Source organism: Chenopodium quinoa, unplaced genomic scaffold (assembly GCF_001683475.1).
Source record: "Chenopodium quinoa cultivar QQ74 unplaced genomic scaffold, ASM168347v1, whole genome shotgun sequence".
NCBI classification, from domain to species: Eukaryota; Viridiplantae; Streptophyta; class Magnoliopsida; order Caryophyllales; family Amaranthaceae; genus Chenopodium; species Chenopodium quinoa.
The window spans coordinates 2,038,380-2,182,558 of record NW_018745281.1 but is presented as its reverse complement, the minus strand read 5'-3'; the positions used below and the strand labels follow the sequence as shown (position 1 = coordinate 2,182,558).

The 144,179-nt window shown below is 34.9% G+C and overlaps 10 protein-coding genes, 1 long non-coding RNA gene and 1 pseudogene across 15 annotated transcripts in view; 5 read left to right on the top strand and 7 right to left on the bottom strand.

Moving 5' to 3' along the window:
- Nucleotides 1-10,426: 10,426 nt before the first annotated feature.
- On the top strand, nt 10,427-19,155 carry LOC110711507 (probable U3 small nucleolar RNA-associated protein 7). Its single transcript, XM_021889912.1, has 9 exons — nt 10,427-10,608; nt 10,700-10,791; nt 11,637-11,699; nt 11,865-11,954; nt 13,449-13,581; nt 14,438-14,556; nt 14,679-14,746; nt 16,150-16,198; nt 17,840-19,155. The coding sequence occupies exons 2-9, from the start codon at nt 10,750-10,752 to the stop codon at nt 18,869-18,871; spliced, it is 1,596 nt and encodes a 531-aa protein (XP_021745604.1). The 5' UTR covers nt 10,427-10,608; nt 10,700-10,749; the 3' UTR covers nt 18,872-19,155.
- Nucleotides 19,156-22,165: 3,010 nt separating this feature from the next.
- Nucleotides 22,166-24,779, top strand: LOC110711737 (dual specificity protein kinase pyk3-like). The gene has a single exon (XM_021890153.1). The coding sequence runs from the start codon at nt 22,484-22,486 to the stop codon at nt 24,335-24,337; it is 1,854 nt and encodes a 617-aa protein (XP_021745845.1). The 5' UTR covers nt 22,166-22,483; the 3' UTR covers nt 24,338-24,779.
- Nucleotides 24,780-63,215: 38,436 nt separating this feature from the next.
- LOC110711528 (cingulin-like protein 1) lies at nt 63,216-70,678 on the bottom strand. 3 transcript variants are annotated; one of them, XM_021889938.1, is made up of 6 exons: nt 70,251-70,678; nt 68,394-68,848; nt 66,289-67,906; nt 65,921-66,127; nt 65,256-65,521; nt 63,216-63,523 (listed from the first exon to the last, which is right to left on the bottom strand). In XM_021889938.1, the coding sequence occupies exons 2-6, from the start codon at nt 68,747-68,749 to the stop codon at nt 63,478-63,480; spliced, it is 2,493 nt and encodes an 830-aa protein (XP_021745630.1). In that variant the 5' UTR covers nt 68,750-68,848; nt 70,251-70,678; the 3' UTR covers nt 63,216-63,477. The 3 variants fall into 3 exon arrangements, with proteins under 3 accessions (XP_021745630.1, XP_021745629.1, XP_021745628.1); XM_021889937.1 differs by lacking the exon at nt 63,216-63,523 and adding an exon at nt 69,907-69,986 and having other exon boundaries at nt 64,848-65,521; XM_021889936.1 differs by lacking the exon at nt 63,216-63,523 and having other exon boundaries at nt 64,848-65,521.
- A 1,909-nt stretch (nt 70,679-72,587) lies between these two features.
- LOC110711699 (14 kDa zinc-binding protein-like) lies at nt 72,588-79,007 on the bottom strand. Its single transcript, XM_021890115.1, has 6 exons — nt 78,865-79,007; nt 78,369-78,616; nt 77,347-77,404; nt 76,184-76,273; nt 72,949-73,066; nt 72,588-72,863 (listed from the first exon to the last, which is right to left on the bottom strand). Exons 2-6 carry the CDS (start codon nt 78,608-78,610, stop codon nt 72,796-72,798), a joined length of 576 nt encoding a protein of 191 aa, XP_021745807.1. The 5' UTR covers nt 78,611-78,616; nt 78,865-79,007; the 3' UTR covers nt 72,588-72,795.
- Nucleotides 79,008-79,593: 586 nt separating this feature from the next.
- Nucleotides 79,594-82,952, bottom strand: LOC110711693 (14 kDa zinc-binding protein-like). Its single transcript, XM_021890109.1, has 5 exons — nt 82,657-82,952; nt 82,095-82,152; nt 81,445-81,534; nt 79,984-80,101; nt 79,594-79,903 (listed from the first exon to the last, which is right to left on the bottom strand). Exons 1-5 carry the CDS (start codon nt 82,839-82,841, stop codon nt 79,836-79,838), a joined length of 519 nt encoding a protein of 172 aa, XP_021745801.1. The 5' UTR covers nt 82,842-82,952; the 3' UTR covers nt 79,594-79,835.
- Nucleotides 82,953-85,391: 2,439 nt separating this feature from the next.
- LOC110711670 (UBP1-associated protein 2A-like) lies at nt 85,392-90,585 on the top strand. Its single transcript, XM_021890087.1, has 2 exons — nt 85,392-87,024; nt 88,063-90,585. The coding sequence occupies exon 1, from the start codon at nt 85,522-85,524 to the stop codon at nt 87,001-87,003; it is 1,482 nt and encodes a 493-aa protein (XP_021745779.1). The 5' UTR covers nt 85,392-85,521; the 3' UTR covers nt 87,004-87,024; nt 88,063-90,585.
- A 7,626-nt stretch (nt 90,586-98,211) lies between these two features.
- On the top strand, nt 98,212-102,892 carry LOC110711633 (ABSCISIC ACID-INSENSITIVE 5-like protein 2). Its single transcript, XM_021890053.1, has 4 exons — nt 98,212-98,913; nt 99,226-100,348; nt 100,500-100,571; nt 102,421-102,892. Exons 2-4 carry the CDS (start codon nt 99,482-99,484, stop codon nt 102,499-102,501), a joined length of 1,020 nt encoding a protein of 339 aa, XP_021745745.1. The 5' UTR covers nt 98,212-98,913; nt 99,226-99,481; the 3' UTR covers nt 102,502-102,892.
- Nucleotides 102,893-103,805: 913 nt separating this feature from the next.
- Nucleotides 103,806-109,148, bottom strand: LOC110711723 (annotated as a pseudogene).
- A 3,666-nt stretch (nt 109,149-112,814) lies between these two features.
- On the bottom strand, nt 112,815-117,881 carry LOC110711722 (protein argonaute 4-like). The gene is made up of 22 exons (XM_021890140.1): nt 117,728-117,881; nt 117,409-117,617; nt 117,097-117,309; nt 116,875-117,011; nt 116,681-116,778; nt 116,477-116,574; nt 116,227-116,398; nt 116,024-116,140; nt 115,823-115,930; nt 115,644-115,703; nt 115,453-115,566; nt 115,157-115,328; nt 114,947-115,059; nt 114,736-114,864; nt 114,511-114,638; nt 114,359-114,427; nt 114,203-114,266; nt 113,982-114,096; nt 113,813-113,886; nt 113,312-113,406; nt 113,180-113,211; nt 112,815-113,077 (listed from the first exon to the last, which is right to left on the bottom strand). The coding sequence occupies exons 1-22, from the start codon at nt 117,866-117,868 to the stop codon at nt 112,902-112,904; spliced, it is 2,634 nt and encodes an 877-aa protein (XP_021745832.1). The 5' UTR covers nt 117,869-117,881; the 3' UTR covers nt 112,815-112,901.
- A 9,348-nt stretch (nt 117,882-127,229) lies between these two features.
- On the bottom strand, nt 127,230-128,303 carry LOC110711735. Of its 2 annotated transcripts, XR_002509418.1 has the most exons (3): nt 127,826-128,303; nt 127,603-127,751; nt 127,230-127,465 (listed from the first exon to the last, which is right to left on the bottom strand). It is a non-coding gene; the product is annotated as an uncharacterized LOC110711735 (long non-coding RNA). The 2 variants fall into 2 exon arrangements; XR_002509417.1 differs by having other exon boundaries at nt 127,603-128,303.
- A 2,890-nt stretch (nt 128,304-131,193) lies between these two features.
- Nucleotides 131,194-131,817, bottom strand: LOC110711572 (BURP domain-containing protein 5-like). Its single transcript, XM_021889982.1, has 2 exons — nt 131,549-131,817; nt 131,194-131,443 (listed from the first exon to the last, which is right to left on the bottom strand). Exons 1-2 carry the CDS (start codon nt 131,815-131,817, stop codon nt 131,194-131,196), a joined length of 519 nt encoding a protein of 172 aa, XP_021745674.1.
- A 1,376-nt stretch (nt 131,818-133,193) lies between these two features.
- LOC110711665 (signal recognition particle 54 kDa protein 2-like) overlaps nt 133,194-144,179 on the top strand; it is a 17,435-nt gene continuing 6,449 nt past the window's right edge. For both annotated transcript variants that reach the window (XM_021890081.1, XM_021890083.1), the window contains exons 1-4: nt 133,194-133,584; nt 133,677-133,776; nt 133,925-134,078; nt 139,220-139,472. In XM_021890081.1, coding sequence (XP_021745773.1) covers nt 133,354-133,584; nt 133,677-133,776; nt 133,925-134,078; nt 139,220-139,472 — 738 coding nt within the window. In that variant the 5' untranslated portion in view covers nt 133,194-133,353. The remainder of the gene's footprint in view (nt 133,585-133,676; nt 133,777-133,924; nt 134,079-139,219; nt 139,473-144,179) is intronic.

Here is a 144,179-nt window from a genome sequence, read left to right as displayed (position 1 = left end):
GTGTCGACGAAGCACCTGAAGTGTGCTGCGCTGACCCAGAGCCTAGTTGGATGGAACCCATCCTAGCTTTCAAGCTTCGGGGAGAAACTCCTGAGGATAAAGCTTTGGCCTCCAAGATGAAGAGAACCAGTTCTAGGTTCATTGTCTTCAGGGGGGAACTTCTGAAAAAGTCCTTCTCAGCCCCATTGCTGAAATGCGTGGGACCAACAGATGCAGATTATATCCTACGGGAGATTCACCTCGGCATCTGTGGGAACCACATTGGGGGAAGAACCTTAGCCCACAAGGCATTGAGGGCTGGATATTACTGGCCCACCATGATCGCAGATGCTAAGGAGCTGGTTCGGAAATGCGAAAAATGTCAAAAATATGCTCCAGTTATCCATCAGCCAGCAAGGGATCTTCAGCCGATCCTTAATCCACTCCCATTTGCCCAATGGGGACTGGATATACTGGGACCATTTCCAGAGGCTGTGTACCAGAAAAAATGGCTGATAGTTGGTGTCGACTACTTCAGTAAATGGATCGAGGCCGAAGCAGCCTCGAACATTACAGAGCAAACTGTCAGAAAATTTATCTGGCAGAATATCATCACTCGCTTTGGCATCCCGAGAGTATTTGTCTTCGATCATGGGAGGCAATTTGATAACTTACCGCTGAAGCGATATACAGATCAGTTCGGCATCAAACTGGCATATTCAGCAGTATGCCACCCGCAAAGTAACGGACAAGCCGAAGCAGCAAATAAACAGATCTTAAATGCCCTCAAGAAGAGGGTGGAAGATCAAAAGTCCAAATGGCTAGAGGAGCTCCCTGGAACCCTTTGGTCCCTTCGGACAACTTAAAAAAAAGGCAACGGGCCACTCACCTTTTGAACTGGTGTATGGTGCCGAAGCCGTCCTTCCAGTGGAAATTGGCTCTGAGAGCCTTCGAGTGCACCATTTCTCGGCTGAGAATGAGCGACTGATGAGGGAATCTCTTGATTTCCTCGACGAAGTAAGAGACTCAGCCCGAGATAAAATGGCCGCCTATAAGCAGAGAGTCAGCAAATTTTATAACCGAAGGGTCCATGCAAGGCCTCTCAAAATTGGAGATCTTGTCCTTCGGAATGCTGCTGCAGTTCAGAAAGGCCGAATCCATGGGAAACTCTCAGCTACATGGGAGGGACCTTATGAAATATATGATGAGCTTCAGCCAGGGACATACCGACTTCGGCAGTTGGATGGAACTGAGTTGAAAAATCACTGGAACGCTGATGTACTGAAAAAATATCATGTGTAAACCCTTCGGGGCAGAACAATCTTTGTAAGTACATCTTGAACTAATAAAAGGCCTTGGAGCCGCCATTTATATAAATATTTACAATTTATCCTTTCAAAATTTTCTTTGTTCTATCTACTCTTTAAGGGTTTTTTATTCAGCCTCGTCTGAAACCTTCGCCTTCGGGTAACTGGGTTTCAGATTGCTGACAAAACTCGTCTTTTTAAAGAACACTGGTCTTTCAGCTGAAGTCAAACTTCAGTAAGACTTGTTCTCCAAAGACATGAGTCCATGGACAAATCTGGGATATTGCCTTAACTGAGCCTTGTATCCCAGAGAGCCATTATCCGAAACATTGCCTTAAGTTGGCCCTGTGTTTCGGGTATCCATTTTTCAAAGATAGACAGAAAATCAAGGATAACAGCAACAGTTGAAAATTTTTAAATCAGCCTCGTCTGAAACCTTCGCCTTCGGGTAACTGGGTTTCAGATGGCTTACAAAACTCGTCTTTTTAAAGAACACTGGTCTTTCAGCTGAAATCAAACTTCAGTAAGACCTGTTCTCCAAAGACATTAGTCCATGGACAATTCTGGGATATTGCCTTAACTGAGCCTTGTATCCCAGAAAGCCATTATTCGAAACATTGCCTTCGGTTGGCCCTGTGTTTCGGATATGCGTCTTCTTTAAGAACGCTGGTCTTTCAGTAAGACTTGTTCTAAAGAGGTTAGTCCCAGAAAGCTAATATCCCAAGCATTGCCTTCAGTTGGCCCTGTGTTTCGGATATCCAACTTTCAGACAGTCAATCTTCAGTAAGACTTGAATCCCAGAAGCATTGCCTTCAGTTGGCCCTGTGTTTCGGATACCCATTTTGAAGAAGTTCAGAAATTGCTTATTCAACTGAAGTCATACTTCAATTTCTGTGGGGGCAAGAAGCACTCAGTGCAACTATGTTCGGCAGAGTTGAAGAAAAGACACAGTAAAGCATTCAAAAGTAAAGCAACTGAAGAAAAGAGCATTAGATTAATATTTCACAGCTACAAGTTCAATAATTCAGTATCGGCAGCCGCCCACAAGCGGAAAATAACAGCTGCCGAAATACGTACATAAGCAAAAAAATAAAACTGCTGTACGACAAGGCAAGCTGAAGCAAAAAACAAGGCAAAAAACTCAGAAAGCGGCAAGTATAAAGTTAAGCACATGATGAACCGCAAGATTCTGAAGACGACTGCCCGAGTTCCTATGCTTCAGCCGGAGGATCAGACTGATCAGCGTTGAGCCCCATGGTGGCCTCAGCCCCAACAGCAGAAGAAGCGGGCTTTGCACTTTGCCGAGCCTCCCTTTCCCTCTGCTCAGCTTCCAACTCCAGTCTTTCAGCTTCCTCTTCGGCTTCCTCAGCCTTAAGAATTTCAGCTTCGGCTGGAGTTGCATACTTCATGTGAGGGTCTTCGGGATTCTGGACCCACTCAGCACATTTAGACCAGTCCAGTTTCGGCTCAGCATGAAGGCAGACTCTTCGGCATACTCGGAATCCGTTTCTGAAACCCATCTCATATTCCTCTTGGGTATAAACACGGACTTTGAGTAAAGCCTCAGCATCAGCCAGCTTCTTCTGGGTCTCCTCCAAGTCTTCCTTGGATTTCTTCAGCCCATACTGAAGTTGTCTCGTGTACACCCCCACATACCCCGGGGGTGGACGATGGATTCTATCGGATGCTGAGGGCATTCGGCACCAATATCCATCAGCTTCAAAAATGCCGTAATGCAACTCAATTTGCTCGGCAAATCGATATTGATCGGCGTTCTCTACCCACCATGAGTAGGGGCGGTTCTTTATCATGGCCGAAACGACTTCGGCATTCTCCCACTCTGAAAACCCAGGGAGGATATCCCAAAGGACAGCGGGAACTTCAGCATCCCGTCCAGAAGCGCTCGGCTCATCCGTTCTTTGAGGAGGAGCCGAGGAAAGGGGAGTCGCCCTAATCCCTTCAGCAGGGTCAGACTCCGGCCTTTGACCATTCCAGGTCCCAATCCTGTTCCTAGGATCGGGAATCGGCCTTGCTCTTCTTGGAGCACGGGCTCTACCTCTAACTCCTCTTGCCATGGATTATTTCGAAGAGAAAAGTCGAAAGAAAAGGGGAAGGAGTTCGAATTCGAAGAAAAATAAACTGAAATCAAAGGAATTTACCTTAATCTGAAGCGAAAGTTGCCGATTTACGAGTTCGTAGTGGCAAGTCTCAGTTTCTAAGCTCAATGCTCGGGGAATTTGCGAAGTTTTGATGCGGGTTCTTGGTTTCTCTCTCGAAGAATTCTAGGTTTGTGTTGGTGAATAAGTGAGGAGAATGACGCGCCTCTGTTTATATCTCCAGGTACGGGATACGAAGAGTCTGTGCTTTAATTTCTCTTAAATACCCACTAAGTAACCATTAAACACATGTCTTGTGATGAAACTGCCCATTATCCGTCCAACTTCCGCAAATCATTAACCGTTGTTATCTCATTAATTACGGTTTAAATTCAAATTTTTGGATCAATTAAATCATTTACTTCCCTCCTTTTCTGAATTAAATCAAACCCGACCCGTCATCCTTCCAAATCGGGTCTGGGGGGCAAGTTGTTTGGGTCCAATTTAGTCAAAATTGGGCCTAAGCACTAAATGATCCAATTAAAAGCCCAAGGTCAAGGTTCAACTCTCCAATTGCTCAAAAGTCAAAGGTCAGCCCACAAAGTAAGCCAATTGGGCTAAAGCCCAACCTCTCCATGTATGATGAGGTATAAAAGCCATCATATTGACACATTCACGTAGAGATTCATATTCCAATTCATATGCTCATTCTTGCATTCAGAAATATTCCACAAAAGCCTCAAGCTACAAACTCTCTTGCATAGTGTCTTCCTTTTACACATTGTACTGACTTTAGCATCGGAGGGGCCTTCCTCGGAAACACCCCCGAGGCTAGTTTACGTGTGTTCACTGTGCAGGAAACCTTCGGCCCAACACAACTTGGATCGAATCCAGTCTTCTCCATTTCAGCGGACCTTCGGCAAGGTCCCATTGTTTTCAACCGAAACACATACAAATGTAAATAGACATACATAAATACATAAAATCCTTGAAGATGATTCAAGGCTTATTATTATTGAAACCATAATAGCATGGAGCTTGGGATATGCCAAACTCGATGATCGCGTGCTTAATTGCCTGTTTACCAAATCGAGAGTATGTATGATACACATATTTCAAATGATCAAGCTGGCGTCGTTGATCCATCATGAGACAATTAATGAAGGCCCTAAATTTATCTACCTCGTTTGGTAGGCATTGGCCATTCCTTAATATATCAGAATAAAACTCATCAACGTAGTGATTGAATTTCACTAATTCTTTGTTTACATTAATATTGTTAATCTCGTCTAATCTCCAAGAGAGGATTTGTAGCAAAACACCATATCGTTCCACTAATAGTCGGCGTTGAGCTAATAGTTTCTCTTTGCAGCTTCTAGGCTGCGCCTCAGCAACATTACTACAAGACTGCTTAATACCACAATTATTAGCATCACCGCCACTAACATCCCAACCATCTGCTTCTTTCGTTTCTCTGCCCTCATTTTCTACTGATTTTTCTTTAACTCTTCTTTTTTTTTTTTTTTTTTTTTTTTTTGCAACTGACTAGGTTACTATTTGCTTTATCAATAATTTCAATATATATACGTCTAGATATATGTACATCAAGATCCAATGAGATCTTATATTTACTACTTTATTCACTCATTTATCTCTGATTTTGATAAAATACATACGTTGCCTTAATTAATTAATTAATTCGGTTTTTTTTTTTTTTTTTTTTTTTTTTTTGAGGAAATATTTTCTTTTTTATTTAATTCAACAGTTTTACGTGCTTTCCATTTCTTTTACTTTTTTTTTTTTTTTTTTTTTGAAACAAACGTTAGAGGGATCTTACGTGCTTTCCACTTTGTTTAGTTTTGGTGGTGAATGGTGATTGCCAAGAAATTAGCCTTTCCCTTGCCACCCAAATTCGATATTGAGCTAAAAGATACCGCCCAAAATCGTCCGAGTCAAAGTTGATTAGCTCTACTTTATATGTTATATACATATGTAGAAGTAACTTACTATATCTGAATAATCTGATGTATTAACCTTCTATGTGTCATTATATTTCAGGAAAGATCAATGGCTACTGCGCTTATCGATGATGCAGAGGAAGGCACCGAATTTCCTAAGATCCCGGTCAATCGAGTGTACGATTGGTGTATAGATAACAAGTTCTTGGAGGATCAAACTGGTTATTATTGTTGGTCAAGATTTAAAGAATTATGTGGGATATTTCCTAGTTATGTTGTAAAAGATTTTGAACAATCTATCACATTGAAAGCCAATAGCCAAAATATATGCATAAAACTACTAAAAGGTTTTATCAAGCAGCAAAAAAGGAGTTTACACTTGGGTTTGGTTCAAATAGCTATTAGGCCATTGCAGAAAAAGGGCTTCTTAAAAGCTCCTATAAAAGTATGTCTTAGAGATGCTAGATTTTCAAACTTCCAGGATTCCTTACCTTTCTTAGTTCATTGCAGAAAAATTTGGGTGAATTGGAGGAAAATTGGCTTGATTCGGGATCATATTTTGACCCAAATTTTTTTTCTTCTTTCTATTTGTTTTGGGGTTGGTATTAGCATCCATAATTATAATTTATATTTGGAAAAAATAAAAATTTAATAATAATAATAATAATAACAATAATAATAAAAATAATAATAACGATAATAATAATAATAATAATAACGATAATAATAATAATAATAATAATAATAACGATAATTTAAAAATAATAGTAACGATAATAATAATATTAATGATAATAATTAAAAATAATAATAACAATAATAATATTAATATTGGTATAAATAATAATAATAATATTGGTAATTATAGAGGGGATTTTTGAAGAGAAAAATATAGTAGAAAAAAATGAATTTTCAAAGTTGAAAAAAGTATATCAATATGGGTGTCTATTTATAGAGGGAAAAAAAATAGAGTCGTTGGTAATTTTTTTTTTTTTTTGATTTGTATTTTGTAAAATATATCCGTTGTAAAATTACAACGGATATATTTAAAACAGTACACACGTGTCAAGCAGCGGCTGGGCCAAGTGGCGCGCTCCCAGCCGCTGATTTCTATTTTTTTTTTCTGACCTTCAACAACAAAACGACGTCGTTTTGCAACATGAAACAGCAAAACGACGTCGTTTTGCATGAATATCAGTCCAAAATATTGGTGGGGCCCACAGCGAATTAATTCATGCAAGTGCTTGCTCTTGCAATCGAACCCATGACCACTCAACATGAACAATTAAAGAGTTTGTCATTAAGCCACCACCTTATTTGTTCACTCATTGTGAACTATTAAAATGTTCACCCTTAAAGATGCTCTTACATTATTAATTTATTATTCCTTCCCTTGTATTTTATGTTGTTTATTGTATACGATACGACCCTAATCATTACACCTTATTTTTACTGAATTGAATTATTTTTATAAGACTTAAATTATTTTTACTAGCTTTTCTTCATAAAAATTTTTTTTTTTACTAGCTGAATTGAAATTATTTTTACTTCCCTCTATGATATTTTTTTCTTTGAAAGTACTGATTTTTACTGAATTAAACGTATTTTTACTGAATTGAAATTATTTTTACTGATTATTATTCTTTTAAGGTGAAGTAAAAGGGGCCTAAATCGTGTCCCAAGAAAATTTGTCGTATTGTCTAATATTTTGTCCCTTACTAAATTAATTACTGTCTTTCTTATTAAAATAAATAAATAAATAACAATCAATCAATAAATCAATAAAAACTAGAGTTGGCAATCTCTAACACGACATATATAACAACACTAAACCGACACAATACAAATACGACATTATCAAGAGATAATACGAAATCTACACCACGCGTCCGTCTCGAAATCAATACAAACACGAGTCAGTTTGATAAATTGGTCAAATTATGTAATTATCCTATATTTTATATGGATTTTAATAAATTTATGACCAATATAAAATGAATACAAATATGAAACGACACCACGAACACGACTGTACTTTTGTCAAAACGGATGATGATTTTCGTCATAATTTGCCAGCTTTTATTACAAACTAAACTAAGCTCACCTTCGAGTCATCCGCCATCCCATCGTCATATTCCACGTCCTTCAACTCCTAAACGCCAGCAATTCGCAATCTTTTTAGGGGATTGAGATTTTACAAAAAAGATTACGATTTTATCCTTCCTCAATTTGTCAAATGGATGCATTAACTTGATCGGACAACGCATTTGGGAGTAAAACCTACATGAACAATTTTTGTGGCAAAAAAATCGCAAATCTATATATTATATGACATGCAAAATGAGACATTTATGCTATTTTTTTTTTTGCCAATTTTGAGCTCAATTTGGACCCATAAGTGCTAGAATGACCCCCAACACTTAACGGAATATTTTTCGACACACAAAACGAGAAAAAAATTAAGGAAAAATGGAAATTAAAAATCCAACCTTCCACTCGTCCTCCCTTAAAAATTCCAACCTTTTGATTATCCCATAAAAATCCAACATTACCCCCTATCTTCATCTAAAATTAACTTGTTTCAGGTTATATGTCAAATGAATCTTTAGATGAAGATAAGGGGTAAAGGTTTGATTTTTATGGAATAATCGAAATGTTGCATTTTTAAAGGAAGACCAGTGAAAGGTTGGATTTTTAATTTCCATTTTTCCTAAAATTAATTAGCTGACCATTAATGGAAATTGTTAAGTGGTACCAAAACCGTTAATTTTGAATAGGTACCAAAGATCAAAGTTAGGTCTTCTGGCATACACTATTAATGACAAAGCCACCCCAATGGGTTACTTGGAGTGAAAATATTTTTCATATGTAAAGTTAGGCTGACCTATAAACTTATGCTCCAACACTTCAACGATTAAGAAAATGAACCCACTTAATAATATATTTAAACCCGCTGGATTCGCCACTTCATTCCTCCATGTTTACGAAACAACTAGAGAATGTGGAACCATCAATACGTCGCCTGCTTCTACTTAATTAAACTAAGGTCTGGCTACAACCTACAAGCCAAGTGAAACTACAAAAAGACACTAAAGAAAAATTAAAGAAATTTACTACTGTAGTTTTGATCTTTGCTAATACTTTTTCCTTATCGTTTGCTTCCTACTCGTATTTATAGAGGATGCTGGAGATAATCTGCCCATGTTTAGGTAATTGTTTCAAAGTGGCTATTGTCGGTTTATTTAGATTGACCCCTTCATGACTGTTTGAGTTGTGTTGCACTAGACTTTCTTTTGGCCCAAGTTTGTTGATGTCATTAGCCCAAATTGTGTTGATATAAAGTAGTACATTTGTTTTAGTTCATTAAAAATTTTCATTTTTTTTTTTATCAATTTATATGGAGTAATGTTATTAACACTTTAACTTTTATTTATTTATTTTTTTATTTAACTTAACAAGAGTAATGTTATTTTTTTTTTTTTTTAAATTCCTTTTACTATCTTATCCTTCTTATCCCGCAAAGTTTACACCTGGCTAATAATAGTTTATTGTAAAAACGATGTTAGCAATTTCACATCCACCAACCTCCTCACTCCCCCCCCCTTCTCTGTCTCACGAGAGAAGCTTTCTCTTTACTTCACCACTTGCGACATTTGTTTTGTCGCACCACCACCATCTTTATCTAGTATATTACCCCTTATATATACTAAATACCATTTTATCTAGTACAATTATATTGGTTAATCAACTAGATCAACAAAAAGCGCGAGATATATTAATCGTATAAATCAATGATTTTTTAATTAGTACGTTATTATTAATTTACTTTTGCAAATATGATTATGGAAGTTATTGAATTTGATTAGTGGAACTTATAGAATGTGAAGATGTTATTGGGTTAAAATGGAAATTGGTAGTTTTCTTTTTAGAAAAATTAATTATAAAAAATAAAAAATGAAGTTAACAGAAATTGAGGATTGTGAGTTTAGGGTGTTGTGGTTAAAAGCTGGAAAAGTGACTTTACAATCATATATTTCTTCCGTTCTAAATTAGATGACACGTTTCTTTTATCACATTTGCTAATGAAAAAGTTCAATTGAATATAATATATCTTTAATTATACAACCCGTCTTGTGTGTGGCTGGCCACACGGTGTGACTAGCCGCCACACGATGTGACCGCTTATAAAAGAATAAGGTAACCCCTATAACACTGACCAAGTAATCCCTATAATATAGACCAAGTAACCCCTATAACACGGACTGAGTAATCCCTGTAACACTGACCAATTAATCCCTATAACACTGATTTATGAGTACTCATGTAACATTAACGAAGTAACCTCTATTATGGCTGGCCACATCCCCAGCCACATAAGAATTTGTGTTAGTCATATTGTTGTAAAAAAATACTACCTCCATTTCTGAAAGTTCAACTCACTTACTATTCATGTGGTCAAAATAAAATAACTTTGACCACATTTTATGAGCTATACAATATAAATGAATTAGCATATGAGATCTTATTAGACTCCCCTTATTATAAATAATCCAAATATCAACTTTTTATAATTTTCAGTTATACACAACCCAAGTTATTCATGGTCAAAGATGTTCATTGAAAACCGAGCATTTGCAAAGTGAGTCGAACTTCAGGAACGGAGGGAGTACTAAAAATTGAATTTTAATTAAGTACACATTGAAATGAATCTAACAAGGTCCCACATTGATCACAAAGGTTAGTTAAAGCAAAGTTAATGAAGAGTATTAAAAATTAAAACGTGTCATCTAACTTGGAACGAAGGAAGTAATAAATTGAGAAAATACAAGTTTATCTTTCTTATAAACAAAAAAGTGTTTATCTAGTAGCGAGTTTTAAATAAGTAAACCATTTTTATTAAATACGGGTCCCACTAATGTTAATTTATTTACGCACATACTATGCTAACTGAGATATTTTATTTATTTATTTATAGAAATGCCACTGAATACACGATTTTTGTTTATCACGAAGATAAACGGAGACTCCCTCTAATAAATTTACCGTTTTACCATTTGAGTTTTACAAAGTTTTTTTTTTTTTTTTTTTTTTTTTTTTTTTTTTTTCAGGTTAAGTTGAATTTTCTCTTTTATTTTTCTCTTGATTTTCTAAACCCTTCCCAAAACCCTTCAATACAACTCACAAATTTGCACCTTCCCCTCCAAATTTTCCTGCCGCCATCTTCCCGTCGACGTCTTACTCACCGACGGCCACAATCGCTATTTCACGGTCACACCTCTTTCTCTCTCCTCCGCGTTAATTTTTGGTAGTAATTCAATCTTCAATGTTCATCACAAATTTGCCCCTTTTTCATTTGCAGATTTCGAATTCGCCGCTAAAAGTGTGAGAAATCTGTTTGATTGTTAAAAAATGGTGGTTAGGGCGGAGAAGATTGTTCCTGCTACTGAGCAGGTATGTTTTATCTTGAATTTTCGAGTTAAAGTTTGATTTTTTAGGGTTTATTGCTAATATTTGTGCTTTTTTGATATATATATTGATGAGAGAAACTATTATGCTATGGGCCTATGTTGTAATGTATCCAATATCGGAATGTGGCCTATTAAAGAGTGCCGGAGAACAGATTGTGTTTGCATTTTTTTTTTTTTTTTTTTTTTTTGGTGGGGGTGGTGTGGATTTAACAATAAGAAAATAACTAACCTGGAATTAACTTTAGCTGTGTTTGATTTGATGAAAACCCGCAATTCTTAAACAGAATATATCGGTGGAGCAAATTCGCTAGGAAATTAGTTATGTGAATGGATCAATTTGTTATCAATGGCTAGTTTGTTGTTTGTGCCTTTGTGGAGCTAGTGGAGAACCTAATAGCATAACGAAGGCAAGCTATAATGTGTATGATATACTGTTGTTATTTTCATGTCGGAAATCAATATAAAGGATTGAGCGGCAAACATGAGTTTTATGGTTTAAAAGAAAAGATGAATGTAATCAATTTTGGTTGAATGGAAAGCTATAGCTTCAAGGACTTAGCGTATAAAATATATGCTGCCACCTAATTTTTCCGAAGCATTTGCATCTAATGACTCTCCTTTGCAATGTTATCACCGGGCCTATGTCCATGTGTTTGAGAGTCATGAATCCCTTAGTTAGGTCCATCTTAAATTTCAGCTCTGGGAACTCATCAATTTTATTTTTTTCAGACAAAGTTTTGGTGGCTGTGTGTGTGTGTTTTTTTCCCCTTAGTGTTTTCCGTCAATTTTTTTGTGCGATGATAATAAAATTTGAGGGTTTCTATGCAGTATGATGAGGAGTTGGATGCAAATATAAAGAAGTATCTTAGAGGAGAAAGTGCTAATTTGGAGGTATGTGTATCTATTCCTTTTGTCATCCTTTTTATTCTTTCATTGGTCTGGTGTTATTTTTCCGGATGGTGAACATTTTGGCTTGAGTCATGATATTTCTCTCTGTTTCATTCTGTGTTAATTCTATTTTATATTTTTTTAAATCTATTTTTATTATTATTGCAGGCTTTGCAAGATAAAAAATTGAAGGGGCAGCTTGCTGTTAAAGAAGAGTTGTATAAACGCTCTGCAAAAACAGCAGCGAATGTTGAAAAGGTCACCTTTTGAATCCTTTTATGCACTGAAACTCCTTTTAAGGATTTTAGCTATGTTTTATAAATGTTCTTTCTGTTTATGGTATCTAAAACAGTTATGTAGAACAAAATCCCACTTTAAATAGTACTATACCCTTGTAGGCCTTGATAAATATGATAAGAACATGCAATATAGGGGCATTTAGGTATTATTGTAAGTATACCATCCTGAGCACATCCCTGAAAGCTATCTACAATTTAAGATTACAGAGAATACAGACTACAGTGTGCAGTGGTTATTTATGGAGTCATTGATTGGATTCCTTTTAGATTGAATTACATAGCATATTCTATCTTCACTAGGGAGTGAGGGACATTCCAATCGTGAGCAGGTCATTTCTGCTTTGTCCTATTTGATTTACTTTTGCCATGCAATTCATATATGAGAATTGAGATGCATCTTCCTTCTATATCTTAATGCCGCAGTCTTATTCATAATCTAGTGCTGCACTCTTAATGTCTTTTCATAATAAGAGATTCACATAATGCAATGCTAGGAGCTCTTGCCGCTATTCTCTATAATCAATTTCTCTTGACACGTTTTTTTTTAATTTTTTTTTATTTTATACATCATTCAATCTTGCTGCTTGAAATTGGTAGAGGCCATGGATGTTTCTCTGAATTTCTACCTAGTATAATTTCTGAAGGACTTTGAGGCATATGAATGACCTTAATGCCTGTTTTGGAATTTGCACGTCTTCTGGTCAAGTTTGTTGTTTTATTCCTGTACAATTGTATAGGCCATTGCATTGGTATTCATTTATTGCTAATCAAATAAGTTAATGCTCTTCCTGCCCTTCAGCTTCTTGGTCAAGATTAAGAGGAAAAAGATAAATTTTATGAATGACATCTTCAGGATTCAGTTCTCTTAAAATTACCTTTTTTTGGAAAAACAAAATAGCTACCAATTTTTAGCTGCACACCTATTTTCATCTTCATTCTAGTAGCAGTAACTTGTGGGTTGGCAACAATGTTCTGTCCTTTCCTTCTTCTCTTGGAGGAACTGAGGGTTGTCCTCTAATAGAACATCTAACCAGGGATGGTTTTATGTGGGTGTGTGGTGGGGGTGGTGGTGGTGGGAGGAGTTTGGACTGTATGGGTTATAGTAAGGAGGTTTCTGTTCTGTTTTGTAATTGGCATGAAGGAAGAGCAGAAGAATTGGGTGGGTTGTTGGGAGGAGTTAGGGTTTGATGGGCTATAGAAAGGAGGCATTTGATCTCCTGTTTTTGTAACCTCATATATGAACGAAAGACTTGAAAAGTGGAACTTTGTCTGACTGAATTGGCTAGACTGACCATTATTTTCTATGTTCATTTTGTAATTAAGAACAAGATTGTCTTTCTTTGGTAACAACATGGCAAATTTGTCATTTTGATAAACTTGTATATTCTTTTTGGTGATATACTGTACAATAATATACAGTTCCCTTGGTAACATGCTTTGTCTAATCTTTCAGTGGCTTCTGCCTTCAGAAGGTGGTTTTTTGGAGCCTGATGGTATAGAAAAGACATGGAGGATAAAACAGGAGGCTATTGGCAAAGAAGTTGATATTCTAAGTTTAAAGAACCAATTCGATATGGTGTTACCAGGTTGTTATTCTATTTCTGATAACTGTTTGATGAAAAATTAACTAGTTTAGGAGTCAACATATAGTTTCGTGGATTTTAATGAAGAGCAGTCATATCTGTTTTTGAAGCTTGCTGTGTGAATTGCAATTAAAACTTTGAATACTCAAAAAGGAGAAGAAACAACCAATGATTTTATGTGTGTATGTGGGAGGGGGGGTTCTATTATGGCCATTATATATTTTCTCGGAAGAAGAGATGTTAAATGTGTGATAGTTTTCTTTAAAAAGCCAGATTTTGATAAGGCTTGAGGTGTCATGCTTTTCACTACAGATGTTTGGCTGACGTATCTTTGCTTGTCTAGAATGGCTCTCAGACAATTACTAGTAGTATGGGTCTTGTTGCAGTCCTGCTGGCCTTTGTTTTGAATATTTGGAAATCCTTTTGACTAGTGTAGCCTTTTAACTCATACTCCCTCCGGGTTTTTTTATTTTTATTTTTTATTTATTTATTTTTATTTTTTTTAAGTGCCCCATACCCTTGAGCACATAGTTTTAGGCAACAAAATTAAATAATATATGAGTGGGTCTGGTTAGAAATAAAAAATTTGGAAAAGTAAGAGAGAGAAATATAAAAGAGGACCACTAGGAATAATGCGAGAGGGAGAAAATATTATAAAATGATTAAAAGGAAGAAAGAGAAATAATATATAATGTGAGTGGGGTTTCCACTTTTGGTAATGGGGTACTTAAAAAAAACGGCCGTTTTTGGGAAGTTGGGCACTTAAAAAAAAAAAAAAACAGAGGGGGTATTAATTATTGTTGCTAATTTAAGATGTTGCCTTTTTCTGATGTTCTTTGTTTCCTATCCTTGATTTCAGATCTTGGTCCTTACAAGCTTGATTTTACCCCAAGTGGGCGCTATATGGCAATTGCAGGGCGCAAGGGCCATTTAGGTGTCCTTGATGTGAAAAATATGAATTTGATTAAGGAATTTCAGGTGTGTTGCAGCCTTGGGGGCAGAATTCCTAACAGAATTCTTCCCTTGTGCTAATTGTTATCGCTTGTATAATAATATGCATCCTTTAACCGTTCTTGACTAAGGATTATTGATTGTCTTAGGTACGGGAAACTGTACGAGATGTTGTGTTCTTGCACAATGAGCTGTATTTTGCTGCTGCTCAAAAGAAGTGAGATTTTCCTGCCTCTTTTCATCTTAAATTCTTAATGGTGCTTTTCTCTGAATAAATATCATTTTGTGCTTGAAATTGCTCAAACTTGTGAGCTCTTTGATTTTACTGAGAGATTTGCGAGGATCCTTTGATTCTTCTCTATCATCTCTATATTTTATTGGTTCCATGAGGTTGATGTTGGACCCCCTATGGTTGACGCATTATCCCTGCCTAACTGAGGAGATCACTGTCAGTACTGAGAAGTAGGGATCTGTACCACTGTACGCAATCTGAAATGAATCTGTATTTTCATGATTGGTTGGTTAGAGACTTTTGTACACCAGGAATGATTAATGAAAGATTATAACTGTGAAGTTGTTTGCTAGAAATTTAGAATACTTGTGACACAGCTAAGTTTTATACATCTGCACTGTTTCTGTGGGATTACTATCATCTTTCACGTATCCATACTTTCTATTGAGATGACATGGTGCACCTGTCCCTCTTGAAGGGGAGTAAAAACCCAATAGGGTATGAAGGGAAACTGAGTGTGTTGTCTTAAGTTTCTCAACCATGATCTCAACATCCAAATCTAAAGAATGAGACAGGTGACGCATACTTTAGTTGCTTTATGCCCATTAAAGCTACATAAAAGCGAATATGAAAGGTAGAGCAGGAGGTTTGTGTAACAGACTAACAGTGTAGATATGTTGAGATACTCTTATTAATTTTTAAATTAAGGATGTCTCGATATCCATTCATCTTGTTTTAGTGGTCATAAACTACTTCCTCAATTCAAGGAATGTTGTTGGATGATTGAAAGAGTCAACCACAGTTACACCATGCTGTTACAAAAACTGACGGCTTTCTAGAGACCTTTACTAATGATAAGCTGTTTGTAAGAATTATATAAGATTATTCTAGTAATAAGTGAACCATATATTCTGGAGTGGAGTTTTTACCATTCTGCCATTCGTAGATGATGGTCTACTTGTGTTATGCTGGTGGCAGCTGGTCTATGTAGAATACTGGTGATTGCATGTTCTTGTTGGCAAATTGTTATCTTTCATCCCTATACTTGTGATCATAAGCGAAAAACATGTGTATGACTATTATTAATTGCAACAGTCTAGCCTAATTCAGCAATGCAATTGCAGTTTGTCTTGTAAAGTCTAGTTACATGGCACTATTCCTGTCAATTTTAGTCATTCTAACTACATAATCCAAACTTTCATTATTTTCCATAAACAGCTTTTGATTTGGGTCAGTTTTGATTGTGGACCAGTTTTTGTTGCAGCATCCATTAAATGTATTTGTGTTTGTTAGCAAGTTCTGACTTTGCTGCTTCATATCTGCTATGACAACTACTTCACAACATACTTTCTGTATTTTCTGAGCTTTCACACTTGAAATTTTGGCAGGTATCCCTACATATATAACATAGACGGTGTTGAGCTTCACTGTTTGAAGGTCAGGATGCTTCATTCGTGCCTCAGTTTCTATAGTCTTGCATATTTCTTTCCTTATTAAGAAGTGTCCTATTCTCATTTCGTTTTCATATACAAATTGAATTGAACCAACTTTCTTTCACCTTGTGATGCTGTCCCTGATCCCTTCATTGGCTTCATTTATTGAAACTGCAGAAACTTTTTTTGTTTTATTTTTGGTTTCCTCATATGTTTTGGATAATACATGCTGTATGACTGCTTTGGAGTTACTGTTTGGTAGACCTTTGTATTACATATTTTCTAGGCAGGTTTCTACATTTATACTGTTCCTTTTGTATGGCCTAGGTCAAGAAATCTGACTTCTCTGCTGATGTATGTCTTGATAAAGACAACTATTTGAATTTAGGGTAGATTATAATTTGCATCCTTAATGTCGGGAAATTTCTTCACAAGCCCACACTGACAACCTTGACAGTTAAAATTTATCATATTTTCCTGCTACTGTGATATTTTCTTATCCTGCATGGCTGCATTTCTATGTACTATTTGTTCATTAGTGGCTAAGAAGTTGATATTGATATTAGGACTATGGAGTATATACTATCACACTTTCAACTGCTATCATTTTTTTGAGAAGGCAAGAAGGGGTAAACCATGAACATGCCTGATTGTAACTAACATACTAAAACATGTACGGTGTACTCGCACTGCTTAACCTTAAAAGGCATGAATATGTGTGCTCTTGATATAAAATGTGCTATCCTTCTCTTAACTTAGTCAAAACATATAAATTTCAATCTTTCCTGGCCTTTGGTTATCCAAGACCTCACATTCTTTTGGAGTGGCAGTTAATTTTTGGCAATTTGAGGTGAATTGTTTATCAGGTCATTGGTGTTTCATAAATGGATGGAGTGGCTGGTTTTTTTTTCTTTTCACAGTGGAGGTGATTAGGTGAAAAATGAGATTTGTTAAATACCTGGGATGTGGGGTGATGGTATTGCCAAAACTTGGAACTTTCTGTTATTTACCCTTGAATAGGTTTTAGGCTGTAGGATTTATCTCTGTTGATGCTTTGTTTCCACAACTTCTCTCCCCTTTTATTAGTGCTTTATTGCCTTTTGTCTTTTATGGTAGGGTACTCGGGCTCCCTTGCCTCCTACTTGTTAACTAGAGCCATTGAACCATCCTAAACCATACTGTTAGAGTTGTTGCTTTCAAGTTTTGGTTCGTTGTACCATGCTCTAGCTGTCCTACTCTGCAAGTGTTATTAATCATCTTTGGTATAATTCTCTATTTTTAGTATACTGGCTTTTTAAATTTCCAAAGACTATTGCCATTGGCCAGTGAAGTTGAAAGAATCATTATTGACAATATTTGGAAATTGGATAATGGTTATTGAGTATTTGGTGGATTGAAAATAACAAACTAGAACTCTCTTGTTCCACTTGGCCTGTTTTTGTTCAATAAGTGTACTTGCTGAAGATTATTGGATCCTCTTTTGTTTTTCTTTTATTTTCCTATTCTTTTAAATTACCATATCATGACTACCGGTCTTGAATCCTGATTTGCTTTCTTGTGATGATTAGGGAGTTCGCCTTATTTTTATGAATTTTTTCTCCTACACTGTAAATAATCATGTATCAATTTTGCACTTAATATTTAGGAACATGGGGCTGTATCGAAGCTTCAATTCTTAAGGAACCACTTCCTTTTGGCATCTATTAATAAATTTGGACAGCTTCGTTACCAAGACGTTACAATGGGTACAATGATTGCTAATTACCGAACTGGTCTAGGTCGTACAGATGTGATGCAGGCAAATCCTTACAACGGTATCATTGCCTTAGGTCATTCCAATGGCTCGTCTACCATGTGGAAGCCTACGAGCCCCAATCCTATCGTCAAAATGCTCTGTCATCATGGACCATTAACAGCATTGGCTTTCCATCCAAACGGACATCTTATGGCAACTGCGGGAATGGAGAGAAAAATCAAATTATGGGATTTGAGAAAATTTGAGGTTCTTCAGACGATGCCAGGTCATGCAAAATCTTTGGAATTCAGTCAGAGAGGTTTGCTTGCTGCTTCAACCGGGTCATTTGTTCAAGTTTTCAAAGAGACTGCAGGTTCTCAGAATTACAGTCGTTACATGAGCCATTCTATGGCAAAAGGTTATCAGATACAGGAGGTTTCATTTCGACCTTATGAAGATGTTCTTGGAATAGGACATTCAATGGGATGGTCATCAATTTTAATTCCTGGTTCTGGAGAACCAAACTTTGACTCGTGGGTAGCTAATCCATTTGAAACATCGAAACAGAGGCGTGAAAAAGAAGTGCGATCTCTCTTGGAGAAGCTTCCCCCAGAGTCTATCATGTTGGATCCTAAGAAAATTGGGACTGTAAAGCCACCAAAAAAGAAGGACAAGCCAACACGGAAAGAAAGAGAAGAAGAGATGGAGGCTGCAGTAGAAGCAGCCAAGGGCAAGAAGTTGAAGAACAAAACCAAAGGTAGGAACAAAGACGGTAAAAGAGCAAAGAAGAAGCAGGAGATTGTTGCGAATGCAAAGAAGCAATTCATCGGACAGAATATGAAGGAGAACGAAGAGCTGTCAAAAAAGAAAAGGAAAAGAATCGGCGAAGGAGCCGAGCTACCAAAATCACTGCAGCGATTTGCTAAGAAGAAAGCCGATTAATTTCAACCAAACACTGTAAAAAATTTTGATCCCAGGTAACTCTCCTATTTCGTTTCTTCAGTCTTCTATTTTGGATGTAACATGTCACCACTCTTTTGGCTCGTGTTTTCGAGTTCCCCTGTAAAATTTTGTTTCTGATTTTTGTTGTTTTTTTTTTCTCCATAGCTTAAATTATTGAATAGAACATGGAAAATCTATAGATTATTAGAGCATATTTGTATTGAGGCCAAAATTACAGCCTACTTTCGATGATTTATCAACGTGGTCTTGTTTCATTTAAAAAACTCGCGAAAATTGGTGACCACAAAACTTAAGCAAACATTCTCTCAATTCCGAAATAGATCGAATTATCAAAGGAAATGGACCCTCATTTTTCTCTCTTCCATATTCCCAGTTCATCTTTGCTTATCCTTTTTGTTTGAGAGCTGTCCTTTCTTTACTGCTACTGCTCACTAGTACGCGTTCAGGATTTGCTTCCCTTACTACAAACATGGGCTGTCATCCCAAATATTATTCGAATAATATACACCACATGTATAACTATGCTGCGTTATTCATATTGTATTGGAATTATTGTCACTCTTTCTGACGTTATTGTCCCACTTCTATTCATTAGTGAAACAAATATGATCCAAAGTAGGACCTCGGGAAGTAGTAAGGTTCATCTATTCTATTATTGGATAATCCCTTAAAGTTCGACACACTTTTAACATTTTTTTTTGTGTTCTTATTTTCCTATCTTACTCTCTTATAGAGTCTTACTCCCACACTGTTACACTTATATTCGCTCTTCTTTATCCACTTATTTTCTTACAATCACCTACCTTTATTTTGCAACGTCGATTGCCACTTACATTTCATTGAAATTTTTAAAAAAATAGTTTGTGATTTAGTAGTATCAAGATGAGACACGAACTGGTTAAATGGAACATAAAATAGGAGGCATAATATCAACCTTGATTTGAAGTAGGTGTCACTTATTAGGTCTAGTTGTAACTATCCCTTTGTCTTAGATAAAGGTTTGAGCATTTTATTATGCGGTCCAAACTTAACTTCAATCACTGGAGTAAAGCAACTTTGTCGTGTATGAGAGAAAACTTGAAACCTTGAATCATAAGATCCATTATATTCAAGTTGGTTAGGTTTAAAATTGAGTCATTATACATTTATACGGACTTGGTTAGTATTTAATTTTTTTTTTTTATTAATTTGACCTTTAAATTCATTATTACTAACCAATAAATAAATAAAAATTCTAAAGAAACTCTTCAAAAAAATAGGATTTTGTTTAAATCTTGAGAGAATTTCGAGGCATAAGAGTAATTATTCTTGGCCCGGAGATGCCTTCTCAAAAGTTAAATACAAGTATGAGTTTATATTTAAACCAAGTCAACTTGTATAATGATTGTATATTAGATAAAGCACAGAACAAGCTAACTGTAGAGACTAGAATCTAACCACAATATTTGACAACCTTTTAAAGAGCAATCAATTGAATTAGCAATTTAGCATTGCATACCAAAGCCAAAATTGCACTAGTCATTTCATACTTGGGATATTAGGCAACAATCACTAATTTCATGTTGAAAAACTTTGATCCAACTTTTATTGATCTAACTTTTAGTACTTGGTTTTATTTTGTAATTATGATATACTTATATTTATAAGTAGCCCCAATTTGCATGTAAGTGTCACCTTCAGCAATGTGAGGTACCATGAAGGGTTGTAATCCTTCACTAAATAGCATTATGCCTCCAATCAACTTCATTTTGCCTAAAAGTCTCTACACTGGGGTATAACCTTTTCCAATCTTTTTTTTTTTTTTGGTGGGGAAGACCTAAGTACATTATATAAATTTCCAACTGTAACCAAAATGTGATTAATTTAAGTGTCATTAATGTTAATATCAAGTGGCCCATTTAGATAGCTTAACTAAGCTTTATTAATTTTTAATTAAAAAATGTTAATATCAAGTGCTATTGCTTGATTGGAAAATATTTTCAACGGCTTACAAATTTACGCCTAATTATTGTACTACATGTGTTGTTGCATACAAAGTTATACACTCAAGTTACGTCGGCCCAAGTGTGTTATACTTCGTACATCATATGTGCAACTAATGATGATTTATGAGATTTTATGAAGTTTGATTTTGTTTTAAATGACAATATTGTTGCTCATCACCTAGCTTAGTTAGTGTCATTTGATTTGGAGCAATGTTAAGACCGTTGTCGTACGAAGTTTATGAACCATCAATATAATACACTAACTGTTAAGCAAGCAAGATTTGGCAGATTGCTCATAATAGGTGTTTTATTTCATAAGCCTTTTTTCCCCACAACCATAATGAGAGCATAAAATTTAAATTAATTAATCAAAGACTAAGCAACGTCTAGATCATCTTAAATGTATTCAACTAATTCACCTTATTGGGTAATAAACACTCGATCTTAAAGTATAGTAAATGCTACTTTATCCATAATTATGGAGTAATTAACGCCATTTGTCAACATTGTACTATATATGCTACAATTACTTAGGCTTTATATTTTTTTTGAAAGTAAAACAGAAAAGATACACATGTAACCAAGACTTCGTTTATGGGAGGAACTAGAGTGAAGTATAAAAAATTGAGAAGAAACTGAAGCCTTTAATTCCTTTCGTTATAAAAGAAAAATATTTTCCGCCATTAAATTAGAAAGTACTCTGTATTATTCATTTGATTATAAACCAATCTGAATACACCCTGAATAACAACAAAAGTTTTTTCTTTCTTCTCTTTGCATGTTCATTGCTTATTAATAGTACTCTTTTTTTTCCTTCCTTTGTATAAAAAAAAAAAAAAAAAAAAAAAAACAAACCTTTTTTCCTTCTCTCCTCATCAAATAATTTTGTAGTTAACTAATCATTAGTACCTAACAATTAGTTACTATGTTTACTACTTAAACACCTAAAACCAATGTAAAATGAGCTAATTAAGATTCATCTACGTATAATGAACTAAACTTCAAAGTCAATTTCATAAAAATTGTTTATGTTAAGCATAATTCCATAGACATATATATGGGGGACCATCAACTAATTAAAAAAACCAAAGAATGGGAAATAAAAATTCCACTTATAATCAACTATCTATAATTTAAATCTCAACATCAGGATACTATTTTAGTCAATAAAACCAACAATTTTTTTTTTCCCTTTTCTTTAAGAGAAGACTAAATTCATTTTGATGCTAACTCTTATACAACCATCTTCCATTTCTTGTCCCACATCACATCAATTCAACTAAAAAAAATTAAAAAAATCAAAACATACCCAATTTCTTTCTTGTCCAAAAAAGCATACATATCATATACACACCCAAATGATATAATCCTAATCTCTAAAAAGGAAAAAAGAAAAAAAAAAAAAACTTTTTTTTCCTCCTTTTTTACCCTTTTTTTTTGGTGTTATCATATAGTCCTAAAACATCGTTGTACTATTTTGTTGCTTAGTAGATAAATTATTGATCATCCAAAATTCATATATACACTTGATGTTGGATATAAATGCAAAGCACCCAATCAAAAATAAACACTACTCTTTCTTTATAAACATTATTAGCTAAAAAAAATGGATCAATTTCATGATCTTAAGCAACAACAAAATATTCCTAAACCAAAGTTTGATATCATAGACCCCTCCATAGTTAGAGCTCAATTCATATCTAAAAAAGATGTTTCTTTCTCTTCTTACCTTCATCAAACACAAAATCATCAAAACAAGTACATTCCTCCTCAAACAGGACAAGTTAGAGCAGAGGATTCTGATCAAATTAGCATTTTTGATGCAGCAAAGTACTTCAGTGGTCTACATGGTGATCAAAAAGAAGAAAAAAACTCCAAGGCAGGGCTTGATCACCTTGCTTCGATCCCCCCTAGGTTCTCCTCAGTATCATCATCCATCGATGATAATGGGAGCAACTATGGGGGAAGAAATAGTAATAGTAATAGTAATAATAATTATAGAGCGAGGTCATTCCATGCAACTCCAACTGCCTCCTCGGAGGCTAGTTGGAATAGCCAGACGGGTTTGTTAGCAAACCCGCCTGGCTCTACTGGAGTCTGTCTCACCAAAAATTTGTCCCCTAATAGTAGTACGACTAGTACTAGTAACGCGACACCAAGATGGCCTAGGATAAGCACGAAATGGCTTATCCCTAGACGAAAATGCCCTTGTTCGGGGAAGAAATCAGTTCAAGTCGAAGAAAGGATCGAGTCCAACACACCAAGAATGGTTGATTTAAGGCGAAGTACTTCATCAAATGGTAGTTCAACAAATTACATATCTTCCTCTTGGTACTCTCCTAGGCAAAATTGTCCCAAAAAAGGCGGTACGTATAAATCAAAACCCTTAACACCCTCAAATGCTATTATAGCCCCTGTCCAAGACCTTAAGAACAACTCGAACGGAATCAACCACTCCAACCACCACCACCACCAACAACACAATCACAATCACCACCACACGAACGGTGGCTATTCGAGCAATGCCTCCTCGAATCCCAAGGTAGTCTCCATGGGTCCCTTAAAGTCTTTTGCTAATCATTCAGAAATGATTGGTACTACTGCTACAACTGTCATGACTAATAATGTTGCTGCTACTAAGGCTGCGGCTGGTGTAGGTAGTACAACAGCTTGTAATACTAACGGATTTACATTCCCAATCCTCGAAAACCCGCCAGTGGGGGTGAAGAAGATGTTCAATGTGATTGCAGAACCACCAAGGGACTCATTAGAGGTGTATCAACCAAGGAGCCACCCGAGTCCTAAGTCACGAAGAACGAGCTACGAAGATGACAATGTACTTAGTGATGGAAGCTCAGACTTGTTTGAGATTGAGAGCTTTACTACTACATCATACCCTTGTAGGGATTCAATGGATGATGTGGTTGTCCCGGTTTCGAGCTTTAATAGTAGTACAATGAAGAGACTTGGGATTGTTTGTAGGAGTAACATGAATAATATTAATCATTTGGATGAAAATGAAGGCTTAGATGAGCCTATGACACCTTCAGTAGCACCAACTGAGTGTTATGCGCCTAGTGAGGTGAGCATTGATTGGAGTGTGACCACGGCTGAGGGGTACGACCGTGCTAGCCTTAGCAACTTCTCGGTGTCAGCGTCGGAAGTAGGGCTATACGCGGCCATGAGGCGAGAGTCGGAGAGAAATAATGGTGATGGTGGTGGTGGGGGTGATCATCAAGATAATAATAAGAGGAGTAGTAAAGGGGGTGGTGGTGGGAAAGGGAATAATAATGGTGGTGGGTTGTTGAGCTGTCGATGTGAGAAGGCGGTTAGCGTGGGACCGGGGCCAATAAAGTGCTCGGCGGAGGGGGCCCCGCCGATCACGGCGAGGCATGTGAGTGGTAGGGCAACACAACAGGCTCATGGAGTAGCAGCCCATGTCAATGGGAGGTGGAAATAGGGAGAGACTTGGGTTGTGTCATGTAGAAAGGTCATGATCTAAGTTTTCTTTTGCCTATGCCTTTTGCAACATGATGAGGATTTGTCTAGGAGTACTAGTAAGTTGTCCTTAGATTCATTTTTATTTTTATTCATCAATGATGGCTTAATAATTTTCTTAAGAAAAATGGATTTTATCTTTGTGGGATTATGTTTTGATTTTGTCGTTTGATTAGTGAGTATTGTGAGTAATTTGTTTTTGTAAGTTTGTGTGAATGAGATATAGTTGTTAGCTTGTTTTATGTTTCTAGTGCTTATGCGTTAATAGAACATTTTTTGAGAAATTGAATTATATTATTGGTCCTCGTTGAAGTTCAATCTATTTACGTTATGCTTGGTTTATACTTATATATTACATTTTGTCTTGCGTTTTAAAATTTTCTCTCCTCTCTAATTAAAAGGACATTCATTCACGAGTTCTGAAACTCCCCCACCAAAGTAGTCATAGAAAGGGACATTTTAAAATGTTGAGAAGGTGAGGGACTAAGGTTTGCAAGTTTATTAACGATTATGGTCATCATTGGTTTCAACTCCCTGTGATTTTTGAAGTAATTAATATCAAATTATCAATATATCATAGATTTTAGAGAAACATAAGTATATTAGGCCTCGAATCAATGTTTTTGAGCACATCTCAATAATCATCATTTACACATTTTATGGTTATGAATGTGGTAGTTGATCATGCAAAATGGTTAATGATGAGTTGGTAGAGAGGGAAGTTGTTGCAAGTATTTAATTTGTGGACGTTAATTTTGGGTGGTTCTATATTATGAATATAAGCCTTAGTTCTCCAACTAAAGAGTACTTCGTATTGATTTTATCGTAACTAATTCATTAAATTTGATAATTCGTATTATTTTTATACCTTTAGTTGAGGTTCATTCGATTTTAGCAGTTTCTCTCGTCTATTGAGAACAGATATCTTTATTGACAATTATCTTAATCTACTACAGAGTACATACTCTGAGTTCATTTTATTTGGTTCAAAATGTACCTTAGAAAAAAAAATTCACTTCACAAGCTCTCTAGTCGATTTCGGTGTATATTGAGTCAAGCGAGCTAATTTAGAACCGCTTTACAAGTTAAGAATTAGTAAATATAAGAAGGTTATATAATCTTTAGTTCAAAATTATTGGCGCATTCACACTGTTAAATTGAGCCAAACTTGAAGCCATGCATTTAGCCTACTTCAAACAAAGCACAAGAAAATTAAAAGCTAATCATTTAGATTAATTGAGAATTTTAGCATGGTAACCAGACAAAAGAAAAGGTGTGTTGTTAAAACAAAAAAGAAAAATTGATTAGAAGATGTTAAGAAAGAAATAAAAAATTGGAAAGCCAAATCTAAGACAAATAGGTTAATTAAAGTAGTGAAAAGGAATGTATGCGCAGAAAGATGTCATCATTTCAAGTTGGTTAGGCCAATAATCCCTACATAACATAATTAAAATGATTAATTAATAATATTATAATAATAGAAAGATATTCTTTGTCTGTTGTTTAGCACTTTGAAGTCAAAAAATTAAGTTATTCCAATTAATTAGTAGAGATATTGCATAGTTCATCTTATATTAAACTATTAACTATTTTTAAAAGCCAATTATATTTGGATTATACTTGGTACCAAATTGTACTTTTGTTCAATGAAAGTAAAGATGCATATAACATGGTTGAGCACTCTTTAAGGAGATACCCTTTCTTTATGTTTTATCTTTAAATTTGGCGGCTTTTTTTGGGAGAAATTCGAGCTTAATAATAAACCATAATATTCTTCTTTCTTATAAAAATTGCAACACTTGTAACAGGCGTAATAATAAGGTGATTGGAGAGAGTTAGCAAGCGTTGGTGACTGATCTCTAAGAACAAGTACAAAGTAAAAACGAAATACTTCTTTTATTTTAAGGAAGATAGAGAGGAGAGGGCCGGGGAGAAAAAAAAAGGACAAACTATTGAATTAAGTAAATGGATTATGCTGTAGAAGTTAATAAAAATGTAAGGAGGATTCTTATCATAAAACCAGTAATGTTATTATTTTGCCTATGTGCTCATAAGGTACAAGCACATAGGCAAAGAAATTAAAAAGTCTTAGTATGTACTTGGTACAACTGGATGTGCGTAGAAAAGTCACAACACGAAAATCCCAGATTATTTTTGAAACACCCATATAATCAATTATTGCAATTAGTGAAACATAAAAACTATTACTTGTATATACATATACCTTAGGTTAAAAAAAAATTGTATGTTAAGATAATAGAGGGATGGCATATATGGTCTGCCCATGATATTTTGCTAATATAAACATCCAACCTTCCATCATGATTGATATCTTGTCCCTTCCATTAGGTACTCTATGGGACAACTTTTTTTGTTGATTTCTTTTCATGATTAGTAATCTTGCTAGAAATTGCACATGACATAACTTAGAATAATATATGATCTAATATAAATTTTTATAATAATCTTAGTTATATAATTCGTGCAAGACATACACCAATCTTATCATAGCTAATATATTATAATATTATCACATAATTTGAAGGGGTTCAATCATGTAATTTGACAGTTTCCTATGAAGTTGCTCCATAGTTTCAAATGTTTTTTCTTATGTAGAACCAAAATGTGAGATTCTACTTGTCTCTTTGAGAGTGATAGAGAACTAATTAATGTACAAGTTTCATAACTTTCATTGTTTCTAATATTGATGGCCCTTAGCTTGATAGTTATGCATATGGCCCTCTCGATTTAGAGGTGACAAAAGAGGCTTGACATTTGGGTTCATCTTTGTGTAAAAGATAAGCAGACAGAAAAATACTTGACAATAATTTATAAGAAATTTTGTGAAAAATTACCTATTAAAGCACAGAATTTGCGAGAAACTACCTATTAAAAAAAATGTTGTAATTAATTACCTAATAAAGTATAAAATGTTGTAATTTACTACCTCCCACCGGATCCTCAAGTTTGACCAAATTTCTCCAGCATTGACTTGGTCACGTGACACTTAATGACCCTTTTCTTCCTTCTCCCCCCCCCCCACAAATTTTCCCGCCTAATCCCCTTTTAACCCAGGAAACCCCTAATTTCAGTTCTAACTCGACTGTTTGAGGCAATCTCTCCCTTTGTAGGTTGCAATTGAGGTATGTCTTCTATAATTTAGTTTTGTATAATGGATTTTGATCGAAACCCTTTAACAATTGCTGATTTTGTTCCTAAAAAATTCGTTCCCATGAAATTAGGGTTTGCTTATAATGAAAATTGGTATTTACAAGAACGCGAATGACTTCTTCCTCCAAAGCCAAGTGCAAGTGTGGAATTCCAATTGCTAGGGTGACATCGTGGACTCATGAAAAACCAGGGAGGAAGTTTGAAGCTTGTAAGTTTTATAATCCCGAAACTAATTAAAGGGGTTGCAAATTCTTTCGTTGGGTGGATGAGGGAATTATTAATTGGCAAAGAGATATTACAAAGCAATTGGTGGCTGAAAATCACCTACTTAAGGGTGAGGTTGCTGTATTGAAGAACAGATTATGTTGTTTGGAAGCTGAGAAGAAAAGGGTGCAGGATAAAGCAAACAACCTAAATTGAAGCTTAAAAAAAACGATTGCTCAGGCAAATGTTGTAGGAAATTTGGCTTTAGTTGTTGTTGTATCTATTGTAGTTAGTTTCATGATGGTGAAACTCTTAAGTTAGGGTGTTTATGGCTCTATTTTGAGGTGTGTTAGTAGTTAGTAGTGTGTAACCTGAACTGTCATTTTGGTTGTATGCAGTGGTTTACACCATAATGTATGGAGATAGTTTGCTCTCTATTTTGGAATAAAAATCTATTTTGTTGCTACATATAAGATTGCATCTTAATTCAAAATCATTGCATCATAATTCAAAATGATTGCAACTTAATTCAACAAGATAATTGTATATTACAAGTTCCAAAAGACCATGTTTCAAAAGATATTGTTCAAATTCAGAATCTTAAACCAACAGAACAAGTAATAACTAACAGCAGCATCTTAAACAATTAAACTAATAAATCAAGGTTTAGTTGTTGTGCTTGTCTGTGATGATAACACCTCAACCATGCTCTTATGTTTCTTGGCCCTTGGAATGCCTTTTGCTGCAGTAGTGGTTTTTGGTGCAAAGCTTGTTGCTGGTGCAGGTACTCTGGTGGCTTCAAATCTTGTTGCAGGGGTAACAACAGATGCTGCAGGAGTTCTCTTTCTTGGTGCAGCTGGAATTACATGAGAAGAAGTGGCCTGGACATCAATGGATAGTGAATGGCTAGTAGGCCATTGTTGTTTCCTAGGCATACAGGGTAGTGAATACCCCGCTCATCATCAGAACCTTCCAAGCTCCTAATTTCATCATCTGAGTCATTCCATCATCATCACTCCCTACTAAGATGTTCTCCCCATCCTCTACTGCTTGATCTCCGTGAGTCAGTTATGGTACTGGTACAACTATCTCACCTGAACTTCTCACTAATCCACCCCCAAACTCCTTGTCACCAACTCACTTAACCCCTCCTCAACATTCTCAGCAAATAAATCATCATCACTATCATCATCATAGTCACCATCACTTAAGACAACATCTAAATCATCCTCATCACTTTCCTCAATTGGTGCATCTCCTTCTGTGGTTTTCACAACAAACATTTCCCTCCATTTTTTGGATCTGCAGGAAGTTTTAGATCTGATTATTTTGTTGGGTATGGTTTCTGTGTTTTTTTTTGTAAGGGTAAGGACAGAATTAGAAGAAGTAGGCAGTTTGTCTGAGTTTTGTTGCTTATCTAGTTCAAATCTAGGGTTTTCTAGACTATTGGTGGACCCCCCATATGTGCTGAGTCAATGTTATGCATGAGATTCTCATGTTCAGCACTTTCCAACTCACCTTGCATACCCATGTCATCCACAACCTCATCCATATCAATTTCAAGCCCCACCTCATCCATATCAGTTTCAAGCCCCACCTCAACAACATTATCAGGTTTGTTAGTATGGGTAACATATAAATTATACCACCCATCAGGCTCAGGGGATTCCAGAAACTCAAGGATATCAACATCATTTTTAATCTCCTTCCTTCCATCGTATAGTGTACACCCTCTCCTCCTAAACCACAACTGACCTACACTAGCATACTTAAGTTTCTTTTTAATCCAATAAGCAAATTCGGATTAGGAAACTTCATCAACATTGGGATACAGAGCAAGACCATAGTAATTATCCTCCCTTTTTTCATAAGTAGTTTTCTTACTCTTTTTCTTAGTCACAAACACACCCCCATAATTCAATCTGATGCTAATTGGCCCTTCCATTAACTTATTCCAAGGAAAGAATATGTTATCTCTACTATTAAACCTGTAGCGATTAAACAAAGATTCCTAATATTAAATTGATTTCAATTAACTCTTTCAAATTATATACTAAATAATCCAACCAAACATGATATTATACAATTGTAACACAAACCCCAACATGATATTATAATATTGCAACACAAACCGGCCCCAACATGCATAACCAGTAAAAAACAAGCACCAACCCTAGACCCAATTCAATTACAGATAAAAAAATTCAAAGGCAGACATATTCGTCCCTGGGTTTTTTAATTATATACCATATGGTCCCCTCACCACCTCCACGTTTGCGTTTACCAGACCCTTTAACCATTGAATTAGAAGAAAAAATCAAATTTTGTCAGTAATTGAAAGAGATGAACAGTACAAAAACCGTACTTGAAAATAAAAGAACATTGAGAAAATTTACCAAAATCAGGTTATTTGAGCCTACAGATTCAATGCCGAGTTTAATTTGCCATTAATTTTTATTAGAGCTCTGCAATTCTGGTCAAATCAAAGTGGTTGAGGGACTCGTATTGAAGGGGGCTGAGTAATTAGGGCACAGTGATTTTCAAAAGCAAGGTGGGAAAATTTGAGGGAAAAAAAGGAAGAAAAGGGTCATTAAGTGTCACGTGACGGTCACGTGACCAAGTCAACGCCGGAGAAATTTGGTCAAACTTGAGAATCCGGTGGGAGGTAGTAAATTACAACATTTTATAATTTATTAGGTAGTTGATTACAACATTTTTTTTAATAGATAGTTTCTCGCAAATTCTGTGCTTTAATAGGTAGTTTTTCACAAAATTTCCTAATTTAAAATTTACGAATTATTTTAGTACCCTTGAGACTAAATAATCATCAATTTGATAAAAAAGAATTAATGTATAACCTATTTTAGGTTCTTTTACAAGAATTAATGCACAAATCTCAATATTAAACCACTTTATGACATTCGATATTATGTCATAATATCATATATACTACAATATTATACCATCTCCATTCGTGAAACTCAACTTTGAGTATTGAAATACAAAATAAGTTGTTTTTTTCCTTCAATGGTGATACCCAACCCACTTCTCAATTTAGCAACTCATGTGAAGTTTAATTTCCCAACGGCGAGACTCTCTAAAGTATACTAATGTCACTTTCAATTTATGGCCCACCAAATCCATATTATAAGTTTTTTTTAAAAAAAAATAAAAATAAAACTTAAATAAATTACAAAATATATTATAATATTAATAAAGGGCCCACATTTTTTGTCAAATGAAACTCAAAGTTAGGTATCTAAACTTAGCAACTTTCTTTTGGAGTTGCTAAGTTTAGATACCAACTTATTGGTATCATTTGCAAAAAATACTCTCTCTCTTCCCTAAAAAACCTCCCCAAGTCTCACCATTGGAGATGGCCTTACATATGATTCATTAATATCGAACAAGTAACATATATTGCACATATATTGCACAATAATATGTCATTCACAAACTATTGGGTGCGGACGTCAGTACCCAACAGTTTGTGCGGTCATTCTCCATTTTTCACTGTTTCACTTTTCTTCTCTCTGAAAATCAAAAAAATGAACTTTTCTCTCTCGTCTTTCTTCTTTCTTCCACCAATTTGTGATTTACTTAGAGGCGATTTGCAATTTGTGATCTGATTTGCAATTTCGCACCACCAATTGTTGCGATTTGCGATTTGTGGTTGGAGGTGGTGCTGCAATTGGGTGATTTTGGGAAGGTGCAGGAAGACTGCCATCACCTGCAAACAGATCAAAGTCGAACAGTGAGTTCTGGACATGGAAGATCGGGCCATCATGAGTTTTGGGTCAAGCCGATCGGCGATAATGGACATGGAAGATCGGGCCACCGTGACATGGAAGATTGGTTGCAGGTGGTTGTTGTGGGGATGCGGGTTTTGGTGGCCGGAAATTAAGGGGTTGATCTGCTTGTGATTGGTGGTCGATTGGTTGGTGGATTTGATGGCTTGTGGGTGCGGTGGCCTGGGTTCGCGGTGGCTTGTAGGTGCGGTGGCTTGGGTTTGCTGGTTGAAGGAGAAGGAGAGGGAGTGAGGGGCGTGATTGAGAATATCAGCCAGCAGGAAAGAGAAAGAAAGATAGGAAGAGGAGAGAGAGTGAAAAAAAATAGTTGTACTTGTATATACTTTGTACATCAGCTAATACAAGTTACATATTAGCTAATTGATTTTTGATATCAGTCAACATTAAAGACATTAATAAAAATGTATCAGCCAACGAAGAAACCTATGAGCCAACAAATGATACATATCAGCCAACAAGAGAAATTTATCAACCAACAAAAGGTACAAATAAGCCAACAGAAGGAACATATTAGCCAACAAATGAAGCATATTAGCCAACAAATGGATAAAATCAGCAAACAAAAGCAACTGGGAAGCCAACAAAATGAAACATAAAAGCCAACAATTAAAATATACATATCAGCCAGCAAAATAAATATATCAGCCAACTAAAGAAACATATAAGCCAAATGATGTCTGATATCAGACAACAAAAGGAAAAAAAATAATATATCAGCTAACAAAAGGAATATATTAGCCAACACAAAAACCATATCAGCCAACAAATAAAACATATCAGCCAACACATGAAACATATCAGCCAACAAGTAAAATATATTAGCCAAGCCTCCCGCACCAAATTTGCGTGCGGACGTCCACACCCAATACCTTCTCTATGTCATTATTCTCATTAATATCCTACGGACCTATTTAATTCATCTTATTTTAATTTTGTTTAATTTTTTTCAGACAATAAGTTCATTTTAGTTCAGATAATAAGTACATATATAAAAGTTATGATAAAGTGATTTTCATTAAATTTAGTTACACGTAATTTCAAACAAATTTATACTATTATTACATCCAATATAAATTTAATATTGTACAACCAATCAAATCTTAACACCTTTTATTTATTTATTTGAAAAAAAAAATGTATGGAGTAATTTCTTTCTAATTTTCAAAATTCCAACATTTTAGAAGTCAGTGGAAAAATTTGTAACAATATTTCTTTTATTAGTAACAATCCAAAAATAAATACCACAAATTCTCGAGTTTTAGGTAACAATTAGGGACTAAATTTTTCTATTTTTCACCTTTTAGGACCTGAACATTTTTCTTTCACCTTTTGGGACCTAGGAAAGAATTTTAGTATGATAAATTAACTATGGTTAAGCGATGGTGCCCATCAATTGTTTTATGTTCTAATTTATTTGCAAAATAGGTTCTAATTTATTTGCAAAAGAGTTTTTTTTGCTAATTTTCCCCAAAAAAAATGCGTGTTAGCTTAAAAAAATAGAAATAAATAAAATAAGGTGTTATTTCAACTCCCACTCTTCATCATCAACCTCCCTTTGTTTGTTCTCCGTTTCAAAAAAAATTGAAGCTCTAAAGGTGATTTTGGTGCAAATTATTAGCGGCTTTTCAAGGCATTATTTTAGCATAAGTATGTTGTCTATGAATTTTGTTCAAATTTTTTGCTTTAATTTTTGTATTTTCTGCTAGGGTTTAGGGGCTATTTTAAAAAAAATTATGGGTATTCATGAATTATGATGCTAAAATTGATGGTTAGTGTTGTTATTGTGTTTATTCTTTAGAATTTCGAATTTTTTTGTGTTGATTTGGGGTAAATTGTGAATTTTTTCCCAAGTATATAAACTTAAGGCAAAGTGTTGAATTAGGGTAAATTGAGAATTATTTACCCAAGTATTTTAATTTCGAATCATTTAGCAATTCTCATAGTGTCAGGCTGTCAGCTTCTTTCCGTTTGATAGAAATATATTTTTTTTTTGGATATATGGATTGCGGTTTGCTATTTTATTGGAAAATAGGATGCTATTTTTTGAAGTTTAAGTTTTTTTTTTTTACAAAAAAAAGTTTGATGTTAACAATCTTATTTTGGTTTGGAATTACTGAACTTTTTTTTTTTTTTTAAACTCTATTTAATGCTTAGGTTGATTAGTAAGCTTTTTTAGATGGGTTGAATTGCTTGATAATTAACCACATATCCCAAAAGGTGAAAGAAAAAAATTCAGGTCCCAAATAAAAAATAAAAAAAATTTAGTCCCTAATTATTATCTTTAACTCCCAAATTCTCAAATTGTTTTCTTCCATTTCTTTAGATTTGGTATATATGTCCACCATTTTAGCTTTGTCTACTTAGAGATTTCATGGTAGTGAAAAAAAGTGGCCTAAAATTGTGGGGCTACCCTAAAATTATTAGCCCAAAAACAAAGACATTAAAATTTTGAAGCTACTTTTGTTAGGATGAAGTAACTTCTACAAAGTGAGTATTAAAAAAGTGGGCTCAATGTTTTTGTTGTTTAAAATTGTGGACCTTGGCTTTTTCAGCAGCCTAAAAGCTAATCTGGCGAAAGCAAATTCAGTGGGCCCCCAAACCCGCAACTAGCCCTTGGTTTCAATTTTGCCACATTTTTCTTCCATTTCAAGTTTGCTAATAAGACATTTAAAAGCAATTTTTCACATAATAATGGTTGGTGTATGTAAAGAGGAATTTTTTTATGATAGTGAAGCAAATGCGATTTGACTCGAAATCATGATATTTTAAAAAATATAGTAGTGAGAATATATTTAATAATGGTTAGAAAATTAAAAATATCAAGCTTTAATGAAATTTTATTAGAGTTTGCAATATCTTAATTCGAATAAACACAACTCTTTTTAGATGATGACATGTGCCACCAATCATGTATTATGTATAGATTTGTAAAACAAAGCTTGCTAGATTTATACACATTCTCACGAAATTATAGTTTAATTTCATGGCAGTAAAATTATTATAAGAATACTTTGTATATGGCATTACTAAAATGGTTATATATGACCCATACCATATAACTAATCCTGGGCACCGTGCCGTGCCGGGCCGCCGCGGGCCGTGCCTGGCGGGCCGCGGGTTGGTTCGTGCCGTGCCGGTCGTGCCGGCGGGCCCAGGATTTCGTGTCGTGCCGTGCCGGCCATTTTCACAGGCCAGCCCACGGCACGGCACGACCCTCGTGCCTGGCGGGCTCGTGCCGTGCCGTGCCGGCCACGTGCCGGGCTGCGGGCTGGTGCAGTTTTCATTTTTTTTTTTTTTTTTTTAATGACAACATTATTAATTAATAAGTTTATAATGTATATAAGTTATAAAATTATAATTATAAGTTTTATAAGGTAACTTATAAGTTTATAACTTATAAGTTATAAGTTATTAAGTTATGAATTTTATAATTATAAGTTGAATATTTATGTTTTATAATTTGTATATTCAATATTTATATTTATATATTTACTTTATACTATTACTTTAAAATTTAATGTTTATGATTTATTAGTAATTGGTATAATTTTTATTTTTTTTAATATGAATTTACAAATTGTAACAAAATGGGGAAAAAAGGCAAATTGGACTTTGGATGTGAATAATGCGTACTTTATATTATTATTACTTGAGTTGAGAAAATTGTACAATGATAACAATGATAAAAATCATACAATGATGGTATTAAACAAAAATTGGAAAATGATAAAATTGATATTTTTAAAATCGTACAATATACAATAATTGTCTATTCTTCTTCTCCTTCTTCTTGCTCGTCTTCGTCTTCGTCTTCGTCTTCGTCTTCGCCTTCGCCTTCAAGGTCATCGGCTAGTTGCATAGATTGGGAACTAGCCGAACCCGAACCGGAAGCGGAGGTTCCTTCTTCGTTGTCGTTGTGGTCGTAAGAACGGTCTTGTGAGCGATTTTCCGCATCCAACCAATCTTTGAAACACACGCACATTTCTAGTGTTTCGGGTTTTAGACTTGTTCTTCTATCGTCTAAAACCCTTCCGGATGCGCTGAAAGCTCGTTCGGAGGCGACGGAGGAAACTTGGATAGCAAGAATGTCTCGTGCCATTGCCGCCAAAGTTGGATGCTTCGAGCTTTGTTGTTTCCACCATGCAAGGAGGTCGAGGCTGTTTATCTCATCGTCGTCCATGCCTTTGGTGAAGTCGTAACTCAGGTACATCTGCAACTCCGAGACGTCGCTTTGCGTTCTCCTGATTGATGAATCACCTGAAAACCTTGAAATCAAGTTAGTAGCTTGTGAAAATAAATGTTTGGCCTTCTTACTTACGTTTTTAGATGGTTGGGAAGGCCCTGAGCGAGGAACGGTGCCATATTTGGCTTCATAGACTCTATATAAAGCAAAAAACTGATCCTTCACATTAGTCTTATAGTTTTCTACATCATCGTCAAGAAACATGCATTGAAAGTAAATGTCAACTAACATAAATGTGTTTTCATACTTTTGCCTAGGATCTAATATGGAAGCAAAAATATAAATCAAAGGAATCTGACTATAATATTTACGCCACTTTTTTTCCATTGCTGGAAGATACTGATCATAATCACTTTGATCGCGATGATCAGCGAAAAGTTGGGCGAGTAAGCATGCATTAGAAAGAAAGTTTTGAGCACAAGGATTGTAAACAGTAGAAAAACAATACGTCATGTTATATAATAACTGTAAAAATTGCATATATCTTTCACAGTTATTCCAATCATCATCATACAAAGCATTTTGTGGAAATTTTTGGTTGTAAAATAATGTTAACGGGCCCTTGTACTCAATTGCCTTTGTTAACATGTCATAGGTGGAATTCCACCTAGTTGGGCAATCGGTTCTAATTTTTATTACCCTTATCTTTTGTTGTTTTAGAAAACTCTTCCATTCTTGGTATCTCATGTTAGAGCTATTAATAGACATAATAGCATCTCTGATTTTGCTGTAGTATGGGCCAATTGCCCGAACTCCATCCTGTACACATAAGTTAAGTACATGGCAAACACATCTAGTATGAAGAGCTTCACCGTCTAATAGTACATCGGTTAAGTTTTGTTTGATAAGATTAGCTGTGTATGTCATAGAGGTTGCATTATCAAAAGTCATAGACATCATTTTATCTCGAAGGTTGTATTCGTCTATTGCTTGCATTAAATGGTGAGCAATGTTAATGCCGGTGTGTGGGTATTCCATCATTTTGAAATGTATTATTCTTTTTTGTAACATCCATTGATCATCTACCCAATGGCAAGTCACACATAAATAGTGATATTTATAACCACTATCCCAAGAATCGGCTGTTAAAGATACTCTACAGTTAAGGTTACTCAATTCGGCTTGTAACCGGACTTTGTACTCTAGGAAATTTTTCATTGCTGCGGAACGAACGGTTTTCCTAGAGATTCTTTTATGTTGGGGTTGTAGTGCTTTGTTAATGTAGGTGTTGAATGCGTCACTTTCCGAGAAAAGAAAAGGTTGTTCGGCGTGTACTATCATTTTTCCTAGTTCATCCCTATCCCTCTCATAGTTGTATGTAAAGCCGTATGGATGGAATTGGGAAATTTTGGGCTGGGTTGGATCACTAGCTGGTTTTGCACAAGCTTTCATGTGTCTAGATAAGTGTCCCGTCCCGTTTTTGGTAACTGCCGTGAATACACTATTACATGTTTTACATTTTGCCCATTGTTCACCATCTTTACTTAGGACAAAATAACGCCATACCTCACTCCTTCGGTTTTTCAAAAGTAGCATCTCAGTTTCGGTTAACCATTCATGATGTGTGTATTGGTTAGTAGGGGGACTAGTGGGAGTGGCAGTAGAAGGGGTAGAACCGGAGGGAATTCGGGTACTTTCTTGGCTACCTTGGCTAGAACAATAGTTTTGTTGATTACCGATATAATTAGGTGGAAATTGGTATGGTGGTAGTGGAAATTGGTTTAGTGGTGGTGCTGGAAATCCCGACGTATTATATGGCTCATAGCCCGGGGGGAAGTAAATGGGGTCATTGGTTTGACTCGTAATTTGGGGGCTCGTTGTATTTGGTGGTTCCCTAGAACTACTACTACGGATAAGTCGGCCTTTCCCCCTAGACCTAGATGATGGGTTGTTCGATGCCATAATTAACAATTAATTTTTTAATAAAAAGTGGTTAACTATAATAATAATAATTAATAACAACAATTTTAACAATAAAAATATCAATAATAATAATTAATAACAACAACTATAACAATAACAATAACAACAAAAATAAATAATAACAACAATTGTAACAATAATAATAATTAATAACAACAATTATAACAACAACAATAACAATTAACAACAATAATAATTAAACAAGATTATTCTAATAATAACAATAAAACAATAATAAATTTAAGATTAGTTTAGATCTTACAACCGTGCTTCAACGCTCCACTAATTACGATTACGAACTTTTTAATTTTTTCCGATATTAGGAAAATAATTAGAGAATTTAAGAGAATAATTAGAGAATTTAAGAAAATAAGGATTATTAGAGATTTAGAGAATATAAGAGATAAGAAGAAGAGATTGTGATTTTGTGATTTGGGAATGAAATGGAGGTGAGTATTTATAGAATTTTTGGCAAAAAACTAGCCGTTTATAGCCGTTTAACTAGCCGTTTAACTAGCCGTTGGCCCGCGGGCCGTGCCTGTGGGCCGTGCCTGCGGGCCAGCACGGCGGGCCTTGCCCGTGCTCGTGCCGGGCCGTGTGAAAGTCTAACTGGCTAATACAAGAGGGGGGGTGAATTGTATTTGAGGTGAAATCTAAAAACTTTTTGCGGAATTTAACTAAATGAAATAGTGACGAGAGAAGATATAGGCTTTTCTAAATTTCCACTAAGTAATCAAACTCTTTACAAGTGAAGATTCAAACCCGTTAACAAGTTCCACAAATTAGGAACTTGTTCCCAACTCTCACAGAAGACTTCAGCAACGAAGCTTCCTTGACCTCACTTTACAAACTCACAATCCCAACCCCTAAGTACTTGAATACAATCTGTGATTACAAATACCTATTGCACTCAAGAATATATGAAGGAAAATAACTCTCTTTATGTTATTAGATGGCTACTGGAATTTTTATGCTCAAGAGTTATGTTTTTCTGAGATAGTTTGCATGAGTATTTATAGAGAAGGCTTAGTCATTAACCTCCACCATAATCACGTCCACATGTCAACAACCCACTAACAACTTGTGGAGTTATCTTGACAGATTGTGATCATGAAGAGGTTTCCTAGCCTTATCTAATTAAACCACTATCCTAACAACTTGATAACCATTAGCCGTATAAAAGATTTTCTCACAGAAAAACCACTTGCTAACTTTATCAAATATTTATTTAAAAGATTATCAAAAGTTTGTTTAAAAAGATTTTATTTGAAAAGATAAATTTATTATTTATTAAAACAACTAGATAATTATCTTCGATAATTATCTTTATTAAAACTTTTACAAATTATCTTTTCTTTAAGAAATTATCTTTTAAAACTAACTTTTATTCCAGTAGTCTTTAACATAAGTCATTGAGTTCCTTTCCGACTTTATATTATTGAGTGCTCACAATTAAAACTAGAACGTGAGATTTGCACGAGGCTTTTTAAAGAATGCTACTCCGCATCCAAGTTCCTACTCCGGAACGAACTTTGCTTGAACCCTTTATTCACCAAAGACTCAAAACATTCATTAGTCGAGTTTGTCAATTTGTCCATCAAAATCAAAAGGCTCAACAAATTCCCCCTTTTTGATGATGACAAACATTGACAAACTTAAGTAAATAAAATCATCCAGGCATGCAACAGAAATTTAAAGTAAGACATGAAAACAAAAAAAACAGAGTAATTAAAGAACTTAAAAAAAAGCTAAAAAGTATTTATTTTAAAAAGACTGAGCAAAAGAGAAAAAATTAACAAAGACTTTAAAATCTTAGAAAAAGTTTAAAAACTTAGATTACTAGGACTTTATTAACTTAGAAAAGTTTGTACCTTCGATGTGTGAGTTCCTTGGTAAACACTTTAGCCGCCATGAAGTTTGTCTTTTCCCCCTTTTGGCATTATCAAAAGATTGAAAAAAAACATTTTGCTATACTCCCACTAGACTACGTAGGGAATAGTGAGCTCAAATAATGCAAGGCAAAAATAAGTTAGGTACTAAATCATCAGCAACCTCACACAATCATATGAAAAATACGAGCCAAGTTCCGATTTAGGAAATAGAAGAGGAACATAGAGAATGTAGCAAAGGATAAAGGCGTACAAACCAAAGTTCAGAGAGATTAAACAAGACCAAAATAAAATTGTTCAACATATGAAATTAGAATAAGTGCAATCAAGGATTTAAAAGGCTGCATTGGTAGGATCAAGGGTTGGATTTGTGGGATCAATAGAGTCTTCCTCGACTTCCTCAAAGGCTACTTTGTTGATAGTTTCCAAGATCTCCTTGTTGCCTTCACTAAACTTGCCTTCAGCCTGTGCAAGCTTTGCCTCCACGCCTGCAAATCCGGTTGCTTGAGATTCTGCCAGAGCCTGCACCTGGCCTTTAAGAGAAAGCAATTCCGAGGCCATTTCCTCCAGTTTCTTGCTCACCAGAGTAGTCAACTTCTCCATATCTGCTTTAACCTGTTGAAAATCATAAACAAACACACGAGTTCCAGAGAAAGCAGCAAAGCCAGTAGGCTGAAATGGAGGAGGAGAAGGTGAATGAGAAGGCTGCCTAGTAGGTGAGACAGGAATAGAATAGGGTTCAGTGGAAGAGGGAACTTGGGTAGGTTTGAAGGTGGAATCAGATTTGTCTGAGGAGCTGATGGTTTCTACAGTCACAGGGTGTGTAGTAGAAAGGGCAGGCTTGACCACATTCCTCTTACTCCTTCTAAGGCCCCCTGTAAACACAGGAATGACAGGTGGTCCAGCTGTGCTCTCAGAGTCTGTGGTATGTTCCCTCTCACTTTGATCAGTTCCCTGCCCCTCATGTAAGTCAGATTGTCGAGCTTCCCCCTCAGAAACTTCCATATGTTCCCCCTCAGAATCTTCCTGTTTTTCTCCTTGCACATCTCCCTCAAGTATTTTTTCTTTGTTTTTCTCTCCGTTAGAACTTTTTTCTTCTTCCTTATCTCCCTCAGAATCACTGGAGGTGGTAGCACCCTCACTAGCCTCCTCACTACCCTGGTCACTGCTTGCATCACATTCTTCCTTAGCTTCTTTCCCTTTCCCTTTCTTTTTCTCCCCTCCTTTCCGAGGCACAAAACATACTTTGCCATTTGTAAGCCTAAGACTCAGTCTAAGTAATGATTGTTCAGAGAGGATATTATCGGGTTTGAGATATGTTGGGGATTCACATTCAACATCAATACCAAAAGATTTGAACAACACAGTAAGGAAAGAGCCATATGGAATTGTGGTCTTTTGAGCATAAAAATTCAAGTGTTCAATCATTAGAGCAGGGAAATTAATCTGTATTTTGCATGCAAGACAGAATATGAGGGAGGCATCCAAGAGTGATACGGTACTCCGTTTTTGTAAACGGGGTACTATACCCTTCCAGGTGAAGGTAAACAGTAGCTTATGAAGGGGTGTTAGGGCATGATGGTGAGTAGTTTTCACTTTCGGATTTCCTCCAATAAATTGAAGGATTTTGCATTCATCATTATGGCCAATGTTTACAGATTGTTTGTGCTTTAAATAAGAACAATAGCCTTTAACAGGAACTTGAAATAGATTTCCAAGATAATTGGCATCAAACGAAATTGGAATATCATTAACTACGGCCGAGCACACACCATTATCACATTGAAAGGTATTTTTGAACTCATAAATAAATTTAGGATAAACAGGGTAATGAGAACAATTCTGGAACAAGTGAGTCCATTTTTGATAATCAATTAAAGAAGTAAATTCAGTGAACTTACTCGCCACACACCAATCATAGTTGATGTGATATCCGAGAGTGTAATTCCATGATGGGAATTTGGTGGTTGCGCGCCGTTTCCTGTCGCCGCCCTTCACAGCCTTAGCCTTCCTCTTTGGCTGAGCAGATGGATGCACCACCGCAATTGGCACCGGTTGTGGAGACCCCGTGTTTGAGGAGGGTTTGAATGGTGGTGATCGGGTTTTTGGGGTGGTGTTTCGGTTGGTTTTCATGGTGTTGAAGGTAAAATGAAGGGAAGGAGAAGATGAATAGTGTGAATAGGAAGGAGAGAGAGTGAGGCCGGTTATGGGAGTGTATGGGGAATTTAATTGATTTGATAGGTGAAGGTGGAGTGAAAAGAAGAAAAAGAGTTTAATGGGGAGGAGTGAGAAAGAAAAGTGACGGTTTAAACTGTGAGGTAGTGGGGTAGTTTTAGAGGTAGTAGGATTTAATTTGGTGAAATAATTGCACTCATCTAATTCAATGTTGATAAAATAAAATCGTAAGTTAAGAAGTTGATATACATGCTTCTTATCTTACGTAGCAAATAAGATCTTTTTGTATTTTTGAATTCTATGAGGAATAGAAAAATTCATCATGAAAAAATAAGGAAGGAAAAAGATAAGAATAAAAAATAAGATAGAAATAAAAGATAAGAAAGAAAATAACAAGAAGAAAAATAAAAAAAACGAAAAAGATAAATGAGAGCAGATTGATTGTAAATTATGATGATAATTTACGTGATCATGATACAGAGAGTAAAGAATGATGAAAAAGGAACTTGAAACAACATGGCTCAATACTTTTAACATATTAAAAGTATGTATAAGTGACTTTTCAATACTTCACAAATCTTTCCCCTGGGTAATTTCAGCTGTGTTATTCACACAAGATTGAGCGTAGCATTGTTAGTTACATCCGATTTTACCTTAGGGGTTCCAAACAAAAATCACTTGAGCCGTAGCATCCCCAATTCCACACGCATCTTTTCAAACTTGTCTCTGCTTAAAGGCTTAGTTAAAATGTCAGCAATTTGAAATTCAGTAGAAATAAAATCTAGCTTAATTAAGCCCTTTTCAACATTATCTTTCAAAAAGTGATGCCTTATATGTATATGCTTAACTTTAGAGTGTTGTACTGGATCTTTAGAAATGCAAATGGCACTTGTGTTATCACAATGAATAGGAACGCACTCTAAAATAATGCCATAGTCACGCAACTGTTGTTTTATCCATAGCAATTGAGAGCAACATGCAGCAGCAGCCACATATTCTGCTTCGGCAGTGGATAGAGCAACAGTGTTTTGTTTCTTGGAACTCCAAGAAACCATGCAAGAGCCTAAGAATTGGACTATACCTGATGTGCTTTTACGATTGACCAAATCTCCTGCATAGTCAGCATCAGCATATCCTTTTAGGTCAAACGAGTCACTTTTTGGATAAAACAGACACAAGTCTTCCGTCCCTTTCAAGTATCGTAGAATTCTTTTGACGGCTGTTAGATGCGATTCCTTTGGATCCGATTGAAATCTAGCACAAAGACCTACACTAAACGAAATGTCAGGTCTGCTGGCAGTTAAATATAACAAGGAACCAATCATACCTCTGTATTTTGTTTGATCCACACGAGTTCCCTTGGGGTCTTGGTCCAACCTTGTGGTTGTTCCCATGGGAGTGTGGTTTATCTTTGTGCTTTCCATACCGTATTTTTTTAATAACTCCTTCACATATTTCTGCTGATGGATCATTATTCCTTCGTTAGTTTGCTTAATTTGGAGCCCAAGGAAGAAGTTGAGTTCCCCCATCATGCTCATCTCAAACTCACTGCTCATTAAATCAGCAAAGTACTTGCACAAGGATTCATTAGTTGCACCAAAAATAATATCATCAACATAAATTTGTACAATTAATAAATGAGTTCCTTTTGATTTTAAGAACAAAGTTTTGTCAACTTTTCCTCTTTTAAAATCATTTTGTAAAAGGAATTTTGAAAGTCTTTCATACCATGCTCTTGGAGCTTGTTTTAATCCATACAGTGCTTTATCAAGTTTAAAAATATGGTTAGGAAAGTTTGGATCCTCAAATCCAGGTGGTTGTTCAACATAGACGTCTTCCTTTAAAAAACCATTTAAAAAAGCACATTTGACGTCCATTTGATAAAGTTTAAAACCCATAAATGCAGCAAATGCAATTAAAATACGAATTGCTTCTAATCTAGCTACAGGAGCAAAAGTCTCCTCAAAATCGATACCTTCCTGCTGATTGTAGCCTTTAACAACTAATCTTGCCTTGTTCCTTACAATTGTGCCATGTTCATCTAGCTTATTCCTGTATACCCATTTGAGACCAATAACCTTTTGATTTGTTGGTTTGGGTTCAAGGTGCCACACTTTGTTTCTTTCGAATTCATTTAATTCCTCTTGCATGGCAACAATCCAATCAGCATCTTCCAAGGCTTCTTTGTGATTTCGAGGTTCCAGTGTTGATAAGAAGGCGTTGAATGCACAGAAGTTTCTCAGTTGGGATCTCGTCTGAGTTCCCTTGCTTAGGTCACTTATAATTTTATCCAGGGGGTGTGACCTTTGATGTTTCCATGGCTTTGGTTGGAATGATTGAGCTGGTATAAAAGTGTTATTTTGAGTTGCTCTTTCTTCCATTTCTTCATGGTGTTCTGCTTCTGCATTTGCTTCGCCTTCTGTATTTTCTGTTTCTTCTGTATTTTGATCAGAGGCTTCAGTATTATTTGGAACTTCAGTAGGTTCCTTATTAGTATTTTCAGTAATTCGAACATGCTGCTTTCTGGGAATTAATTCTTCATCTTGGTCTGTTGAACGAGTGAGACCAATTTCAAAATCTCCATCTTCATATTCCTGTATACAACCATAATTATTAGTTTCATCAAAAATCACATGTATACTTTCTTCTACACACATAGTCCTCTTATTGTAAACTCTATAAGCTTTACTATTAGATGCATATCCTAAAAAGACTGCTTCATCACTCCTTTCATCAAATTTTCCAAGATTTCTTTTATCATTATTGTGAACAAAACATTTGCATCCAAAAGCTCTTAAATGAGCAATATTAGGTTTTCTCCCTTTTAACAGTTCATAAGGTGTCTTGTCCAACATTGGTCTGAGCATGGCTCGGTTGACGATATAGCATGCTGTGTTGACGGCTTCTGCCCAAAAATTTCTTGGAAGCCCACTTGCTATTAGCATTGTTCTTTCCATGTCTTCCAATGTTCGGTTCTTCCTCTCAACCACACCATTTTGTTGTGGTGTTCTTGGCGCTGAGAAATTGTGACTTATTCCCTGTTCTCTGCAAAATTCATCAAACTTGGAATTTTCGAATTCCGTACCATGGTCAGTTCTCATATGAATAAGTTGATTACCTATTGATTTTTGTGTCTTTTTCAAGAAAGTCATAAACATATCAAAAGTTTCATCTTTACTATGTAAGAATATGACCCAAGTAAATCTAGAATAATCATCCACAAGAACTAAGACATATCTTTTTCCACTTCTACTTTGAATTCTAACGGGGCCACACAAATCCATATGAATGAGTTCCAATGGTTTTGTGGTGCTTACCATTTTCTTTGATTTAAATGATGATCGAACATGCTTTCCTTTGATGCAGGCTTCACAAATTTTGTCATTTAGGAATTTGATAGAAGGTAATCCGATTACCAAGTCCTTTGACCTTAATTTGTCAAGCAATGAAAGACTAGCATGTCCAAAACGTTTATGCCATAGAAGTGGATCATCCTCAATAACACTTAAACAAGATAGATTGTATTTTGGAACTTTGTTAAGGTCCACGGTATATGTGTTCCCTTTACGAGTTCCTTCCAAAACGATTTTACCAGTGTTATTGTTGATGATTTTGCATTTTTCAGAAGAAAAGCTTACAAAGTTTCCTTTATCACAAAACTGAGAAATACTGAGTAGATTATGCTTCAAACCCTCGACTAAAAATACATTGTCAATTGCATGGGAACTTGACCTTCCTACTTTGCCAACAGCAACAATGTTGCCTTTCTTATTGTCTCCAAAGGTCACTGTTCCCCCTGTATAGGCCGTCAGTGAGAGAAATCTGGATTCATCTCCTGTCATGTGCTTAGAACAACCGCTATCGAGGTACCACTGGTTGTTCCCCCTCACTTCGACCTGCAAAAGAAATTAAGAGTTAGTAGTAGGAACCCTTTCATTCATGGGTTCCTGTGTTGACACATTTAAATCAGATTTCTTCTGCCAAACATAATTCACATTCTTATTGTACAGATTTGCTTTCTTAGTACATTCTTCACTGCGATGTTTCTTTTTACCACAGAAAGAACAAACGGTCTCACTAGGTAAGTTCACATATTTCTTTTTCTTTCCAGTGGACTTCTTCTTATGAACATAGCCTAGACCTTCTGTTCTTTTTGTCTGAGCTTCCTTTACCCACTTGGGAACACCCGTGCTTGCTGTATTTTTACTTTTTCTTGCAATTTCTAGGTCCTTTTCTAGTTTCTCATTTTTATCATTGGTTTCCTTTATCTCTTTCTTAACATGCTCTAGTTCATTATTAAACATGATTAAAGGAACTTCAGTAGACCTGCAAGAATCAATGTTAGTACACAACATTTTATATTGAGTCAATTCAATATTCAGCATGATATTCTCACTCTTGACTCTTTCAAGGGATTCTTTTAGCATAATATTTTTATCTAACAATTCAAAGAATCTGCCTTGAACATCATTTCTTAAGCTATTCAGATACTTAACATGATCTCTACAAATTCCAGTTACCTTTTCGGCTTGCCTTAGTTTTGCACATAATTCTTTATATTCATCTAAGGTTTCTAACAATAAAGAGATTAATTTATCCTTTGAGAGAGATTTCAAATAATTAGGTTGAATGACTACCTCATCATCATGCTTTGCCATTAGACAGAGATTGGCTACTTCATCGTCTGTGTGTTCCTGTTCCTCTTCTTCGGAACTTGATTCTCCCCACGTGGAAATCATTGCTTTCCTGAAATTTGTTTTAGAAAAGTTAGGCTTGGAATTTCTGCTTTGATCAGCTTCTTTTCCCTTGCCTTTCTCAGATTCCCATAATGGACACTCTTTGATGAAGTGGTTGGTGCTTCCACATTTGTGACAAGAAGACTTGGCTTTGGGTTCCTGATTTCTTTTACTGTATCCTTTCTTCTTGTCTAAAAACTTGTTGTTACGGTAGAATTTTTTCAGCCTTCTCACCAACATTGCAGCTTCTTCTTCATCGATGTCAGACTTCTCTTCGGATTCTTCATTAGCTTTTAATGCTAGCCCTTGACTTTTGACAGTCTCCTGAGTCCGATTGTTCGACTGGATCTCGTGAGTAATGAGGGAACCCGCAAGATGTTCCAGATTGAACTTGGTGAAGTCTTTTGATTCCTGCACCGCTGCAACCTTTGCTCTCCATCTGTCATTGTCTGGAAGACTTCTTAAGACTTTTCTGACCTGCTCATCTATAGGAATTATCTGATAATTCTCTGCTTGGATAAAGATTTCCATCTTATCCTTCCAATAAGGATAAAATTTGCCGTTGAAGTATGGAGGCCTTTGAATGGATGTACTCCCGAATTCCTTTTCCTCTGTGTAAGCCATTTTCCAGGAACTTACTCAACAGGGTTGCCTGCGTGTTCTGAGTTCCTGCTCTGATACCAACTGAAAGTCTAACTGGCTAATACAAGAGGGGGGGTGAATTGTATTTGAGGTGAAATCTAAAAACTTTTTGCGGAATTTAACTAAATGAAATAGTGACGAGAGAAGATATAGGCTTTTCTAAATTTCCACTAAGTAATCAAACTCTTTACAAGTGAAGATTCAAACCCGTTAACAAGTTCCACAAATTAGGAACTTGTTCCCAACTCTCACAGAAGACTTCAGCAACGAAGCTTCCTTGACCTCACTTTACAAACTCACAATCCCAACCCCTAAGTACTTGAATACAATCTGTGATTACAAATACCTATTGCACTCAAGAATATATGAAGGAAAATAACTCTCTTTATGTTATTAGATGGCTACTGGAATTTTTATGCTCAAGAGTTATGTTTTTCTGAGATAGTTTGCATGAGTATTTATAGAGAAGGCTTAGTCATTAACCTCCACCATAATCACGTCCACATGTCAACAACCCACTAACAACTTGTGGAGTTATCTTGACAGATTGTGATCATGAAGAGGTTTCCTAGCCTTATCTAATTAAACCACTATCCTAACAACTTGATAACCATTAGCCGTATAAAAGATTTTCTCACAGAAAAACCACTTGCTAACTTTATCAAATATTTATTTAAAAGATTATCAAAAGTTTGTTTAAAAAGATTTTATTTGAAAAGATAAATTTATTATTTATTAAAACAACTAGATAATTATCTTCGATAATTATCTTTATTAAAACTTTTACAAATTATCTTTTCTTTAAGAAATTATCTTTTAAAACTAACTTTTATTCCAGTAGTCTTTAACATAAGTCATTGAGTTCCTTTCCGACTTTATATTATTGAGTGCTCACAATTAAAACTAGAACGTGAGATTTGCACGAGGCTTTTTAAAGAATGCTACTCCGCATCCAAGTTCCTACTCCGGAACGAACTTTGCTTGAACCCTTTATTCACCAAAGACTCAAAACATTCATTAGTCGAGTTTGTCAATTTGTCCATCAAAATCAAAAGGCTCAACACCGTGCCTGGGAATTCTCCACCGTGTCCGTGGCACGGCCCGTGGCACGGAAGTCGAACTTCGTGCCGTGCCGTGCTTGACTTCGGGCCGTGCCGGGCTGCTCCGAACGGCGGGCCGTGCCGGGCGGCACGCGGGCCAACCCGGCCCGTGCCCAGGTTTACATATAACTATATATAGAATTCTTTCCAAAAAAAAAAATATAACTAAATATAGAAATAGTGAACAAATTGATATAAATGGACAATCTTCCCATTACTATGATCCCAAGTGGCAAAATCCTCAATTATTCAAAACTAAATTTCACTTAATGTAATCAATTGTATTTGAAATTTATTTTCACTCAATAATTATTCTTGTTATTAATGACAATAACAAGTGTCTGTTGGTACTTAAAATTTCATATTTGTATATTTTAAGATCAAAAAAATATCAACAGGACGATTGCTACTTTTAGATTTCAAGTCTGTACAATATTTATACCAACATGAAATCTCGAAGTATCAGACTAACAACAGACACTTGTTATTGTCATTCACGCACATACGAGGGAGACATGTCATTTCTACAACGCGCCCCTACACAATGCGTAAACGACCAATTAAAATAAACACTGCATATAGGAAGAAACCCATTTGCAATGCTTGGTCACAACCCCAAAAATACCAAGCATCATAAAACCAACCACACAGACAACAGTTTTCAACCGTACTACCTACATGAAATAACTCAAATAAGATGGGCAACTAGAATATTATTTGCCACCAAATTAAAACCAGCAGCAAAAATACTGGTAAAACACATCATTTAATACAAGAACTGTGGGTACTTTTGACTATGGTATACAATTAATTTCATCACCTAAAGTTGTATATATAAAAACCAAAATCCATTTATATTAAAACAACCATAAAAATACAGAAAACCCAAGGAATCAAACATCAAAAATTTAATTTTAATGGCATCACTAATCTTGTTAGTGTCAGAGTTACTTCACCCAATAAATACCCAGATTGTTTACACTTACAGTTCAAATGTTGCAGCTCCAATTTCTTCTGATTTGCAGAAGAAGATGAAGAGAGAGAAAGAGTTGATTAAAGTTGAGATTATGCAGAAGCAATTTAAAGATGGTGATAAACATAGTAATGATGATGATGATCTTCCTCATTTAAGGATTGATTCTGAGCTTGTTTGGCCTTAATTTTGTTTTTTTTTTTTTTTTTTTATTAATGTTTATCTTTGTATTGTTGTTTCTTGTAAAGGTGTAATTGTCGATTGTGGAGTTATTAATTGTTTGAGGTTCTTATTATTGGCACAAAATGTGGGATTTAATTTGCTTTTTATGTTAATTTCCTCAAATTTTTGCTTCAATTTATTACTCGTACAATTGTCCTTGATGTGGGAGCTGATAAATTTGTTAAAGGAATCAGAGATAACGTTATTAATTTTTCATAAAAGAAAAAAAAAGGGTAACGTTAATAATTTGGCATTGCTTGTTCTAAGTTCTAACCTCACCTAATAGACATCCATCTTTTTTGTATTTTTTTTTGTTTTTTTGTTTTTTTTTTTCTCTTTGGTTTGGTTGAGTTTTTAACTATGGAAACTCATACGTAAAAGGTTTTACTTTTTACTCTATCCCATACTCCTAGAATCTCTTACCTACCCCTTTTCGTAAGACAATTCATTATACTTTTTCTGTTCCACAAATATTGCAATAACGATGCAATTACGCACCTACTAAGGTTTCTAGCAACCCCCCAACCTTTTGGGTGTTCGGTTTTGAATTAGAGACGATAAAAAGAAGAAATCAACATCGACTATAACCCCTAGCCTTCCAAGCTAACGATGCGGGTTCGATTCCCGCTACCCGCATGCTCCTATATGAGTATATAGTTTTTGTGTCAAATTTTATGTGATTTAGTAAATAGAATTTAAATTCCATAGAAATGTATAAACCAATGCTTCCATGGATTCGATTGTGGTTTAATAGCTTTCATACTTGTTTACTTGATTTCTATTTTAAATTTCTAAAATCTTTTTGAGGCCGAAAAGAAGAAGAAATAGTCGAGCAAAAAAAAATCTGTATTTTCTTTTTATGGAAAAAAAGAATGTGGAAAACACAAAAGCACAATAATAAAATAGACCCAACACGCTATTTATTATTATTTTTTCGTCCCCATTTATTCTATCTATTTCTTCTATTTTTTAGGTAGAATAAGCTAAACTTATCTTAATTTCTTTTTGAGCAAGAGCTAAGGTTCCGACTAATAACACGATAACTCCAATGATCTAGTTGTTCAATCAATTAGGACCTGTAATAATTTTGAATCCTAAAGTACATTTTATGTGCTAAAAATCTATAATTATATAAGAGTAAAAATTATAAAAAGTTGATATTGTGAAAGTATTTTGCGAGGCGAATTTAACAAGATCCAATATGACTATATTTTACTTTACGTATAAATCATAATATAGTCATATGTGGTCAAACAAGTGTGATGAATAGTGTAAAAATCTAGTTGTTGCAATATTACTATAACGGAGGAAGTATAAATGAAGCATAGAATCCATTCCAACAATAAAACCAATTAACCTTACAACTTTAAACTAATATGAGTCAATTAGAATCCATATATAATTATATAGTATGTAATTCCATACAAATTCATTCTAGTTCAGTTTTGTTTGGATTAAATTTTGAAAGTTGAATAAAAAATTATTTGGATTGGACTGGATAGAATTTGGATTTGGTTTTGATTCAATTTGAAACGCTCAAAACTACATTATTGCGGTTTGGATTCGATTTAGGTCATAAACCAAATCGTAAACCAAACTTTCATCAAACTTCTCACCCCTTTCCTCTACCCCCCCCCCCCAATTGAAAAACCCAAGCCCCTCACCACTACCCCCACCCTTCCCCAACCCCCGAAATTGCCCCACTTCCATTTACCCACCTCGGAAAACAACCCTTTCCCTTCCTCAATCCCTGAACCCACCCCTTCCTTTCCAATCCCCTGCCCTTGAAACGCTTCTCCCTTCCCCTACAACTGAAACCGCACGGATCCAATAGTGACCTTACCCATAATTGACTCGAATTTTAATAAACATAAATCTGGTTTATGATCCAATTAGATAGTGACCCGACCCAAATTGACTCATATTCTTTAATGACCTATATTCAAAATGATTTGCTACAAACCCGTAACTAAACCAAACCAAGTCAACCTGAATTGTTATCATTTAATCCGACAAAATGCATGACCCTACACGAGCCCAAATTCAACTCGCATAAATAAGCCTATTGGTCTAAAAAAATTCATTCCACAATGACCTAACCTGCCTGTACACAAAATTTGCTTGAAAAGAAAAGACTTGGAATGGGGTTGGACTATGGTTTTTTTTTTTTTTTTTTTTTTTTTTTTTTTTTTTTGCATAAATATGATGCTGGACGATATAATATGGAAAAAAATTACTACATAATAAAAATAAAATATGTATTGAAGGGGTTTTTTTTAAAAAAAAAAAAATACTTCCTCCGTTCTCTTTTAGTTGCAACTAGCTTAAGTTCTGTGTCACACACGGTTTTACTAAATTTTACAGCAATTATGTTCTTTATTTTAACAATAATTAACTAAAATATTATATTTTTACATGAAGCAAAATAACTTGAATTTTAATTTATACTCATAATAAATCCGCCAAAGTCATTAAATTGATGTATAAGACTTTATAAATATAAAAGTGAAAGAAATTTATGAACTATAAGTTATACTATACCATGTAAGAAAAGAGAAGAATTTAGATAAGTACCCGTACAATACTACAATATGCTCATATATGGATATATCCTTTGTTCCCAATTTATTATACACTTTGATCAACACACATTTTATGCGAGTTTATTTATTTTATTTTACTTTGATCAACACAACATTTTATACAAAGTATATGATTTTTAAAAAAAAAAATGAATAGCATTCATTTATTTTTTAATATATAGGTTATTTAAAACATAATACTTTACTTGATCATATTTGAAGTAGGGGAGGAAAATTTGAATTCCTGTCCAATTACATACTTTTGATTGCTTACTTAAAATTATGTATTATATTTTGTATATTATAAATTTCAGTTGAAAACAAAATTGGTGGTAAGTTTTTGCACAAAATCTTGACACATGATATTCTTAATATGCTCAAAGGCAAATAACGGATTATTCAAACCGACAAGATCAAACATGGAAGTACTTTAATTTAATATATTCTCTTTGTAATAAAGAAGCTAGTAAGGCTCGTAGTTTGTAATACCTTTACATTTATTTAAACCTCTATAAAAAAAAATAAAAAAATAAAAAATAATTAATATGACTTTTAAGAGTAGAAAACCAAAGTATGTACATTTATATTTGTTACTAAAATTATTTTTCTTGTTAACTAATTGAAATAGTCTTTATTGCTAAAAAAATAATAAAGTTGGAGAAAAAAGAATGATAATAAATTGTAATTTTGGATAATAATATATTCTAATATAATACCTTGTAGTTATATGCGAAGGAAAATATTATTATAGGTAATATTGTTAGGAAGATTTGACAAAAAAGGTCAAAATGGGAAATAAAGCAAATGGTGGGAAAAATTTTAATCAGAAAATGACATGTGTCTTTTCTGATTTGCTTTTAGTATATAGTTATTGATGTTTTACAAATTACACTATTCATGCTCCTTCATTTGACCACCTTTATCAATTTATATGTTAATAAACATCATATAATCATGTGGGGTCTTGTTAGAATCGTCTCAATTTAAATTTTCGCAATAGAAAATTTTATAATTTTTACTTATTTACAATTAGAGATATAACAATTTGAAATTGCATGAACGATTTAAAATTGTGCATTAACGATTTAAAATTGTGCATTAACAAGCGTGAATAGCTTACAAGTACATTTATTTACAAAAACTTAGAGATTTAAAAAATAGCAGCTTTGTGCCTATACTACAGGCGTTACACTTACACAACTTGTATTGACACGATAAAAATTACTTTTGCTAATTAAAAGACAAAAAACCACTTTTCAAAAATCAAATTTCAAATAAAAAAAAACCTCGTCTCCTTCCTTAACTCGTCTCTCACTTCTCTTTTCATTATCAATGGCGACAGTCCAAGAATTATTACCCCAATATAACCCATCAAGAAGCTGTCAAAAAACTTTTGCTCGTCGCATGAGCATCACAGCTGATATGTTTGATATTGTTTTGTATCGTCATTTTTCAGATGATCACCGAGCCGAGATACACAGCTCAGATTTACAATCGTTCATCTACCAACTGCGAAGTCGCCTAAAAACCTTTACTTGTTAGATGAGTATCGGCATTAAACTTTATGATACTTTTCTACATCAATTTTTCTATGAAGACCACCAAACTCAAAATCAAGATCAAGAATTCATGACCAACATAAAAATGTAGCATTTTATAGTTTTTTGTGAATGTTCGTGATCTTTCAACCGCCAAAGATTATGTTTTCTGCTACGATGCTTCCAAAAAAAAGTGAAAAATCATTTCGGCATTACTTCTGCACAATAGTTGTAGAAGTTTCTGCCGTCATCAGAGATTGAGTCAATTCAGTTTTATTGAATTTTTCAAATTGGCCGATCACGTGTTTGGGGTCAGAGTTTTCAATGTGGATGAATACAAAGCGTTTTTAAAGAAGAAAATCAATTTGAAGGTTTCCAATCAGTCACTAGTAGAAAAGGCAATTGGGCTTATCCTTAGCCCTTGGGGTTCAAAACCGCTTCCCATTAGGAGTTTTGAACCGCTTGTTATTTGTGTTTTTCTACTACTGAGTTTATATATTTTTTAATTTGGGTCATTAGGATTTAGGGTTTTATTTTAATTAGTTTCAATTAATAGTTTTAAACATATAAATACTCAGCTCTTTTATAATTTATAATTAATAGTTTTAAACTCTTGTACAGGTATTGGATTACATATAAAACGAGTAAGTAAGCAATGAAGTATTATAGGTTATTTTAAAAATTATATGAAATTATTTATAAATTAAAAAATTATATCATGTATTTTTTCCATATTAGTTAACTAGATAAAACCCATGTGATGCATGGTTTGTTTGTATTTTTTAAACCAAATATTAAATTTTGTATTTTTTGTTGTACCTAGTATATTATTTAATCTTTTTATTTTAAAACTAATTTCAAAAGATAATATTTTATATTTAATTAATTTAAACTTTAATATCTTATTCGCTAATTTTGTTTATGTGGCATTTAAAATATTTAATTATAAAATAAATTACAAGTCCATTATTTTATTAGCTTTAACTAAAATAAATGTTAATCCTACATGCTTTCTAAAAATCAAGTAAACTTTACCTTCAATTAGTTTTGAATGAAATTGTTGGACAAATATTCCTTTGTTTGAAGCATGTACATAATCACCCTTCACATGAAAAATAAAATTGTAAGAAAAAATAATATTGTAAGTTACCCAATGAATTTAAAAAATATTATATATTATTCAATGAATTTAAAATGATTAGTATGATTAAATAAAAGAAAATTAAAGGCATACCTTTTCATCAATTAAAACCATCTCTATACTAATCAAACTATTATGTTTTCGAAAGTTCAAAACATCAAAAAGTCTTGATACAAGTACTTTAATTTTTCAATCACTTTTGGAAGAATTTATTTCTCGAATCGACGAAATAGACCTAAGAAAACAATGCAATGAAATTCACCCCTCCCTATTCCATTCAAAAAAAAAAAACAATGCAAAGAAATAAATTTAGTTAATAATATTCCATGCAATAAAGATATAAACATTTTATAATCACAATGTGAAATCCCAAATTGTTTCGTATGAAGTATTGTTTCCTTCTTTGGTGGTTCATGTATTAAATTAATGTTTGCGTATGATAAGAAAAAATCATAAGCTAATGAAATCAAATCATATGTTTTTTAAATTTCAATTTTATCATTTATTAAAATGTATTTTAAACGTAATTTTTAGATAATATTTTTATATATATTTTTTAGTTTTGGGAAAAAGTTGGATAAAAATATTCAACAAATAATTACAAATGCTAAACATAATTTTGGAAAAAAATGTACTTTATATATTGAATATTAAACGTAATTTATTTTATGATGAGATGATAAGAAGAAAATATTGTATTTATTATATTAGAAATAAAATATTATATTTATTATATTAGAAATAAAATATTGTATTTATTTATATAAATTGTGAATTATATTAAATAAGATCCAAAAAATAAAAGCTAAGGAAATTAAATTGTGCCGAGGAGCTAAGGAAATCTTCCTTTCAACTTAAATGTCTTCAAAAAATCTCTGTACTTTATTTTCAATGTCGTCAAAGAGGATTATTTTTAGGAATAATACACTTTAATTATCCCAACTAAGGTTTATTTTTTAATAATCCTAAATATGCCCTGACGCTGCCTTCAATGGTCCCAAAAACCGATTACCTATTGAAAGGGTAATATTTTAATTTTTTTGGTTTTTTAAACGCCACATGTAAGCATATGATTGGCCTAATATATTAAAGTAAATAAAAAAGGAAAAAAAATTAAAAAAAAAAAAAAAACCCATCGCAGCCACCCCCTTCTCCCTTCACCCACCTTGAAACCCTTTGCCAACACCTAAAACCACCTATAACACCCTAGTAATTGTTTCCTTTAAAAAAACCTATTTCGCCCTTTTTAAAATACAAAATTGGAAATTCTAAGACTACATTACCGCCACTGTAATAACGGCTAAGGCAATTATCAAAGACATACAACGGAAGACTCGTTTCAAATTCTTTAAAACATAAAACTAACTTCAAAGTCAAACCAAAGGCAAATCAAAATCAACCTACAACTTAGAACCCTTGTAGGCCCTTTCAAAATCCAATCCAATAATTAAAACAATAGTTTAGTCCAACAAATAAATAAATAATCTTCAAAGCAAATAAAATACATCAGTCTTGTTTGGCAAATGGCTGTTGGCGGTTGGTTGGTTCACTTGGCTTGTTTGACCAGCTAGAATGTTTGGCTGTTATAATGGCTTTTGAAATTGGCTGTTTAAGCTGGCTGTTTATAAAAGTGTGTGGTAAATTAATTTTTAGTTGTTGGCTGTTTATTAGATAATTTGCGGGCCAACAAGCCAAAAGCCAACAAAAAAAAGCTACTCAAAACAACTTTTTCATTTTGGCTTAAAAGCCAGCTTTTTCGCTGACTAAAAAGCCAATTACCAAACACTTTTTTTGGCTGTTTGACCACATAAAAAATCCAAAAGCCACAAGCTAACCAAAAAGCCATTTGCCAAACATGGCCATCATATTCTTATAGAAACTAAACAAGATTCTCTTTTCACTCATACCCCAACATGAATATGCCGTATCATCTGAAAAACTTCTTTTTATTATGTTCCCCATTACTCGCCATAAGAAATGGGTCGTCGTAGGGCCAAGATAAAGACAAGGCCAAACAAACACACAAACACACACAATCAGCAAAGCTGACTACATAAGCATAAACGAAACACACTAACATGCTTACAACCTAGCATCACACAACATACCTTCTTGCACCTGGTTTCAAGCATACAACATAGAACTCATATTGTAAACACTTCAATTGTTCATTTAATTAATTACGCATCAAACGGGTTTCTAACCAAATCCCTGCCCCAAATAAATTGAGGTAAACTATTCCGGGAGCTAACCGGGTAGGCATAAATGTCATTTGTGAGTGACGGACATCTTGTGCATAATCTAATATATATAAATAAAGTAGGCATTTTTTAAAGAGCATTCGGAGCGCCACGTAAGAAATATACTTATTTCGACCAATAAGAAGAAAGATTTGTATTTTATTTTTGAATTAAAAAATTATGTCGCCACCTAGATAAATGTAATGAATTAGATTTGATATATCTAAAATTTTAATGCCACGAAGATTATAATCCACGAATTAAATTATTTTAATGAAAAAAAGTAAAAAAAAAAAGATAAATTTATTAATACAATACTACGAGTATAAGAAATCCAAAAAAAATACACTAAGAAATATTTAAATGATAAACGTTTATAATAAAGTTTGATACCTATCATTATTAGATAAATTTTGATAGTAGTTATGATAAGAAATACAAATTGTTCGTTAATTATAATTAAATTAAAATTTGTGATACCAACCATTATAAATTGACACATCATACGACACAAACAAAATTTCGTATCAATAAAAAACCCCCACCAAGTGAATTTTGTGTTAATTTTTGGTCATCAATGGTCGGGTAATTTTTAGCTTAATTTTTAAAATCCTATGTTTAAATTAGTATTTCTAATTATTAGTTATATTGTATTAATTTGGGATACTCAATGATTATATGTTTATGTTTTATTTACTAAATGTTTTTTTACATGCAAATCTAACACATCATACGACATAAATAAAATTTCGTATCAATACAAAACCCCATCAAGCGAATTTTGTGTTAGTATTTTCGTGTTAGTTTTAGGTCATCAATGTACGGGTAATTTTTAAAATCTTAAGTTTAAATTTATATTTGTAATTATTAGTTACATTGTATTTATTTAGGATACTTAACAATTATTTGTTTATGTAATGACAAACGATTAGATGTTGTATACTTAATATATGGATGGCTTTGGTTATTGTTGGAGATGATGAAATTCCAATGCATAGATTTGATTTTATATCGCAACAATTTTTCATTTATTGGTAAATATATTGATTTATTTTATATAAATGTAAATATTTAATTTATAACAATTTTAGTTTGACTAACATTTCACGGTTCAATTTATCCATTGATGTAATAAGTTGGTTGTGGACGAGGTTGGTGATTCTATCGAAATAAAAGATATAGTAAAACAATGAATAATGATTTAGGATTTAATTTATTAAAAATTTATCATTTCGCATTAAAGATTTTATATAACGGAAAAAATATCATATTTACAATTTATTTATATTTAATAAATTTATTATAAATTATAGTAAAAAAAAATATTAAACTTTTATAATTTTGTCTGAAAAAATATTATGGTAAAATGTGATTTATGATTTTTAAATCAAATAATTAAAAATCTTAGATGAAAAAGCCGTGCATCGCACGGGCTTCCATCTAATATAATAAATAAAAAAAAGGAAAATACAACACCCTGTACTCCTAGTAGAAGTTATGGTCAAATATAAAGTCACATAACTCCCCCCATATGTTCATACTCAAAGTAGATGCGTTTTGAGAGTTTTGGTGCGTAACCTCTTTCACTTTACGTTAGTTACATTTTAAACTTGCAGATGACTCTCAATCCACAACACAACCAATCAATACAATTCATTCAAGTAATCAAACATTCCAATTCAATTCTTAAATAAGTAGTGATCACAAATAATTAATGTTGAACCCTTTTTAAACTACCTCGGTGTTAAAACACCTTAAGCGCATAATGCACCGCAAATCTTATCCCTTGGTGTTTAGAACACCTTAAGTGCACTTAGACACCACAATCTAATATATATATATATATATATATATATATATATATATATATATATATATATATATATATATATATAAAGAGGAGTTTTTTTCCCGAGTTTTTAGAGCGCCGCGTAGGATTTTAATTTTTAAAAATTATTAGATCGCCACGTAGGATTAATACTTTTAGAAAGCTACAATCGAATTATACCACGTAAGATTAGTTTTTTAAAGCACTACGTAGGATTATAATAATAAAAAAAAAAGCCACATAGGATTAAATTTTTAAAACGCTACAATAGGATTATGCCACGTAAGATTAGTTTTTTTACAAAGCTGCGTAGGAATTACCGGACCAACACATAAGATTATTATTTTTAAAAAGTTATCATGAATAAAATTAAATGATTTATATAGGTGATTAATGGAACCAACATTATGATAAATTTTTACAAAAATTACATAAAGATGAGTTTTTTCAAGATATTTTAGAGCGGCAGATAGGAAAATGTTGTATTTTAGCCAATGAAAAAAATATTTGCAATTTATTTTAGATCTAAAATTTTATATTAATTATAAAAATAAAATATGGGCGTTAAACACTGACCGAATAACCCTTCGCCGTCTGAGTAACCCTGATCGATTAATTAACCCTTGACCAACCGGAAAACCCTTAACCAAATAATCCCGGCCACATGGTGTGACCAGTCACATATGAAACTTTGTGAAATAAAATATTATCTATATTAGAAACTCTTATCTAAAAAAAAAAAAATTAATAATTTATTTTATAATAAAAATTTCAAGTAGTAAACAAGTGAATATCCCAAAGTTTATTAGATAAACATATATTTAGTAAAATATTTTGTTTGAAAAAATACAAACAAACCGTACATTGCACGAGTTTCATCTAGTATATTTTAGTGGATTGCTAAACATCGCCCGCAAATCTCCACATAAAGCCCACAAATCTATATTGAATTTACCTTATTGCCCTAAACCTAAAATAAAAAAATCTAACCCATACCCACACTCTAATCACCCGAAAATACGGCAATGTTGAGGCGGCAAGGCAAGGACTTGGCGGCCACAGCGGCGGAGGGAAGGACGGCTCACGGTGGAAGGGTTTTTTTAAAAAAAAAAAATTAAAAAAAAAAAAACCAGAAGAGGTGGGGCGCCTGGCCAGGATGCCCAGCCCCTGGTGGTGGCGTCTGCTCCGGCCGCCGGAACCAGGGGGCTGGCGTCTGACCTGGACGCCTAGCCACGGTTGTGGCGTTTTCCAGAGGCGCCACCGCCGTGGCTGGGCGTCCAGGTCAGACGCCAGCCCCCTGGTCCCGGCGGCCGGAGCAGACGCCACCACCAGGGGCTGGGCGTCCTGGCCAGGCGCCCTACCACTTTTTTTTTTTTTTTTTTTTTTTTGTCTAATATTTTTTTTTTGGAAAATCAGAATTCTTTTGTTAATGTTTAATATTTTTGTTTTATGTGTTAATGTTTTTATTTCTAATGTATATATTTTTTTTTAAATCAGAATTTTTTGTGTTAATGTTTAATTAAAAAAAACAAAAACTTTAAATAAAATTTAAAAAAAATTACAAAAAGTTTAAATAAAATTACAAAAAAAAAAGAAAAATAAATAAATAAAAAAATAACAAATTACAAAAAAAAAAATTACAAAAAGTAGGGGTGGCGTCTGGCCAGGACGCCACAGCCATGGTGGCGGCGTCTGGCCAGGACGCCACAGCCATGGTGGCGGCGTCTGGCCAGGACGCCACAGCCATGGTGGCGGCGTCTAGCCAGGACGCCACAACCATGGTGGCGGCGTCCTGACCAGACGCCACCCCTACTTTTCGTAATTTTTCCCCCGGATTATCTCGCTTTCCGGCGACGATGACGGCTCTTCGGTGTCCCTCGGCGATCCACTCCAGCTCCACATTCTTCGTGAGAGTGAATTACGGTTTCGGTAAAAATTAGAAAAAGGGCAAAAGAGTCAAAGTAAAAATATTTGTGGGCTTTATGTGGTGATTTGCGGGCGACGTTTAGCAAATCCCATATTTTAATCCTGTGTACTAATACGCTTAGTAGCTCAATTCCCATTCTTATAGCATCAATAAAAACTATATGAACCATAATAAAATTCCCTTTTTATATTCCAAACCAAATTAAACATTTAGTTTAATTAAACAAGCCTTCAAACATGCTAATAATAAAAGTGTGGTCCATATAAATAATTCCAAACATCATAAATTCCAATAATAATCCATTTCAAATAAATCATGCCTTATACACCAATCATCAAAACCAATCCAATTCCATAAAACCAATTCAATCCAACAACTCCAACCAATTCTTAGCATGATATTAACTTGAAATTAAATAAATAAATCCTAGCATGCTTTAGTAAATACTGAGTATGCGGACGTACCTAGAATACGATATTAAATTCACCATCACTACACGAAATCACTCATTTGGACGTTTCCAGCAATAAAAACACACTTTAAAACACCTTTAAACCTCTCAAAACATGCTGAAACTTATTTAGATTCACTTAATTTTATTTTCAATTAATGGGTAACCTTAATTTAGCCTCTATATAAAAATTCTAGCAATATTAAACCTTTAAAACTTACTGTAATTTGCTTTTAAAACATCAATTTCAATAATACAAATCAACCATAATTAATTCCCTTCAATAATCATCAGTTTAGAAACCTAGGGTTTAATTAAGGGTTTTTTTCATATAAAATCAAATCTGAAAATTATATATATATCAAACACCATCAAAAACATCATAATTCCATTACATAATACCCAAAATCATATTTCATCAAAGCTTAATTAAAATCAAAACAGGAATTAATTTTTTTTAGCAAACCGCATACGCACACACGAAGGGAGAGGAGGACGAGCTGCTGCCGCCTCCCTGCGGCTGCTGCTGCCGGCGTGTGCTGGCGGCGGCCGATTGTGGTAGTGGCAACCGGCCACTGTGTGTTGGTGGTGTGTGTGGCGTAAAAAGGGGAAGGGGAAAAATAAAGAAAAAGAAATAGGAGGAGAGAGAGTTTACCTTTTGGGTATTATCACCTTAGGCAAAATCTGATTTTTCCTTTTGGGGGTGTAAAACCCTATTCCTGCTCGATTTTCCATATTTACCCTTAATGAATGGTACTCCAACTCAAAGTAGGTGTTCACTCTATTTTTAAATGACTTTAAAATTCCTTATAAATTAAAGGAAAAATTCATGGCAATAATCCGACCTTTAGCACATTCTTTTTTAATAATCTGACCTTTCGATTATTATTTAATAATCCGACCTTTGGGGGTCTTTAATTTTTATTGGTCCCAACCGGTCATGTAACCTGTTATAACAGGTTACATGACACGTGTCGGCCTATGATTGGTCAAAAAAAATAAAATTAAATAGCCAGCCACCAGGGAGCCAGCCCAGCCACCAGCCAGGCCAGCCCCCTGCCGCCAGTACTTGCTCTGGCAGACGCGCCTGCCTACCTCCCCTTCCCTCTCCCCTTGCTCTTGCCCTACCAGCACCGAACAACCCCGCCCCTGCATCTCCCTCACGCACAGCCTGCTCCCTTAATACCACCACAGCAGCCCATTTGGTGGTGTTAGGTGGGGGAATAGGGTTTATGGGGGCCGGAAAACATGGTAAGGGTGGTTTCGGGGCTGCGGTGGTCGGGAAGGGGTTGCGGTGAGGGAAGGTGGAGGTTGGTTGCGGTTTTCACGGGTTAGGGTTCGTTTGGATGGGTGGGGCGACGGTTAAGGGGAGGTCGGAGTAATTGGGGGTGGCTCAGCCGGCGGTGGGTGAGCTAGATGCCGGCTGATTTCTGGGCTGGGGGGGTGCTGCGTGAGGAGGAGGAGGAGAGGGCTGGGGGGTGCTGCGTGAATGGTGGTGGGGAAGGTGGTGGCAGGGCTGTGGGGTGCTGCGTGAATGGTGGCAGGGGTGGTGGCAGGGCTGTGGGTTTTTTTTTTTTTTTTTTATAAATTTTAGACAAATCAAATTGTGACACGTGTCAATTAAACTTAAAAAAAAAAATTACCTCTTCTACCGGTTTCTGGTCAAATGGGACCAATAAAAATTAAAGACCCCCAAAGGTCGGATTATTAATAATAATCGAAAGGTCAAATTATTAAAAAAGAATGTGCTAAAGGTCGGATTATTGCCATGAATTTTTCCTAAATTAAATATGCTCCAAAGTTTCTAAATATAAAAATAAAATATTTCCAAAATCATTTCAATAATTATTTTGGTGGATTTTTATTTAAATACACCTTTTAAAACGTTAAAATATCATAAATAATTCATTTTAAATTATTTAAATATGTTTATAAAATAACACTTTAATGCAAGATTAAGTTGAGATTAGGCAGAATCAATTGAAAGATGTTGATAATCTTGATGATGATTAGATGATCTTCCTCGTCTAAGGATTGATTCTGAGCTTGTTTGGCCTTAATTTTGTGTAATTTTTTTTCTTCATGTATATGCATGATTATTAGTCCACAATTGGTTTTTGTTTTGCTATGTAGTTATAATCGATTTTATAGTGGGTTTTCTTTTTCTTTTTTTTTTTAAAGAATTTTTAGAGTGATTTTTGAGGTAGTTCTTATTATTATGGCATAAAATTGTTACGAGTCATAATTTTCTCAAAATTTTATTTAAATTACTATAAATGTCCCTATGTACCCAATCAATCAATCAAATTTAGAACTCAATCACATGTTCAGTTTCAAAAAGAAGATTGAAAGATTTAGCATTGTTAAGGCAATCTTTCAAGATTGTGATCTGACCGTCCTTAAGGAGCTTGATCTCCGAATTCGTGTGAGGGAACCGGGTGAGCTCCCGCCTGCTATCTTCATGTGTGAAACCTTAAGATAATGGATTATGTTCCGCCGCCATTAGATGAAGTCGAAGATCTTGATCTTCAAGTATTGCTTAGCCTTATCAAAGTCTTGAATAACGTTCAGCAATTATCTTTGCGCGGCATTTGCTTAGAGGTTTGTTTTAATTTCTAGTTTTGCTCCCACATTTCTTTGTTTATATACTCTCTCCGTTTCTTTTTTTATTGTCTTATTTGTGGAATCTTGCACAAGATCCCTCATAAAAGTATTTTACATAAACATAGAATAAATTTGATTCAAATAATGACGTAACGATGTTGATTTTGACCAACTTTGCAGGGATTGATTGCATTCTTTAATGGTAAAGTATGTCATCGTCTTGACGACTCTGACGACGAGGGGACACTCGAGGAAGAACAAGAGTTTTTCAGAGAAACTCTTGACAGTTATTCCTTCATGTTGTCAATATCATCTTAAAAGAATTGTGATTGATCACTACTTTGGGCAGGAGCGGGAAATTAATGTGATCCAGTTTTTGTTGAGACATGCTTTTGTGTTGGAGGAGTTGATCATAAGGAAGGGATATTATCCAACAGCAGATAATATGGCGCTCGAAACTGCTTTGCAGAGTTTACCAAGGGCCTCAGCTACATGTTCAATTCTGTTCAATTTGGTTGCAAGATAACAAGACAGCTTCACAGGCATATTTAATTGCATATCTAATTGCATATCAAATGGCAGAGAGTAGGGATGTCAGTGGGGCGAGTCGAGTAGGAGACCCGCCTCATTTCCGACCTACCTTCATATTAACTTAAATTCCTCATTTAAGACATTTTGTATTAATTTTTTTTTTTATTTTTTTATGTACATTCTACTTTTATTTGTAGAAAATAATTTTTAAGCTTAGATGATTGTGTAGTAAGTGAATCTTCTTTATTACTACATATATATTATTACAGTACTACTGCTATTAATTTGGCATTCCTTGTTTTTATACCCTCGCTTAATACGACTAGATAATTTTCGAGCAGGCTCGATTTTTGAAAGTAATCAAAGAAAATTGAAATATAGAAATTTTTAGCTCGATTTTTGAAAGTAATCAAATGAAATTGAAATATAGAAATCTCTAGAAAATTGCAAAAAAAAAAAATACAAAAATTATGATTCACAAAAGGTGTTGATAATAACATTGAACAAGCCATTAGAGCATGAACACAATAACACATTTCTCCATCGATATTAACTACTATCCTTCCGCTTTTGATTTATATAAAAAATCTTTAAAGAATGTACAAAAAAGAGTTGACACAGCTATTTAGATATTAATCTTTTGTAGTAAGCAGTAATCACACAGCCATACTACAGAAGGTCAATCATATCACCCTACGAAGTACCCACATCCGATTCTCGAACATACATATTTGATCACTTCTTATTCTACGATTTGAATCACTACGAGTCACAAATTACGAAGTGCACAAGGATTGTACTAAACAGGAGGTAGTAAGACCCAAACGCCTTCCAATTAGACTAACAATCAACAAGGCTTGCGCCTGGACTATGAATCAACACCTATGTACTCAAATCAATCAAAGCTAGAACTCATTCACATGTTCAGTTTCAAAAAGAAGGTTGAAAGATTTAGCATTGTTAAGGCTATCTTTCAAGATTGTGATCTGACCATCCTTAAGGAGTGTATCTTCTTCTAGGGCCTCAATCTTCTTCTTAAGTGACTCGATTTCATGGTTAAGCAACATGTTTTTCTCATTGTAACCCTTCACCTCCTGCCACATCAAATCTCTCTCCTGAGTTACTTTTGATAGAACACCTCTAGTACTCGTCACCTCCTCATCATATGACCGTATGTCACCTTGAAGCTGATTTATGGTTCCATCCTTTTGTATCATCTGTTCAAGGAAGCAAAAAGAGTGTGTGAGAGGTTATACATTTGTGTTCATAACATGTACTATATGTCAAATTCACCCAAACCAACCCAACCCCAACCAAAACTGACTTAGAATCTTAAGACCATGAAAATTATTCATAAGATGCAATTCAAATCCAAAAATAATTGTTGTTTTCCTGTCCAGAGACCTTTTACAAGTGCATATATCTTCAAATATCCCAATTGCCCGGCCCAAACCTGGCAAAGGTTAAGTGAAGATAAAACCCGAAAATTAGACTGACCAACCCAAATCCAAATTGGTCTTTTGGTTTTGACACAGGTGTGCTATTTTTTATTCAAAAGATTATCATCAGTAAAAGTGGATCAAACAAAGTAGATATCAGTAAAGATGCCATGCTACCTGAAGCTCAAGATTCTTCATTTTATGATTTACACAAGAAACAGTATCAGCTGCATCTTGGATCTCTCTCTTCAGAACATCATGACTCCTCAGTGCTCTGGCTAGTTCAACCTGCATTTGTTCTACTTCCTTCTCTTTAAAATACAGATTTTCCTTAAGAATGCTAGTCAGTAATCGTTCTGCCTTGAGCTCAGATTTCAAATCATCCTACAAAGTGATAGTACATCAGAACAAGAAATGAAAATCGAGTAATCCTTCCATTCTTAATAATATTTTCATGGAAATTTTTTTAGCAATGTTTGAGCTTTAACATTGACCGTACTTTTTAACTGAATTAAAGCTCGTAAAGTTTGACCATATTCGCTTACCTCAAAAACCTCTCTGTTAGATGTATCAGGTAACTCAGGTTCAGAACTAGCTATGTCAGCTTTATCCTTAAGAACAGAGGCAGTTTTTCGTAGGCTTCTTGTTAGCTGCTCTAAACCCTTTCTGAATTCTTGAACCTTCATACCATATTGAACAAGAGAATGTGATTCAATAGAACCTTCAGAAGTTGTTTTCCTATCGAGAGCCCCATGAAGATTTTCACACATTTGAACACTCTCATTCAGAAGTGATAAGCCTGTGTTTTGCAAGCACTGAACATAAGATTCAAGCTCATGCTCCAGTTTCAGGGCTGAAGATCCACCTACTTTTCCTGTACTTTTTAAACGTTCAAATAAATATATGTTTTCACTCCGAAGAGAGCTTGTTTCGGCAGTACAAGTCTCCAGCTGTCTCCTCAGATCTTGTTCAACTCCTGTCAACCGCAGTTGTTCCATTTGCCATTTATTTGTAAGATTATCTGAATTTAAGCATTGCCTTAATCCATCAATTGTTCTTTCTTGTTCATTACAAGTACCTTGAAGCCTTGAAACTATTTTGGTCAACTCCATATATTCCTCTTCCTTTTCTTTGTATTTTCTGTCCAAAGAGTACTGAACTTCTTCAGAAACTTTTAGCTTATCCTGAATCGCAGATAGTTTATCCAGCAGACTGTCATTTTCTGATCTTGCAATGTCCACTTCAGCTATAAGATTCTTGAGATGAGCCTCCATGCCTGATAGTCTATCAGTGTACTCTTTTTCCTTGTTGCAGAAGCCAGAGATTTTTCTTTGAAGAGAAACGTTCTGCTCTGCTAGCTCCCTTACTCGATCTCTTAATCGATGCTCTTCTGACTGATATTCTCTCAGCTTAATTTCCCAATCATCAGACCTTCTATTCAGCTCCTTCTGCAATCGAGAACTCACTTCATCTTTCTCTCTCTCTAACTTTACTATCGCTGAGTGTGTCTCATCCTTCAACAATGACACTGCTTTTTTATAAGCATTCCTTTCAGCAATTCGGCAGTGCAATTGGTCACAGATTTTGAGCTCCAAGTCCCGTAGAGATTCAACACTGCAATTTCGAAACAAAGTTCTTTCTGCAACCTGCACCCTCTCCTTGACTTCTTCTAGCTTTCTCTGCAATGCTAAATCAGTGAGAACCTCTTTTTCTTCAGGGAACAATTTAGAATTTTGTCCATCCAAATGCTTGTCAAGAATATCGTCCTGTTCTTCATGTTTATTTGGATCACATATTTGTTCTATCCTCAGAAGCCTTTCAACCACGTCCTTAGCAAGCTTCCTCGGAGACTCATGTTGATTTTCAGACCTCAAAGGGTAATTTCTAGGTGCACCATTAGAAAGGAAAAACAAGTTACTTCCTTCAGAGCTTTTAGGATAATGATCACTGATTCCATGCTTCATTTCTTGATGATGCTCACCATCTATATAGAGGTCCAACACTTTGCCTGGCATTGAAGTTGAACCTAAGGAGCTCCGAGGTGAGCTTGAATTGGATGGGCAGGAGCAAGAGCGGTCACGTAGGACTTCTGTACGAGGTATTTGAACAGTAGCTACATTAAATTTTTCAGACCTTGAATTGTCATTTTTGAATTGATGATCACTGCAAAGTTAGATTAAGAGAAAAATCAGAGGAAAAAGTTATAAAGAGTTCTGACAGTGTTGATCTGACTCAGTTTCATAGCCTATTTATGGGTCCAATGAAAAAATCGGCATGCACTACATCATAAGTAATTGCTTAGTTAACAAATGAGCATTTTGGAAAAATGTGCATAATCATTTGACTAAGTTTTATGAAATAGAACGAGATGCTTATTGAATGATAGTATAAAGAAACTTATTTTTCATTTCCAAGATAATAGTTACCAAAAGAGCAGGGTTAGTTTGTTTGCTCAGCCCTAGATCAAAGCTACAGATTGTCATTAGCTATCTCATATTGTAGAATAAAAAAAATTCACTATACAAAAAGCATCTTGGAATTCCATTGATAAGCAAGGGGAGAATTGCTTACTTGATGCATAAACTACTAAGAAATCTTAGCAAAATTCTGGAATCCTATTCAATAAATTTCAGTAGACAAAGGAATTTACCAATCAGAACAATCACATCTCCTGTGGCTCAATGGAATATTTTTCCAATCTCTTAATCCCGTAAGATCTTGTTCACAAAAACTGCCGCCGTTGTCTGCTGTTGTTGACATCTGAAAACTCCGACTCCTACTCAGCACTAGGCTCCTAGTCCGTGATAAGGTCTTTTTCTCAGTAACTTTTCCCTCACAAACAGGAATGTTGTGCTCAGGCTTTTGAAACTTATTCTCCACACTTCCCAAACCCTCTGTCTTCCATCGCTTTTGTGGAGACTGTTTCTTATCTCTTGTAGCTGGAGACTTCGGAAGCTGTTCACCTCCATGTGATGAGATAGATTTTGGAAAGAAATATTTTTTCATCCTTGATTTTAAAGAAGCACCATATGACAAAAAATTCAATGATTCAAAGTTTAGGCTTTCTTTCCGGCTGGGCTAATTAAGCTTGTAAGATGGATTTACCTACAAAAATCGATGAAGGTGTGTGTGAAGATAGAAACACGGTATTAAGGATATAATTTCTCCACTGAAGTGTAAGAGGAGTACAACAATATGTGGAATAAGCTTATACACAATCCACACTACAGCGCAAACATTGTCAGGGTTTGGTTGATTCTTGAGCGCAAAAACTAAGCTAGGAGCCAATAGATTATCATATACTACCAAACAATAATAACTATATGTTTGTGACAATAGCATATTAAGCGTTAACAGAAAGCTAATACAGAAGCCTACTGTTTAAAATACAACAATTTCAATCTGCAAAGAATCATAAGTTCTAAATCAGTAGCATAATCTATTCACTACACGCCTACCTGATTGATGAATAAACCATTGGATGTTATGAAGACAACGAGAGAAATTAAACATCGACCTCCAAAAACAAGAAACTAATCAAGGAAATACAAACACCTAACATAATATGAATCACTAACAAAGTCTTAATATCCACTTTCCTCCATGCTATCACACACCCTAACAAACTAAAAATATTGACAAATTATACATTCACCACCAACACAAATGTATTACTCAGACTCATCATTTCAACCCAACATACACATTTAATATATGAGAACACACCAACAGGCACTAATACAGACAAACCCATGTCCTTGTACAGCTGCATGTTAACCAATAAAGTTGTAGTCAAAATACAGGAGAAAATGACAATTGTTCCTTTTTTTTTTAAGCAATTTTAGTACTAGAAGTATTTCATCTCATAAACTACATTATTACTAGCAAACTGCAAGATTTATCAAGCCTCCACTTAAAAATTAACTATTAGACTCAGAACAGGAATTCATTACACCACAGACTAAATTCCTGCAGTAACCCCATAAGTCAAACTTGCAAATTGCAATACAATACGTTCGGATAAAATAAGTTCAAATGAGATAAGTTCAGACAAAATAAGTCGAACAGTGTTACAATTCACAAAACCAAATTTTTGCTTCATAATAGTATGAAAAAATTTCATGTAGCAAGATAATTCAAAGAAGCATTATAGTATTACTTACCCACAAATTTATGATCAACCCTTCACCAAACACCATAGGATTTCACCAAAAAAATCCAGATAAATGACCAAGTAACAGTTCTGGTGGCAGAAAAAACCCTACTTTAAACCAAAACTGAGATTCCTTCAATCAAAATCCAAAAATTCTATGAAAATGACAAATACCCATCTCAGAAAAGCGTAAGAAAAACCCAAAATTTTGGAAACGTAGTAAGAAATTTCAACTGAATTTAATGCAAGAAAACCCCACATTCTCCAAACTTTTACCCAAAAAAATAAAGAACTAAAGATTACTCCCAGAAATTCTAGTATAAAGTGGTTGCAAATTACTAGAAATAAAAATACCTGAAAATTGCAGCAAATTAAGAACAAAGTAAGATGATGATTGATGATGATGACAGCCTGACTGTTGACAATATCTCTTGGGATTGAAGCAGATGAATTTCGATGAAAAAGTATGTCATCAGACTATTTTTTGTGAATTTGAAAGTGGGTTTAACATTGGTTTTTGAACCAAAAAACAGGGTAATTAGTGAAAGATTAAAGAGAAAAGATTAGTACTTAATTGTACTCAATTAAGTAAAATTGGGGATTATTTGTTGAGAGATTTCAAGAGGCGGCTTGTGTTGTTTTTCAAATTTTTTATTGTTTTTGTTTGAGAGTTGAGAGCGTCTGTTAGACTGTTACCCCTTAAATTAGGTATTTCAATTTATTTTTTTTCAACTTTTGAATTTCATACATTAATCTCATTAAGTATTTGTACTATAATATACGGATTTTTTTTTTTTTTTTTTTTTTTTTTGCAATGTTGGTAGTTATTGCAATGAAAAAACTTACTTAACTCGCTTTAAATATTGCCCCCTAAGAAAATTTAGTAATTTCCTCATTTTGTTAATCAAAATGAATACTTCCTCAATTTAGAATTAATTGTCAAGTTGCTAGTGACACACCGTTACAAAATTCAACTAAAACATACTCGTTTGATAAAAAATTATGACGATTCAATTCAGATAATACAACTCGTTTGATAATAACTCTGAAGAAATGTAATCAACTTTCGCCAACTCCACGTAGCTTTACTACTCACAGGAAACAACCGTTACAAGATGGAAGATGGCCTTTAGGTACATACAATGATACAAGTTAACAAGAACCTATAATCATGGATAGTTGTTTTTATGCCCTTTGCTTTTCTTCCCTTTTTTTTTTCTATCTTTGGAGAGAGCGTCCAAAAGTGTCAAAAGCTGAAGGAAAATGATGAAACATGTAGGACATTAACCCATAAAAAAGTCTTCAAAACTGTTTATTTTCCCCTGGAAAATTCTACTCAATTACTTCTTTTTTACTAAAATTAATACATTTTGTACCCTTAATTCTGGGAGCTATCATTCATGCTATAATTACTTGAATTTTTAATTAGTGTTAGTACATAGTTTCTTTTATTAGGATAAGATGTGTCGATGTTGTATTCCCGTGGTTAAGTAATGATAGAATTGAATCTATTGATGCACCTCTATTTCACTCCGACGCACCAAGATAATAGACCTTTTTATGGACAACAATTTTTTTTATTTTTTTTACTTTTAGATAGATTAAGACATGGTCTTACGAGAAGATGTTTCTAATCTACTCCATGTATCTTATTTTTTCTTAAAAAAAAAAAAAGTAAAGCTATGCTAGATTAGTAACAATATTATCCCTGAAAAGGCAGGGATTATATTTATATAGCCTCACCAAGTATTCTATGAATATTAGCTTTCTAGTAAAGATTGATCCGTAGACCATGGACGATCTTAATAACAAGTCCTATTAAGACGTAAAACCATTTATCACCCGGACTTCTCATAATAGACTATCGATCAATACTAGGGAGCGTTACAATATAGACAACATATAAGCGGTCAAATTCACATCTATGTAGCAAGATAATTTTGTTATTTTTTGTATAGATTAGTATAGAAGAATCTGTATACTTTGTTAAAGATGGAATTCCAGCTTACATGTTACATCAACCTTTAAGATTTTCACATTTTGGCAACTTTTTTCCTTTATCCATTGAGGTGGATGCAACTATAGTAAGCACTAGTGACAGTAACTATTCATGCTATTGCCATAATCTCTCTTTATCACTCAAATGACCCTCTTCTCATTACACATAAATTTCATTCGGAGTTGTACCTTAAAAAAAATTGTACAAGGGTTCTCAATTTTCCTGAAGTCGCGAAATATGAACTAAAAAAACCTGAAGTCGTGAAGACTTAGAAGAGCACATCCATTATCCGAAAAGCTCACCAACTTAAGCAAAGGGGGTCTGTCCACCCCGAAAACAGGTGGATGATGTCTAAAAGTTAGAACAAGGCAAACCCAGAAATTAATGATGTATGAACCCACACAAAACAAGCTTGCGGCTAGCAATCAGTTAAAACGACACTAACCTTTAAAACAAAACCCCACTGGCCACTATTGCACAACCTACGCTTTTACTCTGCTATAGTTAACCTGAATAGCATGTAGCAAACTACACGCTCCACCGGAATTTAGTTGTCACACTAGTAGTGTATATGCTAATTCTATTCAGAAAAATACTAAACAATCCGACCTGGAAATGTTCTGATCAACAGACGGATTCAATAGGTCAGCCCCAGCTAATTCAATCTCTTTCGTTACCAGGGACACCAACTCATATGCCAATATGCCATAACTTTCTATTTCATTGTCAAGTACATTTAACAGTATTGTATATAGTCAAGTACAATTAACAATAATGCTGTTATTCTAGGTTCTAGTTTACAATAAACTTTGTACTGCCGTAACTGGGAAAATACAACATTTCACCAATTTTTATCAAGAAAAATACAAGCAAAGGCCCTAATAACCAACATAATTTCACTCAGCCAGCAGGCCACTCCATTTGGCGTCCCCCGAGAAGGTGCACATGAATGTGATAAACAGATTGACCTAACGAAGGACATCAGTTTAAAAAGTTAGGGCAAAGAAAATAAATTGCAAAAATAGCTATTCAGTTTAGATCCAAATTGCTTACATCCTTTTGGTCCATCATTAATGACAATCCTGAAGCCCTCTTCAAGGCCTTCCTGTTTAGCAATAACCTTTGCAGTGTAAAGTAGGCGGCCAAGAATATCAAAGTGCCTCTCTTCTGCCTGCAGTTTGGGAAGAAAGCCATTACCACATTGATCCAAGTTCAGCACTATTACATTAACGATCAAGGTATATGGCTGGTTCTTAAATCAGCAAGTACCTAAAAGGCAAAATGGTTCTGACTCTAGTCTAGCTATGGACTTCTCAACTCTACCAACAAGGGTGAGATCTTTGACAAAAGAGCAAGGGTTTAAATTTGAAGCATTATGAATCGATTGACAAGTCCAACAACCCCTTAATTTTGGGAAGCAATTGCGTCTCCAAGCAAAGAAACTGATATAGGAGAAAAGGGGGGCTCAATCATTCTACTTCTCGGCCAATCCACTAACTAAACCAAACTGCAGCACCGAAATTTTTAAAACTGTTTCTAACTACTATTTACACTCAGCAGTAACTCATGAATAAAGTATTCTTAGTTTCATTTTTGCCTACTCTTTCCTTCTTATCAAATAAATAGGAAAAGGCAGGCTTGACCCCTTCTTAAGATAACAATGTCAAAGCCTTGATCCACACAGGATGGGACTGGCAAGCATGAAGCCAATATATAATCTCTGGTGGTTGTCAACATAGACCATCTTCCTCCATTCACTTCTATAAGGTGTTGTTGACTTGTTGCTCCTAAAAACCCAATCTCTTTTTATCATCCTTAACCTTCCTCATCCAAGTCATCTTTGGCCTCCACAGCTTCTTTGTAAATCCCCATAATCCCAATTCTCTTCTTTCCTTACCAGTGCTTCATCTAGCCGACTACTCACATGCTCAAACCAACGTTATCGAATATCGACTCTCCCTCCTCAATATCTTTAACTCATAAACTCATCCAATTAACTCATCCAATTAGCTTAATTCCAAATAATATCCCTTGAGTTTTCCCACACATACATCTCATCATTAGCTATTCTGTGACACTCATTTTCTTTAATTTAATGGCCATCCTAGCAAACCTCTTCAAGCAAAGAAGGGATTGAGACAAGGCGATCCCATGTCAATTTTTCTGTTTTCCATGAGTATGGAGTTACTGTAGAAAATACTCAAGATGTATGAAACAACTAGATTCAAATTGAAACTGCAATTTCCAACCAAAGTGTGGAAGGCTGGGAAATACACATTTGATGTCTGCAGATAAAGTGAGCAAATTTACACAATGTTTGGATAGAGAGAAATGGAGGGAAGGAAAGAGAAGAAAAAAGGAGGAATGCATCATCCTTTGTTTGGATATCTAATGCAAGGAGTGAAGGCGAAGGAATTGGAACGATTCATTTTCCTTCCCTTTTAATAAACTAAATCCCTCCATTTTTGGAGAGATTTGGAAGGAAAATGGAAGGTGATTAAAGAGGTGGAATCTTAAAGTAGACTTTTTCTTTGAATTAGGGATAAAACTATTACAAAAAAACTTACAAGAAAAGAGAGGTTATAAATCCCTTGGAATCTAAAATAACAATAATCTATTAACTAATACTAAAACAAAACGTTGCTGACATCATCCCTTCTTCAAATTGTACACATGTCACTATAACATAAATTTTTTTCCTGCCAATTTGCTATGATGATGTCATTAGTGTTTTTTTTTTTTTTTACTTTTAACTTTTTTTTATATAATAAACCTTTCATATTCTTTATGACTTTATCCTTTGTCCCTACCAAATCCTTTTTTATTTTAAGGTATATTAATATGCTTACAGTATAAATTACTTACCATGTATAAAAAAAAATTACAGAGTAGAAAACTTTATTTCTCCATATTATAAACAAATCTTACAATTTGTTTTGTTTAAAACCGTGCATCGTACGGGAACTAAACTAGTATGGTTAAAGAAGCAATCAACAAACTTCTTTCAGCCTTAGCTCATTAGAAGGACAAGTTGAGGTAGCTCATTAGAAGGATATTGATGTTTGTCCTAATTCCATTAACTGTTCTTGGTCTTTGAGAAAGAATATTAATTGGAGTCTACATTCAGCAAATTGCAGGCTGGATGAATGCTATGAATAACAGCACTTTCTCTATTGGTAAAATGTATCAGCAATAGTAGGGAGTATTTGAAAAAGATGGCTATGGAAAAAATAAGTCTAGGCCACGAAGTATCTTTGTAGCTTGGCTAGCTAATCAAGACAAGTTATACAGAGCTGTCAGACGGATAAATGAGGTATCAATTGAAATGGTTTTTGTGTATCACAACAATCATCCTGAAAGAATCAAGTACCTGTCCTTTAAAAGTGTTGGCTCTTGGGATTATTTTACTGGTTTTGATGCTGAGTTGAAGACAGCAGTAATATTGAACTGGAAGAAAAGCTCGCAATCAAAGCTGTATATTACATGATATACTGAGTCAATATAGCAGTTATGTCTTCATAATAATACCACAAATTTCAGGGTAAATGCTATAACTTTTGATGTTATTGTGAATGAAATTTTGTTGAAAGTTTCTTGTAGATGCTCAAATGAGCTTAGAGAAGTGATAGTGATGTACGGTGGTTGCTTAGCAGGTTTTGTCTGCCTGCAAGCTTTTGGTTCTGTTGTTCAGGAGGTCTGTATTAAGCATTTTCAGTTCTGCATTATTAATAAATCTCTAACTAATTGCTGAAGAAATGAAAAGAAAAAAAACTCATGCATCTTAAATGATCCTTTTTAAAAGCGCAGTATTCAGATCTATGCGATTACTCTGATATATTAGTAGTCCTATAGAACACTTACACTTTATTCCTAGTTCAAAATCTTGAGGATGAGCTTATAACACTTGATTCAACTTTTGTGCACAATACAATTTAACTTCTATTCAGAGTTTTGCAACAAAATTGGCCTGACTATATAACTAATGCCAATATGATCCAGGGATAACTATGAAAAAATAAATGCATATAATTAGCCATAAACACATGGAACCCCAATATCAAATCCTATAATCAAAAGGAAGCATCAAGTCCCAACTCCCAAGCCCTTAATTCCCAAGCACATCACAAGCAAAATAAAATGTCAAAGCTGTTGGGACACACTAAAAACAGAAATTAACCAGCCAAAAGAACTTTCAGTTAATTGAAATGAAGCATTCATGTAAACACCCAGAAAAGCAAGGATATGAACACAACATTGCAGAAATGCAAAACTATGCTACCATAAGTACCTTAGCGAGTCTGATTAAACCATCCTTAACTTTGGGAATGATCAAAATGTGTACAGGAGCTTGTGGATTGATATCCCGAAAAGCAAGAACCTGGTTCAATCCATTCAAAGTCAGATTAAACAACATAGACCTTCAGAGCCTCAATACAACCCCCCCCCCCCCCCAAAAAAAAAAAAAAGAAAAAAAAAAAAAAAGTAGAGTAGTCCTAACACTCATTACTAACCCCAAAAAATGAACTCCTAAAAATTTATAGTAGAAGACAAACAAGTGTCAAGGTCACAGAATCAGAAATATCACCAGAAATGACAAAGCTCATCACACATGTACATGCCTTCTGAAAAACTCAAAAGAAGGGCATGTAACTGAATTGAACTACAATGAAAGTACACATAAAGAAATAGGAGCCAGAAGTTTCTTTAATATAAGGCCTTGTTTGGTTGGATGTAGGAAGTAGAAATTCCCATGAAATCTCAATTCCTATGAAATTGTAATTCCTAGGAATTTCCAAAATTTGTTTGGTTGGATGTAGGAATTTCCACTTCCCTTGGGAAGTTCCACTTACCTAGGGGGACTAGGTAAGTTAATTCCTCCATTTTGTGGGAAGTCCCAATTCCTACATTATTGTCAACCAAACAAGCATGCATAATTCATTTCCTAAGAAATCAAAATTCCAATGAATTTGACAAACAAGGCCTAATTATAATCATGATTCAGAAACCAAATTTCTATTATGAGACAAAATCCCTCCTAAAAACAAAAACAAATAACTAGGCCATTTCTAGCTCAATGAATAAATAATATTATTCAGCATTTCACCCTATGTTTTCCCATGTCCAAATGAAGGCCGAAAGAATTTTCAAGATTTGATGAGTAAAACCTAATTAAATGGTAGTAGAGGACGAACACAGGGACAAAAGCATTTCAAAAAGTGAATTAATAAAGGAATACAAATCAGATGGGTATATCTGCACCTTTAACAATTAAAACAAACAATTAGCTGAAGGACCTGAGATAACTTTTGACAGGATGTGTAACACATTGTGACTGACTAGACAACCAACAAGCAAATTGTCCCATAATTTCATTGATTCTAACCTATGATAATATTGCACAGGTAGCTAAGAGAAACACGTATGGATGATAAAAGTCAGTAGCAATCAAACCTTCTCATCCTCATAAACCACATTTGCTGGAATTTCCTTGTTAATAATCTTGTCAAATCTGCACAGGGACAAAAAGCAGTAAGCCTTAGGTAAACCAAAACAAACCAACATATAATTAAAGGATCTTAATTATAAATTGCATCCAAGTGGCAAGAATGCAAAAGACATCATGCTCCAATTCTCACGTAAATGAAAATTGAAACGCTCTGCCTTCCAGATAATCCCACTTAACAGAAAGGAACTTTAGCGAATCACATGCCTCCATTTTCTATAAAACACAACAAAACATTCATTCAAGCCTTCAATGAATCATACAAAATTTAAAGCATAGAATATCCAGGCTCAGCAACCCAATCAATGAAAATAGAATAACAGATTACACTAGCCAAATGCCGCCTAAACAACTTTTTACCCAAACCATCCACAGAGAAGGTGCAAGCCGTGCAACTCCAAAATTTATCCAAACTCTTGTTTGAAATGATATGCTGGTTAACTAAAGCTTTCCCACTAGCACATTTCCTATTGTCTATTCTCATTCTTCCTTCTTCTACACCTTAAAAATTGGTATGTATTCAATAAACCAGCAACTGACATTGGTCATCAAACATGCATGTTAATCATCACCAAGGAACCTGTCGGTTCCCAAGCTATATTCGCATATCAATATATCATAACTACTTAAATTCGAGCACATAATTGCCTTTTATATGTCCCATAAACCACAAAAGACCTTACTGATTTTATGCTTGTCCATCATTAATGTCAACTCATAGTCACATCTCCAAGCTTGTGCCAATACAACCCCATATATCTATTGTGAGTGTGAACTAACTTAGTTAATTAAAGTTTCGGGAGAATCGAAACCAAGACCTAGGATCAAATCCTGACTACAGGAAATTATTTATTTGCAGCTCCAATTCCTTTTGCAGCTCCAATTCACTGATATCAACACCTCATTTATTTATTTTCAAGCACAGATTATCACCAACTCAAGGAAAGACAGAAAAATAGAGAGCTCTTACATAGTAGGAGAATCAGTGGGAGTGGAAGCAGCAGCCAAAGCAGCCTCCTTTTCTGAACTAACTGAAGGGTTTGATGATGAAGTTGATTGTGAAGCTATCCGAGTTAGACTCGGACCTTGACCACTCACTAACCGAGTCAAACTCGGTACAACCCGGTTCAATTTGGCCCCAAAATGACTGGAGAATAACCGGGTTCTAATGGGATTTCGACATAATCGCATTGGAGATAGAATTGCTGACATTGTTTTCTGAATAATCAACAACCCAATTAATTTCATGACATAAAAATGTGAAAAATTGAATTTTTGCGAAAATAAAAAAATATCCAATTCGTGATTACATTATTTCATTAAACTGAGCTAAATTGAACATGTTTTTTTTCCTGAATTGACAGAATCATGAATTGATTTTACAGCAATTTCAGTATGAGATTATAGTAAGCAAAAACGAAGTTAAGAAACTAATAGCGTTAGTTTTGACAGGAATAATGGTGTACCTGAAAAACGTTCGGTGAAGAACAGACGATGAGTTGAGAGAGGCCAATGATAGAAAACAGTAGACCGTGGAGATTGAAGGGGTGTCACTGGTTCATACGCACCAAGACCATTTAGCTCAAACATGTGAATTTTCTAACTTTAACTCAGTTTATAGTATTTCACATATTAAGTGAACAGAATAGGCGTTAGGCACAACATTAACCATTAATATAACTTAAATTAATATAGTACTAAAAATACTATAGAGTACTCATACATTGATACTCGATATTTTGAAACACATTCAATAAGATTTTACATTGATTAATGTTTTTATAGATATTGATAAAATATTGTCGCAAAATCAATTTTATTTTGAGTTCTTATTCACAATATAGAATTAATGTGAATTTTTACAAAACAAGTGAAGTGTATAATTAAAATTATAAATTTTTTATATTGACGAATTTTCACATGTAATGTAATAGGTTATCCGTTGAAAATTAACTTAAATTATCCAATCCATGCACTTACTGACTTTTCAATGCCAAAGGTAGGACTGTGGGGGAGTAGCATCCCACAAGTACCTCATGGCCTAGATTTGGTATTAATCCTTCATCCAAGCAAGTGGAGGTGAGTAGGGGACTAGGGGAGAAGAAAGGCGGGTTAAGCAATGTCCACAATTCCGCATTGCCTACAATCTACATCAAAGACTTGACAGTTTGATCATAGAATTTATAACAAGAGGGTAGAAAAGAGGCTCCCTGTCCATGCTCATGATCATATAGAGTAATTGTGAGTAATTGTCACAAAGCCTAGTTCATGTTTACAATCATTATTTTGAAAATATTACACAAGTACATAGAGCACAAGAAAATGAAAAGTCAAAAACCCAAACAGCATTATTTTGGTTTACATTGACATGTTACTTTGTAGAAAAAGGACAGCCAGATAACGAGTTTCCTGCCTCTAGTGATATTACAAATCTGTCTTAGCCAGGGGGCCAGTTCATTTGACGTCCTCCAAGAAGGTGCACGTGGATGTGATAAACAGATTGGCCTGATGAACAAAGCATTAGAGCTTGTTAGAGCACTGAAATTAAGTTGAAATGTAGAGTTTATGTGATTAGCTTAACTTACATCCTTTTGGACCATCATTAATCACTATCCTGAAGCCATCATCAAGGCCTTCCTGCTTTGCTACAAGCTTTGCTGTGTAAAGAAGGCGGCCAATAATCTCGCAGTGCCTTTCCTCAGCCTATACACAGAAATAAATTATCAGGACAGCCTGTGAATATTGCAGGAAAAATCAAATATTAACTGTGTTATCACTCCATCTTTATTCTTATTAGCTAATCTGAGACAAACAACCCAAGCTTCTCCAACAATCATTTAATATTCTTGAGAAATAATGTGGAGTGGGACCAAGAACTAATTTTCAAATTAGCTAATCTGAGATGGGATCAAGAACTAACATTCTTCTACAAACTTCTACTTATCAATGCAATAATGTCCAAATCATAACATCTGCTGGACCATGTTTCAATGGTTTCATAAGCAAACCATTACGCTTGTATTAAAAGCATATGGCCGTAACACCCATACAGATATATTTCGATAGTTGTGAAATATTGAGCAACATGGATTAGCAGGATAATTAATTCCCCATCTTAAGTTCAACTGTTCACACATAAGGAAGGTTCCACAAGATATGTGGCACTCTGGAACTCCATAATTCCCCAACAGCCTTCATTTCTTAATACTGCCTTCCTCTTGAATACTCATATGTATCTTAGCAAGAGAACATTATATAATTGGAACCAAATTGGAATTTTTTTACACTGAGAAAAAATCTCCAATATTTGGAGAGACTACTATATGCATATCTCAGTATCTCTTAATAATAACATTCTCTTTCTCAAATGTCTCCTACAAAAAACAATCCAGTCAAGTAAAGAGGTTTAGGCTAGGACTCAATGAAATATTAAAATCACATGTCACTAATGTACATTCGAAATGTGTTGAGCCCTGGGCAACTCAGCTAACTCAAAAGTTCAAAGTGATACAGAGCATAGAAGCCAAATTTAACTATGTTTTTGGCCAAGTATCTAGCTGTTCCTGGCAAACTCCAAAGAAAGCAGATTTGGACAACTACAAAAAATTCTAATTAATGTCTGATAACAAGTTCTACAACATGAAACCTAAAGTAAGTCACTTCCATTAAGCCTACTAGAAGATATTAACCGTGTTTTGCCTGGTGGATTACCTAGCAGATTTCAAAAGAGCACCGTGACCAAAGAGGAATGTGACAGAGACATAGATACAGCATTACTAATTGACTATGCACATAGTGATTATACTACCAACCTTTAATTACAATAAACAAGGTAACATCATATCACATGGCCATAGTAAAACCAAGAACTCTATAGAGGTGTTGGAAAAGAAAGCATTGATACATTACAACCACAAGACACAATGGTAATATATATAAACCTAAAAGATATATTCGCTCCATCAGGACAAAGCAAGCATCTAACACACAGATAAGGTAGATACATTGAAAAGCAGTACAATGTGGAATGAGGAAGTAATAAGTACCTTGGAGAGTCCACTTAAGCCATCCTTAACCTTAGGAATGATAACAATGTGAACTGGAGCCTGTGGGTTTATGTCCCTAAAAGCAATAACCTACATGAAAGCAAATTGAAAGTTACAAACAATTATAAATACTATCACACTGCCTAGCACATCTTTACAGCCAAACCTAAAGATACAAAATGGAAGAATAAAAGATCACACTGATGAAAATGAGATCTTAACTAAGCTCGAACAAAATGAATGTTATTAATCGCAATGAAATACGCCATTTACCCATGTGGGACTCAAAGAACCAACTTTGACAAAGCATAAGGATTTAATTGGGACATAAATGCATAGTAGAAAATGATGAGGGAAAGGCAAAGCAATTTGGAAAATGGATCCACATAATTAAATCAAATAACAATATGATGATGGCAGTAAATGGCACTCCAATGAAGGGGCCTAAAAGACATCTTAAGTTGGACAGGAACTTTGCAAATCATGGGTTATAGTTTAAAAGCATGGGCATTTAAGAAAAACAGCAAGAAGAAGGTCAAAACTCCAACAAACAATGCTAATAAACACAAGTATAAACAATGAACAATATAAATCCCATGGCCACATTCAATGATTCATTACAAACACTTCTCGATTCGTAATATCAGTACCTGTTCGTCCTCAAACACAATATTAGCAGGAATTTCCTTGCTGATAATCTTGTCAAATCTACATCATCAAACAAATATCATAGCTTTTAAACTCAACCAATACAAAGATGAAAAAAATGCATATATGAAATCATGTTAATATTCATATTTGTAAGGCTACAATGCTAATTATAAACAATTGCATTCATTTCTTTCAAATAATCCATAAAAGATGTTAAATTAACATTCATAATTGATTAAAATGACAAAATTCTTATAACAATCAGCTAGAGTTATTTCCAATTCTTGTTATTACTAGTTCTTAATATATTAGCACGAGTTTTACACAGTGATCAAAAGCAATAACAATCAAAACTCAAAAACCTCAATTCACACAGCAAAACCCTAATCCTAACAAACTTAACCAATCTTACAAATCACCCCAAATCAATTCATAAATCCACCAAACAATAGGGCAAAATTAGAGTATTCTGCATTAATCTAAACACAATAAAACTTGATTAAAAAATGAGAAAATGAATTGAAAATTTACAAGAGTGAGAAGTAAAGGGGAGGAAGTTACATGGTGGGAGAATCGAGGGGAGTAGAAGCAGCAGCGAGAGCAGCTTCCTTCTCGGAAGCCATTGAAGAAGAAGAAGAAGAAGAAGAAGAAGGAAGAAGGTGTGAGGCTAACACTTGAATGCGACTTGTTTTGTGGGGTTTTGATTTTATAACGGCCTCGCTCATTGCACCATCTTTGCCAACCATCTACTTGTACAAGCCCACTCTTCTAGTCTTCTCCGAAGAGATTCCACGCTATCTTTTGGCCATGTCTAAGATTTTTCAAATTTTATAAGACGAATATTAGGTTTTAGGCTCGGGCGTAACCGGATTGTTTTTACTTTTCCGTATTGTATATGGAGTATTATATTGCTCCATATAATGTTTATAAATCATTGTGAGAGAAATTAAAAAATGAATATTAAGTCATTTTAACAAGGAATTTTTTATATGTTATGATCCGTTTATTATTAATTGAAGTATTGCAAATAACAAAATAATACTACACATATAAACATCATCAAAAGAAAATCATATTTCTTATATCGTATGATTCGCAATCAATTAACTCACATAACCACACATTTGTTATCATTTTATGGTTTTGAAAAATTGATAGATTAAGGGTTGAATATTGCTACAATATAAGAGAAGGTATTGCGTGCGGATGGACGCACGAACTGTTTGGTGCAAGAGGCTTGGCTGATATATTTTACTCGTTGGCTGATATGTTTCATGTGTTGGCTAATATGTTTCATTTGTTGGCTGATATGGTTTTTGTGTTGGCTAATATATTTCTTTTGCTAGCTGATATGTTTTTTTTTTTCTTTTGTTGGCTGATATTAGGTATCATTTGGCTTATATGTTTCTTTAATTGACTGATATATTTATTTTGTTGGCTGATATGTATATTTTAATTGTTGGCTTATATGTTTCTTTTCGTTGGCTGATATGTTTATTTTGTTAGGTTACCTGTTGCTTTTGTTTACTGATTTCATCCTTTTGTTGGTTGATATACTTCATTTGTTGGCTAATATGTTCCTTCTGTTGGCTGATATGAATTTTTTTTGTTAGTTGATATATTCCTCTTGTTGGCTGATATATATCTTTTGTTGTCTGATATATTCCTGTTGTTGGCTGATACATTTTTATTTATGTCTTTAATGTTGACTGATATGAAATATCAACTGGCTGATATATTACTTGTATTAGCTGATGAACAAAATATATAATGCAAGTACAAAATATTTTTATTTCATTCTCTCTCCTCTTTCCCACTCTTCCTCTCTTTCTTTCAATCTCCTATTAACATATTCACCATATCAGAGAAGACCCAAGATTTCTTTCTCTCTCTTCTAATCCTATCACCACAACATAACCACCACGGCATCACCACTCTTCTTCCTGCCGCAGCCCCCACCCACCACCACCACCACAACCAACCACACTCTCCCTCCTTCCTGCTGCAGCCTCGACCAACCACAACACTTGCACTCTTTGTAGTTGTGCTGGTTTTCGCGCCTTCAGCCTTCGATTAACTCGCTGCCTACCATCGCCTTTGACGTTAAGAGCCGCAACCTGCACCTCCCCTATGAACTCCATCCTTGCGATTGCGAACTCTCACCTGAAATTGCGAACACTCATCCCTGCAATTACGACCTCCAAATCTCAAATCATTGCTTTACATCTAAAATTGAAACCCTAGAATTGGAGGTTTGAAAGAGGAGAGAGAAAGGGCACCCAACTTTTCTAATTTTCAAAGAGAAGAATATGGAGAAAGGAGGAATGAGTATGTATGCCGCACCGTCCGCACGAACTGTTAGGTGTGGCCGTGTGGGTGGACGCATCCAATAGTCTGTGACAATATAATTGCTTTAAACATTTATAGAACAATTATTGTGTTTGTAAATGTAATATCAAAGGCGAACCAATTTCCTAACCATTACATCACACAATAAATTTCCCTCTCATCTTCTTTCCAAAAAAAACTATCAAACACTTTCCCTCACATCTCATTTTTAATTCTCTAGTAGTCCAGTTAGTCGTCCTAACATTTTAGCATTTATGTAAGTGAACTCAATTTCTAATAATTCAAGAGTATTATGATAAACTTTACGTTGATATTATGACTTCAACAAAATCTCCCAAATCCTATCAAGCTAATAAATCTCATAACAACTTCAATAATTTTCCAAACCACTTCAATAACATGAAAATATTCGGTTGAGTCATTGAACAAGACTAGCATGGGTTAAAAAGCGACCTGATTTGACCGCAATTTGATAATACTCTGTAGTTGAAATTACCCAGAGAAAAACAAATGCATTCAACTCAGATGGATACACTAATCACGCACAAAACACTATTTGTGACTCAAACTGATTAGGCTTGATTCGAAACTAATCATAGTCTAGATTTTACAATGAGAACAAATCCCCAAAAACAAATTATGAATTCAATTCATATGGATATACTAACCTTGAATAGTCATTATTGGTTATGAATCAAACTGATTAGACCTAATACGAAACCGACTAAAGTCTTTTTGACAACAAAAAAAGACTTGGTCGATTTCCGTACGAATAGATATATTAACCCCCACATAATTGCATAATACTCCGAAGTCTGGACCAATTTGACCCGACCTGATTTAAAACTGACCGATCTGATTTCAAGAACAAAGCCCAGTAAGTACAAAACAAACAATAGAAAAGCCCAACATGGTCTCCCCAAATAATCCAGACATCGCAGATTTATTAATCTGAAATCTGACTCCTTTACCTACAAAAAGGGGATCCTTTGCTTCTGTCATCTCGTTTGAAAACCCTAATTAAATCCCCAATCTCTCTCCTCCACCCACTCTAAACCCTAATTCTATCCATCATCAATGGCGAAAAAGCGAAAGCTCACAGCTAAATCAGCCGAAGCTGCAACTTCTGCGCCGCAGAAGAAGCAGCAGAAGAAGGAGCAAATCGAAGAAGAAGAACCAGCGAAAGAAGAAACACCCAAGGTAGAAGAACAACCGCAGCAAGTAGAGGAACAATCGAAGCCTGTTGAAGAGGAAGAGGAGGAAGAAGAAGAAGTAGAAGAAGCGGAATTCGAGGAAGAGGAGGTGGAAGAAGAAGAAGAAGAAGAGGAGGAGGAAGAAGAAGAGGGAGAAGAAGAAGAGGAAGATGAACTATCGAAGGCGATTCAAGGTGATACGACAGGATCAGCTGATGATGAGCCGATTCCGATGCTTCTAGAACCTTTTACGAAGGAACAGTTGATGATGATACTCCGGGAAGCTGCGGAAGCTCACCCCGATGTAGCGTCTCGTATTCGTAAGGTTGCAGATGAAGATACCGTTCATCGGAAGATATTTGTTCATGGATTGGGGTGGGATACGACGGCAGATACGCTGAGGAGTGCGTTTTCGCAGTACGGCGATATCGAGGATTGTAAGGCGGTTACCGATAAGATCTCCGGGAAGTCGAAAGGGTACGGGTTTATATTGTTTAAGTCGAGGAGCGGGGCACGGAAGGCGCTTGAGATGCCGCAGAAGAGGATTGGGGGGAGGATGACGGCGTGTCAGCTGGCGGCGGTGGGGCCGGTGCCTACGACTACGGCTGCTGCAGTGGTGCAGCCGCAGCAGCCGATGTCGGAGTATACACAGAGGAAGATTTATGTGAGTAATGTGTCTGCTGATATTGATCCGCAGAAGCTGACTGCGTATTTTGGGAAGTTTGGGGAGATTGAGGAAGGGCCTTTGGGGTTAGATAAACAGACGGGGAAGCCGAAAGGGTTTTGTTTGTTCGTGTATAGGAGTGTTGAGAGTGCTAAGAAGGCTTTGGAGGAGCCTCACAAGCATTTTGAGGGGCATGTATTGCATTGTCAGCAGGCGATTGATGGGCCGAAGCCGGGGAAGCAGCAGATGGGACATCATCAGCCAAGAGGGAAGCATTTTGGAGGAAGGGTGGATAACCCGAATTTGGCAGGGGCGATTGGTGGACCTCCAGCTACTGGGGCTGGGTTGATGGGACAATCGGTTGGTGGTGTTGGGTATAACCAGGGGCCAGCTGCTGCTGCGCCGGGGTTGAATCCGGCATTAGGACAGGCTTTGACAGCTCTTTTGGCTTCGCAGGGGGCGGGGTTAGGGTTGAATAACTTGCTTGGGACACTTGGTGGTGGGATGGGGGGTGCTCCTGGTGCGGTTCATGGTGGGTATGGAGCGCAGAATGTTGGAGTAAATCCGAGTGTTTTGGGTGGTTATGGGAACCAAGGTGGATTGCAGAGCGCGTATCCAAATCAGCAGCTGGGGCAAGGAGGGGCTGGTGGGAGGTCGCAGCATGGCCATATGGGTGGTGTTGCACCGTATGGCGGTCATTGAGTTACTCTTGAATAGTCACAGGTATACCATCTCCTTTAAACTTTAAACTTCTAGTTTCTATGAGATCTTGAAGTCTTGAATTATTCTTGGGTTTTGCATTCAATTACGTGATGTCGAGATTTGTTTTGAATAGTTTTAGCACTCTAGGTAGCCAATTGCTTGTGAATTTTAACTCAGTGATACATTTCAATTTACTCTCAAGTTTTTGCATTATATTTTGCTGTGATCATAATTAACATTGAGTTAGCCCTTGTTAGGCATACCTCTGTTCCTCAAACTTTATGGAGTGTAGTTTGTGTACCCTTATGCAGCATTGTTTGTCTACATCTTTTTGAACAATCATTGTTGTTGTTTGCTTCTGTTTGAAGGTGTTATGGCATATCTGTGTACTGTATTCTTTAGTTTGAAGTAGTTGGGTAATAGCAAATTCAGCAAACAGCTCCAACATCACAATTCTTTTTATAATATATAAACTTGATATTTGGGCTGTAATCATACCATCTTATTGGTCTGAGGCAAGAGATTGTTTGATTCTGATTGCATATACCTGTGTTTGGGGTTTGGCAGCTGTTATGCGGAGACCTGATTTGGTGTCTTTGAACATTCATGTGAGTTATTATGTATAATTTGCCTTGGGGTTCTATTTTGTGATTGTTTTAAGCTGTTAAATTAAATGCTTTGTGAAGCACATCTGAAGTCGTCACTTCAAGGGCTATGAATATTTGCAGTGCCTGATATAGTTCTTTGTACTTTCATTGATCTAAATTTTTTTTTCTAATAACCATACTAGTTGAGCTTGATATGTCAAATAAAAAATTTCCATATTTTAGTATTTGTTAAAATTTCAAACGACTGCCCCCCTAACAAAATTTCTTGTTCAAGTAAATGCCTTTTTCAGGTAACTGTCTTCTAAAATTTGGTTTTAATGTAAATAACTGATGTTTGTACGTGAATTTAGAGGCGATTTTAAGCAATGGACCTGGACTGTTGACGATTCTACTCCACAAAATTTTGAATTTTCCGGAAGTTGTTTTTATGTTTTACTTATTCATTGTGCAGATCTCTATTAGGTGCATCAGTCTTTTAATACTCGCGTGGTGATTCTTCCCAAGTTTGAAGAGGCAAACAAGATCTTTATAAGATTTCTTATCAACTTTCTGTTTCTCTTCTAGAAAGGCTGTTGTCTTTGAACGAACAAATAGTGTTGCTGGTTTTCATTTCTTCTCTTTCTTTTTACCTGTGTTCCTTTTTAAACACTGTAATATTTTAAGGTATATTTTGTCTTAAAAGCTCCAGGGATGACATTGAGTACTTTTTCTTTTTTACAAAGTTTATGCAACTTTGAAAATTATTATGGATGTTTTACTGAGGCTGATGTTGAATCTCTATTGTCCTGTTTTACTATATTTTCTACTTTTGAATCAATTCTCTTTTTAATCTACTTTAATTTTTTTTTAATTTGCATTTTTTGATTTCTGCTTGTTTTTCACTTCTTTTCATGTGATGTAGTCTGTGTATTACAGGACATTGTCATGTCTTAATTCAAGTGCAGATAGTTGTTGATGCAGGAGGGCTACTCTTAGCCATTATATGTCGAAAAGGTGTAGAAGTTGAATTTCTGAGGTTCAGTGCTTTAGATGTTGTGAAATAAAGTTTTTTAATGTAATTTTTTTAAAAAAAATCTTACTGAATTTACTTTTTTCAATGGCAAGGGAGTCAGGGAGGGGATGTGCTGTTGTGAATTCTTGAGAGTAACCAATTCATATTAAACCAACAAGGACTTTATCAGTCATAGAAGTTGTTAATTGTTAGTTTATTATGAACGTCTTCTGCAAAGTATTTGCCCATCAAGAAATAAGCCATGCACTGGATCTTTCAAATTAGGAGTGCATGTGCATTCCATAGGGTAAGTCTGTAGGTATCTATAGTCTTTCATGTTTAGTGCTAATAAGTTTAAGCTGTCAATTTTCTGATATTTTTCTGGGAAGTTTTAGTGATGGCTCTGATTTGAAGAAGCCTTAGAGTGAAGCTATCTGTCATTGATGACTTGTCTTACGTATTTCTGTAACTCTATGTCTGGCTTGCTTTCTGTGCAATATTATTAACCCCCCCCCCCCCCTTCCTCTCAGCCCACAGTTTAAGCTCTTAATAGAGGTTTTGTGGAGAACCTTTCTTTGTGTATCCTCTAGCTAAAGTTGATTATAGGTTTGGATAATTTGATAAAACGCCTTTTCCTGGTCTATCTAATACTTTTTTGGGCTCTTGTGTTAAGCTTTGCCCAAAGTGCATCTGCATTTTGTGCTTCTTCCATATTTCATTTCATTCATTTTTTCTTTCCACAAAATGATCAAAGATGTCCGGGTTGTTGAACTCTTATGTGTAAATATGACTGGGTTTGGCCAACACTTGTGGGCTAACAGTAACTGCAGAACTAGTTATCGCCCTGGCTAGGGTAAAACCATGCCATTTGTGCTGCTGCAGATTTACTGTCTTTTTTGTGCTCTGCTTTGTTATTCTACACTCTGTGCTACACCATATATATATTGGACTTCTGGAAATAGAAACTGTTTTCCGAAGACCAAATCAACCATGATTTATTATTAACCAGGGAACCTTGTAATCTTGTATGGATGTATTATTTCTATACAGTGTCTAATTTCTGTATTCTTTTATCCAGTGAGGAATGTGTAGTGCATCTGCTAGGGTACCTTTCCCCCTTTTCTTGTTACTCTTCCTGCTGGGGTTGATACTTTTATTTATTTTTGACAATGAAATAGCATCACTGAAGTTGTTTGATCAGAACATCACTCCTGAAACCAAGTATGGAGGAATTCTATGTTAGTTTTATGTTAGCTATGGGGCTTGTTGAACTGCTGGTACACAGTTGACTAGTGTAAATGTTGACTTACCTCACAACTATTATTATTGTTTTGTTTTAATGTGTGGGCGTTGGTATCTGCATGACTAGAGCTAGGGTTTGAAGTGTTGTGGGAAACTTACTTACATCAGTAAAATCTCACAATTTGTACTCGTATTTTAGGATGCCTTTTAATACAAGGAGTAAATGACTGTTTGTGTGCTAAAACCTTGTCAGTTGTTGCTTCTCATTGTCTTTAATAAGTTTAAGAGTGTTTGAAAGAGGGCTCTGTTCCTGTTCATCGCTCAAGTGTTCTGGCGGACAAGACTATCGGTACAGTAAATTTGGTGCATATTGTTAGTGTAGCTATTGGTGCATGTTGTTTGTGTAGCTATTGGTGCATGTCCAGTGTTGTGAAGGTATAGGTTTATGTTAATATGAAGTAAGGCAGGGTGTTGTTGCTCTATTGGTTATGGCTTAATGCCCTTCTGAAGACCAGGGATGCCCTCACTAGCAATTGATACAATGCTCTCCTGAAGAGTTGTAAAGCAAGATTAGGTCATGGTTTTTGGCAAGAAATGTCGAATCACACAATTTTGTATTGGTGGCTGTTGTAAATTTTCTAGTGCTGGTGTCTATGTAATGTTGTTTTAAAGGCTACTAGGTGAATGTAATGTGCAGTCATTTTGTTACGGATTTTTCTATGGCATCGTTGATCTAGTGTCTCACTAGCGTGTTTCATTGTTTGTCTACTTCTCTCTACTCTTCTTTGTGTGATGGATTTAGGGGTCAATGGGATATGCAAAACTATCAATTTTTAGTTTAATAGAAGTACATCTAAGTACATCAAATGGACCATATATAGGCCGGATTAGGACCCCTTTATTTTACTACGTATTAGTGTATTACCCTTATAATTCTCAAAATTACCATCACCTTGATCATTACTTGGTTGAAAAGTTTGGTTTATTGGCCCAGTAAAGTTAAAATAATGGCCAGTAAAATAACAGAAGAAAAATCTCATCGTATTCTGCAATGTTTAAAAATTAGCTTCCTATTCCTAAATTGTTTCTCAAACAAATTGAATAAGAATAAATAAATTACGATCAAGGACAACCACGAAGACCCCGACAAAATTGAAGAAGCAAAGCCGATTGAAGAAGATACGGGAAGCAGATGATGAGCTGTTGTCTAATGTAATAGAACTTGCTGCTTGAAGCAGCGGAATTTTAACCCAAATGTAGCCTCTCGTTTACATAAGATTGCTGATGAGGATGCTATCGGGGTTCATTGTGAGATAATTGTGGCAAGGTTAGGGGTTGATGTGAAGACCAGTGGGCTTCAAAGTGTAGTTTCAGAGTACCGTGAGATGGAAGAAGGCGGTGTTGAGGTAGACTACTTCTCTGTTGTAAGGGCTATGAATCTGTCCTTTTTGAGAAAGAAGGGGACATTGCAAGGCATTTGAGGTGCCACAAAAGATGATCAAGAGACGGAGGACGGTGTGCTTCCTTCCAATTGCAGGTATACTTATATTTGAGATTGTTAAGCAGAAGGTTCATTTCAGGTAGGTAGACGGCAAGGAATTTGGCATTGATTGACGGAGGTTGAGGTAGGACAACTTTGGTGTGAGCTATCAAGTCTTGCTATGTTGTGTATCTTTGTCTACAGGGATGGTGAGACTTGAGAGTGCCATCGAGGCTGTAAGAGAGATGCCTAGACGTTTCGAGGACCTTGTTTTGAGAGTGACTCAGATTAATTCTTAGAAGAGGAATTCTTATAAAGCTCCCACCTTATCAAGTAGGATTGTTAAGAAGCCTTTGAGAATGTCAAACTCCCTTTGTTCGAAACTCCCTATCGCGGTCAAGGGAAATAGCAGGAGAGCGGCACATGGTGGCTTGACTTCGAAGGTAGCAGGCTTAGCATTACAACCATTGTGGCTAAGTTGGGGTCGGAGGGAGGGCATAGCAGATTAGCAGGAGGGTGCCCTTGGCTGCTTTAATCTTTGATCTTCATTTGATTATGAGTTGGATACTTCTCGGAAAGTAATACAAATTGAACTCAACTCAAATTGTTCCACTTGAGCTTAAAAATTTCGAACTTGTAACCAAAAATCAATAAGAAAGTAGGAAATTCAACCATTAAAAATACGTTAAATTGATTGCTTACTCAAGATGGCACCATTATGTTGTACACAAGCTAAAAAGGATCAATGTGATGATAAGTTAGGTGGTGTTTGGCATCACTGCAATTTTTCTTGAACCTTTTTTTATTTTTTATTTTTTTTATAACCGTCATTAGAAAAAAAAATAATAATAAATAAATAAATAAAATCATAATATGTATATTTGTATCAGCTTACAAAAAAAAAAAAAATTATACATGATTTTTAGAAAATTGCATCGAAAAACATGACCTCTGAAAATTGCTTTTGAGGGTTTGGTACCTCATATATGCTCCCCCGCACCCCCCCCCTCCCCCCCTCCTCCTCTTTGTCATTTTTTGTTGATTCTTTCCAACTTCATTTCTAAAATCTCATTAATTGGATTTATGGCTCTATCAATGATCATCACACTATTATGATTTATGGCTATCAATCACTTTAACAACATTAAGCACCTTTTATGGTAACAACACTGTTATACCTATAATTATAAGTTTATAGCCTCTAAAATCATTACTTTTGTCAACAAATATAACTAAATGGATATTTTCTTTTACCAACAATATTACTGTTATCATTTACTCTTTTGGTTTTTTCACCATTTCTAACAAATTTTCTCTCTTTAAAAGTCTGACGGTTACTCTCCTTTTCTCTCTCTCGGGATATATGTATACCGATTATTGTCTTTTTCTTTCAGCCAATGAAATTGTAGTTAGCGAATAATAAAAAGACATAATGGTAGTCAGTGAGGAGGGAGGATCGAGGATGGGGGTAACCGATAGAAAGGAAAAAAAAAAAAATTATTCTTAATGTGAGAGTTCATTGTTTAATTTCATCCCAAAAAGGCAACTAGAGCATTTTACTACTTTTAGTAGTGGTAATACAATTTTGGCAGATTCCTAAGATAGTTATCGGCAAGTAGTACAAATTTTCCTAATTTTAATGACTTTGGTGAAACAAAATAAATCCTAAAAATAGTAAAGTACAGTACTGTTTAAGTGTTAAATTCAATTAATTTCTTGGACCACCAACGTTTATATTCACGCCCATGAATAGCCAACTCAGAAAAGCTGATATCAGATCTTTATGTTCCCTTCAGAAATATTTACTCCGTACACCATATATTTTATTATCGAGATGTATTATTATTTTTGCCAATTTTCCCATTTATAAAAAAGACAGTGGGCAGACATTTTGGGCATAATAAAACTCACTTATTCTCATATTTGCCAATTGGTCAAACAAACTAACACAGTTGACAGTACGAAGTATATATCTAATCCCTTGTAAAAAAAAAAAAAAAAAAAAAAGGTATATATCTAATCCTATTGGTACACATTAACATATATACATGTATTTTGAGGAATTAATGAGATCTTGAATTTGTAATATAATTGAGGATTGTGTATGATATTGGATAGGTCACTGGCTCACAACTCACAAGTTCAAATTCTTCGAACTTTAAAAAAATACGTAGTATATATTTTGAGGTGCTAATAAGAGGGGTTAGGCGGCTAGCTAGCTAGGTCTTAACAAAGAAACTAAGTAGAAACTTTTTTTGATAAAGTGAAAAAAGGAGGTTAGCTTCCAATCGACTCGAGATTATAAATAGAGCAATGAGAAAGTCCAACTCTCCTATTAACTGCCCTAACACATGTTGTGTTCGTTTTCGTGTCGGAAATTAAACGGGTTGGGGAAGGTCAACACTAACCCAACCCATTTAATAAACGTGTCGTGTCGTGTTGACCCAATTAATTAATCGTGTCAAAAACCCTTAACAGTAACCCGCTTTTTCGTTTTCGGTTCGTGTCGTGTTGTCGTGTTGGATTGAAAAATATTGGTCTTATTCAATGTATTTATCAATAATTCCATAAATTATTGGGTTTTTATATTAGGCGGGTTGGGTCGTGTTAATTTCGTGTTGAGAATCTCAACACTAACCCAGCCTATTTAATTAAACGTGTCGTGTCGTATTGATCCATTTAATTAAGCGTGTCGAAAACCCTTGACACTAACCTGTTTTCTCTGTGTTCGTTCGTGTCGTATTATCATATCGTGTCAGTTTTTGCCAGCTCTAGAAATAATGGTAGAGTGATGATTAAATGAGTTAGGCTAGCCAGTTGGCCACCAACACAGGCACGTGAAATTCTTGATTCCTAGTATTTATAAATTCAATAAAAAAAAAAAATATGCTACATCGTATGGACATATATATAGAGTTTGGAGTAATTTGTTCCCTTGCTTATTAATGGCTAAATAAGGAAAGAAATTGGCTTTTTTGGCAATAATTTTGTACAATGATCAATCTTGTGTTAAGTTTATGTCTTCGATAGACAAGATTTATTTACATACCTATGAAATGATTTTATAATTTGTATATGTCACGAGAATGAGAATAATTAAAGCACCCATAATTAGGATTAAATTAAATTAAATTGGTATTTGGAATAAGATTTATATGTGAGATTTGGATGCTAATTTCAAAGTATAATAAACTAATTGATTAATATATTCAAGATAAACCTTTGCTTCTCGATCTTAATGGAGTTAATGTTAGGTAACTAGTTACTTTGATGAGTATAGAATATCTTATTCTTAGTGAGCTTTGCTTTATATATTGTCTTGGTGTATTTTTTGGTAATAATTCAATCGAATATTTAAGACAACAACCTAATATAGTACTTGTGCTATATAAAAGATTAAGACTCAATATACATAAACTTTAATATTGATGATTAATGAATTAAATAAGATTAACATATTTCTCTCGATCTTAGAACGCTTCTGCACATTTTCTATTCGACTTTGATTGAGTCAAAGATATGTGGCCACTTGTCTGTTTTAATATATTAAATTAATCTGTAAAAAGCTTAAATTGTTGTGTATCTTTTTCCAGTGCGTTTAACAGTTAATGTTTTAAGGTCGTATATATATAAAATATGCTTTATTGGCTTGATGTATAATTACTTTCATTTAAATTTTGACATGAGTTTTTTTTTTTTTTTTTTTTTTAACTAAATTTAAGGTTACATAAATATCCAAAACACAAATGTCCAATAATTGTATGAAAATTTAAAAAATGCATGTGAAATGTCAAAAAATATATATCTAAAATTAACAAGTCAAGATGTCCAAAAACTTAATTATATGACATGTCCAATAACTTATATCATCTCTTCAATGTAATAGTGCTTCCTTTTGTCTTGATAGATTCTAACAATTGGAAAATTTAACAAGAATAATCTAACATTTGCCCCGTTCTCCTAAAATAATCTAACCTTTCGATTAATCCTGAATAATTCTAAGTTTACTATTACTATTTATTTACTCCCAGCAACCCTAGCAGGTCACTTTACCCTTTACAACCGGTTACCATCCACGTGGCACTTCCTAATTGGTCAATTTTTAATTTTTGATTTTTTTAATTCTGAAAATTTAAAAAAAAAAAAAAAACTTTTCTCTTCTTCCCCTTCCTTTTCTCTCTCCTCTCCCTTACTCCATTATCACCCACCAACACGGCAACACCACTCAACACACCATCCAGACATCCACAACCACCACCAACACCACCATCTACAACCACCTCAACACACCAACATCACCACAACATCCACGACCAAACCACAACACAACCGCAAACATAAGACCACCCACAACATACGACACGCAAACAACCGCAACTATCACCCGCAACACCAACTGCCCACCTAGCCACCCACAACAATCAACAAGAAAACAACCCCTATCTATTCCAGCCCCATAATTGAAGACATATGCCCCAATTTTGCCTTAAATTCAATTGAGAGAGAAAGAAGAATAGGAAATAAGTTTTGATGGGGAGGTAAATAAGTGGAGTTTGATGAGGGAGGGGAAGGGGTGGTGAGAAGGTTCAGGGAGGTGAGGTTGGGGTTTCGGGGTCTGGGTATGTGGGGTTGGATGGTTTCGAGATATGGGTAGGGTGGGGCTGGTGGTTTCGGCTAGGTGGGTTGGGTGGTTTCGAGTCTAGGTAGGAGTGGGGGAAAGGTTTTGGGTCTAGGTTTGGGTGGGAGTGGCGGAGGTGGCGGCGGCTCAAGTTCAGGTGGCTGAAATCGTGAAATGGAGTTGAAGAGGGGAGAAGGAAGAAAAAGGGGAAAAATTAAGGAAAAAAAAACAAAGTTACCTAAAGTTCAGGTAACCGGTTAAATGGGCTCAGTATAAGAAAATAAGTAACAAACTTAGGATTATTCAGGGTTAATCGAAAGGTTGGATTATTTTGGGAGAACGAGGCAAATGTTGGATTATTCTTGTTAACCTTTCCTTTTATTAATTACACTTTCTCTAAAAAAATTCCCATGTGCCTTAAAGAATACACCATAGGCATATAGGGTCAAATTTTAGAAACTTTGATCATGAATATTATCATACTGCCTCCGTTAAATATTAGTTGCAACTTTGGAGTATTTTATATCTCACAAATAACACCCCAAAGTTGTAACTAATATTTAACGGAGGTAGTATCATATATTGTTACATTTATTTCAATTTCTACTCTTAAAATATCAAATTTATGTAATTTTAATATACGCAAAAGCGGATGCATTTAAGGTATGTTTTAGACTCTTAGTGTTGTTTGGTTGGAAGATAATTTCCTTGGAAATGGAATTTCCTAGGAAGTATTAAATGAAGGTGTGTTTGGTTGGAGGGAAATAAACTAAACATGGGAAATACTTACCAACTCCCCCCTTGGTGAGTTGAATTTCCTATAGTGTCAACCAAACAATTTAGCTTAATTTCTAGGAAAATTATAAGGGAAAAAATTTCCCATGAAATATAAATTCCCATGGGAAGTTAATTCCTATGTGAACCAAACGAGCACTTAGTAAAATATATTATACAGACCCGGATGTATCGTGCACCCAACTAACCCAAAGTTAGTTTTTACTCTTTATTTGATGAATAAATGAAAAATAATCATCAAAATGAGAACAAAATGTTCATAGGTATACCGTGCACCCGGGTGGATATAACATCTCTCGACTCTTAGATACGGAGTATCATTTAGAATCAAATATGACAATTTTTAAGGGAAGAAGGGAATAACATAAATGAGTAAATAAAGTTGGCATAATGAAGAAGCAAAGTAGAATTACGGTGTATTAATGGACTTTTTTTGCAAAACAATGGACTAGCCCATATATTGAGGTAGTAAATTCAGAAGACATAAATTGCAGCCCAACATGGTGGGGTGGGGTCCAGTGTCCACTTTTTAAGAGTTGGAATGTTACATGCTCAACATTTGTCACCACCTCAGAGTGTTACACGCATTTAGAGGGAGAATTATGACGTGACTTTAATAAAAATACAAAATGTGTGAATTATTTCTTGTTTAAACTAACTTTGTTTTAAAAAAAAATAAAAAAAATACGGAGTACTTGAATCCAAAGCTCGCCCATATCCAATATGATCGCATCAGATCATATTAGAAAATTTTAAATTATATTGCTTTCAATTTTATTAAATTCAGATAAAAAAATCTAATAAAATATTATTAGCGACCTTTTCTTTGCATTTTTGTTCAAACAATATATCACTCCCTTAAATTTTTTAAAATTAGAGGTACTAAAAAGTCTCATTTAAGTTTGCTTGTTGAATTTTACTTGAAAAGTAAACAAAGTGTGTCTAGTTTGATTTCTTAATGTTTGTTTGTTTGTTTATATACCAATCACTCACATTTCACTTAGAGTGAAATAATTTTAGGCATTTAAAAGCATGATGTGAATCATACTATAAAACTAGCATACAATTCATAGCTATAGGTTATACAAATTAAAAACAAAATGACATACTTTTTTTTTTTTTTTTTAATTCATCAAGAAACATATAATAACAAAAACATATAATTCAATTTGAAGAACACAAAAATTGAACATTAACCTAATTCATGCACCAAAATCCTGACAGGCCAAGAACACAATGTAACAATCCAAATACGGAGTAATTGATTAGAAAATATAGTTTTTTCACCTCATAAAATTACTCGTAAAATCTATTATTCTCGTTCTGTTCTTGAATGTTCTTTAGAATTGTTACTCAGTATAACATGAAAATAACATACAAATATTTTTCACCATTAATTTTTTTTTTTTTTTGAAACCTCACCATTAATTTATAAACATAACTTATGGTGAAACGTATAATAAATGGGTCCAATTCTGTTCTGAAAATACGGAGTAAAAAATAAAAATGGGTCCCCAGTCTCCCTTTAGAGTTATGTGCAGCAGCAAAACATAACACTTCTCAATTTTTTTTTTTGTTTTCAATTCTTTTCCAATTCCTTTGTATTTTATGATTTTATTTAATTACATAATTACAATTAATTTTCTGATTATTTTTTTCTTTGAATAAATTAAAAAAACAAGAAATTATTCACCAGATCTGATCTTGCGGCGTTTTGCTCTGTCGAAGCCTCTGTTTCTCTCTCCTCCCTACCATCCCAACAATACTTTCACTTGACATACTAAAATCTTCTTTTGTTTTCTTCTGTTTTTTGGGTATTTATTTTTATTACTACTATTAATTTAGGTCATAATTCTTGTTTCCACTTCCAATTTCTTAATCCCCAAATTAAAAAAAAGCAATCCCTTTTCCTCTCTCCAAATTCTTCTTCTTTTAGATGAAGAAAATGTAGTGTCTTTTTCACAAATTAATGGGATTTTTCCATATTTACTTGGGTAATTTTTCTGGGTAATTTCTAATATTGTCTAGTAACTTTTTTCTATTTAATTATCAAAAAAATTTCATTTTTTTTGCTCAGTATAATGATGATCTTGTGCACTGTATAAATAAATTAGCTTCAAATGGCAGAATGTGATTCTGGTGGGATTTTCTAACGACTAATTTAATAAATTATCTGGTGGGTATCTCTCTATCTTTCTCTCTCTTAAATTATCTAGCTCTTGTTGTTGACTGTATATTAAATGTTATTTATTTTTGTTAATTAAATTAGTAGTAATAATAATATTAATAATTTTATACTATGATTCTATATTTGAGTTAATTTATTGATCTGGGGTTCTTCTTTTTGTGTATGGTTTTTGGGGTTTTTGGGTTCCTCTATTTTCCCCCAAAAACTCTCATTTTTGTTGTCTTTCTTTCACCCCTTAAACCCTAATTTCTTAGCTTTTTTAAACAATGATTCAATGTTTAATGTGTGATTCCTTTACAGGGGTGCAGCTAATTTGGGTTGCATGTGTTGTTCACAAGACTTTTCTTGTTGATTCCTCAATTGTATGGTGTAGTTCTTGTCATTTCTGATAGAAAGGTTTTATCTTGCATTGCCCAAATACATAGGGTTTATGTTTGTGTCTGTGATTGAGATTGAGATTGCGAAGGCGAAACCGGGTTTCGGGTTTTTGTAGAGAGATATATAGACAGGTGTTGTAGATGGATATATATAAGTATCTATGAAGTGTGTGATTTGAATGGGTACTCAAACAATGGGATCTCAAGGTGGTATAGGTGATAGTTCAGTACCAAAGCCTCCAAGTTTATCTAGACAAGGTTCATTGTATAGCCTTACACTTGATGAGGTACAAAATCAGTTGGGAAATTTGGGGAAACCCTTAAGTAGTATGAATCTAGATGAGCTTCTTAGGAATGTGTGGACAGTAGAAGCTAACCAGACTGTGGGAGGAAGTAGTAGTAATGATGTTGATAATGGCGCTCAAAATCTTAACCAGGGTGTTCCTGGGGAGGCATCTCTTAATCGACAATCGAGTTTTAATTTGTCTCGGGATCTAAGTAAGAAGACGGTTGATGAAGTTTGGAGGGAGATTCAGCAGGTGAAGGAGAGAAATCCTGAGAGGCAAAATACACTAGGTGAGATGACATTGGAAGATTTCTTGGTTCAAGCTGGGATTGTTCTTGATGCAACTGGTGGTAATGGTGGTGGTGGAAATGAGAATGATACTAGCAGTGCTGTTCAATGTAACTTGGGGGGTATTGATCCAAACTCTGGGCGACATTCGAATGTTCCGCAACATGCGCAGTGGATGCCTTACCAGCTACTTCCACAGCAGCAACAGCATAGTATGATGACAATGTTTATGCCAGGACACCATGTCCCTCAACCTATTGCTGTCAGTGGCGGAGCTCTCTCAGATACCGCTTACCCCGATGCTCAATTGGCTGTTACAACTACTCCTTTGATGGGAACGTTGTCCGATACTCAGGCAATTGGTCGGAAGAGGCTTGCTCCGGGAGATGTGGTTGAAAAGACCGTAGAGAGGAGGCAGAAGCGAATGATTAAGAATAGAGAGTCTGCTGCACGTTCACGAGCCAGGAAACAGGTTAAATACAGATTCTTGTCTCAAATTTTGTTTTGCATGTGTTTGAATTTTGGTTCCTGTCTTACATTTTGTTATCCATTTGGTAGAAATTTTTTTCTACTTTGTCTCTGATCCTCCATTCTCATTATAAAGTTGTGATTGTGGTGGACAGGCTTATACCAATGAGTTGGAAAACAAAGTTCAAAGGCTAGAAGAGGAAAATGAAAGGCTACGGAGAATGAGGGTATGTTTGTTCATACTTTATGTATTCATGGTTGTGAAATTTGCATTTTAAAAGGTCCCTATTCTTACTAGTGCTCTAGTTGTGCTATCTCAATCCCTTTCTCTTATAGTGAGAGAAATTCGGTCTTCTATTGAATAATCTTATGGTAGAGTATTTTTGATGTGTACTTGATAACTCACATTAGCAGTTGGTGTATAGTCAGAAAAGAATAAACATTTATTTCGTATGGCTAGATTTTGACATCTTACTAGATGATCTTTGAGCAGTTTACAGTTTGATTGGCATAGCACAAGCTAGTTGCATTCTTTAGGCAGTGAATGTATGAAATCATTTATCTGGATCTAATTAGAGTGTGTAAACAATTTCAAAGTTAGGAATTAACTATTGAATTAACATTTTCTGACTCAATGTTTCGGATAAAGGCAGATGAGATGCCTTGCCAATAAAAGATATTCAATCTTGGCAATAAAACCAAATTTTACTCCACGCTTGTTTGTTGGCTGTGATGGCTTGAAAACAGTGGCTTTCTGATATAGTAATTTTAAGATTTCTTTGTTGGTCTGAAATACATACTTGGTGATCACTATCATTGAACTACCTTTTTCCTTTTAGGTTTGAGATTAGGCTTTTAGGCTTTTTCACCTGCGTTTGGCTTCTGTGCATGGCCAACTCATAATGAAATTGTAAGTTTATCAGATTTCCTTAAAAGAGATGCATTTCTAGCCTCACCCTAGCCCTAATTTCTCCGTAACTCCTGTTGTTTGTTTGGATTTGGTTGGATGGACGGGAATTGACTAGACAAACGTATATGGTATAAGCCGTGTAACCGAGCAGTGTGAGCACAAGTGTAGTATGTTTTCAAGAATTCTGAAGAGTGCTCCTTTTATATATAGTGATGGATATAGACATCTTTGTAGTTTTTTCAGTTGGCTACTTACACTGGTAAGAGTGGTTCTTCACTCTGCTTTTAGCTGGGCATGATCAATATCCTGGAGAAAGTCAGTCTCATAACATTAAAGTTGTTCTTTGCTTGCATGTTCTGCTTTGATAAACATGGCATCTCCAATCATCAAGCTGCCTTTTCCCCTTGGAGCCTCTAGGCTGATTTTAGGAATCTAGGTTCTGGAGTAGCTTTTTTCTAGTAACTCTTGGGTGTTAGTACATCCTGTGATATTTTTTCACTATATCAGTTATGTCTGTGCTTTCAAAGCGCTGACCAATACCTTAAATTGTTAACAGGCGTTGAGTGAATGCTGACTAATATCTATAGTTCAATACCATCTCATGTTAAATGATACTAAGTCGTTGTTAAATGATACTAAGTCGTTATTTCATATTTTCATCTTGCATTTTGTGATTGTTGATGACATTTTATAGTAAGGTCTTAACCGAGGTGGCTAATGGCCCGGGTTTTCCCTTGGCCCTTGCCCAAACTCCCAGACCAGGTCAAGGTCCACCTTTGCATCATCCGCCTGTCTAACCTCTTGAATCAGCCTGGCCAAGGCTCGTAACCTGTCTGTGAACCACATCAGTCCAAGCCTGGGTCCTATCCCTGCAGCCCAGCTGGCTATAAACTAACTCAGGCCTGCTAGCCATCTCTAGTCTTGGATTCAACTACCTTCTAGCTCCTTCTAGCTCAACATATATTGCTAGATGATTTTTAGTAAATGGCTTGTAACAAGTCTGTGAACCACATCAGTCCATATCTTGCTAGATGTGTAGTTTAAGTTATCATCTTTATTTACCATATTTGATTCATGTGAGCATGATCAATTTCAAAAACTTGTACTAAGTTGTGTATTTCTTGACTGATCCTTCCTTTGCCCTTATGATGATTATCTGTTGACAGGAGGTGGAGAAGGCCCTGCCAAGTGTTCCCCCTCCTCAACCCAAATACCAGCTCCGACGAACAAGCTCAGCACCGCTTTAGCGATTTGTTCATGAGCAGTTGAACGATGCAAAGCCGTGGAAAAAAAGTGTACGACCTTATAGTGTTTAACGAGTAAAGCTAACTGTTGTCCTGGACTGTCTGCATCTTTGATGTCAGATTGTTCATCTTTGTAACTCTTCTACTTCTCCCCCCTTTCTCATAAATCTGGCAGTTCTCCTAGTCTGCAACTGCTGCTGATTTTCCTAGGTTTTTTTTTTTTTTTTTTTTTCCCCTCTCTTTTTTAAATCCTTTTTATTTATTTATTTTTTACCAGTTTCTTCTATTCCTTTGTGAGTAGCCTGTGTATGTACATTTTAAGTACCGAACCAATCTTAAGAGAGTTGCAAGAAAAGGAAAAAGAAAATTTCAGAATGCAGCTAATGTTCACTCATAGTTGTCTCGTTTTATTGTTTGGTCTAAATTTTGAATATTGCTTGAATTGCTGATTTCTGGTCCATGGTTTGTATTTTCTTTGTATGTGAGATGCACCTTCCATCATTTAGATAGTTACTGGTAAATTGGCTGTAAAATATGTGTACTCAGTTTGTATATATGAAAATCACTTTTAAGCCGTACTTCGAAAACCATTTGTTTATTCTCCTGTACTTCCATCTTCATCCATGTATTTATTTTTTCTTCAATACAGATAACAGAGCAGTTTATTAGGCAGTGGTGAACTGGTAATGATTTGTTTATTTTAATTATTCAACATACATTTATTAATTATCGACTAATTGTACTTAATATTACATGACTTGAACTGAAATTGACCCAACTCGACACAAAATTTACATTAGTTGATTGAAAGACCATGATAAGCCAATTTAGTAATTTATAATGATTTTACAAATTTGTTTAATAGTTGTCTCCTTTTCCTCTTCCACACTGCTCTTAAGACGTCATATCAAAATTAAAAAACATGTTTCTTTAAGACAGCATAGTTTATACGACCTTTAATTTCTCAAGGAGGGAGTAAATATGTCATAAGTAATGAAGAGTATTTGAAATAAGAAACTTGTATTTGGGAAATTATTTTGCTCACATGTAATAAACAGGAAAGTCACAAGCAAACTTGGGGTTATCTAGAGCGAAACAAAACATTGCACATTGTAGTACAGCAATGAGCTAGCTACAACAAATGCCTTCAGTCCAAAGATTAGGGCATCATCGCGATCATTTTGCAAATATGCAGGTTACCATTGCCGTTATCTTCTGCTGTTTAAGCACTTTAGTAGAGCTGGGACCCAAAACTAATTAATCTTCATTATGTATGACATTGTTTTAAGCAACAGATAGTCATGTTGAATCTATTTTATGAACAAACATAGTAAAAAGTTTAGCAGACTAAAAGCATCAATTACAATCAAGTCTTTTGATAGTCAAAAGATTACAAACTGCATTAACATAGTCAACAGATAATGTAGTCCAAAAGTTCTGATCAACGACGACCTGTAGACCTGTGTTGCCAGCCAAATTTGTATGCATGATTTAGCAGTTAGCAAAAAGCGTAGAGATAGTTGTGCATTGGTTATTTAATTATCCTAATATCCTAAATACTTCATGGTAAACTGAGGGGCTAATGTTTCAGATCATTGTTTTTAAAGATATAATCAACAGAAGAACATGGAGGTGCACACTCTGTCATGCAGCTTGGGAATCTCGGGCACAGAAGGATTTCCAACAGAAGTCATGCTTCCATGACCTGACGATGTTTCTGACAGATCTTCATACTTCAGGAACTGGGATACTTGGGTGGCTGCCAGATGAGCATATCGAATTGGTGAAGCTGCAGGAAAAAGAGAGAAACATGTTGTGAATATGAGGTATATTTTTTTTTTTTTTTTATTTTAATGTTTTTAACGACTGTATACAAGAGTTAACAATAAGATTTACCAATAGATATAGCAGTAGTGCTCCTCTGGTACCTGCAAGTGTTAAAGTATACTCTCTAAATCAGATTCCTTGGGCATATTTAACTCCAAGAGCTTCTTACACATAGGATAGAGAGTGAATCAACTCTTGTAGCTGATCTGCTGAAAAGCCAATCTCATCAAGCAAAACATGGTAGTGAGTTGGCCTGCTCGTGCCCTACATTTTAACCCGCTAAATATGAGCATATATATGAAACCAGTAGCAAGGTTTATGCTGTGATTATGTCTGCTTCTACTTGCTACTATTCACAGCATTGATGAACTCATTACAATATAGAATAGTCTTAACATTATTTTACTCTTAACTCCTCAAATTTACCTCAAGTGTTACTCTGTCATTTTTCAATACTCAGATGGTTGTTGACACTTCATTTGGACTAAGAACTTGAACATGCATCAATTTCTGACACCAATGTTCGAGTTTAACATAACTCTAACACGATCATATGATTCATTTCAAAGCATTGAATTGTAAATCAAGTCCAATGTGGATAGTGCATGACAATGCAAATGAAAGAATCAAGACTAGATGAGCTAATAAAAACCTAAAACTTGAAATAAAGGTAAGAAACTTCAAAAAAATAAAATAAAAACTTTACTCACAATCATTCCTGCTTGAGCACACATGTAGAAATCATAGTATAGAGGATGGCAGACTTTGCTGTCAACCACGGTACCTGCAGAAAGGCAACAATTAAGGTCAATAACAACTTTCTGAATTGTTTGGGAAATCTGATTCTTATTTTTTTGCAAGTGTGCTAGGTTTGCAAACCAGGTGGCACATTGTCAGGTCTTTCTTGTTGGAAAAACTTGGTATGATGATTTTTCTGAGCAATGATAATGGTGAACTTAGGAGACCAACTTTCATCAAGCGCTTTGCATGCCTGCAAAATGAAGTGAATTTGCAAAAATGCATATTCCTTATGTGAATGATTCTCGAATAACATTCAAAACATATATTGCTATTCAGTTTAGGGAGCATTTGCAACAGACCTGAAGAATCTGTTCAAACTCTATGTAGAGGACCTGCTTGAATTGTGATTCACTCACTCCATCCCTGCATGATCATGTATGAAGCAAAATATTAGTCTCTGCAACAGGATCTCAGGATTAAATAAAGACAGAAAATCTCAAGAATCTCATCAGGTATCATACCTAAAAATTATGACTTGTGATGGCTTAACATTGCCTGAACTTGTGTAGAAATCGTTCAGAAGCTCTCTACATATAATATATTAATAAAAAAAAAAGTGAAAATATCATGCACATCTCAAATTTAGTTAGAAAAGTACAAGGATGTTTGATGGAGAAAGTGTGGAAAAAACACCTGATTATGCCTCCGTCTTTTCCTCCAGACAAAGGTTTGTACAATGAATCTATCATTTCAACCTTTGGGGATTGAGAACGGACAGATGCTCTGTACTGATATATTGACGGCCATTCTCTGGAGCTCACAACCTGTATATATTTGAAACTAGAAACATAAGATCATTCATGAAATAAAAAGAATACAATCCATTTCAGCAAGTAGTTAATTAAGCAGTGAAGGGAGGGAGCTGAGGAGACAAAGGAATGTTATTGTGTTACTAACAGCAGCAATAGATGGAACTCCAGACTGGCCAGGAGAGCCATGCGAGACATCCATTCCAAAGATTATCGTAGGTATTTCAGTGATCAAAGGAATGTTACGTTCAACTGCAAGCCGATAATTCACTCCACCAAGCTGCAAGGAAGTCAGAGATAATAAGATATAAACCAAAAGTAGTATGAAATCTAAAAGTAAAAGCAATGAAAGAAGCATGTATTACTTTGGCATTAATCTTAAGCAATAGATTGGTGAGGTATTGCTCATTAACTCGTTGAGGAGCTAAGCATTGACTAACAACTCCAAGTTCAAGAAGGGCTTTCTTTTTCCAAGGGCCTGTAGAGAAGGTGTGATCAATCAACTTCGAACATGAAATACAGATATGATGTGCAGACATTTTCAAATGTAATGGTGATGAGTTTCTGACCATATATTTCAGAATTCTTCCTATCAGCAAAGACACACAGAATAATAGTAGGGGGTTTAGATAGCCGTGACATCACTTGATCAGCCATTTTGTCCACTCGAACAGGAGGTGGTGCTCGTCTATACTGTGAATCCTCCTCAATAGTACACAATGGGAACTCAGTGAACTCCTGAATAGAAAGAAAACAAAAAAAAGAAAAGAAGTTTCAGACATTATTTGCTGAATATAGTACTACTTTGAAAGATGTACAAGACAATAGGAACATACAAAGTATATGATTTTGTTCGACTTACAATGCCCTTCATTTTCCCAAACTTCACCAGGTCTCTACAAAGGTTGCGTATGTTACAGCGTGCAGAAAAGTTCACCACCACCCAGTCTTTAATTGATTTGGGATCTGAAAATCTCTGTAAAACAAACAGAACAAACATTTAAAAGGTGGGAAAAAAGAGGCCTGAACTGAGGGACAGAAAATGAGAGCTACCTTGCGGTTTACATTCCAACGTCCATTTCTTGGAAAATCTTCCCCATCACCAAATTTCAGCTGCAAGAATAAAAAACATTCAGGAAATTGTTGTAGAGAGATTAATTAAATTTAACAAACAAGTCCCTTTGTTTTTTTCCCAAAAGGAATGGGAGTGAAGAGGGTTGGGCAGTGATACCTTGGGAGCTGCCAAAACACGGCCTTCAACTTGCATAAACTCGTTGTTGATTGTGATGCCACAGGTACGTAGGAGTGGCTCAGCAGCATAATTACTTCTCCTCATTGCCTAGCAAGAAGCCAAGACGCGAACATAAGCAAAATATGGCATAAGATATGAGAATGTGGTAATGAATTAAAGACAAACATTGCAAGGCATACATCTGTGAGAGTCCTTATTTTATCTTCTGGCCTCTGCCTTGATTTTTCTACCAATGAAGATCGCTGCTGGACAGTAAGTGCTTTAGTGTACCTTTGTAGCGGAAGCAAGGAACACAGCTGCACAAAAATGTACATAACAGTTCATGTCAGATAGAGTTAGAAGGACAAGACCACAGAAAAAATATGTTTCAAGTTTATCACCTCCATTGGTATGTAAGTCGGCCTTTTTGGTTTACTCACATTAACACAAGGTAGGTCTCCTGAGAACCGAAGCATTATGTTTCGATGTTGTGCAAAATAGTCATAAACTGTCAGTTCAATTTCCTCAAAATTTTCTCCTCCTCTTTCGGCTAACCTCCTCCTTAGTGTGAACCTTAGGACAGAACACTAAATAAATTATCAAAGATCATCATATAGCAAAGACTAGAACTAGCATGGATAACTCTTACCTCTGTCTTTTGCAAATCTCTTCACTCAATCCACAGATTTTCCACTCAATATTGGCAGGTTCTACTCTTATCCTCAGATTTTTCAGAGTGCGCTTAGCCTATACAGGTTACCATGACAAGTATCACACTATCACTTATCAGAAATTCAGAACCCCTCGCATGAAAACATAGTCCCTATACAGTATGCACTAGTGTAGTATCACTCGAAGTTCCGTGTTTACCTTCACCCAATTAAGCTGGTGTGGATTTTGTACATTCTGGTTGGCTAGGAGAAAATCTATCAGTGGTCCAGGCTGAACAATTGTTGTAAGCGTCCCATCTGCTCTCACAGTCACAACAAAGGAAGCACTAAGGGTTGAGTGTTGTTCCAAACACCAATATGCGTTACAAAACCATATGGAAACACTTAGTCACTCACCCATGTTCAAAGACAGTCCACTTTGAGTGGCTCGAAAACTTGAATGATATCCCCTGCAACCAAGGACACCCCCTCCAAGGACATCAGAGTTCCTATCGTCATGAAAGAATGATTGCCTCACCAAAAGGCACCCCCTATATAAAAAAATAAGGAGAGCATCAGATATACAAGAGGAGACAAAATATCAAAATAAAACACAAGAAATTTGGCTTACTGATTTGCAGCATGTTGCCTCAGTACTATTTCCAGGACTCGGACAGCATCAAGGAAGTCCTCAGATTCTATACCACGGAGAGCATCACTTATTGCCTTAATTGGGATTTTGGTTGCATAACTGATCTCCACTTTAAAAGTCTTTTTTTTGATATACGCGCTTTATTCTCTTTTTATCATTCTCATTAGGACTTCCATTGCCTCCCGGGCTGCTCTTACCATCCGTCCTACAATAAAATGATGTGTTATAGTACTAATGTAAGCAATGTATCAAAGTAACAAGCTCTCAAGCAATTGATTACTTTGTTAAGGCATCGTTTATTACCTTTCAGATGAGACCTTGTCGAGCAGGACAGTAAACTCCAACTTCTTTCTTGGGAGGGAACCGACAGTAAACAAGGTCTTCTCACCATCATAGGCGAATTCCTTGCCACCCATCTCAGAGCTATATGTTTCTTTGATCTTGTCCATTACTTTTCTTCCTACACCCTTCATTTCGACTGGTTTTCCATCTTCATAGTAGAGGGCAACCTGGAGACAACATAATACATTAATACTTCAGATGTTGCAATTTTTGCAATACATTATTATTTGATAAGAGATTGGGTAGATAAAACATACAGAGTAATGGAAGAAGAAGCCATCAGTATTGGCATTCTTGACATTGAAGTGATTGGTTAATAGTAGAATTTTCTGTCCATTTGATCCACAGCCAGGCCTCGGCATAGGAACTCGTATCTGCTTTTGTTCAGGAGCATCCATTTCCTACTACAGACAATCCAACAAACACCATAAATGTTCTATACTTCACAAGTTCACATGCTTATACTATTAGGGAACACAATATCGAGAAAACAATTTCATATAACTATTACATTAACGCGAACAGCAAGCATAGAATTGCACATACATACACACACCAAAGATGGCCTAGCAGTAATTCTACTTACCAAGTTACCAATCAATGTGTGCTTTGGAAGTCCTAAGAGCCACTTTGATTCGTGTTAAAACGTTCAAAACGACATTTGAGATAAATAAGTTCTAAAACTTTTGCTAGAGGTAGTTCCATCACACAATAAACATGTATCATTTCCAAGAGGTAGAATAACATAATCATAAGATCCAATCGCTCAGGGTCAAATTAAGGTCTATATGAAAAGATCAAACTTTATTTATTTATTTATTTATTTTCTTCAATGTAAAATGAAGTGAAATATACAACCATCACAAAAAAAAAACACAGCAATTCTTAAACATAATCGTTTTTAATTAATCTGTCACGAAGGCAAGTCATACAAAACGATGTCTCAAACTAACTCACTAGTCACTATTCACTAACACGACTTTTTTAAAAAAATTTACTACAAAAGGACTATTCTTTCCTTAAAAAACCTTTTGGAAGCTTTCAACACATTAATATACTCTTATAATTTCTCAAACTAAGGCAGATTAGGATTTTGACAGAGAAAAACTTTTTTGAAAAACATTTTAATACTTTTTTTTTTTTTTTTTTTTTTTTTTTTTTTTTTGGTATGAGAAACCTCAATATAATTTAGAACATTAAGAAATAATTACTCATGTCATCTGAAAAAATGCCTTAAAAAAGTACCCTGTATCAAAATAGAAAGAAAAATATAAAGTTTTGTTCAAACTACTATTTAAAAGTTACCATCTTTATCAAAATATGAAAAAATTTATCCATCTTAAAAAACAAAATGAAAGATTACCCATAAAAAATTATCAAAATGAAAGATTCTTTAAAAAAAAAATATGAAAGATTACCCATAATAAATTATTAAAAATGCTTAAACATACCCTTTTCTTTTATTATTGCTTAACTGTGGAACTTTTCCATCTCAAAAAAAAAAAAAAAAAAAAAAAAAAAACTTTGTACCCATTTTATGTGAGATCATCAAACGACATAAACAACAAAAACAATTTTTTGTTTTATGAAACAAAAACAACATTTTATTTCCTGTTTATTAAAAAGTCATTGCTCAAAATGACAAAGAATATAACTAAGTATATGTTATAATCCATAAAGGAAAAAAAAAATGAAAGAAGCCATGCATAAAAATTTGCACAAGAACAAAAAAAATCCACCAAACACAAAAAGAAAAGAATTGAAATAAAACACCAAGTAAAATAGAGCAAAATTGTACCTTTCTAGCGAAATTCTTCACAAATAACTTAAGCCCAGTAGAATATGAAGAACAAGTTTTTTCTGCAAGAAATATATGATTTTTTGAAGAAAAAAAATAAGAATAAGAAGAGGAAAATGAAGATAAATAGAGTGTTGAGAATAAATGAACAAGTAAAGAAAGGATTAAAGAGAGAAACCTTTGCTATTCAGAGGTAGTGAAGCTTTAGCCAAATTTGGCTCTCATTTAGTCATTTGTTGCTCTTTTAAGCTTGGTTAGAGTCTAGAATGTCTTGGAATTACAGACTTTGACTACTTGACTTGATTACTATGACCGTGACTACGTGAGGTGATGTTATTGGTATGTAATAATGTACGTATGACATCAGTTCGGATACGTGAAATTTCAATAGCTGCGATAATTTAATTTAGAACGGAGGAAGTATTTGGTGTTACGGGAGTATGGAGCAGGTTGTGTTATGGGATGGGGTAGGTTTTTAAGTCGTGCATGTGATTATACATCCTCTCTCCACCTTAATTAAGAACACTTAGGTGGTTGCAATTGAATTACAAGGTAAATTCAGATTTACTCTCTCCGTCTTTTTTTAAATGTTATACTTTGACTGACACATAATTTCAGAGACATTTTAATTTATTTATACTCCCTCCTCTTATTGATCTACCCTTATTGTCATTTTTTGTGGACAAATATTTAAAAGTTCATTTTTTTCGTTGTCTTTATTAAGTGAACTTTTAAATTACCCTCTTATGCAAAAATATTTGTGCAAAGTTAGTTTTTTCATGTGTATTTAGCTTTTCCATATACTTCTACGACTTTCTCTCTCTACTTTTTTTTTTGCAAATCTCACGTGTATTTAACTCTTCAATGTACTTTTACTAATTCCTCCTTCCCCTTCTTAATTCGCGCGCATGAAAATTGGTCATATAAGACTAAATAAAAAAGGGACGAAGAGAGTAATTATTTACCTACTTTATTGTTAATTTAATTTTTCTATGTCCCCTCTCTTGATTTCCGTGTTTTTCACAAATGGGAAAATCACTTGGGAATAGATGAAGTAATAAAAGAGTAATAGTGGGTCTGGGTCGGACCGTAAGAGGAGATAAATATAAAATTAAAATGATTTTTTTTTGCCAAAAGAGGAAGCGTAACACTGAAAAAAACACGACCGCATTTGGTAAGTGTGATATAACACTTAAAAAAACACAAAGGGAGTATGAAAAATTTATCACGGAGTACTTCTGTTTCACAATGATTTTTCCCATTTTGATTGAACATACTTTGTGTCTTTTATTTGCAACACTACAATTTACGCTTGCCAATGCGTTACTCTTTATTATGTTAATGTAGAAAAATTATCATAAATATAATACTCACTTCGTAATACAACCTTTGAACGATAGAATTTAAATAAGACAACATTTTGATTGTTCCTTAATATTACAACCTTTGGTATTATCAATTTTAAAGAGATTAAAATCAGTACAACCTGTTTAACAAGTTAATTATGCCACGTGTTACTTTAGGATTGACTTAAAGAAATATTTTAATTATACTCCCTCCGTTTTTATTACTTGCTCCACTTTTCTTTTACGACCGTATTTTATTACTTGCTTCATTTTCTTTTTGTAAAACATTTTACAATACTTTACTTATTTTCCTCTCCTAGTGGACCCCCCAACTATCATACTTTAATATTTTCATATTATTTCTCCTCTCAACTATCATATCTTATTATTCCACCAACCCCACTTCTTGACTTCCGATTTTATTTATTTTTACTATTTCTCCTAAAACTCCGCACATGGAGAAATGGAGAAGAAAAAAAATATGGAGAGAATAGTATACACAAAGTATGTACTTTATATTTTAGAGAAAATGTTTTTTAGGACATCATGGTATAGTACTCGTACCCCCAAATAACAAACTCAGTATTTGGGAAACTATTTTGCCCACACGTAATTGTCTTGGGAAAATCACAAGCAAACTTGGGGTTAATGTATGAGGTAATTAAAAAAATGCCTCAAATCCAAAGATTAGGGGCATGTGCAATCTATCTAATGAACAAGCATAGTAAAAAGTCTAGCAGACTAAAAGCATCAATAAAAAATCAAGTTCATTAACATTCAAAAGATTACAAACTGCATAAACATAGCAACAGATTATTTGATCCAAAATTTCTGATCAACGACGACCTGTACACGTATGTTGCAGCCAAAACTGTATGCATTATTTAGCAGTTAGCAGAAAGTGTAAAGAGAGACACAGTGGTCATCGAAATATCCTAATATCCTACACACTTCAGGGTAAACCGAGGGGCTAGTAGTGTTTCAGATCATTCTTTTTACAGGTATGACTAGCAGAAGAACATGGACCTGCACACTCTGTTATGCAGCTTGGGGAGCTCAGGAACAGGAGGATTTCCAGCAGAAGTCACACCTCCATGACCCGATGATGTTTCTGACAGGTCTTCATACTTCAGGAAATGAGATGCTTGGGAGGCTGCCAGATGGGCATATCGAATTGGTGCAGCTACAGGATAAAAATGGAGGAGAAAAAGAAAAAAAGACTTAGTATTGTGAAGTGAGCTTAATTTTCTTACAGCTATTTGCCAGAGTTAGCAATAAGATTTACCAATAGATATAGCAGTAGTGCTCCTCTGGTACCTGCATGTGTTAAAGTATACGCTTAAATCAGAGTCCTTGTGCATATTTAACTTTGAACACAAAAAAATTGCAAGTTTTTTTGAGGTCAAGAGCTTCTTACACATAGGATAAAGAGTGAATCAACTCTTGCAGCTCATCTGCTGTAAAGGCATTCTGATCAAGCAGAACATGGTAGTGAGTTGGCCTGCTTGTGCCCTGCAATTTTGACTCACATTATGATCATAGAAATGAAAAGGTTCCAGCAGTGAAGAATATGCTGTGATTATGTCTGCTACTACTTGCGAAGATTTACAGAATGTGAAGAGCTCATTAGAATATACAATAGTCCAACAGCTATGTTATTAATTTCAACTATCTTTGTTACATCCTCAATACTTGCAGATGGTTGGACACTTATCATTTTGGAGCAAGAACATATACCATTTACTGACACCAACATTCGAGTTTGATTAGTATCAAAATTCATGTCAAAGTATCGAGTTGTAAAACAAGTTCAATGTAGACGGTGCATGACAATGCAAATGAAAGGATCAATGCTAGATGAGCTGATTAAATCCTACTACTTTTAAGAGTAAGAAATTTCAAAAGTTCTTTCACTCACAATCATCCCATTCTGCGCACACATGTAGAAATCATAGTATCGAGGATCGCAGACTTTGCTGTCAACCACAGTACCTGCATACAACAAATGCAACAAATAAGGCCAAACTTTCTGAATTCTTTGGGAAATCTGATTCTTAATTTTTTGCAAGTGTGCTAGATTTGCTAACCAGGTGGTACATTGTCTTTAGGTCTTTCTTGTTGGAAAAACTTGGTATGATGATTTTTCTGAGCAATGATTATGGTGAACTTAGGAGACCAACTTTCATCAAGGGCTGTGCATGCCTGAAAAATGATCAGAATTTGCAATGCACATCTTAATGGGAACGATTCTCAAAATAACATTCAAAACATATATAACAATTCAGTCTAGGGAACATTTGGAACAAACCTGAAGAATCTGTTCAAACTCTATGTTGAGGACCTGCTTGAATTGCAACTCACTCACTCCATCCCTGATCGTGTATGAAGATAAATATTAGTCTCTGCAATGGGATCTAAAGATTGCATAGACACCAAATATAAAGCATCTCATCTGGTATCATACCTAAATACTATGACTTGTGATGGCTTAACTGGGGGGCGTGAACTTTTGTAGAATTCCTCCAGAAGCTCTCTATTAAAAAAGCAAATATCATGCACATCTAATATTTAGTTAGTGTACAAAGTTATTTGATGGATAAAGTCCAAAAAATAAACCTGATAATGCCTCCGTCTTCTCCTGTAGGCAAAGGCTTGTACAATGATTCTATCATTTCAACCTTTGGGGACTGAGAACGGACAGATGCTCTGTACCGATATATTGATGAGGGCCTAGAACTCACAACCTGCATATATTTGAAAAATAAATCCAGTTTAGCTAGTAGTTAATTAAGCAGTGGGAGGGAGCTGAGGAGACAAAGGAATGTTAAGTGTTTTATGAACAGCAGCAATAGATGGAACTCCAGACTGGCCAGGAGAGCCATGATAGACATCCATTCCGAAGATTATAGGCTTATCAATGAGCACAGGAATGTTACGCTCAACTGCAAGCCGATGATTCACTCCGCCTAGCTGTAAGGAAGTAAGAGATAATTAGATATAAACCAAAAGTAGTATGAAATCTAAAAGTAAAAGCAATGAAAGCATGTTTTACTTTGGCATTAATCTTAAGCAGAAGATTGGTGAGGTACTGCTCATTGGCTCGTTGAGGTGCCAAGCATTGACTAACAACTCCAAGTTCAAGAAGGGCTTTCTTTTTCCAAGGGCCTGTAGAGAACGTGTGATCAATCAACTTCAAACATGAAATACAGATATGAATCATATGATGTGCAGACATTATCAAATGTATTTCAGAATTTCTGACCATATATTTCAGAATTTTTCCTATCAGCAAAGACACACAGAATAATAGTAGGGGGTTTATCATGTAGTCGTGACATCACTTGATCAGCCATTTTGTCCACTCGAACAGGAGGTGGTGCTCGCCTATACTGTGGATCCTCCTCAAAAGTATACAATGGAAACTTAGGGATCTCCTGAATAGAAAGAAAAAAACAAAAAGAAAAGAAGTTACAGACATTATTAGCTGAATATACTACTGCTCTGAAAGATGTACAGGACAATAGGCACACACAAAGTATATGATTTTGTTCAACTTACAATGCCCTTCATTTCCCCACACTTCACCAGGTCTCTGCAAAGGTCGAATATGTTACAGCGTGCAGAGAAGTTCACTACCACCCAGTCTTTAATTGTAACGGGATTTGAAAATTTCTGTAAGAAAAAAAGAACAAACATTAAAAAGATGGGAAGAAAGAGGTCTCAGCTGAGGGACCGAAAATGTGAACTACCTTGTCCTTTACAATCCAACGTCCATTTCTTGGAAAATCTTCCCCATCACCAAATTCCAGCTGCAAGAATAAAAAATATGCAGGAGATTGTTGTAGAGAGGTTAATTAAATTTAACAAACAAGTCCCTTTGTTTTTTTTCCCAAGAGGGATGGGAGTGAAGAGGGTTGGGCAGTGATACCTCGGGAGCAGCCAAAACACGGCCTTCAACTTGCATAAATTCGTTGTTGATTGTGATGCCACAGGTACGTAGGAGTGGCTCAGCAGCATAATTACTTATCCTCAATGCCTAGCCAGAAGCCAAGACGCGAGCATTAGCAAAATGTGGCAAAAGATATGAGAATGTGGTAATGAATTAATCACAAAGATTGCAAAGGCATACATCTGTGAGGGTCCTTATTTTTTCTTGTGGCTTCTGCCTTGATATTTCTACCAATGAAGATCGCTGACGAACAGTTAATGCTTTAGTGTACCTCTGTAGCGGAAGCAACGAACACAGCTGAACAAAAATAAAGTGGTTCAGGTAAGATAAGAGTAATATAAATAAGACCACAAAAAAAAAAAAAATTGCTACAAGTTTATCACCTCGATTGGTATGTAAATTGGCCTCTTTGGTTTACCCACATTAACACAAGGTAAGTCTCCTGAGTACTCTAGATTTATATCTCGATATTTAGCAAAATATTCTGAAATTGTTGGTTCAGTTTCCACAAAATTCTCTCCATCTATTTCAGCTGATCTCCTCCTCAGTGTGAACCTTATAGGACAGAACATTTCATAAATTATCAAAGATCACCATATAGCAAAGACTAAAGCTAGCATGGATAACTCTCACCTCTGTTTTCTGCAAATATCTTCACTCAATCCACAGATTCTCCACTCAGTATTGGCGGGTGCTACTCTTACTCTCAGATTTTTCAGAGTGCGCTTAGCCTATACAAGGTATTATGACAAGTATCACTTATCAGAACCCCTCAAGTGAAGCATGTCCCTATACAGTATGAACTAGTGTAATAGCACCTCGAAGTTCCGTTTTTACCTTCACCCAATCAATCTCGTATGAATATTGTATATCCTGGTTGTCTAGGAGAAAATCTAGCAATGGTCCAGGCTTAACAATCGTTGTAAGCGTCCCATCTGCTCTCACAGTCACAACAAAGAAAGCACTAAGGGTCGAGTGTTGTTCCAAACGCCAATATACCTTGTAAAAACATATGGAAACTAAACACTTACCCATGTTCAAAGACAGTCCACTTTGAGTGGCTCGAAAACTTGAATGGTATCCCCTGCAACCAAGAATACCCCTTCCAAGGACATCAAAGTTCCTTTTATTGTCATGAAAGAATGATTGCCTCACCAAAAGGCACCCCCTTATGTATAAAAAGAGAACATCAGTATGTACAAAGAGGAAACAAAATATGAAAAAAGAACAAGGAGTAAGAAATTTGAACTTACTTATTTGCAGCATGTTGCCTCAGTACTATGTCCAGAACCCGGACAGCATCAAGGAAGTCCTCAGATTCTATACCATGGAGAGCATCACTTATTGCCTTAATTGGGATTTCTGTTGAATAACTGATCTCCACCTTAAAAGTCTTGCTTTGAGATACGCGCTTTCTTCTCTTTTTATCACTCTCATTGCCTCCCGGGCTGCTCTTACCATCCGTCCTACAATAAAATGATGTTTTACAGTACTAATGTAAGCAATGTATCAAAGTAACAAGCACTCAAGCAGTTTGATTACTTTGTTAAGGCATTGTTAATTACCTTTCAGATGAGACCTTGTCGAGCAGGACAGTAAACTCCAACTTCTTTCTTGGAAGGGAACCGACAGTAAACAAGGTCTTCTCACCATCATAAGCGAATTCCTTGCCATCCAACTCAGAGCTATATGTTTCTTTGATCTTGTCCATTACTTTTCTTCCTACACCCTTCATTGCTTCAACTGGTTTTCCATCTTCATAGTAAAGGGCAACCTGAGGGGTAGGATAAGAGAGCATAGTACTTCAGATATTTCATCTTTCGCAACAACATTATTATACAACATGATTGCTATTTAAAAAGAGATTAGGTAGATGAAACATACAGAGTATTGGAAGAAGTAGTAATCAGTATTGTCAATCTTGACATCGAAGTGATTGGTTAATAGTCGAATTTTCTGCCCTTTTGATCCACAGCCAGGCCTCAACATAGGAACTCGTTTCTGCTTTTGTTCAGCAGCATCCATTTTCTAGTACAGACAATCTACACCAAAATGAAATCAAAATCACCTAGTTAATAACCATAAATCCTCAACTGGTCTATGCTTCACAAGTTCATACAACTATTACATTACCGCAAACAACGAACATAGAATTGCAATAACATATACACCACCAATCATTGTGTGCCTCGGATTAATCTTTCAAGAGGCAACTTCTACGAAAAAAGGTCTCTTCTTACTAATTAACTCACTAGTCACTAATACAACTTTTTTTTTTTTAAACACTACAAAAGTACCACTGTTCTTTCCTTAAATAATTTCTCTGTGAGCTTACAATACATTTAAATCTTTATCTATTACACATTTTTATTCTATGCAAAAAATTCTTTTAAATTCTAATGTAATCAATATCTTGTGCACTTGCAAAAGTACATTTAAGTGAAAATGTAAAACTAAAATATGAAGACTAGTCGATTAGAAGATAAAGATTGACAGAGAAATTAAAAACTAAAGGCAGAAGATTACAAAAATAAAATTGAAATCAATTGTTGTTCTTATTTGGACGATTTTTTTTTGATTTTTTTTTTTTTTGAGAAAAACCCAAAAAAAAATTAGAACACCAAGAAATAATCATAAAATGCCTATAATATTACCCTTTTATCAAAATAGAAAGAAAAACATGTTTTGTGTCTTGAATGAAGTTGCCATTTTCCAAAACATAAAGAAAATTCTATCAATCTTTAACAAAAATATGATGAAAATTAAAATGCCTAAAATTTAATTACAAACAATTAAATGTAGCCTTTTTCTTTTTATCATTCCTTAATTGTGGGCAACTTTTCCAACTTACGAAGTAAAAAATCTAAGTACCCATTTTACGTAAGATCATCATATTCATCAAATGACATAAAAAATTGACAAAATTACTAAGAATAAGAAATAATTAGTAAAGAAAAAACGAAAACAATTAAATAAAAGAACCCATGCATAAATTTGCACGAGAACAAAAACCCACCAAAAAAAAAGCAATTGATTAAACTTCTAAGAACTCAAAGTAAAATAGAGCAGAATTATACCTTTCCAGCGAGAAATTCTCCAGAAAAAACCTAAAACCCAGTAGAATATGATGAAGAAGAGCAAGTTTGTTCTGCTAGAAAATTATGAATTTTAAAGAAAATATGAAGAAATTGTAGTAAAAGAAGTAAGAATAAGAGGAAATAAAGATAAAAAGATTAGAATATAAATGAGAAATTACAGAGAGAAACCTTTGCTAATTGCTATTATTAAGAGGTAATGAAGCTTTAGTTAAATTTTGGTCTCATTTGTTTCTCTTTTATAAACGAAGAAATTTGACGAGTATGAGACTATGAATGTATGACCGTGACTATGTGAGTTTACGTACGTACGATTAGGCCCGTTCTTGGAATCTTGGATACGTGAAATTTCAATTGTTGTAATAACTAAAAACGGATAAAGTATTTTAATTAATGTTACAAGGTGTAGAGGTGTCAATTCGGTAAAGTGGGATTGAGTCGGTTTTTTTTCAAAGTTAAGGTCTGCTAAATTATTGTGTGCATATGAGTTGAAATTTGAAATGGATATTTTCGAGTTAGATTAGATAGATTCGGTCAGGAAAGTTAATCGGTCATTATTATAGAGGTTACTTTTTACAAGTGGTCACATGGTGTGGCTAACCACACACAAAACGCGTGGTATATTTTATCATTATAAAGATAAATAACTTTAATTAATTAAGTCCTTAATTTTTGTCTATAATATATATTATAATTTACATTTACATTTGATTTACTTGTAATTTACATTTTAAATTAAATTAAATTTAAAATTCAAATAAAGTATTCGTACTTGGTTACAACATATCATGAATATAATGGATTTTGTTTTAAAATTTTTACCACGAATTTTATGAGCAAAAATTACAATTTTATAAGGTGTTTATTGAAAGATATAAATTATTTAATGTATGTGAAAAAAATAAAGTTTATCGAAACTAAAACTCAAATATAACTTTTTATATTAAATTTAATATCGGTTACATGTCATGTTTATGTATAATTGTTGTTTATATGTGGCATGACACTTGGCAAAAAGCTGAAATGCCAAGTCTTATTGTCTCATAGCCTGATTGCAGGACTCGGCTTTAATTAGTAGTGAAGTGACTAGTTTGTGCCCCGATCGATGCCCCGAGTCTTACTTTTAAAGATTCTTCTTATTTTGAAACATATTAATTATATTTTTTTATATTACCTTTGTTTTTGCAAGGTCTTTACGCTTTTCATAAGGTTTCTAAATTAATTTTTAGGTATATTTTTAATATATCAACCTTTTATACATCTTATTATTAATATATATAATTAAAATCATTAATTTTCAAGAATTGTCATTATAAGGTCTAATGGTCAAGAATTTATATTATAAGGTTTGATCGATTCATATATTATAAATGGATCTTGTTTTGAACAACTTTTTAAAACGAGTTTTATGATGTCAAAATAACAAATTTATAAGATATTAATTTTAATCTATAGTTTAGTTTATACATAGAAAATATTAAAAGTCTTATTGAAATAAAACTCTAAAATAACATATTTATCCTAAAATAATTTTTTTATCCTAATAAATTTATTCGGATTTTGCTTATATAGCATCATATATGTCATGCTAACTTATTGCCCATGTGGCGCAACACTTGGCAAAAAATTAGAAGGTCAAGTGTCACTGTCTCGTAGCCTAGTTGCATGACTCGGCTTTAATTAAATTAATTATATTATTATTATTAGTGATGTGATGATATGATATTAGATAGATTTGTGATTTGCACAAGAATTAAGGCAAAGAAGAACATGTAAAAAAGGTGCGAGGGTAAGGAAAAGCTAAACAAAAATCAAATTAATTACTTTAATGATAACCCTTTTAGACCCTTCATTTTTGAACCTTAATAATAACCCTTCACTTTTGATCCCTATTAGACCCTTCACTTTTGATATGATTCACACTAATTAATGGACGGAGGGAGTATCATTTAAAGATTGCATTAAATTACCCTTTTATCATCTATTTTTCTTGTCTTTATTAAGTGACCTTTTAAATTACCCTCTTATGCAAAAATATTTGTGCAAAGTTAGCTCTTTTATGTGAATTTTTAGTTTTTTCATGTACTTTTATTACTTTCTCTCTCTACTTTTTTGCAAATTCCATGTGAATTTAACTTTCCAACGGACATTTACTAATTCCTCCTTTCCCTCTTTATTCACGTGAATATTGGTCATATAAGGCTAAATAAAAAAGGGATGGAGGAAGTATTTATCTATGTACTTTATTGTCAATTTAACTTTTCCATGTCCCCTTTCTTGATTCCCGTGTTTTTCACAAATGGGAAAAATCATTGGAGAACAGATGGAATAATAAAAAAAAGTAATAGTGGAGGTCGGACTATGAGAGGAGATAAATATAATATTAAAATGGAGTTTTTTTTGCCAAAAGAGGAAGTATAACACTTAAAAAAACACGACCTCATTTGGTAAGTGTAACACTTAAAAAAAACACGAAAGGAGTATGAGAAATTTATCACAGAGTACTCTTTCTGTTTCACATTGATTTTTCCCATTTTGATTGTTCATACTTTGTGTCTTTTATTTGCAACACTATAGTTAACACTTATCAATGCATTACTCTATATTATATTAAAAAATTATCATAAATATAATACTTCGTAATACAACCTTTGAGCGATAGAATCTAAATAAGACAATTTTTTGATAAGTTTCTTAATATTACAACCTTTGGTGTTATCAATTTTAAAGAGATCTAAACTAGTTGTAACCTTTGTTAATTATGCCACCTGTTACTCTAGGATTGACTTACAGAATTATTTTAATCATACTCCCTCTGTATTTTATCAGCCGCTCCACTTTTCTTTTGCTGCCATATTTTATTACTTCGTTCCATTTTCATTTTGGGAAACCTTTTACAATACTTTACTAATTTTTCTTTCCTAGTGAATCCCCAACTACCATACTTAAATATTTTAATATTCTCTCTCCTCCCGACTATCATACTTTATTCTTCCATCAACCCCACTTCATTCATATTTTATTATAAGTAACTATTTCTCCTAAAACTCCGTGAATGGGAAAATGGAGAAGTAATAAAATATGGAGAGAGTTGTATACACAAAGTATCTACTTTAATTTTAAAGAATACTTGTACTAGTATGTTTTTTAGGACATCATAGTATAGTACTCGTACTCCAAATAACAAACTCGTATTTGGGAAACTATTTTACCCACACGTAATTGTCATAGCAAAATCACAAGCAAACTTGGGGTTAATGTATGAGGTAATTAAAAAAATGTCTCAAATCCAAAGATTAGGGCATGTGGAATCTATCTAATGAACAAGCATAGTAAAAAGTCCAGCAGACTAAAAGCATCAATAAAATCAAGTCTATTATCATTCAAAAGATTACAAACTGCATTATTTGGTCCAAAATTTCTGATGAACGACGACCTGTACATGTTTGTTGCCAGCCAAAACTGTATGCATTATTTAGCAGTTAGCAGAAAGCGTAAAGAGAGACATAGTGGTCATCGAAACATCCTAATATCCTACACACTTCAGGGTAAACTGAGGGACTAGTAGTTATAGATCATTCTTTACAGGTATGACTAACAGAAGAACATGGACCTGCACACTCTGTTATGCAGCTTTGGGATCTCAGGCACAGGAGGATTTCCAGCGGAAGTCACGCCTCCATGACCCGATGATGTTCCTGAGATGCTTGGGAGGCTGCCAGGTGGGCATATCGAATTGGTGCAGCTGCAGGACTCATAATGGAGAGGAAAGACAAAAAAAAAGTAGAGTAACTTAGTATTGTGAAAGCGAGCTTAATTTTTTTACGACTATATGCCAGAGTTAGCAATAGGATTTACCAATAGATATAGCAGTAGTGCTCCTCTGGTACCTGCATGTGTTTATATATACTCTCTAAATTAGATTCCTTGCTCATATTCAACTTTAAACACAAAATTTTGCAAGTTTTTTTAGAGGTCAAGAACTTCTTACACATAGGATAAAGAGTGAATCAACTATTGCTGAAAAGGCATTCTGATCAAGCACAACATGGTAGTGTTGTTCCAAACGGCCAATATGCCAAACTTATGGAAACTAAACACTTACCCATGTTCAAAGACAGTCCACTTTAAGTGGCTCGAAAACTTGTATGGTATCCCCTGCAACCAAGAATACCCCCTCCAAGGACATCGAAGTTCCTTTTATTGTTGTGAAAGAATGATTGCCTCACCAAAAGGCACCCCCTTTACATATATATGTTTTAAAAGAGAACATCAGTATGTACAAAGACTCAAAGAGGAAACAAAATATGAAAAAAGAACAAGGAGTAAGAAATTTGAACTTACTGATTTGCAGCATGTTGCCTCAGTAGTGTCCAAGACTCGGACAGCATCAAGGAAGTCCTCAGATTCTATACCACGGAGAGCATCACTTATTGCATTGGGATTTCTGTTGCATAACTGATCTCCACCTTAAAAGTCTTGCTTTGAGATACGCGCTTTCTTCTCTTTTTATCACTCTCATTGCCTCTCGGGCTGCTCTTACCATCCTTCCTACAATAAAATGATGTTTTATAGTACTAATGTAAGCAATGTATCAAAGTAACAAGCACTCAAGCAGTTTGATTACTTTGTTAAGGCATTGTTAATTACCTTTCAGACGAGACCTTGTCGAGCAGGACAGTAAACTCCAACTTCTTTGTTGGGAGGGAACCGACTGTAAACAAGGTCTTCTCACCATCATAAGCGAATTCCTTGCCATCCAACTCAGAGCTATATGCATCCATTTCCAATATTACATTAACGCGAACAGCAAGCATAGAATTGCACTCTTCTCGATTTTACAATATTTTCTTTCTCATTGTTCATTTTTGATATATTTTTTATTTATTTCTGGTGTTGAATTGCTCTACACATTCAAGGTATTCAAGATTTTCGATTCTTTTGTCTGTAAATAACAATGGAGCTTGCTACGAATTGTTCATTTGGGATTCTTCCTTCATTATTGGATGAATGTAAGTTTATTTATTGCTTTGATTGAATAATTTAGTGCTTTTTTGATTCAATGGAGTTTATTGTTTATTGAATAATTTTGTGCTTTTTTGATTCAATGGAGTTTATTTTGCTAATTGATTATTTCATATACTCCGTAATTAATAATTGCTTAATGTTTGATTATATTTCTTTTGATTGAATAATTTAAGCTTTGAATTTATAATTTTTATTTTATATATTTGTTTTTGGTTTTGATTGAACAAAATCAATATTATAGTGTTTGTACATGTTATACTATTTTCAGTGGTTGTACATGTTATACGCTGTTTGTTTTATAATAATATTATAGTGTTTTTAATTGAACATTTATTATGTTGATTTTAAACAATATTTCAATAATGAATTAATCACTTTTTTTTTTGGTCGTTTTCATATTTTTCAAATATAAATGAACATTTAATTATTTTGATATGAACATTTTTAATCAGATACAGTATGACCTGATTCTAAAATGAACATTATATGACTATATTATGTACATTTACTAGTTTCAGTGAATCAAGATCCAGTAATAGTTCATGAGGCAGACAAATCTGAATTAATGTTGAAGACTGTTAAGGGTGATGCAGAGACTTACGATTTATGCAATGAGTATGTTATTGTGTTCAAATGAAGGGTTTAGTATTAGGAAGGCAAAGACAAGAAGTAGTAGGCGCACTAAGGGAATGGACTATGAGAAAGTTATTGAGTTCAAATGAAGGGTTTAAAGACAATAAGAAACGGAACACTAGAAAGTATGAAAAATTGGTGGATTGTACAGGTTGTACAACATTTGTTCAGTTTTCTATTGGGAAGGATGGTGTATGGTTAGGTTTAATGTTCAAACATCTGCTCAGGTATTAATGAACATATAGGTTTCTAAATTTGAACAATGTCTTATTCTGTATGAACAATTAGTTTATGATTTGTTATTATCATTGAACAATTTTTTTGGATTTTACAAGACTTTATCATAATGGGGCTCGTTTGATTTATTCAAATTCTAGCATTGAAGGATCAGGATTGGTTGTTTTAAACAAGGATACTACTCAGTCAATTGAAGGTAACAAAATTCAGAAGGATAAGGTAAATATGAAAATTTCATTTTTACATTATGATCATTTCATCTTTTTATAATGAACCGTTCATTTTTCGACCATTAACATTTAAATTTTTTTATAAGGTTGGTGATGCAATTCCTACTTAGTTAAAAGATCCATCTCATGATAAGAATGGTAAGATAAATATAGTTGAACATTATTGTTTTCATTATGAACATTTCATCTTTCTATTTTGAACATTTCATTATTCGACCGTTGTCATTTAATAATTTATTCTATTTTGAACATTTCATTATTCGACCATTGTCATTTAATAATTTATATGGTTGGTGATGCAATTCCTACTCAGTCAAAAGATCCATCTCATGATAAGAATAGTAAGGTGAATATAATTGAACATTATTGTTTTTAGTTATGCACATGTATAGTATTTATATACTTTGACATACATTTTATTTGTTTGAAGCATTTTAAAGCTGGAGGTGTTAGGGATGTTTATTTCAACGAAATTCTTTCAATGTTTGATCAATGAATAATAGTTTAGTAAGTATATAATTTTGCTATCATTGTTCTTTTTACATTTTTATTTCTTATTGAACATTTTTTTTTACAGGGATTTTTGTCAAACATTGAAGCATACTATACAAGATTCATCAAGATCTATACATTGAATCATACTATACTATACATTGAAGCATACAATTTTACTTGTAAAGAACATATTTGATTTTATTATAAATGAATGAATATTTTATGTTGACGTTATGAACAATGTTATTGATAATCAATATTATGTGATTTTTTTATATTATTTGATAATGTTATCATTACTTTTTTTTTTAAGATTCTACATAAATGAATGAACTTTTCTGATTTATATGAGTTGTCATTTTAAAAATCAACTTTTTAATTAAAAATTTATAATTTATATCAAAACATTCTATTGAACATTTTATAAAAAGAAAATGAACAATTTTTTATGTGTTTAAATGTAATTGCCTTTAGAATAGATAAGAGTATAAAAATGAATATTTTCAACATATGAAATGAATTAAAAACACAAATGTATTATCAAATAACAGAAACATATGTTCATATACATTCATCATTCAATATAATTTGAAATACTCTTTTGAAGAAATATTATATTGTATATTACATAAAGAGACATATACTGTTTTGCATTTGAACATTTAGAAGTTAATCACTTTCTCTTTGTCTTCTTTTTGCTGCCATTTTGTTCATTTGGTGGTACTTGTTTCCCTCAAAAAGCATCAGTTGTGCACAATATATGACCCGTAACTTCCTCAATTGATCAACCTAGTTGAAAAAATACACATAAGCAAAACATTTAACACAATAATTTAAAAATAGGATCACCTTTATAGAAATGAACATTTGATTTGAAAAGATGAACACTTGGGTTAAAAGAAATGAACATAAACAGCACTTACATCATTTTTCAAGTCACAAATCCATTTTTTCTTAGGGTTAGCTGTATACGTTTCCAAATGCTTCATAAGGTACAAACCATTTCTCAAAAACATTTTCTGATTCTGCTTTCTTAAATTTGATTTTTATCTTCAATTGATTATTGTCTCTTGTATTCACCCCTCTGGTTTTGATAAATGATTTTAAAAAATAATAAACATCCTCAACTATGAAAATGAATAAATGATCCCCCCTAATCTTTAGTTAACTATCAGTAATGACAATCCTGACCCAGACCCGATGACCCGACCCGAATGACTCGAACCAGGACCCGAAATCGATTTGAAAACAGTGACCCGAAATTGACCAGAAACCCGAAATCAACCTGACCCGACCCATACCCGACCCGAAGTGGAATTGACCTGGACCTTGACCCGAAACAACCCGACCCGAAATGACCCGATCCGAAGTTGACCCTAGATCCAAAGTTGGCCCGATACCCAAATTGACCCGACCTAAAATTACCTTATACCTGAAATGACCAGAATCTATTTAAGCTAACGATTTGACCTGAGCAAACCAAAATAGAAAATAATCGCAATCAAACTGACTTAATTTTTTTTTATTAATTTGTAATGTGTAACAGTGTAAGTAATTTACATATTTTGAGCATTACTTTTCTCGATTTCTTCGGCCTTTTTTCTTTATAAGTTATTAAAAATTCGTAAAAAGATTGAAATTTAACGACTATTCTACGGAGTTTGTCCATAAGATTAAGAAAAAAATTACTAAAGCTTGAAATAAAAGTTACAATTCTCACAAGTCTAGAAAAAAAATAGTACAATAATAATGCGTACATAACATAATGTTCAATACCAAATAAAATTACAAAATATTCTAAATAATTATACTCCTATATTCGACTCTTAAAATTGTTGACAGTTAACACTTGGAGCCGCCGCGCCAATCCACATAAGAACCAAAAAATCCATCATCCTCATTTGCTACATAAATATAAAAACAATAATATAAGCAAATTTTAACAATATAAGCCAAAATAAAGCAACAAAAATGTACGAACTCTAAATAATGTAGGAATATGAATATACATATTTTAAAAAAAATATAATAAAATACTTACTTTCAAAAGAGTACATCCAACTACGAGTTGTTATTAAAGCCTCCACATTTTCAGGAATTGATGAACTTTTCCATTTATTCAATACTCGACTCCCAATGCTGAAAGTTGATTCGGAAGTGACGGTTGTCAGGAGCACGACCAAAATATCTCTAGCCAAATGAGAAAGGCCTTTATATCGATGCTCATTTTCTTTCCAAAAAGCTAATTTGGTTAGAGATTTTACCTTTGTTTGAACCGTTTCCTCCTTGGTTTTTCAAATATTTCTCATCACTACAAGAAAACAGCTTGATTCCGACGGAAAAAATCCATCGAAAACATCGGAAATTCCGTCGGAAAATGGGCTTCCGACGGAATTCCGTCGGAATGTGTCTATCGCTAAACCCTTTGTAGGAAATTCGACCTTTTCCGACGGAATTTCTATCGGAAGGCTAGTTTCAGACGGAATTATTTCTGTCGGCGCTTTTTTGACTTTAATTGAAATTCCGTCGCAATTTTCCTACGGAATTTTCCGTCGGAGTTGGAGACTTTTCCGACGGAAATTTCCGTCGGAAGAAGTATATTCCGACGGAAATTTCCGTTGGAAAAGTCAATAAAAAAACAAAAAAAAAAACAGCTTTACCCCTAACCCTTACCCCACCCATATCCACCACTGCCCACACCCCTGCTCACCATCCCAACCCACCCCACCGCCACCTCCTAACCCACCACCGCCACCTCCTAACCCACCACCGTAACCCCAACCCACCACCACCACTTCCAACCCCTTTTCCCACCCCACCCACCACCACCACCACCACCTCCTAACCCACCACCACCACTTCCAACCCCTTTTCCCACCACCGTAACCCCAACCCACCACCATCACCATTTTTCCGAATACAATTCGGAACCAAAAAAACGAAAAATATTGAAAAAAAGAAACAGATCTATACAAATTGAAACAAAATACAAATTAGAATACAAATCTGAACCAAAAAATCGTATCCTATACAAATTGGAGCAAACAAACTACCAACACCGAACTAGCAGCCACACCACCCACCACAACCGTATATATTTTAAAAAAAAAACTGATTAAATTACAAAATAAAATTAAAAAAAAATACCTTAATTCGACCATAGAAAACCGCAAAATTGGGTTTACAAGGTCAAATTCGTCCATGAAAACTCTAGCATGGTCGATTTTGACTTGAAAACCTTTGTTTTGGCAAATTTGTTGATGTTAGTGTCGGTATTAGCGGTTTTGGGTGAGAGGGAGGACGAGGAGGGAGAAGGAGTTGTTGTTGGTGTCGGTGTTGGTGGTTTTGGGTGAGAAGGAGGACGAGGAGGGAGAAGGAGTTGTTGTTGGTGTCGGTGTTGGTGGTTTTGGGTGGAAGGAGAACGAGAGGACGAGGAGGGAGAAGGAGTTGTTGTTGTTGGTGTCGGTTATGGTGGTTTTGGGTGAGAAGGAGAAGACGAGGAGGGAGAAGGATAGAGAAGAGACGAGGAGGAAAGAGGACGAGGAAGGAGAAGGATTGAGAAGAGACGAGGAAGGAGAAGAGGAAAGAGAAGAGATGAGGACAGAGGAAAGAGAAGAGAGGACGAAGAGGAAGGAGAAGAGAATAGGAGAGGAGAGAGAAAGAGAAGGAGAAATGGGAAAAAAAAGAGGCGCATTTCGTTTTTGAAGTTAGGGTTTCCTTTTTCTTTCTCTCTTTTTTTTTTTAAAATTAGATTCTGACGGAATAAAAATCCGTCGGAATATATGGTGTTCCCGACGGATTTTAATTCCATCGGAAAATTAACTTTCCGACGGAATATTCCGTCGGAAAAATTAGGAATTCCGGCGGATTTTATTTCGTCGGAAATTCCGACGAATTTTAAAATTCCGTCGGAAATTTCCGACGGAATAAAAATCCGTCGGAATTCCTAATTTTTCCGACGGAAATACGTGTCCTTCGGAAACAGTCTGTCGGAATCAAGCTGTTTTCTTGTGGTGCATATGCATTGCATTTTCTTAGATGTCTTTGCATATTTTGGGTTCCATAATGGGGGTCGATTATGAAGGATGCTTTTTGGCAATGTTTGCAAACTGACCTCTGTTTCCCATCACTAGATTCCGTCTAGTCAAACGTGAGGAATTCTGGCCAAACTAGACTCCGTTTCTTTTCTACAGCTTGAAATCCAAATTCCATAGTGCTCACATTGTTGTTTTCAATTGTAAGTTCAGGATCACCGGCTTCTTCCTCTGGTGTACACAAATGTTCGTACATTCATCATCTGGTGTACACAAATGTTCGTATATAAAAATCCGAATGACCCATTTGACAAATGACTAAATTCAGCATTGAACATTTTATCATCTTAAAATGAACATTTCATCTTAAAATGAACATTTTCTAATACTAAAATGAACCTTTTCTAATAGTACAATGAACAAATTTAATACTAAGATCAATTGAGAATAATTATGCGTTCCAAACTATGAAATTAAATGAACAAATGATTATGATATTGAACATCATTATAAATAAAATTGAGCAAACTATGTCTTACTTGGCTGATCTTTTGATATCATTTAAAAGTGTTGGATCTATTATAAAAGTAGGATTTTCGCGCTTGTTTTTTTTTCTAGCCAATTTGGTGGCAATTGGAACATCTTCATCATCTCTGTTCGTTTTCACAAAATGAACATTAATTTTTTACAAAATGAACATTTAGTCGATAACACTATAACTACTAATATTAAACTCCAAAATCAACAACAAAATTAAAATTGCACTTACGAATCGTTGCTTTCAATATCCTGCTCTGAACTAGCTTTTCTCATTCTGAAAAATTCAAAAAAAAAAAAAATAGTTAGGGTTTTTTTTCTTTGAATCAACTAGAAAATCAGGCTAGTTAGCTTACGGTGCTAAACTCTCGTCGTTGTTGGTTCTTAATTCCGGCATTGATGATGTAATTCTTGCTCCCCTAGACAAAATGTGCAAAAATCCAAATAAATCAACCAAAATTATACAAAATTCAAAATGAACAAAAATCAAAATAAACAACCAAAAATGTAATTATAATACTGAAATTGAAGGCTAGAGAGAGAAAATTGTAAATAAACAAAATCTAAGTACTGATTGAACAGATTTACAAGTTTAGAGTGACATTCGTTGCTTAAATTAGCGAAAAATTGAAAATAACCTTATTTTTTTACGCTGATTTCCAAAATCTACGATAGCACCATCAATTTCTTTTCTAATATCCATGATTACATATGAAATTTTTGATCTCTAAACTTTCTCAGAATGTTTATGGAGGTTTCAGATGAACTAGAGAGAGAAAGAGACGGTAGAGAGAGAAAATGGGTATGGTGGTTTCGAAAAATGAAAAATGGGTTTATTTTCTTTTGAATAAGGTATTTATACCTGATTTGACAACACAATGCGTGGTGACGTCACGTGAGCTCTTATTTACGTTTCATGCTATAAAACGATGTCATTTGGGTGAGGGAGCATGAATATATGGCTAGTCTCGAGACCAGCCTTCATCTATTGGATTATATGCCCTGTCATAAAACCCACCACAAAATGGATGGGCTTTAAGCCTGTCATAAACGGGCTGTCATTAATTGAGTCTCTTTTTGTAGTGAACTTCAAAGGCACCATACAACATACTCCAATCGGAGGTGTCATGGTGGCAGCCCATAAGAGCGTCGACCTTTAGGTTATCATTGCCAAGGCTGTGGAGTTGAACATGATAAGCCGTTGCCCCGGCAAGGTGGTGGCACATCAATGCACCATATGGGAAATCTGCCTTGTGGCAACTTATTGTATCCTTTCCTTCCCCGGCAATCTTAACTTTATTTATGCGATACCTATTATAGTGGCAAAGTTAAGAATTCAATTATTTAACTGGCCCATACATAATAAAACACTTAATACGAGACAGAAGGAGTATAATATATGACATATGTATATACCTGTTGCTACCTTCCATGGGAAGGGTGACGATAACACTAAGCACTTGAAGATCCTTACTCGCAACCGAGGGATTGAACTCAGAAGATACATAATCAACCATATCTTCCATTGAGGGTGCACAAAAGTGTTGACTAAATCTTAAAGGATCTTCACAACGAGTCAAAGTTGACTTCATCATTTGAGCTTCTTTGGAATTGGGATCAATAGAAAAGGCAGCAAGTATTTGTGATAAGTGTTGAATTGAAAGGAACTTTGTTTTGGACTTCATTTCTTGCCATGAAAGATGGGCCAAGGTCCGATGGGCCTAGGTATTGCAATTGATGGATTGTACCTGGTTTTAGTAGGTCCTCTTGACGGATGAACATAGAGGTAAATATTTTGTTCTTACGTTGTGCTCCCGTAGTTTCAAACTCGTAGTCATACCTATTAGGAAAATATTCCAAAATGAGCACTATATTAAAAAAATATACGTAATAAGATTCAATCTCAGGGTTTGGGTATCGACCCAAAGCATCCTTCAATAAAACCGGAAGTTCAATATAAACATATTATGCCATAGCTAGCTAGTATAACTTTTCGTTACAAAGTGAGAATAATTAAGGTTTGGTTTCCTTTACCTTTTTGCTGAATTGAAATTATTTTTACTGATTGACTATTATATTTGTTCATTACATGCACTGATTTTAAAATGAGGAGAAGAGGGATTAAAAATTAGTCCAACATGATAAATCAAGGGTCAAATTAAAGAAAATTCCCTTATCTAGACTAATTTAAATAAACAAGTATTCAGTTATCTTTGAAAAAATCACATGGCATAAGGTTATTTAATTACAAATAACAACAAAGTTTAATACTCTCCAGTGATATTTGTGTAAAATTAATCGGGTGTAAGACTTAAATCAAGCCCAAAAATTATGTCCAAATTGGGTATTTTTTCGTGCCGAGCTACACATGATTAGGTTTTGCACTTTTGCAGGCTGGGTTGGACGGGCTTCCCGTCCACTACATTAGTCAACGAACAATTCTAATTTCTAAGGCAGGTTGGAAGAAGGATATATATGTCAATTTCTAAGGAAGGGGGTCTATACCACGCACCAAATTAACTCATGGTTGATTTTTTTTTTCTTTATTTGATGATTTAAATGAACAATAATCACCACTCATTAAAATTACACTTGGGGTGCACCGTACACCCAGGTGTATATAACAATCTCTTTTTTATTTAATTACGAACGGGTTTATAAGAAGCTATATTAGTATATGTAGCACACATCTTTGGTATACTACCCTTTTATGTACTTGTATTTGTAGAGACTTAGAAAAGATATTGAGAGAAGTTGTGTTATTCTCATTGACTTGAAAAGTATATATAACATATACAAGTTAAGGTAATACGCTAGAAGTTAGTACCAGTTACAATAGGAATAACTCTAGCTAAATTAAAGGAAAAAAATCCCTAAAATAAAGGAAATATATTTACAGCTAATTGACTACTCTAAGGATTGACATTTACATTTACTTAACCGAATTCATTTACTGCCGTTATTTAGAATTAAATAAAAATTTAAAAAGAAGCTTCCCTTTCTTTTCTTTTCTTTCTTTCTTTTCTTTAACTATATGATGGACTGATTTTCCAAATTGGGCCCAAAAAATATTAGGTTTCCTAGCCCAATTAGGAGTTTATCCCGAAACTCTTAAAACCTATATATTTGATCAATGTAATACGGTTAGGTTGAGGAGTTTGACACAAAATCTAACAAAGAGGAGTAAAGTGCTAAAAAAAAAAAAAAAAAAAAAAACGATAATGGTGTTAGCAGATTTAGGGGGGAGCATACGTAATGCTCTTCGGAACTTAAATAATTCAAGTGTGATCGATAAGGCTGTAGTCAGCGAATGCTTGAATGAGATCACTCGTGCTCTTATCAGGGCCGATGTTAAACCAGCTTTAATCAAACACTACATTGACAATATTAAGAATAACATCAATCTTGATCATCTTTTTGAGGGTCTTAACAAGTACAAGATTCTTCAACAGGTAACATACTATATCTTTTGTTGTTCGTCTATTTAATTCAATTACTTATAATTTTATTTGGTTTAATAAACTTGATGTTTGTATTTTTAAAGGCGGTATTCAATGAGCTATGTAATATGTTGAATTCGGAGAAGCCATCTTTTACTCTCAAGAAACGAAAACCAAGTGTTGTTATGTTTGTCGGTCTGCAAGGTATGTATGGACAAATTAAAAATACACCAATAAAACCACAATAGTCTTGAACGGAACCTTAATCGCTCGATAATATATATATATTTTTTTTTTTTTTTGTAAGGGAAATAATAATGATTATTGAATTCTGTTGGGCATCCACTTGCAGGGTCCGGAAAGACGACTACATGTACAAAATATGCCCGTTATCATAAGAGAAGGGGTTGGAAACCAGCTCTTATTTGTGCTGATACTTTTCGAGCCGGTGCTTATGATCAGTTGAAGCAAAACGCCACTAAGGCTAACATTCCCTTCTATGGAAGGTATGTACATACATAATTTATTCATTCTTTTAATTCCCTTTGTTAAAAACAATTTTATTTTAATTATTTATTAAAAGGTCCCGCATGGATTTTATATAGATATATCTATTTATATTAACTTTTGTGCGAGTAACCTTGGCCTGACCTACTCCAGCCACAATTAATCCATGATCAAGTCTTCAATATAGCAACATTAATAAATTAATTTAACAAGAAATTTTATATACATATAAATAATAATCTAATTTTCAATTATGCATACTACTCGTACAAGTTTGCATATTTTTTTGTTGATTAAAAGAAATTTAAATTGTTTGGGTTGAAGTTTTTATTTGTCAAATTTAGATTTTTTAATGTAGAAGAAAGGGTGATTTTGTAAAATTTCGGGATGGAAATAATAACAAAAAAAAATAAAATTAAAGTGGGGTTTGCGTGAGAAACTAAGCAAGTATATCAATTGATTTAATTGTTACAGAATAATTAACAAAAGTTACAATTCTAGTCCTAATCACTTTAGAAAATCTAGAATGATAAATATACACGAAATATATATTCTCCATTTTTACGTGATATTAGTAATAATAAAGGCATTTTTTTTTTTAACTATTAGTAATATATATTGATATAATATTACCATTAATATTATATTAATAATGTTAACTATTTTTTGCCCATTTTAAAATTTAAATGAGCAAAATTATATCAAATGAGCAAAAATACACCTTTGTAGGTGCACCCTATGTAAAAGGTTCTCATAATATATAGAGGTTTAAATTTTCTTTATAAATAATATTCCCTTTGTCACAGAATGATAAGCCTATTTTCCTTTTTTGAATGTCTAAAATGATAAACCTACTTAGTGAATCCTTATATTTTAAATAAGTGAATTTTTACGAATGTTACATCATCCCATATATAACATTAAATGTGATTGGTCCCTTTTTGCTTTAATAAATTTGATTGGTAAGTAGGGGTGGGACTTTTCAAACCGAACCGTGAAACCGTCCGTTACCGAACCGAACCATCACGGACCGAACCGTTTATAACCCGCTAATTTTAAACCGAAAACCGAACTGAACCGTATAATGTCAAACCGAAACCGAACCGAACCAATTAATGTTAACCTGTTACGAACCGTAAACCAATAACAAACCAAACCGTTTATAAACCGAAACCGTTTGAACCGATTAATGTTAACCCGCTAACTGTTTAAACCGAACCGTTTATAAACCGAAACCGTTTAAACCGTAGGAAAAAACCGTTTAAATCGAATCATTTACAACCCGCTAACCGTTTAAACCGAACTGTTTATAACCCATTAAACCGTTTAAACCGAACTATTTTCAAACCGCAACCCGTTTAAACCGATCCGATTACAAACTATTTAAACCGAACCGTTTACAACCCGTTCCATTCAAATTGAACTATTTACAGCCTTTAACAATTTGTTAGAATTCCACGAAATATATTTGATGTTTAATGTAATTTAACAGTACAATTTTTTTTACATATAATTATTGATTTAAATTTGTAAATTTTTTTGCTATTATAAAATTAAAACTATATTCTTGTATAACTAAATTAGGAGTTATAAATTAAATAAAAAAATGAAAAAATTTGGTCACCCACCCAATCCAACCACCCTCCACCCACCCACCACCGTAACCCACCCTAACACCACCCCCGTCGTCACCCCAGACCCACCCTAACACTACCCCCCACCCACCACCGTTACCGTAACCCACCCCCACCCCACCACCGTTACCGTAACCCACCCCCACCCCACCAACGTCAACCCAGACCCACCCTAACACCACCCCCGCACCCACCATAATTACCGTAACCCACCCCACCCTACCCCACCACCCACTGTAAATAAAAAAACCCAGACCCAAACCTTACCCCACCCCATCCACCACCGTCACCGTAAATAATAAAAACCCAGACCCATACCCCACCCCACCTACCACCATCACCGTAACGTACCCCACCCCACCCCCTTAACAAACCCCACCCCACCCCACCCCACCCACCACCATCACTGTAAAAAAAAAAAAAAAAAAAAAAAAAAAAAAAAAAAAAAACAGACCCAACCCCAATCACACCCACCACCGTCACCGTAACACACCCCACCCCACCCCATACAAAAAAATCGAAAAAAAAACCAAACCCACCGTAACCCCACCCCACCCACCCCAACGAAACCCAACATCCTCGAAACCCCCCAATTCACTCTAATTGCTCACCCACCATAAAACTCCCTCCCTCGAAAAATCCTCCCTCCCCACCCACCCGAACCCAGTCTAACCGCCGCCGCACCCACCCTAACTCGGCCCCCTCCGTTGCCCACAACTTGAAAAAAAATTAAAAAGAAAAACAGAAAATAAAAAAAAGGAAGAACGAAAACACCTTATATATTAATCCTGAATTTGGCCTCGAATTTGGTTTTAGAAAACCAAATTCGATCATGAAACAACTAGATCTAGAGTTTCGTGGTCGAATTTGACCATAAAAACCGTCGTGCGTGGTGCCGGTGGACGGAGACGGAGAAACGAGATGGAAGAAAGGAGAACATAGACGGAAGAAGGGAGAAGAAGGAAGAAGAAGAAAGGAAGAAGGAAGAGGAGATGAGAGAGAAAACGAGAGAGCAGTGAGCATATTAGCAGCCATGGCTTCAAAAAATTGATAATATTACAGAAGAGGATTAAGAAACGAGAGAGAAAAAGAGTACTAAAGAGACGATGGTAAGAGTGATCTGATTGGTGGAAAAGAAAACACACGGATCGTGAATTGGAATGTGTGCAATGATAGGCCGTTAGATGACATGCAAATCAATGGCTGATATTTAATATAAGACGGTGACACGGATCATGGGATAATGGATTTGGATAGTATGTTTTTTTTTATTCATAGCTACGTACTAATAAAAACACTATTGTACTCTTAACTTTATGTAACTTATAAATTGTAAGAAACACAAATGTTTGGAAATTGGAATTGATTCAATATGACATATTTAATGTATATTAGTTATATGTATATCAGTATATGTAATAAATAATAATGTATGGTACGATTGGTATCATACTATCATTGGTATGTATAGATAATTGATAAATGTATCTGATTATTAAAACTTAAAACAGTTGATGATCGATCTAATTGAATACTTCTACTTCCCCACCCGTTTTCTTTAACTTGCAAGTTGCAACATATATATGTTGCAGCCTTGTAGGCACGTAATCTTAAAAGGTGATTAGAGAGGGTAAGACAACAAAGTAATTCAGCAATATAACTTTAACACCAAAATTATGGAATAGTTACAAACAATTGTCAATTATTACTTTATTAGACTAATGGGAAATTGAATAATCGTGATTTTAATTAAACATCCAAATATAGTTCCGTAACATTAAATTATTAGTTTATTACAATGTCAATTATCGATTTATCGTATTCAAAGTACCAATTCATCAAATCATGGTTATGATGCGATCTTTAAAACAATTAAAACAAGAAGCTGATAGCCTGATAATATTTGATAATGAAACAATAATTAATTAATACCTTATAAATTTGTAATAGACTAATATTTAATAAACAACAACAAGACTATAACCAAATTTGAAACATAACACATTAACATGATATAGAATGAATGAGAATTTCTGTAATTCTATATAATCTGATATCTGAATCGATTTATCGTATTCAAAGTAGCAACTCATCAAAACATGGTCATGAGTACACGATATCTAAAACAATCCAACAAGAAGCTGATAACCTAATAATATATATTTAATAATGAAACAATAATACATTAATACATTATAAATTTGTAATAGACTAATATGATAATATCGAATAAACAACAACAAGAGTATAACCAAACTTGAAACATAACATATTAACATGATATAGAATAATTGAATAAATGAAGATTTGTGTAATTGTATATAATCCGATGTCTGAAAATAAAGTGACGAAGTCCCAACTTTATATAAAACGAAAATAGCTAACCGGTCAAAAATCTCTTAAAACCCAATTTCTACTCGATCCATTATTTTTTTCACCAACCTATGCCGACCCGCTAATGAAATGGAAATACTAGTCTCAACTTGATATAAAACAAAACGCGCTAACTGGTCAAAACCACTTTTTAGAACTCGATTTCAACCCGATCCAATTTAACCGATTTCCAAACTAACCCGAACGATTTTAGCACCAAACCGAGTATAAACCGAACCGATATGAATCGAACTAGCATTAACCCGGGTAAACCCGCCCCTCAACCGACCCATTTCAAAATAATCCGTTCATGACCCGAACCGATATGAACCCGGACCGACGTTGACCCGGTAAAACCGCCCCTAAACCGATCCGTTTCAAACCGGTCAGATCATGACCCGAACCGTTTATAAACCGAACGGGCATTGACCCGGGTAAACCCGCCCCTGAACCGACCTATTTCAAACCGACCCGATTATTAACCTAACCGTTTAAAAACCGAACCGGCATTAACCCGAGTAAATCCGCCCCTGAAGCGACCCGTTTCTAACCGATCTGATTATGACCCGAACTGTTTATAAACCGAACCGTTTATGACCCGAACCGAATTTAAATCGTACAAAAATAAACCGAAACCGAACCGACCTGTGACTAATCAAAACCGAACTGAACCGACCCGCCGTCTAAATGAAACCGTTTTAACCCGAACCGTTTCAAACCGAAACCGTTTCAAACTGAGGTCAAACCAAACTGCCAGACCGAAGTCCCACCCCTATTGGTAAGTATTTATTGTTTAAATTATTTTATTCAATAAATTTAATGAAATTGTGTACTTCCAATGTAATCCAAATCATGAATTAAAGGGCATCTTATAAAACATTAATTCTTGTGAAAAAAATTAGAAATAGGCTTATTATTTTGTGACAGGGGAGTAATGTACAGAGAAATTTGGAAAAAAAAAATGACGGAAAGCTTTTTACTACATAATGACATGTTTCCTTTTATATTCACTCAGGTTAATTGATTGATTGATTAATTAATTATTGGGAAAAGGGAATGAAGCTTACACAATTTGTTTTTGTTTAACTATTATAATATGGGTTGACAAATGTGAAATTGGGGTTAATTAACAGTTACACGGAATTAGATCCAGTGAATATAGCAGTTGAAGGTGTGGAAAGGTTGAAAAAGGAAGGTTACGATCTAATTATAATTGATACAAGTGGACGACACAAACAAGAGGCTTCTCTGTTAGAAGAAATGCGACAACTTGAAGAGGCAACGAAACCAGATGTTGTGATATTTGTGATGGATAGTAGCATTGGTCAATCTGCATTTGACCAAGCTAAAGCCTTTAAGCAAAGTGTTGGTGTTGGGGCCGTGGTTATTACTAAATGTTGATAAGTATTAGGTGACTCGTACTTCGTTGCTTTGTCCGCCCGATCGGGCGGACATTACCCGGTCTGACCGGGCGGAAAAAGAAGAGGTGCCTGGCAAATTCGTTGAAGAAGCTGCTCTCGCGCGCCCGACCGGGCGAGCTTTCGCCCGACCGGGCGAGCCTTCGCCCGATCGGGCGGACATTGCCCGATCGGGCCGGGCGGAAGGGGTTTTTTGGAGTACTTCGGTTGTTGGAAAAGACGTGTTCTCGCGCCCGATCGGGCGGGTCTTCGCCCGACCGGGCGATCTGGGTTTTTTCAGCGATTACGAATTTAATATTTATCATATTGTGATATTGTAACCTAAGTATATCTTAATTAGGAATCACTACTATATAAACTTCCTATTATCATTATTAGGGAAACGGAGAGAGAAACACAAGAGAGAGAATACTTTGAGTGATTAAGTTCTTCATTGTAATCTTTGTAATCTTTGCCAGTTTATAGTGAAATCATTCGATCTCGGTGCCCGTGGACGTAGCTATCACATCGATAGTGAACCACGTAAATTCTTGGTGTTGTTCTTATTGTTTGCATTGAATTTCTTTATTGTTTTCTTGTTTGTTTACGACCTTTGCTTCCGCTGTCGCACAACAATTGGTATCAAGAGCTCAGGTTCAATCCTTGGAGAGTTTCTTGAAGATAACAATGGCAGGAGATTCAACAATAAGAATTGAGAAGTTTACCGGGAAAAATAGTTTCGGGCTATGGCAAATTAAGATGAAGGCTCTGTTAAAACAACAGCAGATATGGCGTCCGTTGGCTCCAAAGAGTACTACTTCGGAGTCAGGAGACGGACCGACTGACTCGCAGTTAGAAGTTATGGAAGAGAAGGCACACTCTACCATATTACTTAGTCTTGATGATCAAATCATCACGGAGGTGGCTGATCAGGAAACGGCGGCTGGATTGTGGCTGAAGCTGGAGTCATTGTATATGACTAAGTCGTTGACCAACAAATTATTACTGAAACAGCGGTTGTTTAGCCTCCGGATGCAGTCAGGTACTTCCTTACGGGAACATCTAGAAAAACTTAACTCTATTTTGCTTGATTTACGTAATTTAGATGTTAAAATTGATGATGAGGATGCTGCGTTGATTTTACTTGTATCTCTACCGTCTAGCTTTGAGAATTTTGTAGAGTCTTTTGTTGTTGGTAAGGATTCTATAACCTTAGAAGAAGTGAAGGCAGCACTTCATACTAGGGAACTCAGAATGAAAGCTACGAGTGATAATGGGGATAATGGTAGTGGGTTGTTTGTTAAGTCCGGAAAGTCTAAAAAGAATAAGGGGTTTAACAAGGGGAACAATGCTGGGTCGGGTGCTGGAAACGGCAAGGATGGATCTAGTAAAACTACTACTAAAACATGTTATTACTGTAAAGAACCGGGTCACTTTAGGAATAATTGTCCGGTGAGGAAAAACAAGTCCCAGGCTGCTGTAGTTGAAGAGAAACCGAATGAGAGCTATAATTCAGAGGAAGATTTAGCATTAGTCAGTTCTGCTAGGTCTGATGATTTATCTGATAACTGGGTTCTAGATTCAGGGTGTTCGTTCCATATGTGTCCACGTCGAGATTGGTTTGATACATATGAACCTCGCAATGGGGGCATGGTTATAGTCGGTAACAATGCTCCATGTAAGGTCACAGGTATTGGTTCCATGAGGTTGAGGACTGTTGATGGGCGGAGGTTAACTTTGACTAATGTACGGCATGTTCCTGCTTTAGGAAAGAATCTGATTTCATTGGGTACCCTGGATGACTTGGGGTACAATGGTGTGTTTTCAGATGGGGAGTTGTGTATTTTCAGAGGTTCTGAGTTGGTACTTAAGGGTATCAAAAGGAACACCCTCTATGTTTTTGAGGGTGTTACACTGCCTAGTTCTGCGGTTTGCGCATCTGTATCTCACCAGGAGATGACTAAGATTTGGCACATGAGGCTTGGTCATATGGGGGAGAAGGGGATGCAGCTATTGTCCAAGAGGGGTCTTCTATCCGGGGTCAAGGTTGCCAACCTTGAATTTTGTGAGCATTGTGTGTTTGGTAAGAAACACAGGTCAAAGTTCAGCAAGGGTGCTCACATTACTGATGCAGTGCTCGATTACATCCATTCAGATTGCTGGGGTCCATCTAGAGTTGAAGGTATGGGAGGTTACCACTATTTTGTGTCATTTGTTGATGACAAGTCCCGATACACATGGCTTAGGTTGCTTAAGTCAAAGGATGAGGCCTTCAAAGTTTTCAAGCAATGGAAAGCTTTGGTGGAAAATCGACAAGGAAGGAAGATCAAGAAGCTACGAACGGACAATGGGCTAGAGTTTTGCAAAGACGAGTTTAATCAGTTCTGTGCAGATGAGGGTATAGGTCGGCATCATACTGTCAGGAAGACACCACAGCAGAACGGTGTAGCAGAACGGGTTAATCAGACACTGCTAGAGAGAGTTCGATGCATGCTCTCTAATGCAGGGCTTGGGAGGAGGTACTGGAGTGAAGCTGTGTTAACAGCTTGTTATGTCATTAATAGGGGTCCTCATTCTGGAATTGATTCCAAGATTCCGTTTGAGATCTGGAGTGGTAAGTTGCCTAATTTTTCGAATTTGAAGATTTTTGGTTGTGTTGCTTATTATCATGTTATTGAGGGTAAGCTGGATCCACGAGCCAAGAAGGGGTGTTTTGTTGGGTACGGGGATGGTGTGAAGGGGTTTAGAATTTTTTCACCTTCGGAGGGTCGGGTCATTCTTAGTAGGGATGTTACTTTCGATGAAAACACCATGTATTCAATTAAAAATGCAGAGATTTCAGATTTGAGAAGGGAAGGAGACAATTTATTACAGACAGATGGGGTACTTGAGGTACATCAGTCTACCATTGCTGATTTACCTCGGGTACAATATATTGATGATGATGCTGATGTTCCAGTGCCGGGTACTCCTGAACCTGAGATTACTCCTACTCATTCTAACTCTGGGGATGAGGTGGAGCAATCTAATCAGGGGTCATCTAGTCAACCTGACACCATTCTTGAGATGCCTAAACGAGTTATCAAGAAGCCTGTTAGATTGATTGAAGAGATGGAGGGAAGAAATTGCTGTGTTGATGCGATGACAGGTTATGCATTGAGTGTAGCTGATGATGTAGAGTCATTTGAACCTGCCACATATAAACAAGCAATTAGTTGTAGTGAGTCTGCGCAATGGCTTGCCGCAATGGGTGAAGAGATGCAGTCTCTTTACAAGAACAGAGTGTGGGAACTGGTAAAAGTACCGGAAGGGAGGAAGCTTGTGGGTTGTAAATGGATTTACAAGAAGAAAGAAGGGTTGTCGGAAACTGAGCAAATACGTTTTAAGGCTAGGCTAGTTGCTAAGGGGTTCAGTCAGGTAGAAGGGGTTGATTTTGTTGAGATATTCTCACCTGTGGTTCGACATACTTCTATCCGTGTGTTATTGTCAATTGTAGCACATTTTGATCTTGAGCTGGAGCAGTTGGATGTTAAAACGGCTTTCCTTCATGGCGATTTGGAGGAGGAGATTCTGATGAAGCAGCCCGAAGGATTCGAAGTTCCTGGAAAGGAACACTATGCCTGCAGATTGCTAAAGTCATTGTATGGACTTAAGCAATCCCCCCGACAGTGGTACAAAAGGTTTGATTCTTTTATGGTTTCACAAGGTTTTGACAGGAATTCATATGATTGTTGTGTGTATCATAGTAAGCTGGATAATGGTTCCATGATTTATCTTTTGTTATATGTTGATGACATGTTGGTTGCCACAAAGAATAAATCTGATATTGCTAGATTAAAGGAGATGCTTAACTCGGAGTTTGACATGAAAGACTTGGGTGCAGCTAGGAAGATTTTGGGTATGGAGATCTACAGGGATCGGGCTAGAGGTAAGCTTTTCTTGACTCAGAAAAGCTACATTGAAAAGATTTTGTCTCGTTTTGGGATGGAAAAATCGAAGCCTATAAGTACGCCAACTACTGTTAGTTGTAAGTTGTCTTTGTCTATGTCACCTCAATCAGAGGAGGAGTTGTCTTATATGTCTAGAGTTCCATATGCAAATGCGGTTGGTTGTTTGATGTATGCTATGGTCTGTACTAGGCCGGATATTGCGCATGCCGTTAGTGTTGTAAGCAGGTTTATGGCTCGACCTGGGAGGGAACACTGGCAAGGGGTGAAAAGGATTTTTCGCTACCTGAGAGGGACAGCTGATATTGGTCTTGTGTACGGGAATGATAAGGAATGCTTGGTCACTGGGTACAGTGATTCTGATTATGCAGCTGATGTGGATACCAGGAGGTCTGTGACTGGTTATGTGTTCACTTTGGGTGGTTCTGTGGTTAGTTGGAAGTCTACATTGCAGTCATCTGTTACGTTGTCAACTACTGAAGCTGAGTATATGGCTTTAACTTCTGCAGCTAAGGAGTCTATTTGGCTCAAAGGCCTAGTAGGTGAACTGGGTATTGCACAGGATTTTGCTACAGTGTATTGTGATAGTCTAAGTGCGATTTGCTTAGCTAAAGATCAAGTACACCATGATCGGACGAAGCACATTGATGTCAGGTATCATTTCTTACGTACTGACAAGAGGATTAAGGTGAAGAAGATTGGGACTGCTGACAACCCGGCTGATTTCTTCACTAAGCCTGTTCCGTTTA

Excerpts from the sequence above, each read along its gene's own strand:
- LOC110711528 (XM_021889938.1), bottom strand. The coding sequence starts at position 68,749 with ATGAAAAAATATTTCTTTCCAAAATCTATCTCATCACATGGAGGTGAA. Across the intron at positions 66,128-66,288 it reads CTAACAGAGAGGTTTTTGAG|GATGATTTGAAATCTGAGCT; the intron begins GTAAGCGAATAT and ends ATCACTTTGTAG. Across the intron at positions 65,522-65,920 it reads TGAAGAATCTTGAGCTTCAG|ATGATACAAAAGGATGGAAC; the intron begins GTAGCATGGCAT and ends TTCCTTGAACAG.
- LOC110711722 (XM_021890140.1), bottom strand. The coding sequence starts at position 117,868 with ATGGATGCTGCTGAACAAAAGCAGAAACGAGTTCCTATGTTGAGGCCT. Across the intron at positions 114,267-114,358 it reads TCACAAGTCATAGTATTTAG|GGATGGAGTGAGTGAGTTGC; the intron begins GTATGATACCAG and ends ATACACGATCAG. Across the intron at positions 113,407-113,812 it reads GTGCGCAGAATGGGATGATT|GGCACAAGCAGGCCAACTCA; the intron begins GTGAGTGAAAGA and ends TCAAAATTGCAG.
- LOC110711670 (XM_021890087.1), top strand. The coding sequence starts at position 85,522 with ATGGCGAAAAAGCGAAAGCTCACAGCTAAATCAGCCGAAGCTGCAACT.
- LOC110711633 (XM_021890053.1), top strand. The coding sequence starts at position 99,482 with ATGGGTACTCAAACAATGGGATCTCAAGGTGGTATAGGTGATAGTTCA. Across the intron at positions 100,349-100,499 it reads GTTCACGAGCCAGGAAACAG|GCTTATACCAATGAGTTGGA; the intron begins GTTAAATACAGA and ends TGTGGTGGACAG. Across the intron at positions 100,572-102,420 it reads AAAGGCTACGGAGAATGAGG|GAGGTGGAGAAGGCCCTGCC; the intron begins GTATGTTTGTTC and ends ATCTGTTGACAG.
- LOC110711699 (XM_021890115.1), bottom strand. The coding sequence starts at position 78,610 with ATGTCAGCAATTCTATCTCCAATGCGATTATGTCGAAATCCCATTAGA. Across the intron at positions 77,405-78,368 it reads CCCACTGATTCTCCTACTAT|ATTTGACAAGATTATTAACA; the intron begins GTAAGAGCTCTC and ends GTCCCTGTGCAG. Across the intron at positions 76,274-77,346 it reads TGGTTTATGAGGATGAGAAG|GTTCTTGCTTTTCGGGATAT; the intron begins GTTTGATTGCTA and ends GGATTGAACCAG.
- LOC110711507 (XM_021889912.1), top strand. The coding sequence starts at position 10,750 with ATGGTGGTTAGGGCGGAGAAGATTGTTCCTGCTACTGAGCAG. Across the intron at positions 11,700-11,864 it reads GAGAAAGTGCTAATTTGGAG|GCTTTGCAAGATAAAAAATT; the intron begins GTATGTGTATCT and ends TTATTATTGCAG. Across the intron at positions 11,955-13,448 it reads CAGCAGCGAATGTTGAAAAG|TGGCTTCTGCCTTCAGAAGG; the intron begins GTCACCTTTTGA and ends CTAATCTTTCAG.
- LOC110711693 (XM_021890109.1), bottom strand. The coding sequence starts at position 82,841 with ATGGTTGGCAAAGATGGTGCAATGAGCGAGGCCGTTATAAAATCAAAA. Across the intron at positions 82,153-82,656 it reads CCCCTCGATTCTCCCACCAT|ATTTGACAAGATTATCAGCA; the intron begins GTAACTTCCTCC and ends TTGATGATGTAG. Across the intron at positions 79,904-79,983 it reads TAATGATGGTCCAAAAGGAT|GCCAATCTGTTTATCACATC; the intron begins GTAAGTTAAGCT and ends TTTGTTCATCAG.
- LOC110711572 (XM_021889982.1), bottom strand. The coding sequence starts at position 131,817 with ATGAAGTCCAAAACAAAGTTCCTTTCAATTCAACACTTATCACAAATA. Across the intron at positions 131,444-131,548 it reads CCCATGGAAGGTAGCAACAG|GTATCGCATAAATAAAGTTA; the intron begins GTATATACATAT and ends CCACTATAATAG.
- LOC110711737 (XM_021890153.1), top strand. The coding sequence starts at position 22,484 with ATGGATCAATTTCATGATCTTAAGCAACAACAAAATATTCCTAAACCA.